The 144,179-nt window shown below is 40.1% G+C and overlaps 3 protein-coding genes and 1 pseudogene across 3 annotated transcripts; 2 read left to right on the forward strand and 2 right to left on the reverse strand.

The window, feature by feature from the left end:
* The first annotated feature begins 26,233 nt into the window (after nt 1–26,233).
* LOC121773768 (sucrose nonfermenting 4-like protein) lies at nt 26,234–32,474 on the forward strand. Its single transcript, XM_042170684.1, has 13 exons — nt 26,234–26,660; nt 26,780–26,864; nt 27,231–27,422; nt 27,567–27,701; nt 27,780–27,839; nt 28,031–28,120; nt 28,403–28,537; nt 28,917–29,061; nt 29,168–29,341; nt 31,410–31,473; nt 31,565–31,634; nt 31,847–31,961; nt 32,110–32,474. The coding sequence occupies exons 1-13, from the start codon at nt 26,563–26,565 to the stop codon at nt 32,202–32,204; spliced, it is 1,458 nt and encodes a 485-aa protein (XP_042026618.1). The 5' UTR covers nt 26,234–26,562; the 3' UTR covers nt 32,205–32,474.
* Nucleotides 32,475–32,823: 349 nt separating this feature from the next.
* Nucleotides 32,824–44,675, reverse strand: LOC121773833 (protein ALWAYS EARLY 3-like). The gene is made up of 20 exons (XM_042170752.1): nt 44,590–44,675; nt 43,570–43,680; nt 42,681–42,779; nt 42,275–42,337; nt 41,687–41,764; nt 40,793–40,976; nt 40,195–40,460; nt 39,614–39,923; nt 39,061–39,135; nt 36,614–36,912; nt 35,774–36,070; nt 35,510–35,688; nt 35,147–35,429; nt 34,729–34,884; nt 34,370–34,513; nt 34,013–34,156; nt 33,707–33,922; nt 33,419–33,523; nt 33,250–33,336; nt 32,824–33,142 (listed from the first exon to the last, which is right to left on the reverse strand). The coding sequence occupies exons 2-20, from the start codon at nt 43,666–43,668 to the stop codon at nt 32,978–32,980; spliced, it is 3,249 nt and encodes a 1,082-aa protein (XP_042026686.1). The 5' UTR covers nt 43,669–43,680; nt 44,590–44,675; the 3' UTR covers nt 32,824–32,977.
* Nucleotides 44,676–61,949: 17,274 nt separating this feature from the next.
* LOC121774402 lies at nt 61,950–62,669 on the forward strand. Its single transcript, XM_042171287.1, has 2 exons — nt 61,950–61,964; nt 62,238–62,669. The coding sequence occupies exons 1-2, from the start codon at nt 61,950–61,952 to the stop codon at nt 62,667–62,669; spliced, it is 447 nt and encodes a 148-aa protein (XP_042027221.1).
* A 19,925-nt stretch (nt 62,670–82,594) lies between these two features.
* Nucleotides 82,595–83,390, reverse strand: LOC121774403 (annotated as a pseudogene).
* Nucleotides 83,391–144,179: the final 60,789 nt, after the last annotated feature.

A 144,179-nucleotide genomic window follows, 5' to 3' on the forward strand; every position in this document is an offset into this window, starting at 1 on the left:
AAAAATAAAAAGATTTGTAAAAGAAAGCCCACCTTGTTAGTTTAATCAATTCAATATCCACTTAAGGCAACCCTCGTTCCTTGTGCTCTCGTACACACAATAACCCTTGTCAATCATCACAACACAAATCAGCCTTCCATAAATTCACATTACCATGCATGTCCTATCGTTCCTTTTATCATTCCCTTAATTTACCCATCCCAACATTCATCAACCTAAGGAACAACATGCCATAATATTTCTCAACGTGTCACACATAATCACGTCACAGGATACCTTCCCAAATCATACATGCATCATATAATTCATTAAAACTTGGCAACAAGTGATATTTCGACATAACAATAAATCTGGCAGAACTGCGCGGTTTGTTTGTAAAAATCACCAAAAATCCATCCGACCTCATATGAAGCTAAAATTTTGTCACAACACAGTAGACATATTCAAGTTCATACAGTTAAAATTTCTCACTCAAAGCATGTCGATTGGTCAGTCAAAACATTAATGCAACTCTCTAGTCGGAACATAAAAATTCTGGCAGTACTGCGCAGTTCATTTTAAAAATTCACCAAAATTTCATCCAATGCCCAATGAGGCTGAAATTTTCACAAAACACAGAAGAGACTTCGAATTTCATCCAGTTCAAAATTCACATCAAAATTAGGCCATTTGGTCGGTCAAATAGAAAACGAAACTTTCTGGGAGAGAATACAAGTTTTTGGCAGAATTGCGCAGTCGACTTCAAAAATTTATTAAAAATTCATCTTTCGTCAAAAGGGGCTGAAATTTACACACCAACAGAAAACACCTTGAAGTTTATTCAGTTAAAAATTCAAACCAAAATAAGATCCTTTGGTCAGTCAAACACACATCGGAATCCACTGTCCGAACACCACAGTTTTCAGGTCTCAAAATTTCAAAAATAGGGTTTCTTCCTCATTCAACCAAACACAACTTTTCATGCTTCCCACACACAAACATGCTTCAAAAGGTTCTCACAATCATGTTCTCATATTACCACACATCATTCACCAATGAATCATTCAAACTTTACACATATTCATTCACAATCGCATATTCACAGTTTTTCTCATACAAACACAAATTCCCACCGATTAATTTTGCGATCTGTGATTCCTACACTCACTATATGCATGAATGAATCAAGAACAAGGTTTTAATGGAGAAGATGAGGAAAAGATTTAGTTATGCCTTCTTGACTCGAAAACCAAACGGTAGAAGCAAAGATTGATGCGATTCGTCGGGAACTCTTGAAAATAAAACTTCAATGGATGCAAGAACAAGGATGGAAGAAATTTTGGAGAGGTTGAAGAGAGGGAGGAGAGGTGAGGCACGAAAATTATGAGGGAGAATGGGGGCTAGGGTTTAGTTTAGGTGATTATATAGTCCTAGGTTTAATCCCATAAATTAATTAATTAATTAATTGTGGAGGAATAAAATAGAGGCCAATAAATATAATCGCACAATTAAAAAGAAGACAAAATTTTGAAAGTTAGGTTAATAAATTCAATAAGGAATTTATTTGGTATTTACTTGGAGAGAAATAGATTCACAATTTAGGAAATAAGTCAATGAATATTCCATAAACAAGGGAACAAAATAAATTAAATCTCCAAGTAGGAAATAATGAGGGAAGGGGCGAAAATCTTGATGGTGTGCACAAGGAAATTATTTAAATCCTCAATTAAATAGAATAGGATTTAAATTTGGTAATTTCTTTATAGGAAAAGACTCCCATAAAATAGGCATCAATAAAATAGATTTCCCCCAAGGAAATTAAGCTAAAAAATGTGGGATAGAGACACAATAGAAGGAAAATATTCACATCCCCAATTAATTTGGCTTAGGTATTAATTTGGTATTGAATAAAGGGAATTACACAAAATAGGAAACAAATATATTCTCCTCTACAAATAGGGGGCCCGAAAATTGGCTTAATTAGCCACATGGAAATAATGCAACTCTTAATTTAATTGGGGTAAGGGAATAAAATGTGGCAAGATTTAATTGGATTTAAAATAAATGAAGGAATCAACAAGGTACCAATTTTATCAAAGAAACAAATTCATTCTCTTAATTCAAGTAGAGGATATCCAAAACTCACAAAAATAATACGTTAGAGTTCGAGTTTCATGTAGCACAATTTAGGGATAATTTGATTTTGATTTAATTTGGATGAATATCCCAAAACAATTAATTAAATCCAAGAAAATTTCCAATAATTGGAGGGGCCGACAATAGCCACTTTATTTGGCTAGAACAAGATGCATGATCTTTATTTAAATTGATTCCCCACATTAAATATAACTAGCACTTCATTCCAATTTCCCCATGACGATTTATTCCACATAATCAAACTCAATCACGTAGCAATAATTTAAATTTCATAAATGAAATTTCCAATCGACATATCTTAAATAAATGTCACAAAATTTGGGATGTTACAGAGAGAGAAGCAGTAGGCGGATGGGAGTATATTTGGGCCTCACCAAATTATGGTGTTGGGCCTGAATTAATTAAGAAGGAATAGTATTTGGGCCCTAGTAATTTAAACTGGGCCTCAACAGAAAAATAAAAAAAAAAGAGTAAGAAGAAGAGAGTTGGGCCGAAAATTAAATAGTTTGGGCCAGAAGAATTTATCCCTATCTAGGCCTAAGAACTTACTTCTTGGATTAATAGTGATTTATCCCTATCCGTTTGAAAGAGCTAAGCAAACGAGGTGGGCTTTTCTTTCTTTTAAAGCGTGTTTTATGTGAAAACGTGATTTATTTTGAATGAGTTGTCATGCCATGTTTTGTTTATGATTACCTATCTGCTGGCTATGCCAAACCAGTTTAATCGAATTCGGGTCCCAATAGGGCCGCAAACCCTACTCGGACTAGTGCCAGGTTGGCCGGTCCAGTGACCGTTAGAATGTGGCCACATTCCTGGTTCTCACAGATCTGATATGGTATATCATCATAAGATTAAATGACTGCAGTCTATTTTTAGAAAGAAATAACAGTTTTTAGTGACCGAGACTTGTTTTCAGAGAAACCCCGCGTTCACTCAGCTTGGCTGACAACTAAAAGAGAAAATGTTTTCGGCATGAGCCTACTGAGTGCACCAAGTACTCAACCTTGCAAATTATTTTCCTTAATGTGCAGGTTGATCGTTGTCGCGTGATGGAGACAATGCCCAAGCTGATCTACAAGGACAAGAAGATGAATCCATTGATCATTCAAAGTGGGCCAATTACAAGAGCTAGAGCTAAGAAGATAAAGGAGCTCATGTTGCTTTTAGTTGCTGAAATAAAAACTCAATTCCAAGACCATTCTACATTGGGCCAAGTGGTGAATATTATTCAAGTTAGTGGGCAGCCCAAGGCATGAAGTTTGGAGGCACTACATATCACATTTTGGAGGCCCATGATGATACATGATGAATTTTTGTCCAAGTTGGAGTAGTCAAAATGAAGGGTCTTTTTTAGTTACATTTTATGTTAAATAAGTGACTTTAGATGTCCTAGAGTTACACCCAAGGTTTAGGAGTTACTTTTCTTTTATTATGAGTCATTTTAAGTGTCTTAAGTTGTACTAATGATGTGAGACTTTCAAGAGTCTATTCTAGCCTATAAATAGGCTTGTAAGCTTGTCATTTGAAGACACCATTGATCAAATACAAAAATAGACTTTGTCTTGTGAGTTGAATTCTCTTCGTAGAGTTTTTCACTTGTTTGGAACTTATCAAGATACTTTGAGCAAGTTCTTGTGGCGTTCAATCATATCGAGGTTCTTGGCTGATCATATAGCCAACGGGTCGAGGTTTTCCAAGCTCTGGAAGTGGATCAAACCAGATTATCAATCAAGGGAGTCAGCTACCAAACCTTATACGTGGGGTTCTTGGATCAATATATCCAACGGGTCCTTCATCGTATCCCAATCTATATCATTTGGTATCAGAGCCAACTGGTATTGATCTATCCTTAGTTTTCTCTTATATTGTTTATCTTTCATATGCTTGAAAAAAAAGAGAAAAAAAATGAAAAGAAAAAAAAACCCAAATACATATTTCACCTCATATTTTCTTGACCATTTCCTTTTATCCTTCATTCAAGGGCTGAAGTTTGGTTGGTTGTTATTAGTTCTTATTTGTTCTTGATTTATTTTTTACTTGTGTTATCTTTGCAAAAGAGAAAGAGTGGTAAAAGGCTTGAGTGGTGAGATTATTTGAGGGGAGGTAAAAGCCAACGAGTGATATACACGAGTGTTTTGTGAGGTGTATTTTTGTGTGATACACGAGTTGTGTGATACACGAGTGAATTGTGAGGATGGATTCTACTGATGACAATCAAATTTATCCTACGTTGCAAGCCATGCAACAACATTTTAGAAGGCTTGGACGTGTTCTGGAAAGTGTTTCAGAGCGCTTGGAGAGGCTGGAACTTCAAGCAAATGCAAATAATAACGAGGAAGAAGAGAGTGGAGGAAAGGATGATGCTTCATATAGGCATCGAAATGAGAGACATGGAAACGGTAGAAGATGGCATACAAATGAAGTTGATGGTGATTTGAGAAGCATCAAACTGAAAATCCCAACATTCCAAGGAAGAAGTGACCCCGAAGCTTATTTGGAGTGGGAGAGAAAGGTGGATCTCATCTTTGAATGTCACAACTATTCCGAGGAGAAAAAGGTTACACTTGCTGCTATTGAATTCACTGACTATGCTATAGTTAGGTGGGATCAATTGACAACCAGTACAAGGCGATATGGAGGAAGACCAGTTTCAACTTGGGAAGAAATGAAAGGCATAATGCGTAAGAGATTTGTACCTTCTCATTATTTTCGTGAATTGTATCAAAAATTACAATCTATGAAACAAGGTACTAAATCTGTTGATGAGTACTACAAAGAGATGGAGATTGCTATGATTAGGGCAAATATTGAAGAAGATAGAGAAGCAACCATGGCTCGAATCTTATGTGGGCTGAATAGGAAGATTGCAAACATTGTGGAGCTTCAACACTCTGTGCAGTTGGAGGACATGGTTCATATGGCCATGAAGGTGGAGGGACAATTGAAGAAGAATGGAACAATCCAAAAGAATTTTTCAACAAGTTCTCATTCTTCAAGGACAAAAGAGTGGACTTCATCCAAATTCAATTTTGGGACAGCTTCTAAACCCCAAAATGAAGCGTCGACATCCAAGTCCAAAGAATTTGAGAAGGGTAAAGGTATTTCTACTTCAACTAGTACTCGAAATAGAGATATCAAATGTTTTCGTTGTCAAGGTGTTGGACACATTGCATCTCAATGTCCAAACAAAAGGGTGATGGTTTTGAAGCCAAATGGAGAGATAGAATCTGAAAGTGAACGTGAAGATGATGATGAGGAGGAGGAGGATAAACAATTGGAGGAGATTGGACCAGAACATGGAGAACTTTTGGTGGTTCGAAGGGCTCTAAACATGCAAAACAGAAACGATGATCAACAAAGGGAGAACATCTTCCACACAAGGTGTTTGGTCCAAGGTAAACTTTGCATAATGATTATTGATGGTGGTAGTTGTGCAAATGTTGCAAGTTCTGAAATGGTGGAAAAGTTGAGCTTAACAACGGAAAAACATCCTAATCCGTACAAGCTACAATGGCTTAATGAATGTGGAGAAACTCGAGTGACTAAGCGAGTTCTAATTTCATTTTCAATTGGCAATTATAAAGATGATGTTCTTTGTGATGTTGTGCCAATGCATGCAAGTCACATTCTTTTGGGGAGGCCATGGCAGTTTGATCGTAGGGTGACTTATGATGGATTTCACAACCACTACACCTTCAAGCACAACAACAAGTCTATTATGCTTGTCTCATTGACACCTCAACAACTTCAAGAGGACCAACATAAATTGTCACAATCAAGGAGAGCTCGTGAGGTTGAGAGAAAAAAAAGTGAGGGCATTGAAAAAGAGTCGAGTGAAAAAAAGAGACGAGAGAAAAGTAAGAATGAGAGAAAAAAAGTTGAGGGCATTGAAAAAGAGTCAAGTGAAAAGAGTCCGAATGAAAAAAAAGAATTTTTATGTGGGAGCAAAAGAAATAAAGAGTGCAATAGTTGAAAAAGAGAGTGTTTTCATCTTAGTGTACAAACAGTCCTTGTTTACCACTAACGAATTAACCACTTCTTTGCCAAGTACTTTTGTGTCTCTTTTACAGGAATTCAAAGATGTTTTCCCCGTGGAAGAATCAAGTGGATTACCTCTATAAAGAGGTATTGAACACTAAATTGACCTTGTTCCCGGGGCAGTTCTACCAAACCGACCAGCCTATAGAGCCAATCCTGAAGAGACCAAGGAAATTCAAAGGCAAGTGCAAGAGTTTTTGGACAAAAGAAAAATCCTTGAGAACATGAGTCCATGTGCTGTTCCGGTAATTGTTGTTTCTAAGAAAGATGGATCATGGAGGATGTGCATCGACTGCCGAGCAATCAACAAAAGCACGGTAAAGTATCGCTATCCTATTCCTAGGCTAGATGATATGCTTGATGAATTGCACGGATCTGTTGTGTTTAGTAAGATCGATTTGAACAGTGGTTATCATCAATTCGAATTAGAGAAGGAGACTAATGGAAAACAGCCTTTAAAATAAAATTTGGTCTATATGAGTGGTTAGTAATGCCTTTTGGTTTAACTAATGCACCAAGTACTTTCATGAGATTGATGCACCATGTTTTGAGAAAATTCATTGGAAAACTTGTGGTTGTTTATTTTGATGATATTCTTGTCTATAGCAAAAATGTGGATGAACATCTTAACCATGTGCGTGCAGTTTTGGATACCTTACAAAAAGAATCATTGTATGCAAATCTCAAAAAGTGTTCTTTTTGCATGGATAAAGTTGTTTTTCTGGGTTTTGTTATAAGTGTTAATGGGATTGAAATGGAAAAGGAGAAGGTGAAAGCTATTTTAGAATGGCCAATTCCTCAAAATGTAGCACAAGTTAGATGTTTTCATGGTCTTGCAAGTTTTTATAGGAGGTTTGTCAAAGATTTTAGTACAATTGCTGCACCTTTGAATGAAATTGTGAAAAAGGATGTTTGTTTTTATTGGAGAGAAAAACAAGAGCATGCTTTTAATCTCTTTAAAGAAAAACTTACAACTGCACCAATTCTTTCTTTGCCTAACTTTGTTAACATGTTTGAGCTTGAATGTGATGCATCTGGAGTAGGCATAGGAGCTGTTTTGTTGCAGGATGGAAAGTCAATTGCTTACTTTAGCGAAAAGTTAAAAGGAGCTCAATTGAACTATCCAACGTATGACAAGGAGTTATATGCTTTTGTTAGAGCTTTGGAAATATGGCAGCATTACTTGTGGCCTAGAGAGTTTGTATTTCATACGGATCATGAATCTCTCAAGTACTTGAAAGGTCAAGGTAAGCTTAGCAAGAGACATGTTAAGTGGGTGGAATTCATTGAATCATTTCCCTATGTAATCAAATATAAAAAGGGAAAAGAAAACATTGTGGCTGATGCATTGTCTCGGAGGTACATTTTGATCACTACTTTGAGTTCTAAGTTGCTTGGTTTTGAGTTGATTAAGGAAATGTATGATAATGACCCGGACTTTTCTTCTATCTATTTAGCTTGTGAGCATGCTGCATTTGACAAGTTCTATATGCATGATGGCTATTTGTTTAGAGAAAATAAACTGTGCATTCCTAAAGGTTCTATGCGTGAATTGCTTGTGCGTGAAGCTCATGGTGGTGGTTTAATGGGGCATTTTGGAGTCCATAAGACAATGGATGTTTTGCATGAACATTTCTTTTGGCCTAAAATGTGTGTGGATGTTGAAAGAATTTGTAAAAGATGCATAACTTGCATGCAAGCCAAGTCTAAATCACACCCACATGGTTTGTACAAACCGTACCAATTCCTGGTGCACCTTGGGAGGATATTTCAATGGACTTTGTCATTGGTTTACCAAGAAAAAAAGAGGTAGAGATTCAGTTTTTGTGGTTGTTGATAGGTTTTCAAAAATGGCACATTTTATTCCATGTCACAAAACTGATGATGCATCTCATATTGCTGATTTGTTATTTAAAGAAATTGTCCGTTTGCATGGTGTTCCTAGATCAATTGTGAGTGATCGAGATGCTAAATTTGTGAGTCATTTTTGGCGTGTGTTGTGGAATAAGTTGGGAACTAAACTCTTGTTTTCTACTACTTGTCATCCACAAACTGATGGACAAACTAAAGTAGTTAATAGGACTTTGTCTCAATTACTACGAACTTTAGTTAAAAAGAACTTGAAAAGTTGGGAGGAATGCTTACCTTTTGCTGAATTTGCTTATAATCGAAGTGTTCATTCTGCTACTAACTTTTCTCCATTTGAAGTTGTGTATGGTTTTAATCCATTGAGTCCACTAGATTTGATTTCAATACCTATTGAAGAATGTGCAGGTCTTGATGGAAAAGCTAAGGCTGAAATGGTGAAAAGATTGCATGAAAGGGTAAGAATCAACATTGAAAAAAGGACAGAACAATATGCAAAGCAAGCCAACAAGGGTCGGAAACAAGTCATCTTTGAGCCGGGAGATTGGGTTTGGTTGCATATGAGAAAGGAGAGATTTCCTTTGAAAAGAAAGTCCAAGTTGCAGCCAAGAGGAGATGGACCATTCCAAGTGATTGCAAAAGTCAATGATAATGCTTACAAACTAGACTTACCTGGTGAGTTTAATGTAAGTGCTACTTTCAATGTTTCTGATTTATCTCCTTATGTTGGTGAATTAGATTCGAGGAAGAATCCTCTTGAAGAAGAAGGGAATGATGGAGACACACACAAGCTGATCTACAAGGACAAGAAGATGGATCCATTGATCATTCAAAGTGGGCCAATTACAAGAGCTAGAGCTAAGAAGATAAAGGAGTTCATGTTGCTTTTAGTTGCTGAAATAAAAACCCAATTCCAAGACCATTCTACATTGGGCCAAGTGGTGAATATTATTCAAGTTAGTGGGCAGCCCAAGGCATGAAGTTTGGAGGCACTACATATCACATTTTGGAGGCCCAAATTGATGATACAAGATGCATTTTCGTCCAAGTTGGAGTAGTCAAAATGAAGGGTCTTTTTTAGTTACATTTTATGTTAAATAAGTGACTTTAGATGTCCTAGAGTTACACCCAAGGTTTAGGAGTTACTTTTCTTTTATTAAGAGTCATTTTAAGTGTCTTATGTTGTACTAATGATGTGAGACTTTCAAGAGTCCATTTTAGCCTACAAATAGGCTTAAAGCATGTCATTTGAAGACACCATTGATCAAATACGAAAATAGACTTTGTCTTGTGAGTTGAATTCTCTTTGTAGAGTTTTTCACTTGTTTGGAACTTATCAAGATACTTTGAGCAAGTTCTTGTGGCGTTCAATCATACCGAGGTTCTTGGCTGATCATATAGCCAACGGGTCAAGGTTTTCCAAGCTCTGGAAGCAGATCAAACCAGATTATCAATCAAGGGAGTCCGCTGCCAAACCTTATACGTCTTGGATCAATATATCCAACGGGTCCTTCGTCGTATCCCAATCTATATCAGCGGCGGAGGAGGTGTTGGGAAGAAAGTAAACTAAGTTAGGCAAGAAGGAGATAGCTGATGTAGTATGTCTTCATACATATTGCACCGTCTTGGTACTCTTCTGCTGCGAGAAATCTAGAATTTGTTTTAGTAAAGACAATCCCAGAAAATACTTTGATTCAGTATGATTGTACTCTCTTTCACATTCAGACAATGTTTCTCTTGAATCGATTATCCTTTTGTGAAGAGTTGAGACCATTTAGTAAGTTTTAGTCACTAAATAGCTACACTTTCTCCGATTTAGGGAGTAGGGTCGTGACATAAAGCCGATGAACATTTCAAACCCATCCTTGCTCTCGCTTAGCAAGATGTCTTCCCGCCAGATAGGCATGCACAAACCGGCCCGGCCCGCCGGTTAACCGCCGGTTCATGAACCGGAACCGGAACCGGCGGTTTGAACCGGCAGGCGGGTTGAAGGGTCGGAAGGGCCGGTTCAGGTTCGGCAATATATTGAACCGTGAACTGGCGGTTCGGCGGTTCGAACCGCCGGTTCAAAGGATCGAACAGTGTTTCGTAGGTTAGGGGTTCGTAGGGTTCGCGTAGGGGTTTAGGATAGCCGTTGGAACCGGCGGTTTGCGGGGTAAACCGCCGGGTTGAGGGGTTAACCGGCGGTTTGTCGGGGTAAACCGGCGGTTCGGGAGCCCTACGAACCCCTAACCTACGGGGATGAAGATTAGGCCAACCGTCAACCGCCGCCGGCCAAGCCAAATAGGTAAGTAAGGTAAGAGAACTACGTGGACTTTGATTCCCTAATGCAAATGAGCAATTGGGATACGTAGGCACCTCAACTTAAATTTTTAATTTAAGTTGAGCTTAAGTCCTTTTTCTTTTATTTCTTTTTTTTCCCATTAATTCCTACTTTAAAAATATGCAAATACAATTACATAATTGTATTTGTATATACTCTAGTCGATGAAGTATATTTCTCTATACGGCTAAATGAGGGAAACTTTTGACAATTCTACTATAATTGTGGATTGTTAGACGAAACTCAACATTTAAAGTTGAATTGCTAAAGGTGTCCTTAATTTAGTTATGTGGAAATATCTTCTTCGCCGGTTAAGAGTATATATATAATACACTTATACGTTTAAGAACTTCAACGTCGTTTCTTGTCATTTGTAATTAGTTCTTCACTAGTAGTCTCATTTGTATTTAAATTTTGTTTAAGACTTCAAGACCGCCATATGTTTTCAATTTGTAATTGTTGTAACTCGTAACGTGTAATTTGTAAACATGCAATTTCAATAAAATTGCAACTTTAGCCGTATTTTTTTCAATTTTATTTACTCACATTTCATACAAAAACAAACTTGAAAAGTGTAATGTAATTTGATTAAAATTGAAAAGTTGAAAAATGCAAAAAAAAAAAATCGTCGAACTGTCGAACCGGCCCGGAACCGGCGGTTCAAGCCGAAAACCGGCGGTTTTGAACCGCCGCGTAAACCGCCGGTTTTTTGAACCGAAACCGGAACCGCCGGGAGCTAGGCGGGCCGGTTCAGGTTCATGGATTTCTCGACCCTTGACCCGCCGGTTCGGGCCCGGAACCGGCGGTTCCCGACCCTTGTGCATGCCTACCGCCAGATTACATGTTGTAACTGATATTCCACAATAATAGTAGCTCAAGAATTTGCATATTATGCCAAAGCAAGAGTTTTGCAAGCACCCATCCGTACTCATTATCTTCAGCTATACCAGAATTTATAGGGGAATATAGAAAATTAATGACATAAATGTGTGGGAAGAAGAAAGGGCTAGGAATTCAGAGAGTTTTTTAAACTGAAAAAAAAAACCCTCTCAATAAACCTAATGTAAGGTTGACATTTGAATGGAGTACTATTTATGTTGTTTCTCTAAAAACTTTTCAAATTATCAAATTTTATTAAAATATTCATAATGGCATTTTGTTTAATTTTCCCAAAACTCCCCTTTTATATATGTATAGATAATACTATAACATTAGTACTTGTTATCATTTCTATTCCAAAAATAAAATTAAAAAATTGAGAAAATAAATAATATACTCATTAGTAAAGGTAGAAATGGGAACCACAACCATATAAAGACATGTCATCCTATAACAATTAATTTGATTTTCCATAAATGCTAATGACATACTATTACTATATACAGGCAGATAAATAGATAAAATTAAATAGAAGTAATACTGATATCAATTTTTAGTACTAATGATGTATTGAACTTACCAAGTAGATTATCAAAATCGAATATGACCACCATCATACACATGATGGGAGCTGTTCACAAATAAATAAAATGGAGTATTATTGTAGTGAAAAAAGAAAACGGAAATTGAGTACATAATTTTTAATGGTAACTAATTATAATTTCTATGATTTACCCCACTTACTTTATGTCTACGAAAGCTTTGAAATCATGTTCCAATGATTGTTGAATGTGGTTTCGAAATTTGAAGGAATCATTTTTTGCCTAATCAAATTTAGGTAAACCATATGCATTTATTAACTATTACACAATCACGAAAAGTAATTCAGACAGTAAATAAATAAAATCCTAACCTGGCACAAAGTGAAGTAGTGATCTTTTGTCGCAGCGGGAAGAATTGCCAGAAAAAAAGATCTATGCCAAAAACCTAAAAGAAATGTAAGATCATAAATAATTTCTACATAGAAAATTGAATTGAAATTAAAAATCCAAAAAACGTTGAATATACTTACAATCCATAAGCAAGTAGAATCCGTAGAAAAACTACTCGTAAGTCTCTCTGAATCTATAGTTCGAGTTTCCTTTTCCCAACTATTCTAATAACTATTATATTCTATAAAAAAAATGCTTATATACTCACGCTATTACAATCCTGATAACAAAGACTCTGTCATATGGGTCGAGCATGAAAGATTAATGGGCTAGATTAGATTAATAGGAAATAATTATATTGGGCTTGGTCCAATGTTACATGTATTCTATTATATATATGCTTTATTGTAGAGAATAGAAGATACAGAAAACCTAATTCTCTAAGAGAGAAAAGCGGCGCTACGTTCACCAGAGATTTCCTAGCTTTCTCTATAGAGCGATTGTACCGAGGAATTGTTCCTGCATCGGATCAGAATACACGTGGACCTCGATAGTAGTGGATTCAACTTGCAGGACACAATCGTAGAAGAAAACACAACAACAAGTAAGATTTAGTTTCGTTGTGTTTTACGTGCTCAACTTGCAATATGATTATGAATCCAGATGTGTTATTCTTGTTTGCAATTTCCGATGCGCTCATTAGATGAATACAAGAATTCCTAACAGTGGTATCAGAGCCCGGGGTTTGATTCATAATTAATTTTGTTTACTAATTAATTTGTGGATGATTTTGGAAATCAAAATTATGAAATAAGATTTCAAATTCTTGCAATCCAATCCGATTTGATTCATTCAAAATTGAAAAATTTCACGAAATTCAAACAAGGTCTAAAATCAATATCGGCTTTCGAGTAATCCCAATCACTCTGCCGCTCCTCGATTTGATCGGTGGCTGCTTCTCGGACGCGGACGGAGGGCTCGCGCATGGCGCGACGGAGGAAGTTGGCGGCGCCGCGGAGACTGGGCGGGCGGCGGAGGAAGCGAGGGCGGTGGTGGGGGCGTAAGATCTGTCGGAGAGTAGAGGCGTCGTATCGCGCGCCTCATAAATCTGGATGTCCTTCATGAATCTGCCGGTGAGATTCTCTAAAACGATGCCGTCGGAGGCGGCGAAGAAGGCGAGGACGTGCTTGATGAAGTGCTGCTCATCGGCTGTGAGGGAGTCGAAGTGGCGCTGGTCGGCGGAGAGGTCGACCTCCTCCGCCGTGCAGAAGGAGGCCTCCGCCTTCTTGCACATCTCCCAGACTTGAGGGTAGTGGATCGGAAACATGCAGAGATGGTTGGAGGTTGTGGAAATGGAGGATTAAGGGATTTGGATTTGGAAAAGAAAATCATGCTTCCGCCGACAAATCCATGCCAAGAAATTATTGTTTATTAATAGTGCCAGTTTAGGGTATCTGTTTAGTTTAGAATTAATATTAAGTACCCTATTAATTTAGAATTAATATTAAGTACCCTAAACGTGCCTTTACTTTAATATTAGTTTAGAATTAATATTAAATATCTGTTTATATTAGTTTGGAATTGATATAAATTAGATGATAAATTTATTAATTGGATTAATGGATTGATAAGCAAGAATTTGTTAATATTATTATTTTGGAATAATAAATAATATATGTGTGCTTGATGATGATTTGGAGTTATTACTTGATTTACAAATTTATTAATTTAGAATTAATATAGATTGGATCAATTTCGTTAATTAGATTAACAAATTGGGACATAGTTATTATATGGAAATGATAATATATATTCCACGGCACAATATTAATTTGGAATTAATATTAAATATGTATAATTATATTAATTTAGAATTAATATAATTAAATCCACAATTAATTAGAGAATAAAATTTGATTTTATTTGTTGAGCATTATTTGATATCTTATGTGATAAGCATGCTATTTGATTTCATGCTTATTTATTTTAACTATAGTAGTTAGAGACCGTTTTATTGTCTGGGTAGGCGGCGCCCAGTGTGTGTAGTCCGTGTTATACTATGTCTGGGTAGGCGGCGCCCAGTATTTGTAGTCTGTGTTATACTATGTCTGGGTAGGCGGCGCTCAGTAATTGTTTGAAATTTAATATCAGATATTATATTCACAGAACTAGTATCACACTTTTCCCCATAAACTATAAGTCTTGTTTTGAAACAAACGCATCGTCCATCATAATTGTTTGATGTTCCTAGCCTTTTCGACCACGAGTTTTACGCCAAAGTGTTTACTCTAAATCTACAAGGCCTATGCTCATTCATAGATGCATGGTTGGCATCGTGTGATGGGGTTGACTTGCTTAAATTGTTTAGTGACACCAAAGCGACCTAAATAGTTTATGGATGCATATTAATTGGATTAATAAACCAAGAATTGCAAAATAGTTGTTGCAATTGGCTTGGAGGCCTACCTTGTGATATTATTGTAGTGATCAGCCAAAGCAGGGGTTGCAATAATATAGACTTAGATCTTGACCACTAAAATTTATATTTGATATAAATTCGTATTTTATGTTTGGGGGCATAATATATGTCAAAATTAGTGGGAGCTAATCAATCAATAAACCCTTGTTTGATTAGTGATGCGAATGTGATCTTTGCATGCTTTTCTAATTTGCTTTTCGTTTTATTTTCTGTTCAGATAATAGGTCAAACTTATCTTATGAGTGTATGATGGAAACAAACAAACTGACTAGGTCAAATTTCACGGAGTGGCAGAGAGACTGCCCAAAACTCAAGGCACAAGGTGCAATGAGTGGGAGCTCAGCTATGTTTGTCATTGAGATAAATATGTCTATGAATAACTCACAATCCTGGGTATTGGATACCGCTTGTGGTTCACACATTTGTAATAATGTGCAAGGTTTAATTGACAGCAGGAAAGTGAGGCCTGGGGAAGTAGACCTACGTGTTGGAAATGGAGCAAAAGTTGCTGTCGAACGCGTGGGAACTTATAGATTAGATCTTCCCTCAGGACATAGACTAGATTTACCTAATTGTTATTTTGTTCCAGTTATTTCAAAGAATATTATTTCCATTCCGATGTTGGACATCGAAGGTTTTTCCTTCCATTTTGCAAACAGCAGATGCTCGTTTTCTAATAATGGATTGTTTTATGGAAATGCCTCTTTACAGAATAGATTATATATGCTTGAATGCAAACGGAATATTCTCAATGTGCAAAATAAAAGACTTAAGCTATATAATACGAATAATGCTACTTATCTTTGGCATTGTAGACTTGGTCATATCAATGAGAAAAGGATAGTGAGATTGAGAAAGTTAGACTATCTAAATTCATTTGATTTTGAATCATATGGTGCTTGTGAATTCTGTCTCAAAGGAAAGATGACTAATAAGCCACTTTCTGGGAAAGGGGTGCGTGCTAATGATGTGCTCTAGTTGATTCACATAGATGTGTGCGGACCGTTTCCAACTCAAGCAAAAGGTGGTTATTCGTACTTCATTACTTTCACTGATGATTTGACAAGGTATGGATATGTGTATCTTATGAAACACAAGTCTGAGGCCTTTGAGAAATTTAAAGAGTTTAAATGTGGAGTTGAGAAACAACTTGGGAAAAGTATCAAAACTCTTCGATCAGATCGAGGAGGGGAATACTTGAGCTGAGAATTTCTTGATTACTTGAAATCGCATGGAATTCAGTCAAACTGGACACCTCCTGGTACACCACAAATGAATGGAGTATCTGAAAGGAGAAACCGGACATTATTAGATATGGTTCGATCCATGATGAGTTTAGCTAGTCTTTCCTTATTTCTCTGGGGTCATGCTTTACTAACGGCTATTTACATTTTAAATAGGGTTCCTTCTAAATCAGTCGAGAAAATACCATATGAGTTATGGTGTGGCAAGAAAGCAAGTCTTAACCATATCCGGACCTGGGGTTGTCCAGCTTTTGTTAAGAAAAATGATGACTGATAAATTGGAAACTAAAAGTGAGAAATGTTATTTTGTGGGATATCCTAAAGAAACTAAAGGGTACGATTTCTACTGTCCTGAAAATCACAAGGTGATAACATCAAGGAATGTGACGTTCCTTGAAGACAATTATGTCTGCAAGGAACAAGGTCAAAATACAGTAGATCTTGAAGAAATTTAAGAACCACAAGTTAACAATAAGGATGAGATATTATCCACTGGATTGGACAATAACTCAGTGGGAGTTTTTGATGATCTATTAGGAGGGAAAATTACTCTTAGAGAGGACCTTAGAGAAACTCTCGAAGGACTACCTCAAGACAATGAGATGCATCAAAGACAAGATGATACAATAGTTGCATCACCTCTACCTCAATAAGATCATAGTGATATTCCTGAACCTTCTCACATATAGAATGAACAACCTGAACCAAAGCAAAACCAACTCAATAGGCCTAGAAGGATTCGTCATGCACCTGAGAGACTGAATCTAATGGTTGAGAACCAAGATAATGAAGTTGATTTAGATGATGATGAGCCTAAGACCTATACCGAGGCGGTGTCAGACACCGATCAAGAGAAGTGGCTTGAAGCCTTGATATCTGAAATAGACTCGATGTACTTCAACTTAGTCTGGGAACTAGTTGACTTGTCAGATGGGGTTTACCCCATAGGTTGCAAATAGATCTTCAAAAAGAAGAGAGATGCAGATGGCAAAGTACAAACCTACAAGGCTAGGTTAGTGGCAAAGGGTTATAGTCAGCGAGAAGGCATTGACTATGATGAAACCTTTTCGCCAGTTGATAAGATCAAGTCCATTAGGATATTACTTGCAATAGCTGCATACTACAACTTTGATATTTGGCAAATGGATGTCAAAACCGCATTTCTCAATGGAGAATTAGAAGGCGATGTCTATATGACACAGCCAGAAGGTTTTGTATCGAAAGAAAGGCCGAATGCAGTGTGCAAGCTAAAGAATTCCATCTATGGACTTAAGCAAGCTTCAAGGAGTTGGAATATTTTTTTTGACAGAACAATCAAATCGTTTGGTTTTGTTAGAAGCAAAGAGGACCCATGTGTTTATAGTAAACACGAGAATGGTAACGTTGTCTTCCTTATCATATATGTTGATGACATCTTGATTATGGGAAGCGATCTTTCAATGATGCAATCCGTGAAAGAACGGTTGTCTAATTCCTTTATGATGAAGGATCTGGGTGATGCTTCCTACATCCTTGGAATTAAGATCTATCGAGATAGACCAAATAGGATGTTAGGATTATCACAATCCACTTACATAGACAAGTTGCTAAGGCGTTTCTCAATGGAGAATTCTAAGAAAGGTTTTCTTCCTATGGGACATGCATTGTATTGTCAAAGAAGGATTGTCCTTCTAATGACAAAGAAAGAGACAACATGAAAAGGATCCCGTATGCTTCGGCTATAGGATCTATTATGTATGCCATGATTTCTACTAGGCCAGATGTGGCCTATGCGCTTAGCATGATAGGCAGATTTTAGCAAAATCCCGGTGAGGAACATTGGAAAACTATTAAGACTATTCTTAAGTAACTTAGAAGGACTAAAGAATATTTCTTAGTCTATGGTGGACAACCAAAGTTATCAGTTACTGGGTACACTGATGCTAGTTTCCAAACAGACCATGACGACTATAAGTCTCAGTCTGGATATGTTTTTGTCCTCAATGGTGGAGCAGTGAGTTGGAATAGTTCCAAACAAGGTACAACTACCGATTCCACCACCGAAGCCGAGTATATTGCTGCATCTGAAGCTGACAAAGAAGTTGTTGCTTTGTTAGAGTTCGTTAAAAACTGGGTGTCATTCCGAGTGCCAATAGTGCAATACCTTTGTATTGTGACAACACCGGTGCTGTTGCGCAAGCAAAAGAACCTAGAGCTACGAACAGGAACAAACATGTTCCCAGAAGATATCATCTGATCAGAGAAATAATTGAAAGAGGCGACATAAAATTAGAAAGAGTACGCACTGATGATAATTTGGCTGATCCTTTCACCAAATCGTTATGTATAGCAAAACACAACAAGCACTTTGAGAGCTTAGTTGTTAAGCATGTTGGTAGATGGCTTTGAATCAGTGGGAGTTACAGTTTTATATGTCTTAGAAACATTTTGTGTTGAGACAATATTACTTGATCACATTATATAAAAATTTTGTTTCCTATGAGTTTTGTGCACTTATTGGAATAATTGTTTAAAATGTTTGTATTTATTCTAAATATTTGTTCCCTTGAATTATGACTGTCGTTAATGGTGTGAGACATTAATGATATAGTATAATTCTAAAATAGCCCTAACCAATGATCATCAAGAATGGGATATTGATGATATGTTATAGGTTAGCATGGGGTTTGCATCACATTCTTAGAGAATGTAGTTGTTCTCACAACTATGAGATATTAGATACTCGTGATGGACACATGGTATACTTTGGAGAGTATTGGTATACCCTACTATTAAATTGTTTTGTTAAGTGTCAACAGTTTATTAGTACATGAAGTATGTAATAGTCCTTGGATCTGAGGTCATTACACATTTTGTTTGTTGAGTGGTGTGCTTTGATCTTGTCCAACGCTTTGCCAACCAAAGGAGGATTGAGACACGGACTTGTGTTGGTTATACCATAAGATAAATGGAAATGGTAGTTAAGCCAAGAATGAGATTCATTAATCGATTAGAATTTCGAGAGAACACTCAAATTCTCTATATTACTTGACCATTAAGTCATTGGCCAATGCAAAGATATATTCAATTAAAGTAATTGAATATGATCGAATGGGTCATTTAATAAAGATGAGATAAAGTGATTGAGCTATTTGGATGACACATGACAAATCTTAGGCTCAATCGAGTGGTTCGTGAATGAAAGGATATTACTATAAACTTTGTGTAAAGGCTTGTTTACCAAATTCATGTAAACGTCCTTCATATATCGAGCTACGCTGCCAACGTAGTCTAGGAGTTTTGTGCAGAATTCGATTATATCGTCGTCGATAATGAGGGCCTAAAGGGTCACACTATATGTGTATTTTGATCCGCTCAAGGGTACAATGTTAGAGCTGTGTATTATATCTAATGCTAGTCCAAGTGGGAGATTGAAATATTAATGGGCTAGATTAGATTAATAGGAAATAATTCTATTGGGCTTGGTCCAATGTTACATTTATTCTATTATATATATGCTCTATTGTAGAGAATAGAAGATACAGAAAACCTAATTCTCTAAGAGAGAAAAGCGGCGCTACGTTCACAAGAGATTTCCTAGCTTTCTCTATAGAACGATTGTACCGAGGAATTGTTCCTGCATCGGATCAGAATACACGTGGACCTCGATAGTAGTGGATTCAAATTGCAGGACACAATCGTAGAAGAAAACACAACAACAAGTAAGATTTAGTTTCGTTGTGTATTACGTGCTCAACTTGCAATATGATTATGAATCTAGATCGGTTATTCTTGTTTGCAATTTCCACTGCGCTCATTAGATGAATACAAGAATTCCTAACAGAGCATGCACTTTTGGATCCCATATTGCCATTGCAAAAATATGAAATATTATTATTTTAATTAAACAATTTATCGTGCGAAAAGATAAAAATATAGTAAATTAGAAAAAGATTGCGTACTATTACCGAAATGGAGAAGGATACATAAAGGTGTTCAATTGTGCATAGTGATGCAGTTCTAGCAGTAGGCGTCGGCGACGCCGAAAACGCATCAAAAACATTCTGTGTCGGAATGACTTGAAATTCACATAGTTCTTAGAAATTCGCACGGTGCTTGGGAATTGAGCATAGAAATTCTTCAGCGACGATGAAAGATTGATTTTGGCCATATGACATCGTTTAAAGGGTGAAAAAGATAATTTACATTTTTTTTGTTTAATTTTAATTTTCTAGTTTTCGTTTTATTTCCTTTTGAGTCCCTAGGGTTTTTTAAGCGCTTATAAATAGCGTTGTCTTTGTTTCTACCACAACTTTTGATTAATAATATTATTTACGTTTTCAAGAAACTAAAGCTTCTTGAGTTACATACCAATTCAACTAATTCACAAACTCAATGATATGTATGACTTTGAATGTGTTTCAACAGCACCGAGCCATGGCTTACAAACAGACTTGCATGCCATAACGTCTAGAGTGAGGTGTCTTGAGATATTATTTAAAAGAGTTAACTGTCTCATTAGTCCCCAGTGTTTGGGGTTGTGGCACCATAGTCCCCTAACAAAAAAAATATCCCCCAAATAACTCTAACGTTTAATATAATCACAAATAAAGATTTTTCAGAATAAAACATTCTGAGGCCCTATAAAGACATTTTTGTCACTCCACTTCAACGTTGACATCGTCGTCCTGACTTCATGTCGCTGTATTCTTTCTATTCTCAACTTCACTTCAACGTTGACATCGTCGTCCCGACTTCATGTCGCTGTATTCTTTCTATTCTCTCCTTCACTTTCTTCTATTATCAAATTCTCAGTCACAAGAGGGAAGGAGCCCTTCCTAATTTTTTTTTCCAAATTTTCTACTATTCAAATGTTTGAAATTTCTGAAAACTATCTTCAGCCAGGGGTGGACCCAGTACGGTCAGGTGGGGTTAGCCGACCCCACTGTCGGTTCTTGAGTGCCGCTGAGAAATTTAATAACCTGTCGTTGATCCACGGCAGATCCGCCTCCTGACTCCACGACAGCTTCTCACCACAAAAATTAGAGAAAGATAAAAAGGAAGGAAGAGAAATAGAGAGAAAACATTGTTCAATAAGAATCTTCCATTTGGAATTAAGTGAAGAAGAATGAATTTGAGTAGATAAAATGAAGAATTCTGTTTTAGAATTATGGGAAAGATGGATCGCCGTCTAGTGGGGAGGAGAGAAGTATCATAATTGCGAGGAGAGAGGGTGCAATTATTAACTTTATCCGAAAATATACAGTACTCCATTGTTAATTTTATTTTGTTAGGCCATCTGCGTGTTTCTTATGCGTAACCGTCTCTTAAATTACTATTCTTGGGTCTCATTGTACTTTTTTACTCCATCTCTTAACTAAGGGACGAAACTTGTAACCCTCCATCTTTATCCGTCCCTTAACCGTCTCTTAAATTATTATTCATTCAATTTCATTTTTTATTTTTATTTTCAACAAATTCAATTAATAAAAACACACTTCATTAAATAAATGAAAATTACAACATAAAATAAAAATACAACTTAAAATTCAAAAAAACAAAAAAAAACACATAATTAAAATCCTAAAAAAATTAAAATTACATAATTTAAAATACAATTTTATAGAAAATAAAAAAAATTACTCCGCCGGCGAATCATCCCCTGAAGGCGTTGGAGGTGCACTAAAGCCACCTGGAGGCGAAATACCAAGTTGTCTTGCCATAAACTCAATTCCGGCAAGATAGGCTTGGTATTGGGGAGACGTCATGCGGGAAGTGTCTGTCATTGTGGCGGTCATGTACATGAACATTAGGGAGTTCGAGGGTGCCCGCGAGCCCGTCTGGCTTGATTCGGCTCGGCCCCTCCTCCCTCTAGCCGGCTTCGCCGCATTTCTCCATTGCGGCCGACGGCGCACACGGGAGGACCCCCGACATCGTCTGTCGTGCCCTCAACCTCCTGCGAGGCAAACTCTTGTGCAGCATTGCCCGAACCGCCCTCACTAGACGAGTATTGGTCACCCGCCGTGTGCTTCGTGCGCTTCGAGGTCGAGCCCGAGCTGGACCTGACACCGACGGTCCACCTTTCCTCGTCTTTGACGACCTCCCAAACATCGACATGTTTGAATTGTTTGCCGGTGTCGACGAAGTAGACTCTCGCAGAGCCGACCTCAGAATGTCGGCTCCCGTGGCTCCGCTTTGGTAATGAGCCGATTCACTCTTGTATAGGCGCAGAATTTTTTGACCTCTCTGTCGACTCGGTCAAAGTGAGCGCAGAGCATCTTAAATGTGCGACGGCGGGACCCCTTCGGCTTAATCTCGTGGTAGGCCTCGATGACCTTTTCCCAGAAGCACTTCCGGGATTGTTGATTCCCAACGATGGGATCGTACGAGATGCTGATCCAGGCATTGTACACAACCAGCGTTTCCTTGTGGCTATACGGACGCCGGCCTAGATCCTCCTCCTCCTCCTGGTCCGCCTCCGCCCTGGAGCTTCCACCGCCTCGGCTGCCTCCACCGCCTCGGCCTCCTTCTGGAGTGGGTTCAGCCGAATAATCATCCCGAATCTGGGATAATCCCTGCGAATACCTTGGGGCGGAGGGATGGGCGTATGCATCCACATCAAAATGGGGTGGTTGGTACCCCCCTGGCGTCGACGAACCCTGGGCGCCCGGCGTCGACGAACCGGAACCACCACCCAGGACATTGTACATGCCCCCAGTTGCCGAACGCGTTGATGTCAAACCCGCCGGAGCCGCCACCGCCAGAGTTTCCGTCGCCGGACATTTTGTGATAAGAGGTTAGATGAAAATTGGAGAGGAAATGGAGATGATTTGGGAAGAATAGATGTGTATTTGTGTGTGAAATGAGGATGAATTAGGAGTATTTATAGAGTAAAAAAATAAAAAAAAAAGAAAAAAAAAAGAAAAAACGGTAATATTAACGGTAATATTACCGTTTTTTCGATTTTTTATTTTATTTTTATTTTTTTAATTTGAATTAAAAAAATGATTTATTGCGTCAGCGTGACGATACCCACTCGCGGGCCGGCGAGTGGGCGTCACACATGGCGCCGGAGCGCGCCACGTCACGCTGGCGCGTGGCGAGACGGCTCGCCATCCGTCTTGGCAGGACGGGACGCTCGGCGAGCTGGGGACGAGACGGGACGCTGCAAAGCGTCTCGCCGCCGTCTCGTCCCGACGTGACGGGTTACGAGCCACCCGCGTGACGCGTTGCGGGTGGCCTTAGTATCTCAGTTCGAAAATTTGTCACTCATTTCCGTTTTTGTTCGTCCATAAAAATTTGTCACTTTTCATTTTTGCTACTATTTTTGGCAGTGTACTCTATATTCCTCTAATTTATTCTTCACATTTTATTATGAAACTTGTAAAACTACATTCCACTAAGGAGACGAATCCTCTACAATGAAGAAAATTCACAGCATGGTGTTGTGCCATAAAATGACGCTGTATTGCATTTTGTTTCGTTGTGTGATTGACTGATTGGTGATTACTAACAATTACTTTAGGTAGTAAGAGTAGTGATTAATTATTCATTTTTACAACATATTTTTTATAGAGAAATGGAAGCGAATAATGAATGCAAAATAAAATAATGCTCCCTTTGTCCCATTACGAGCGAGCCACTTCTTTTGATACAAGATTTAAGAAATTAATATTTAAAAAGTTAAAGTGAAGAGAATAAAATGTGAAAGAAGAAAAAGTATTGGGTGAAAAGAATAAAGTAGATGAAAAATAAAGTAAAAAGTATTATTTTTTTACTTAAAATGGAAATGACTCACTTATGGTGGGACATTCCAAAAAAGAATATGACCCGCTTATTATGAGACGGGAAAGTAATACTATAATTGTTCTAGATACACTAAAATAATAAACTAAAAATTGAAATGAAATTTAATAACTACATATATATAAATATATATGTCATAAACTCTCACAGAGATTTTTAATTAATGTTCATAAGCTAGTTTGAATAAATGAGTTTTAAATTAATTTTTTATGTATAATTCTTTGATATCATATATTCCCCAAATCTAAATTGTAGTAGAGACATTTCGTTTTGAACACTCATTATAAATATGATAGAAGTAATAAATAGTTAAAATGAAGGGAGAGTAAACTAAGAGTGATAATAATGTAGAAAAATCTTCTTTATATTATTGTTTCTCCTACTTTACTCTCTTCATTTTAACTATTTATTTCTCCTATTAATTTTACAAAATGATTGCTAAAAATAAAACATCTCTACTATAACGGGAAGCATATAGTACATTTTAAAAGAAAATATAATGTATTATGCCATCATACAAATGAGACTAATTTTAATAACAATTAATAAAAGAAAAACAAATTAAAATGAAAAACAAGACTCCAATAAAAGAAGTAATATAAAATAAATTAAAATAGAAAATCAAGACTTCAATTAATGCTGACTTGGCAAGTAAATTGGTACTACTCCATCTGTTTGTAACAATTTGTCACTATTTGACTCGACATGGATTTTAAGAAATGAACTCTCTCCGTCCCATAATAGATGACACACTTGGAGAATGGCACGAGATTTTAGAAGATGTTGTTTTATGTGTTAGATTGAGAGAGAAAACAATATATTTATATTAATGTGAGAGGGATTTTTTTCATAAAAGGAAATGTGACATCTTTTGTGGAACAAACTAAAAAGGAAAGTGTGAGATCTATTATGAGACGGAGGGAATAATAGAAAGTGGGTTGAAAAAGTTAGTGGTATGTGAATCATACTTTTATATACTCCTTTCGTCCCATAAAAATATGTGCACTTTCTCATTTTCGTCCGTTCCACAAAAATATGTGTATTTCATTTTTGGAAAGTTTTCCCAATTTTACTACCCTTGTACATCAACTTATTTAGAACGTATACCACCATTAAACACTACTAATAATGTGGATCTCACTATCCACTAACACTACTTTAACTACCATTCTCATCTTCTTTCTTACTTTACTAATTTTGTCTTAATTTCCGTGTCATATCAATTGTTCATATTTTATGGGACGAGGAGTATTAGTTTATAATAAAATGTGAGTGAAAATGAGTTAATGGAACGTGAGATTATACCCAAAATATAATGTATTATGCCATCATACAAATGAGACTAATTTTAATAACAATTAATAAAAGAAAAACAAATTAAAATGAAAAACAAGACTCCAATAAAAGAAGTAATATAAAATAAATTAAAATAGAAAATCAAGACTTCAAGTAATGCTGACTTGGCAAGTAAATTGGTACTACTCCATCTGTTTGTAACAATTTGTCACTATTTGACTCGACATGGATTTTAAGAAATGAACTCTCTCCATCCCATAATAGATGACACACTTGAAGAATGGCACGAGATTTTAGAAGATGTTGTTTTATGTGTTAGATTGAGAGAGAAAACAAAATATTAATATTAATGTGAGAAGGATTTTTTTCATAAAAGGAAATGTGACATCTTTTGTGGAACAAACTAAAAAGGAAAGTGTGAGATCTATTATGAGACGGAGGGAATAATAGAAAGTGGGTTGAAAAAGTTAGTGGTATGTGAATCATACTTTTATATACTCCTTTCGTCCCATAAAAATATGTGCACTTTCTCATTTTCGTCCGTTCCACAAAAATATGTGTATTTCATTTTTGGAAAGTTTTCCCAATTTACTACCCTTGTACATCAACTTATTTAGAACTTATACCACCATTAAACACTACTAATAATGTGGATCTCACTATCCACTAACACTACTTTAACTACCATTCTCATCTTCTTTCTTACTTTACTAATTTTGTCTTAATTTCCGTGTCATATCAATTGTTCATATTTTATGGGACGAGGAGTATTAGTTTATAATAAAATGTGAGTGGAAATGAGTTAATGGAACGTGAGATTATCTACCCAAAATGTTAAAATTGAAAGATGACAGATTATTAGGGATAGACGAAAATGGAAATACGTACAAATTTTCAGGGACGGAAGGAGTATCTCATAATATGGAACCGCGGTAATCATTTGAGCCGATAAAAACTTGTATATATATTCATTCCATCTCATTTTAAATGTAGCATTTATCATTCGATATATGATTTTATGTAGAATTGCTTTGTGAGGAAAGTGAAGATAATAAAATAACAGAGAGAAAAAGTAGAAAGAAATATGTTTTTATATTTAAAAATATGTTATTTAGAGTTAGATACATTAAAAGAAAAATGTGTCATTTATAGTGATACGAAGGAAGTATATATTTGCGTTTTCCAAATAAAAATATTCAAAAATGGAATATTTTAGGGTTAGAAAATTATTTTCACTCACAATATGCTAATTGAATTCTATGTCTAAACAGTAAACACCCTCAGCTCGCTCGTCTTGTTGAAAAATTTCTATCTTGATGCTCACTGCTTCGCATTTTCCGCCCAATTGTTCCTCTTCTTTAGGGTTTTGAATTATTAGCATCTATAGATTTAAGAAGCTGAGTGTTTCCATCAAATTATGGTTTTGGATGTAATTTAGGAAAATATTCATTCAAATTCTGCGTGTTTTTACCTGATGGGTTACGGGTTTTCACAATCATCGCTTTATTTCGTTGATGCTGTTTAGTTATGATCACGCGAATGCTTGGATTTTTCCTTGGGAAGTGGAAATTTTAAAATCTTGATATGGATTATTCCCGCGAAAGTGCAATGGTGTTGATTCCGACGCGGTTTGTGTGGCGTTATGGTGGGAGAATTGTGTATATTAGTGGCTCTTTTACCGGGTTAGTCGATTTGATATTGATTTTTTTGTCTACTTTGTTCTTTCTAGGATCAGCTTTTGATTTAAGCTGTGCTTATGCTAACTTTTACTTTTGTTGTTATTGTTATTGTTATTTAAAAGGTGGACACAATGGCCAATGACCCCGGTTGAGGGGTGTCCTATGGTGTTTCAAACGATTTGCAGTCTTCCACCCGGTTGTCACCAGGTTGGTTGTTCATGTACTTGGAGCTTCCTAGGGAGAAGAAATGCCCCAAGTGTCAACCAAGAAGGAAAATTTAGTTCCAAATTTGACTGTAAATAGCCATATTATTGTTAAATGACTGTTGATAAGCAGCTAATTTCGTGTTTCCCATGAATATGGTATCTGTGTTATGGCATGTGCGTTTGGTTATGTTACTATTTTGATATGTTCTGTGTCATAAATTACTCAATTGCGTAATCAAATTGTTTACCTCTACTGATTCATAGCTAGGATAAAATTTTCGATCTGCCTTTTTGTATCCAATTTTCATAAATTTAGCTTGAGGAGTTATGTACCGTTTCAGTTCAAAAACTGCTTCTTTTTCTGTAGTACAAATTTGTGGTTGATGGTGAATGGAGACATGATGAGCACCAGCCTTCTGTCAATAGTAACATTGGAACAGTGAACACTATCCTCTTATCTACAGAAGCTGATTACCTTACTCCAATGCTAAGCCCACAAGCGCCTCCTTCTGGTCATGGTTCAAGCATGGATGTTGATAGTGAGGGCTTCCAACGCGTGGTATGGTATTCCTGTGCTCATCTTTACTTCCCCTGCCAAACCTATAATTTTAACATTGCACTTATTAAAGAAGTTAATGTGATGATATTTTCTTATTCAGTCACAGTGGATGTAAGTCTATCTTATTGTTCATCTTTATTACAGGTTCGGCTGTCAGATAGTACGCCTCCTGAGCCCTTCCCTACAATGTCAGAGGCTGACATAGATGTTTCTCGTCATCGTATAGCTGTATTCTTGTCAGCTCACAAGGCATATGAGTTGCTCCCTGAATCTGGGAAGGTCTGGATGATCTGTCCCGACATTGTCTCTCTCACTCTTCCTTTTTCGTCTCTTTGATTTATTCAGTCTGTTTTTCAGGTTATTGCTTTGGATGTTGAACTCCCTGTAAAGCAAGCATTTCATATATTGCATGAACAGGTACCTTTATTTGTTAAGTGCCTGTTCTTTAATGTTAAAGTTATTGCCTACCAGACCAGGGCACTATGACTAACATGCCTCTGGCAAGATGGTGTCTTGGTTGTCTCCGCTGTCTGTACTTGGTGCTCTGTTTGACCAACTTTCTTCTGGTAAAGTTACGAACTCTTAAGAATGAAAAATATTCATTTCAGGGGATCTCTATGGCACCCTTGTGGGACTTTTCAAAGGGGAAATTTGTTGGAGTTCTTAGTGCAATGGATTTTATCTTGATTATGAGAGAGGTAGAGCATTCTGCCATGTTTCATACAGAATAATCTTTCCTAAATATGCTCCTTTACCATAGCTGTTCTCCTCCTCCTTGACTCCTTGTGCATTTCCACTTTTGTAACCTGATGTTTCGTTGTTATATAATGTCGATCTAACCTTAATACAGAATCGGCATTTTAAAGTTAGTCTGGCCTTCATACAGAACGCTGTCGATAGATCTTTCTCTCATATTTGACTGGCAATGCACTGTGAAAACTCAAAGATCTCATTGTGATATTTTCTATATGTGCTAGCAGCTTGGCAGGCATGGGTCAAATTTGACGGAGGAAGAGCTCGAAACGCATACCATATCTGCTTGGAAAGAAGCAAAGATTTATCTGAATAATCAAATTAATGGCCAAGGAGCAATAGTTCCAAGACAACTTGTACAAGTAAGTGTTCATATTGAGGCGCTAAATGCCAGCATGAATATTGTGTACGTTGGGCCGATCATTTTATTTTCTATGCACAGGATGGATAGATAGATGATCTTTTATACAGATATCCTTCTGCATATTTGATACTGGCATACTGCTGATCAAACAATAAGTATAATAACTGCCTATTACACCCTCATATTGTTGATGTTTTCCACCATATTATATAACCCTGGTTGGACCTGTTGGACCTTTTGTTTGTTCTTGTTTTGGTACGATCTAATTTATTTCTTATCGTCATTTATTTCCTTATATATTAGATACTTCCTTAAAAGCTTTATATTGTTGACTTGTAAACAAAAATATGTTCTCTTATACACTGGAAGTTTTCCAGGCTGGGCCTGATGACTCCTTAAACGAAGTTGCTCTGAAGATTTTGCAAAGTGGTGTAGCAACAGTTCCCATTATTCATTCTCCTTCAGCAGATTCCCCGAACAAAAATCTATTACACCTTGCTTCACTTTCCGGGGTACTAAAATGTCAGTATTGTGGACCAGTCACTAACGGTTTCAGTGTGTTTGAACTATTTTCCAGACAATATTTAGCTCCTTGTGGGTAGTAGTAATTAAACATGTTGCTTTGCAGGTATATGCCGGTTTTTCAGGCATTCGCCTGGTTCATTGCCAGTACTTCAATTGCCAATTTGTTCAATTCCTTTGGGAACTTGGGTTCCTAAGATTGGAGAGCCAAATCGCAGGCCATTGGCAATGTTGAGACCGAGTGCCACTCTTGGTGCAGCATTAAATTTCTTAATTCAAGGTATCCAGATACATTCTAGAAATGGGAGACTTTGGAGTAGTCACATTTCTGTTTCATCTTTGTCTCTATGCAGTCTACTTTTTGTAGTGAAACAGCGACCCAATTTTTCACTAAATTGTCTTTTACTTTCTTGGATGTAGCTCAAAGTTACTGAGTTGTTCCATATGATGGTTTTATTTTATTTTGGCGTAGCATGAATTTATGAAAATTGACTGACCATGTAGTTCAATAATTTCAACTTGGAGGCATTACTTATATTATGGTTCTGCAGAAATCAGTTTGACGAGAAAAGGAAACTAATTCAAACATATTTATGATACACTCCAACCACACTAAATGCCCCTCCTCAAATACATAAATTTTTCCTATATACTATATTTTTGCCCCTTTTTCAATGAAATCCTGGCTACGCCCCTGCTGGGATCTGAATGGGTTTTTTCTATTTTTGTTCTAGAATAGAGTTATCATTTCTCGTTTGTACTGGACTTTTTTTTTGTTCCGGATTTGGGAGAGACGCATGACCCTCATGCATCTCCTTTTAATGAGACGCATGACGATTATGCGTCTTTCATAAAGACGCATGAGAGTCATGCATCTCTCTTTTTTTCGTTTTTTTAACGACGCATGAGGGTCATGCGTCTTAGAAAGAGACGCATCTCCCTCATGCGTCTTTTATATTTTTTAAATTTCACAGACGACGCATGAGCGTCATGCGTCTTAGGAAGAGACGCATGAGGCTGGTGCGTCTCTAACTTGCTTAAATCAGTGCCCCAGGCAGAATAGGCAGAATCCGCGAGAGAAAGAGAAGAAGACAAAACTTGGCGATTTCGTGGCGATTCCCTTCATATTTCGGTAAGTTTCCTTCAATCTTTCAACTTTGCTCCCTTATTTGTTGTTTATTTGCATATTATTAGGGTTTTTGATAAATTTATTGTAAACTTACTAAATTAGGGTTTATTGAAAAAAATTGTCTTTAATTGTTGTTGGTTTGTATATATATTTTTGCAGAAATCATGCAAGTATTCGTGAGTTTATATTGGGGTGGTAGAATATATCAACTTCCTCAAGTGGGCATTTGTTATGATCCTCCTCGTGCGAGAGCTTCCATCGTATTGGATTCATGTGTTTCATTATCTGAATTAATTGCAATGATATGTGCTAAGATAATAGATTCAAACCAACACTTCATCGAAATATCTTGGAGACATTGTTTCTTGGGTACCGGTACGAGTTATGTATGTACTGGGGTTGACAGTAATGAAAGTGTGTTTTTTATGTTCAATGCGGCTCTAAATTCTACTCGGCATATTGAATTATTTGTTGAGTATTCGTCTGTTGGAAATACCTTCATCACACCAATTGTTGATCATGGTGTTGGATCTTCTACGAGGTTTGAACCTATGAGCATTGATTGCGGTATGAATGAGCAAACAGATGTTGCAGATGTTGCTGATGTTGGATTGAATTCTCAAGAGAATGTACAAGAGCATGTTGATGTTCATGTTGTACGAGGAGACCTTGATGATCCAGAATTGCTGTCATCATCGTCTGATGATATTTTAAGTGATAGTAGGGGAAATCTAAACAAACTATGCAAATTAACAACAATTAAGGAAGAGGAAGGTTGAAGGATTGAACGAAACTTACCGGAACACGAGTGGAAATCGTCTTCTTCGCCGAATCACAAAGGAAAAATCGCCAAGTTCATCGTCTCTCTTTTTGTTTCCGTGAATGAGGAGGCTATTGCCTTCGCTGCTGCTTTAATTCGAAATTGGAGACGCATGAGCCTCATGCGTCGTCTGTGAAATTTAAAAAATATAAAAGACGCATGAGGGAGATGCGTCTCTTTCTAAGACGCATGACCGTCATGCGTCTCATTAAAAGGGGACGCATGAGGGTCATGCGTCTCTCCCAAATCCGGAACAAAAAAAGTCCAGTACAAACGAGGAATGATAACTCTATTATAGTACAAAAGAAGAAAAAACCTGATCTGAATAGATGGTCCCTAGTTATTTCAGACTTATGTTATATTCTGCATATACATGATTTCAGACTCATTCCTTTGCAGCACAAGTTAGTTCAATCCCTATCGTTGATGATAATGACTCTTTATTGGATGTATATTCTCGACGGTTAGTAACATGCGTTTACTGCTGTTTGTCTAATCACAGGTGAATCTATTTCCCCTCTTGGAATTATATTAATTAGTCATCATTTTTGCAGTGACATAACTAGTTTGGCCAGAGACAAAATCTACACACACATTAATCTCGAAGAAACTACTATTCATCAGGTAAACACATCCATTGAGTTCGCTTTCATGCTAAAATCGCTGTATCTGTGAATGTTAGTTGCATGGTGTCAGGGTGACAGTCCAGTGCCACGCCACAGTAGAAATTGCAGTTTTTATGTTAGTTTGAAAACTCATTCTATGGAATGATACTCATAACTTAGAGTATATTGCTTCTTCTTAATTTCTTATTTTTCTTCATCTCCGAATTGCAGGCGTTGCAGTACAGAGATGACCCATTTTCAGTATACGGCTCCAACATTCAAAGATGTTTTATGTGTTTACGTACAGATCCTCTCCATAAAGTCTTGGAGAGGTTATCCCAGCCAGGTTATAGATTCCTTCTAGTTTGTTTTAAGACGTTTTCTTGCACCTGATCATTTTCCATTCCTTTTGACACTAATATATATACACTGATACACACACACAACATGTTAACTTTTCCTCCGATTCCCAATTTGCATGCTTTTCTTCTCAGGAGTGAGGCGTCTGGTTGTGGTTGAAGCTGGAAGCAAGCATGTTGAAGGCATTGTTTCGTTGGGCGACGCATTCAGATTTCTCATGGGCCATTAAGCAAATTCAACAGTGTATACAATCGATGTTTCCGCTCTCATTCTTAGCCTGGTTTTAAGTTGATAGGCTGAAAAGATGAGAAGTGTAAGTGAATGTAGTTGTTGCTCCATGTCTCGAGCATCTCAATTTTTTTAGAAATAGGCAAAAAGTTCTGCTATTGAAATTGGAGAAAATAAGAAAAATGAAATGGGGGGAGGATGGATGACTTTTCTTTTCTTTAGTTTTTATTTATGTATAATTCTTGCCAATGTTTGGCTTCTTATCTCGTTACCCCTTTTTTCTGCTATGATTGAAAGGAAAATTGAAAAAAAATTCTACCATCTGATTAAGGCCGATGAATTCTGGTGCTTGTGTGTCTTGTTGTTCATAGACAAATTTATAAGTTAAATTAACTTGACAATTAATTTAGTATTTGGAAAAAAATGCAATTAATTTGATTTTAATGACCAAACATTATTCTACTTGTATTTAAAAAGCATGTGACGATGTGTAGCTCTTGTTATTACTTTCTGAAAGTCGCAACGTTTTAGCTATTACAAAGAAAACTCATTAAAAGATTATTAATTATAGGGACTAATTCAAGCCTAAAAATAACTTAGCGAAAACTGCAAATAGCATCTCAATCCAACGGCCAGCACCTTGAGCAAAAAAACTAGTCAATCAAATGGCTATTACTCCATTTTCTTCATTCAATGTTGACAAAAAATGAAAGCTAAGATGATCAAGAAAACGAATTATTACACTATCAACAGAGTCCGATCGCGGTCGCTGTGTTATGTCGGTATCAATGCCATTATTTGGTTCCTGATGATGCCCATGCACTTCTGTATTTCAGTGTAAACAGGAAGATTCTGCGAGCTGCCTGGCTGCAAGCTTGTTACAGCAGAATCCAGAATCTGTGCGACATCTGATGGAGGGAACTGCCGTTGCGTACACTTCTGCGACCACACAAATTGGGAACATTCAGGTGATTCAAGCACTAAAGAACTTGAATTAATCCTGCTGCTTAGTGCTTATGCGTGTGTGCTCCTTCGTATCAATTTACCTGAATCATAAGCAAAGTTGCGACGCATTTGGAGATCAGATCGACAGGAATTTGATATTCTGTGTCGGGTGCTTTAGAATTAGATTCCTGCAAGAAATCTCACATTTGTTAATGGATCCCAGTTTTAGGCAGAATCACAGGCTAAATATTCAACTGTCGTAATCCTTACCATAGGCACGCTGGAATCATCAGAGGGAAGTCGACCGTTAACATAATCAATAGCTTCCTCAATCTTCTCAGTGGTGCCCTCCTTGTACTTAAGAGATGCCATCGCCTACAGAAATATATACATATATAAATTTTTTTATAAAGAAAGTGGAGCACATGATGAAATTCTGGAAATAAATGGCTTCTGGGGCTGTCTTTGTCGCATAGCATTATTGCAGGAGTGGATTTATGACAATATATTACTGTTCTTACATAAGTAATTGAGTTAGATGCATTTTTCTATAGGTACCTGCATAGCTGCATCCACCATTACACATGCTTTTGTTCTCGAACTATCGATGATCTCATTCACGTGGGGTCCCAATTCGTTAGTATGACATGCAGAACGGTCAAGAGAAAATTTGCTGCCAGGATCAGCAGAATTGGTGCCTTGCCCGAGCCACAAAAGTGGCATGCTTCTTTGATATGTATTCCTCTGTCTCAAGCAATATATAGCAGAAGAAACCTGCTCCAAGTAAAAAAAATTGATTACAAAAAATCAATAATAATATTACTAAAATACTCTTTTCAGTTTTCTGTGTGGAGGCATCTATACCTGCTCATTGGCTTCATTCAACTGTACAAGTACTGCAGCATATTGTTTTTTAAACTGCTCAGAGTCCCGCAAAGAGCTATGACTGTCAATCTGATCTCTGGATACATCATCGTTCATGCGCCTCAACTCTAGAACAACAGCTTCCTACACGTAAAAGAAAGTGAGATTATGCCAATTGATGCAACAAAATTTTGACACGCAGTTAGAATTCCAACAAATGAACATCCACCAATAACAGGCGATGGAGAGGACGCTGATTTTTTTTCAAAAAATCTAACCAATGTTAAAAGCCTACAGTAGAATTTGATTATAAAGCAGCTTTATAAGCATGAAACATCAGCTAGTGAATGGTGAAACCTTTTTCTCAAGTGCACGAGTCACATCAGCGAGAGCTTGAACATCAGCTTCCTTCGCCTGGATTTGCGAATATGCTGCTTGTTGGTGATTGAGAGTTTCAGCAGATCCAATCCTCATTTGCAGATTAGTATTTGGGCATGAGACCTGATCAAAACGATTTTAACTTCAGATACTTTTACTATGAATGTAATACCGTGGTTGTACCTACCACAATATGAATCAATGCAATCAAGACTGTGTATATAAACTGCCAGATAAGAAATAGTAGTATGATTATATTGAAAGGTTTCAAACAAATGCTATTTGGAAATTGGAAACATGCAGTGTGAAAAGCGGGAGATATCGTCAGAGGCATCAACCTTGTCACCAGGGAAAAGTTTTATGTACTCTTGTATTCGTCCGCAAACCTTTAGCTCGTTGAAATTTTCAAAAAACTTATCAACAGAAATTGGCTGTTTCCCAACCAATGCTGTAGGCAGATTCTCGAGAGGGTTCAAAGGCATGCAGTCGATGTCCTACCACAACATAGCATCAAGTACATAGATTGAGAAATAAGCAATTAGGAAGACTGAGGCACATAACTCTTGAGAAGCCAATAATTATTTACATAAACGGAAAATGTAAACAGTAGCATAAACATTGCTGGCTCCAGTCCTGAAATTAAATGATGGATGTATGGCCGCATGTAACACAGCATTTAAACAATTTTCAATTGCAGAATCATCCACATAAAACAAAATCTATCAGTAGAAAACCACAAGAGAGGATGTAGATTACCATGACAAATTCAACTCCTAGCTCATGACGGTCAAATTGGACCCGGCACCTAGAATGATCCACAGTCAGCACACTTCCATCATGGAGCTCCCTGGTTTTTGGATGGATGGCAGTGATACGTTGTCCAACCGATAAAGGCATCGCAAGGTCAGTTGGCAGTCCTTCTCGAACACCTTCACGAAGCTCAGTGTAATGTGTTCGAACGGAATCCCGGTACTGATTAAGCTTCTCCTTCTCTTCCTTTAGGAACATCTCTGAAAATCGCCGTGGTTTACCAAGAGAACTTCAAATCAACATTAACATTATTATCAGGTAATATGGTGAATAGCAAAAAGATAGAACTTGTCAAAAGAAGACATATACCTTCTAATGACACCCCACTCTACATGAGTTAATCTTGGAACGTGGCCCAATCCAACATGATACAAATATTCAACAAACTCTCTCTTTGCAAACCAAGGATAATCAATGGCACTGTAGAACCATTCATAAATGCACCATCTTCTCAGATGAGGATTTGACAAGCAAATGGACATATTTTTCTGCATGACACGATACAATAAAAGAATGTTGAGATTTGGCCAATTCAACTAACATACTGAAAAAAGTGGGGGAGCACCACCAAACCTTTGAATTATGTGCTCTGCCATCGATTGAAGCAATAGGCAGCTCACTTTGCGCATTTGAGATGTTATCAAGACATTTTTGTGGTTTCTTGAGGTCCATATTACGTCTGCTCCTGACTTTAGTTAGTAAGTTGACCTGATTAACGAAAGGAAGCTGTGCAAATTGTGCTGGCTCACTTGCTTCTTTTTGTGTATCAGCACTGGAAGAATTCTCTGAATTTCTTAGTAAATGTGGTGAGACACTTTGAGAAGATTTCTTATTTTTATTCATTAGTTTCTTCCCACCAGGATCTCCATCCTAACGATAATAAATGTCATAAATCAGAAAGCTCTCAACCAGAGAACTTTTTTCACAGAAGCATACCCTGCTGAAAATCAATACAGTACATAATGCACAATAACTAATCCCTCCGTCTCTTTATAGTAGAGGCATTTCTTTTGGGCACGAGATTTAAGAAAATTGTGTTAAGTCGGTTAAGGGAATAGAGAATAAAGTAGGAAAAAGATAAAGTAAGAGAAATGAAGAGAGAATAAAGTAAGAGATATGAGATGTGTTACTTTACCAAAAAAAATATTTGACTCAGCTGCAGTGGGGCAACCCAAAAAGGAATACAACTTAGCTACAAAGGGGTGGAGGGAGTGCATTATTTCCATAGGGAAAAAGAGTCAAACTATTAAGATCGGTAGCATCTATGAGTACCCAAAAATTTTTAAAAGAAACACCCATGGTTTCAGATTCTCCATTGTTAGCGTTTATGATATCTTAATTAAGAAGAAACATTCCAATCAATAAGACCAGTAGAATCAATGTACTCCAGAAAATTGTGAAAAAACTGCCCACCTTAGATGCTTGCATCTTATGTTTCCTTCTTGGTGTTTTGGTGTTAGATAGTTGAAGATCCCGATCTTCTTCAAGGACAGAACTAGTTACAGAAGCTTTTCCAGGTTTTGATGCTCTATTGGGTGCAACTTTGGAACTTGAGAGTGGCTTATGCCCTTTCATTCTTACCCCTGAGTATCTACACATTTCTTTTTTCTGGTTCACTGGCAGAGATCCTGTCGACAGCAACACGTCAAGTGGATCATGACCTTCATCTTTAAATTGCAGCCTTGAATCCAATGAATGAGAAACTTGAATATCTGTGAGTGGGACAAGTAATAACTCTGAGGAAATGCTAATGTGCAGGAACATAAAATGGTATCATTTGATGATGGTACAATCATCAACTGACTAAAAATGCTTTTCTAAATCAAGAAAATGAACAGTGTATTATAAAAAGCATTATGTTGCGTACAAGTCAGGCAAATATAACCCCGACTCCAATTGATTGGAAATAACACAAGTTTCACCTCTTTACAACAATATAAGAGCTTAAGATCATCCGCAGTGGTGACACCGTCCGTTCGTCCGTGCCAGCGGCGCGGCGCACCGCTGCGCTCTTGACGCTGAAGCGTCCGTTCCAGCGAGCAGCACACGTGTCAACGCCTGATTGGCCAACGGCAATGCCGTTGAATTTCCTTTTTTAAAAAAAAAAATCGGATATTCATTAAAAAAATCGATTAAAAATAAAAAAAATATTTTCCCACTTCCAAAAAGTTATATCCATTTTCTCCCCACTTTTAATTTATTTTTCAAATTTTTTTCCCAAAAAATTCACATTTTCATCTATAAATACCTCCACTTCCACACAAACAATTTCACACCACACTACACAATTCTCATCTAAATTCTCATTTTCATTCTTACAATTCTCAATCTTTCTTTCACTCTTACAACAAAAAAATGTCCGGCTCCGGCGATCACCCCTCCGACTCCCATGGTTGGAACCACGAATGGTTCGACTCGCAACCATTTCCTAGTCCGGAAATGGAATTTTCGGCCACTCCTCAAACCCAAAGTTCGCAAGCTGCGGATGGCTATCGGCCTTACTCTGTGGAAGACCAAGATGCCCCCGATGGGTAATACGGGTGGGCACCCGAACCACCCGTACTTAGAGTGGGAGGGAGCGGCAACTCTCAAACTCCTCATCTTCCTACTCGTGGTGTCCGCACCCCGTACACTTCGGGGGAGATGAATCAATTATTCAAAGCATTTTTGTCTATCTCCGAAGATCCGAAGATTGGCACGAACCAATCCGGGGACCATTTTTGGTGGCGCATCTGTCGCCGTTACAATCAAAACCGGCCGGCTGGAACAATCGAGTGCAACGAGAGTATGGTGCGCAATGCCATATACAGAGCCAACGAAGAAATCCAAAAGTTCCAGGGTATTACCTCCATGAAGAGCGGTCGGCGGGAAGAGGCAGAAGCAAGGTCAACATCATCAGTGCCGCGAAGGCAACCTACCAATCCCAACACTACAAACCGTTCAAGTACCCCAATGTTTGGCAGGAGGTGCGTGTGCATCCGATGTATAGGGGAGGCGTATCATCCTCCTCTAGCTCCTCCAGCAAACGGTCGAGGTCGGTATCCCTATCCGACGTCGGCTCCGATGAGGTGTCCACCCAGCTCGCCGGAACTAACTTGGGTAGCCCCGACGCCGGCCCAAGTAGTTCCCAACGCCAGCCGCAAGGAAGGAAGAAGTGGACGGCCAACCGTCATCGCGCCACGACTCTATCCGCCCCCGATCCCGCTACCGCTCCCTTTATGCCACCTCGAACCCCCCACCAACTCGTTGTGGGAGGTTTTGGCCCAACTCAATTTGGCCGATAGGTCAACTATGACCCCCGAGCAACTTCGATCGCATGTGGCAATGATACGGGGTCTTCGAAGAACATTGGGGTAGAGCCGGATGAATAGTCTTCCACGAGGTATTTTTAGCCTTTAATTATATAATTTTTATTTTTTAAGAGTTTAATTATGTAATTTTTAATTTTTAGGATTTTAATTATATAATTTTTAATTTTTAGAATTTTAATTATGTAATTTTTTTTTATAATTTGAAATAATATTCCGGGTAATTTTAATGCATTTTAATATTGTGGAAATGTTTTTATTTAAATTGAATAATAGAATGGTGGACCCTTGAGCTTGTCCTTGCGGAAGAGCACGAATGTGGGTGATGTGCTCTTGCCAAAGAGCAGGGAGTAAAAGTGGGTCCAGGCCCACATCCGTGCTCGTTGGCAAGGGCACGGATGGGGATGCTCTAATGAGGTAAGAAATTTTGAAGATCGGATCCCAGGTAATTTCTGGAACAATATCATCAATAGGTCCAAACAATTGAGGAAACATCATTTATTCAGCTATTATTTATTCAGAAGAGGAAAAAGTGAGTGTTAGATAACTTACCATCTTCATCTCCTGTTGGCATCATCAGTGACAAATCAGCCAGTGTTTGTAGGGCATCGAATGCTGGAGCATCATCTAAACAGGAATGAGAGTAGATTAAGCTGCAGCTGATGCTAATAAAACAGCATACGCTGTTGAACTACTATCCCTTAAGATGAAGACCAAATAATGCTATACAATGAGATCTATATAGCCTCTTGAAAAGTGATATATTCAACATGTCCATAATTAACACACCGTTTGGTCTGTGCATTGATCAACCAATACAGAAGATTCTGTTATATCACACAGGAAATACTAGATCATTATAGTTGGTGCAAGACCCCCCCTCCCCCCAAAAAAGAACTAAACCTGTTAATAAACTGCAGACCATAAACAAAAACCACTAGTTCTAAACTATATATATATATATGTTCCAACAACATCGAAGCCTTATAGTACATATTTCAACATTTGTAAATTGCAAAAATTTGGAAAGGGGCAAATACTCCATGGACACATTTTCAGAGTGACATACAAGATGATAATTCAGAGATGAATGATACTTGTGTACCTTTTCCAAAGAGAACCTTTTTGCTCTTCTTTCTCTGACTCTGCACAGAGGACCTCAAAATCTTGGTATCGGTAACCTCTTCATGAAAGTTGTTTCTCAGTGCTCCAAACTCCTGACCTTCTTCTGTTCCACTACATTCTTTCTCGATGTCATCCAAGAGATGCTCACTATTATTACCGATTTCATAATTCTTGCCTTTGAGTTTCCTTGTCTTCTCTTTCACAGAACCAGTGTCAGCCTCTGTGCTACCTTCTAATTCTTCTTTATCCAAGCCAGCATCCTGGTTGCGGGTCATTTCTACTAGAGAATGCTGTTACCAAGTGTGGGAAAATGAGTTGGGTATAAACTATACTCCCTCCGTTTCATGTTAATAGTCATTTTTCTATTTTAGGAAGTACTTGAGTCATTTCTATTTTTGGCAAAAAGTAATTCTCCCTTTAACTTTATTCTCTCTTCATCTCTCTTACTTTTTTCATTATCCATTTAACACACTAATCTTAAACTCCGTGCCGAAAACAAATGCCTCTATTAACAAGGAACGGAGGGAGTACATTTTTCTGAACATAAAGTCAAACCACTACCTTTCTCTGGACACATCTAAAAGGTGATGACAAAACACTTTCAGCTATTTTACTTGGTGTCCGTGAAACCTTGGAAGAGCCAACTTTTTGTGATGCCTCTGCCAAAGCAATAGCTATCTCCTGAGCTACTTCGTCCTCATTGGCATCGGCCTTTAGCTTCAAGCCAGGCCTTCTGGTTGAAACACTACTTTCCGCATTAAACTTCTCATTTGGAAATGAAATGGGGAACCTTGGTGTCCTTTTCCCGACAGGACACGGCCAGCTTCCTGCAGAAAACTCAAATATATAACTAGGTAAAAATTTTATGGTCAGCTGGGGGGATATCTGGGAATATTATGTACAAACAAGAATATCCACACACAAATTAATAATCCAGTTTAGGAATGTATATATTCTGGAATATGAAACATAGATCATGCAATTTGGTGTTTTAGTACTCGTATCGATCCTTCTCTGAGACCTAAATGGTCTTAGAAGTAACTTCCTGGTCCATCCAGCCAAGAAATGCAGAGCAAACAAAATCCAGCATGGCTAAGAAAATTTGTGAATGCTGCATAACCACATGTATTCCAAGACTATACATAAAACAATGCTTTACCTCCAGTTCGTTTCTTCTTCAACAATGATTGGAAACCATAATCTGGTACAGTGACTAGGGAATGTGAAACAAATTGATCATTTGATAATTTAGATGCAGTAGGCTGGACTTTGCCATGGGCACGCTTCTGAGTCTTTCTAGATGATGTCCCATCATTGCTTTCCAGGTCACTGTCACTTCCTGCCTGTCAAGCCAAGATCAACTCAACTTAGTAGAGGCAAAAAAAGAAAGCATTAATTAGATAGCAAGAAACTTATTACTCCCTCCATCCCACAAGAATATGCACTCTTTCTTTTTTCCCACAAGAATATGCACTTTTTAAATTTGGAAACTCTCTCTCTAATGAGGTGGGACCCATTCTCCACTAACAATACTTTAATTACTTTTTCTTTCTACTTCTCTCTTACTTTACCAATGGGCATTAAAACTAGTGTTCAACCAAAAGTGCATATTCTTGCGGGACGAAGAGAGTAATACTAAATGACAAACAAAAATATTTTAGGCATACATGAAAGAATAAGATTTGTGAGTTTAACAACAATTCTTGTCTCGTAATTCAAACTCCAAACAGGTAGGCACTTGGCTACAGTTGCATTGAAATTCAAGTAGGATGCCACTTTCTGCTATCATTATTCAAGCCATTTCCTGCTAATGAAATGCCACTTTTATATAAATAAAAACGATAAAAAACATGCACATGAAGGCATACAGGAAAAGGACAGACATGGATAGTGATGCACCAAAAAACTATCTCAACAATCTGACTACTAGTACAATGGTTTTCACAAACATTTATCTTAACAAAGAACTGGACACCACTTCCCAATATCAAATTTGACAGCCCTATTTTGTTTGTAGAGGTTCAGCTAGCTAACAGAATTAAAGTAGTCTCACCAAATTGCAGTAATGATCAGTCATCATAGCAATAAACCCATCCGAAGAAGCAGTTCCATGCGGAAGAGATAAGTATGCCTGAGATTGAAGAGCTCAAATGGTTACAAAACTTGTGTTATTGAAGCACGGGCCTCCATGGCATCATCCATGAATTTCTTGGGTGTCAATTTTTTACTAATTTATTATTGGTATCAAATAGTCCAGTTTGGTCTAACATAGCCCCTGTACTGATAAAGTAGTTCTGTAACAGTGCACAGAAAGTGGACCAAACTGAAATTTTCAACTAAATAGCAAGTGATCCTTCATCGGTGAAGATCCACCAATTAGTTCAGGTTTCATACGTTATTTCATTCTACTGAAGGAAATTTACAGCATCAATTAATGAGATAAATAAGAAGTGACATCGTCATGACCTTTACAGAATAGACTGTCCAGTCATAACCACTAAGAGTTGAGTTGCACACGTACAAATTTATGAGTAGTGACGATAGGCTATCAAGGATCAACTTTGTTCAGAAGAGATTTCTTGTCAAAGGATATGCAGCGTATTAATCACTGTAGGCAACATAAATAAAAAAACAAATATACCCTGTTCATTGTGTAAAGAGCCTCCACCATCTCTGGAGAGCGATTGCTCACAGCACTTGCAGTCTGTTCATGTAAGACAGCAAAAACCAGCCACAGCAATCAAATTGAAAGTCATAAATCAAAACAGACCTTAACTAGTTTGCATCACGACTCACGAATAACCAAATTTTCTAGTTATTTCCTTTTCTTTCTTTTTTATTATATTTCTGGTATATAGCAACCACATAACAATAAAGTATTAACAAATTAATATTGCCTCCATCCCATTTAAAGTGAATGCATTTTTTCATCATGAGATTTTATGCAGTGTTGTCTAGTGTGTTAAGTAGAGGGAGAATAAAGTAGAGAGTGATGTTTTTATTTTTAGAAGCTCACTCATCATCAATGGTCCAATACAAAGGCTAACCTTTTTCCAATCTTTATTATACTTGCAGTAAGCAATATAAAAACGGGATAGCTCTTCAGTGGTCCACCGAGGCCCAAGCATGTCATACAACTTTCTTTTCTGCAAAAAACCAAGCAAATACAAGAAGTAATGGTGAATCTCTCAAATTTAAAATGAATAACACCAAGTTCTTCAAGTTACTATAATGTAACAGAGAACAATAGATCTGCAAGAACAAAGAACAGCACAACAAGAATCATGTCCATAATAATCCCTCCGTCCGCGAATAGGAGTCCCATTCCATTCCGGCACGGGTTTTAATAAATGTTAAGAAAAGTGGGTGGAAGAAAGTTAGTGGAATATGGGTCCCACTTGTATATATTAGTTTTAAATGATATGTGAGTGGAATGAGTTAGTGGAATGTGGGGCCTCTCAACCATTTATGGTAATTATGAACCGGGACTCCTATTCGCCGACGTACAAAAATGGAAAAACGGGACTCATATTCGCCGACGGAGGGTGTAACTGTAGTTGATAATATCCAAAAATCTCGGACATTTTTTTCACTAGACATAAAATCTGTTTATTGAAAGCAGTAGTCTGAACATATGCAAATGGACTTTCTTTCAATCTAACTTCTGGCAACTCTGTCCGAACAGATGGAGAAAAATGGGACCCAAAGTAGTCTCCTATCTCCATAAGGTTAATAATACAGTGTGTAAATTTCAACAACAATTTGAGAATGTGTATATATGAGGAGAAAGTTCATAACATAAATTTCTATATCTGATTATTCCCTCGTGGGAAATATACATGAGATTGCAAAAATAACATAACTGACAAGAAGATAACCGTTAAGGATCATTCGGATAATTTTGATTGCAACAGGAAACTCAATTACAAGTCTCACCCGGCTACTGTTTCTTTTGGTACTATCATCATCTTTGCTGGGAGAATCTTCTTGCGTATGCCGCCTGTTCACACTTCTAGATTTTTTGGATGGACCCATACCAGCTAAGTACTAATGCACATGTGCAACAAAAATTATAATCAGTCACAAAAATTTAATTAGATCAACTATTAATCTTAAGTTTTTTACATTCCCTGTACTTATTAGTTATTAATATACTAACATGTATGCATTGTACTTTCCCTCAAATTATCATTCTTCGTCATGCCATTGGAGTATTAAACCAAATGCAAGAGTGCTTAAGGCACCAAACAAAATTACACAGATAGTGTTCTATTACAAGTTAACAACCATCGAATAGCAGACTGAGAACAAGGAAGAACACGCCATTAGTGGGACCAAAGAAAAGCAAAGTCTGACATACAATTTCAATGGCAAAACCTATATCTAACCATCAATACTGAACTTCATGCGTGACTGACATAATCTTCACAGAGCTAGGTAATCAATTTATTAGAATAACAAGAAGGAAAAATCACTACGGCTTCCACTCTTTATATTTCAAAGGTGGTGTAGATATTAGCTCTTAGCATTCAACAGAACTGAAGCAGCACACACACTCCGAACATGACACGCAGACACGCACCATAGCTCATTGAGGAAAACGCAGCTACGAGGTCTCAAAATTAAGCATACTTCAAATCCTCACAGAAAAAAGTGGCTTTACAATTTTTCAGCAAAATCACATGGAGTAAGAAGGGTTATCAACTAATTCATCAAATTCAGTCAGATGCAGAACAGACCAATTCCACCGAAGAAAACGAAAAAGGAATCAAAGAAGGAAATTTTTAAACATCTTTGACAAAACCACACAATTGATCGACGAAAATCGAGACAAATTCAGTAGAAAAAAAAAGTAACACCAAACAATACTTCAAAACCGAAAACTGCTCAAAGCTCAAATTCAAATCCTTATACGAATTTAAGAACAAATATAGTGCGCCTTTTCACTTCATTTACCTCTACAATAAATCAATTCACCATAAGAAGAAGAGGATAACGACAATTTGCGGGCGTTTAGAGAGAGAAAAGGAGTGTGTTTTAGAGCGAGAGAGAGGAAGGTTTGAATAATGGAATATAAATTTGGGGGAGTTAATAACCGCGAAATTCTTCTGATTTCAGATTCTCGATTTTCAAAGGAGGCGTTAAATTTCAGTCGAGTCCTTATACTTTATCATTATCTGAAATGAGCCCTCTTAGTTTGGGTTTCCTCTGTTTCAGCCTACATAGTTTTGAATTGATGCACGATTGGCTTGGAAATTACAATTTGGTTGGGAATAGTCATAGACAATGAGGCCTAGCTCAAGTGAGAGAGTTGATACATGTTACTTTGATCGGACATTAACCACTGACACCAATTCATCTGTTTTCTTATCATTTCATATCCATAACTAGTTAAATTATACTATATCCGTCTCACTAACCACCGACACCAATTCATCTGTTTTCTTATCATTTCATATCCATAACTAGTTAAATTATACTATATCCGTCTCACGTTACTTGAATCATTTCTTTTTTGGAGGATATGATTCTTGATATTTCTATTTAATGTACGTTTGGTTGTTTGTAAACAGTATGAAAATGTATGAGATCACCCATGCAGGGTCAACCAAGCCCCCAAGCCCAAAGACCACCCAAAGACCAATTGCCAAGATCCAAATCCAAGTCCAAGTCCAAGTCCAAGACCAAGATCGAGATTGAGATCGGGACCGGGCCCGAGGCCCGCGACCGCGACGTCGAGCACGGGCTCGGGCGGGCGGCGGCGGCGGAGCGCGCGTGTGCGCGCGTGTGGGCTCTTTCACCCATCTTGGTCCACTATAACTATTAAGTAACATAAAGTCACTTAATTTAAACACATTAAAAAATGTGTCATTTCTCCTATGTGAGATAATTAACACTAGTTAAGTATTCCCTAAGCTCCAACTCCAAGCTTTAATTAAAAGCTAATTATGCCCAACTTTAATACACTATTTCTCACTCACCGGAAATCGGATTTGAGAATGTGAATATACTACATTTATCTACGTAAAATGTAGATCGACGCTATATCATTTAATTTCACAAAATTAGATGTCTCGTCACTTTTATTATTTGGTCAAAATCCATTGACCGGGCATATTTATTCCATGATTTCTACAATCCCCCACATGAGTGGAAATAGCCAAATGCATATGCATGCAGACACAAGCTCAACCCTCGAGAGGTATATAAGCATAAGGATAGGCAGTTGTTGGCTTTGAACCCTCCATAGTCGACTTCATCGGATACACAGGCGGCTTAGTAGCGCGATGCTTTGAACTAATCCCCCACGGCGTGCACCGAGACAATGGTGTTAACGCTTAAACACATCAACCTCATCTGTTCTCACGTTTTGTGTCCATTGCGGTCTTGGACACCACTTTGGATTAATAAGTGCGTTTTATGAAGTGACCACACTTCGCACTTACATACGTGATTCTTAGTCAAGTACCTTGCCATACTTGGTCTCTTTGAGAACTCCATCCCTTTGAGATCCTGAAGAACCACTAAAAGTCATAGATTTAGCCTTTTACCACTTAGGCAGGTTTTTACAACACTCTATTGTTCTTTAGGGAATAGATATAGTTTGAGTGTTTCTCATGAACTCTCATAGCTTAGTTGTCCCTTTGAACCAAGTTCTTGGGATCTCCAGTCATCATGGTTGGGTTACCACTATGATAATTCTTTAGTTTGTGGATTTCAAGTTCATTCTCTCTAGCAACTTATTCATTTGATCACGGTTTAACCCTTTGGTTAGCGGATCCGCTAGATTATCTATTGACTTCACATAGTCAATTGTAATCACCCATGTTGTGATCAAATGTCTCACGGTGTTATGTCGTCGACGTATATGTCGAGACTTACCATTATAGAAGCCATTGTTTGCCCTTCCAATAGCCGCTTGGCTATCGCAGTGGATCAGCACTGGCGGCACTGGCTTAGACCAACATGGAATATCTTCTAGGAAGTTCTTAAGCCACTCGGCTTCCTCACCAGCCTTATCTAAGGTAATGAACTCCGATTTCATTGTTGATCGGGCTATACATGTCTGTTTTGTGGATTTCCACAATACAGCACCACCCCCCAATAGTAAAGACGTATCCACTTGTTGAAAGTGAGTTTCTATTGTCGGATATCCAATTTGCATCACAGTACCCTTCAAGTACCAGGGGTATCTCGAGAAGTGTAGTCCAAGATTTTGAGTATGTTTTAAATATCTCAAAACCCTCACAAGAGCTCTCCAATGCTCTTTGCTTGGATTGCTCGTGTAACGACTCAACTTGTTCACGGCACAAGCAATGTCAGGTCGAGTGCAATTAGTCAAGTACATAATGCATCCGATGACCCGTGCATACTCTTCTTATGCAACGGGCTCGCCTTTGTTCTTGCTCAAGTGAACGTCAAGTTCAATTGGAGTCTTAACTGGCACGTCATCATAGGCTTTGAATTTATTCAATATCTTCTCAACATAATGTGATTGTGTTAAGATGATTCCATCAGACGTTCTTAGAATCTTCATTCCAAGAATTACATCGGCTAGACTCATGTCTTTCATGTCAAATTTTCTCTTTAACATGGCCTTTGTATCGTTAATTACTTGAATATTGCTACCTAAGATTAACATATCATCAACGTATAGACACACTATAACGTGGCTGTTATTAGTGCTCTTGATGTAGACATATTTGTCGCACTCGTTGATTTTAAACCCATTTGATAACATCACATTATCAAACTTCAAGTGCCATTGCAATGGCGCTTGTTTCAATCCATATAGAGACTTTATGAGCTTGCATACCTTTTTCTCTTGTCCAGGTACTATAAACCCTTCGGGTTGTTCCATATAGATTTCGTCTTCTAGTTCACCATTTAGAAACGCGGTCTTTACATCCATTTGATGAATCTCAAGATTGTGCAATGCAGCAATAGCGAGAAGCACTCGGATAGATGTAATCCTTGTTACAGGTGAATAGGTATCGAAGAAGTCATATCCTTCCTATTGTTTAAAACCTTTTACTACTAGTCGGGCTATATACTTATCCACTGTTCCATCGGCCTTAAATTTCCAAGTACCCATTTGCAACCTAGAGGTTTCGCACCTTCATGTAGATCCACCAACACCCAAGTGTGGTTTAGCAAAATTGAATCAATTTCGCTTTGAACAGCTTCTTTCCAATGTAGCCCGTCTGGGCCATCGAAGGCTACTTTTATAGATGTTGGTTCTTCATCTAACATAAAAGCAATGTAGTCAGGACCAAATGTTTTTGGTGTTCTGACTCTAGTACCACGTCTTAGTACTGTATCCTTTAGATCGGGCCTTGCACGCTTGCGCGATTCAGGTTCCTCATCCGCTGATTTAGAACTAGTGGCTTCAATCTCCACTGGTTTAGAACTAGTGGCTTCTTCTTCAATTCTTGTCTCAGAATTGGTTAAGACTTTTTCCTTGTCTTTGCAAGGAAATGTATTTTCGAGAAATACAACATTCCTTGACTCAATCGTTGTTCCTAATGTAATAGTCGATATTTCAGACTTGTGAAACAACAAATCGATATGCACTACTATTAAGTGCATATCCAATGAAGATGCAATCAACCGTTTTAGGTCCGATTGTAACTTCTTTGGGCGGAGGAACCATCACATTTGCCAAACACCCCCACACTTTGAGGTATTTGTAGGATGGCTTCCTTCCCTTCCACAACTCATAAGGAGTAACATCTTTTCCTTTGAGAGGGATTTTATTCAAGATATAGTTGGCTGTCAATACAGCTTCCCCCCACATGTTATGTGGTAATCCTGAAGTCAGAAGCAGTGCATTCATCATCTCTTTTAGAGTTCGATTCTTGCGTTCTGCGACACCATTAGATTGTGGTGAATATGGAGTAGTTGTTTGGTGAATTATACCACTTGCGTTGCATAACTCCTCAAACGGGGCTACATATTCGCCTCCTCTGTCGCTTCGAATAATTTTGATTTTACAACCAAGTTGATTATCAACTTCGTTCTTATAATTTTTGAACGCTTCTATTGCTTCATCTTTACTTCTTAAAAGATAAATGTAGCAATATCTTGTGCAATCATCTATGAAAGTGATAAAGTACTTTTTACCACCTCTAGTTTGCACCATCTTTAAATCACATACGTCCGTGTGAATTAATTCAAGGGGTTTTGTGCTTCGTTCAACCGAGTGAAACAACAACTTAGTCATTTTTGCTTCAAGACAAATTTCACATTTATCTTGGGTATCCACTTCATTAGCCTTTAGTAAATCTAAATTCACTAATCTTTTAATGGCTTTTGAATTTACATGTCCCAATCTACAATACCACAAATTTGAACACTCAGTCAAGTAACAACATCCTGACACCCTTTTCACTTGAGTTATTCCGAAGCTTCCCTACTGGTTAGAACACTCAACCTGCACGCTTAAGCAACTTGTTTTGCAGATAAAGTTCAAATATGCACATCATACTGACCAGTAACCAAGGCCTAGAATACGACTTATCAAACTGCTCACACTTACCACATGCTTGTCCTCAAGCGTGAAGAACAAACAAAAAGAAATAAGTCGAATTCTAGCCTGGTTACTCCCCTGACCGACTCTACCTAAACTAGACTCTATACTACGACGCAAAGAAAAACACTTGAACAAACATAGAAAAACACACAAACAAACATAAAAAGACTAAAACACAAAGATCGGGCTATATTTTCAACCATCCCTCCCCTCGGGATCAGGTGCAATCCGACCTTAGACAGCCTTGAACTTCTGCCGCCCCCCTTTTTCTTTCCCAGTCAGTACATCCGCTTGTCAAGATCGCCCACACTCTCGGCCGAACACTAGGTTCACTCAGTCACCCATACCTCACCAGGAGTATTAGGACTGTTCTCTCTAATTGCTGGACCACAAAATGCTTCGGACTTAGATCTCACGTGCAATGACTGAAGGACTTAAAAGCTTGTAAATGGGCTATTGGCTTGTAGTGTTTTGGGGTGGATGTTCCTAAGGCTCTAAGGTTCAAAACCTCTTCTTTACTGATGTGGGGGAATTGTGTGCATTAGGCTTCTGATCAGTTGCTTTTCTCAGCTGGCGCTTCTGACTTGGGTCTCCAACTGGTCAGTAGCATCTTTGTGGCTTCGCCACCTTTATTCCTTCTTCATCATTTTTTTAACCATTTTCTTCATTTTCCCCTGTTCCTTCTCTTTCCTTCCTCTTCTTTGTGGCTTCGCCACCCTTATACCTTCTTCTTCTTTGGACCTGGGACGACTCCCTGGTCGACTTTCTTCTAAGTTCCTTGCCCAGCTGGTTTCTGCCTTTTTGTATATCTTTCTGGCCAGTAAGCTTCATTCGCCTCATGCCTTGCACACACAGTCCCAGTGGCTAGGGGTGTTTATCTGGATATAGAAGGCTAAAAAGAAGGGTTCTAAAGGTGGGGTTTTTTTTTATGGGGGTTTCCTACTGCCTTCAGTGTTTGCTACCCGTGGTCACTTCACCCTAGGCAATTTGTGGCAGCCACTCTTTTCTTTTCAATATGTGTGGAAAGTGGTTCCACTTAAAGCTTATAACTCACATTTTAAGAGGGCTTTTGTGTTTGACTCTAAGTATGGGCTTTTCTCTCATACTCACATCATCTATCCTGACTAGGAGGTACTAGGGTGGATGGTTTCGGTTTTCCAGCATGTCTTATCTCCCTCAATTCCCCTCACCGTCAGCTCGAGTCAGTTGAGTTTTAAGCCCAATCAATACACAAGACAAAAAACTAGACCTAACAAGACATAAGCACAAACACAAACCATATACATCATACTGACCATTGCGTCCCCCCTCCCACTTCACAAGTGCCTGCCCTCAGATAGGGCTGTGAAGTGGAAAAGGTAATGGTCAGTATGGTGGATATGCAGACAAACAACAAAACAACATACTAGAAACGAAACTTCTCACACTTAGACTATAGAATAGGCTAAGTGGAAGAGTTTAAAAACCTAAACAGAAACCTAAGACACAAACTCATTTATACACACTTCTCACACTTAGGCCATGCCATGGACTATGTGCGAGTCAACATGCACACGAAAGAAAACATAAGAAGAAAAACATAGAAAAGCATGCTCAAACGATACAAACCTTTACTTCTCACACTTAGACTATAGAATAGGCTAAGTGTTATGAAGTGGAGTCTGCGCACAAACACAAATTAACTACCTAAACAAACATTAAAAGAAACAAATCTCGGCCCAACTGTCCGTCGGAAACCTGGGCTAAAACAAGCTAAGGAGAAGGCCCAAAACTAGTTTCTCTTTTCTTCCTATTTTGTAATATTTAACTAGTGTGTATTTCATTTCCTTTTGCTCTCATTGTAAAACTGTAGATTATTGACTTAGCTCGGGGTGTATACTTCATCGTGTTACTTAAGAAATAAACGATCCCCTTTTTGCTTCCGTGTCTTAACGGAAGTTCTAATATGTGTCTTTTGATTAATCAAGGAATAACAAATATTCTTTCATTCACATTGTAAAATAAATAAAAGCTGGTATTTATTTCTCAAGAGTTCTCGAGAATCTAGGTCTCGGCTATTACATTCTACCCCCCCTTAACAAAAATTTCGTCCCGAAATTTTGTCTCGGTTAGGCAAAAAGCTGTGGATACTTCTTTTTCATCTGGTCCTCGAGCTCCCACGTCGCCTCCTCGCGGCCGTGATACTTCCATAGGACTTTCACTGTTACAATATTTTTATTCCTCAGTTCTTTCACTTTTCTATCCATAATTGCTTCCGGCTTTTCTTCATAGCTCAAATCTGGTTCTAACACCATTTCCTCTTGGTGTACTATGTGTTTGGGGTCAAACACGTACTTCTTCAACTGTGATACATGAAACACATTGTGAACATTCCCGAAGCTTGGCGGAAACGCTAATCTGTACGCCACAGGGCCGACTGTTTCTAAGATCTCGTAAGGTCCGATAAAACGCGGTTTCAGCTTGCCCTTGACGCCAAATCTGGTTATCCCTTTCGATGGGGATACTTTCAAAAAGACATTGTCTCCTGCTTTGAACTGTAAATCCGTTCTGCGAGCATCTGCATAGGATTTCTGTCTATCTTGAGCTTCTTTGATTCTCCCTCGGATCTGTCGGACAATTTCTATCATTTCCTCCACCGAGTCTGGTCCGAGAATCCTTCTCTCACCAACTTCATCCCAGTAAAGTGGTAATCTACACTTTTTCCCATAGAGTGCCTCATATGGGGCCATATCAATAGTTTCCTGGTAACTGTTGTTGTATGCAAACTCTATAAGTGAAAGTACTGGTTCCCAGCTTACCCCACGGTCGAGCACTACGGCTCTTAACATATCTTCCAATCTCTAAATCGTCCTTTCGGACTGTCCGTCCGTCTGTGGATGGAATGCTGTGCTGAAGTTCAGCTGAGTGCCTAACTCGCGCTGTAGGCTTATCCAAAATCTAGAAGTAAATTTTGAATCTCGGTCTGAGGTGATCGTTACTGGGACACCATGTAGACGTACGATCTCTCGCACATAAATCTGTGCCAACTTGTCTGATCCGTATGTGATACGAATTGGTATGGAGTGAACACTTTTGGTGAGGCGATCTATAATCACCCAGATGGCAGTGTTTCCTCGCTGTGATTTTGGCAATCCTGTCATAAAATCCATTGCTATATGCTCTCATTTCCATCCTGGAATCTCGAGAGGCTGCAACTTCCCATAGGGTCGTTGATGTAAAGCCTTCACTTGCTGGCAAGTCTGGCATCTTTCTACAAACGATGCTAAGCTTCTCTTCATACCATCCCACCAAAATTGTTTCTTCAAGTCCTGATACATCTTCGTACTTCCAGGATGGGAAGTATAGGGTGTCTCATGAGCTTCACTCATGATCTCGTTCCTAAGTGCCTCCTCGTTGGGTACACATAGTCTCCCTTTGAAAGTGAGAGCATTATCCGTCTCTTCGCGGTAACTATCCCCTTTTCCGGTCCTCACTCAGAGACGAACCTTTTCTAGGGCTTCATCGTATCTCTGGGCGTCAATGATTCTGGCTCTTAAATCTGGTTCTATGACCAAGGTGGAAATTCTACTGTCCACGGTCTCCGGGGCTCTTACTATCTCCAGTCGCATCTTGGCGAATTCCCGGATAAGCTCTTTCTCTTGGGTGAGGAAAGTAGCCACTTGAGGTGCAGTCTTTCTGCGCAAAGCATCTGCCACCACATTGGCTTTGCCTGGGTGGTAATTTATACCACAGTCGTAATCTTTGACTAGTTCTAGCCATCTACGTTGTCTCATATTCAGATCCTTTTGCTCGAATAAGTATTTGAGACTCTTATGATCTGTGAAGATCTCACACCGGACTCCATAGAGGTGATGTCTCCAAATCTTCAAAGCATGTACCACTGCTGCTAATTCCAGGTCGTGTGTCGGGTAGTTCAACTCGTGCGGCCTCAATTAGCGTGACGCATATGCTATCACCTTGCCCTTCTGCATCAGCACGCACCCGAGTCCGACCTTCGATGCATCTGTATACACCACATAGTCAACTCCCGCTTCTGGCACGGCTAGGACTGGCGCTGTGGTCAACTTCTCCTTCAGTAACTGGAAGCTTGCTTCGCATTCTGGGGTCCAATTGACTTTAACTCCTTTCTTGAGCTGTTGAGTCATTGGCCTCGCTATTTTAGAAAATCCCTCAATGAATCTTCGATAGTATCCTACCAGTCCTAGGAAACTTCGAATATCATTGGGCGTCGCTGGTGACTGCCAACGTTGCACGGCTTCAACTTTAGCAGAGTCCACTCGGATCCCTTCTGCTGTCACTACGTGTCCAAGGAAGTTCACCTCGTTAAGCCAGAACTCGCACTTGCTGAACTTAGCATAGAGCTTCTCGGCTCTTAACGTTTCTAAAGTGGTCCTCAAATGTTCCTCGTGTTCCATCTCGTTCTTCGAGTAGATGAGCACATCATCTATAAAGACTAGGACGAACCTGTCCAAATACGGGTGGAACACGCGGTTCATTAGGTCAATGAACACAGCTGGAGCATTGGTGAGTCCAAAAGGCATTACCGTGAACTCATAATGGCCATATCTAGTGCGAAACGCAGTCTTTGGTATATCGTCTTGTCGAACTCTTAGCTGATGATAACCCGATCTCAAGTCCATTTTCGAGAAAACTCCAGCTCCTTGCAGCTGATCGAAAAGGTCATCGATCCTCGGTAAAGGATACTTGTTCTTGAGGGTTATCTTGTTCAGCTCTCGATAGTCGATACACATTCTCAAGGTGCCATCTTTTTTCTTTACTAATAGTACTGGTGCGCCCCACGACGACACACTGGGTCGGATGAAACCCAGGTCTAGTAGTTCTTGTAATTGCATCTTGAGTTCCTCTAACTCCTTTGGGGCCATTCTGTAAGGTGCCTTTGATATTGGAGCTGATCATGGTTCTAGATCGATGGTGAATTCCAATTTCCTGTCTGGCGGCAAGCCTGGTAGTTCTCCTGGAAAGACATCAGGATATTCTCGTACTATCGCTACGTCCTCGATTTTCCTGTCCCTTTTCTCTTCTTCGTTCAAGTAGACGAGGTATGCAGGGCACCCTTTCCTCATCATGGCTGTTGCTTGTAGGGCAGAAACAATCGACTTTCGTTTCCTCATGGAGATCCCATGGAAAATTACGGGTTCTGTCCCGGGGTACTGCAATGCTATCTGTCTCTCCTTACAACGGATGGTAGCGTGGTTCTCGGCTAACCAGTCCATTCCTAGTATGATGTCGACGCTCCACATCAACATCACATGCAAGTTATGAGCTACTAGGTTCAGGTTACCCATAGAAAATTTTATGTTCGAGCACGTTCGTGTGATGTCTATAAGGCCTCCTACGGCTGAGGACACCCTCATCCTATGTTCCATCACATCCGTAGGCAAGTTCAAAGTATCCACACAAGATGCTGATATAAACGAGTGCGATGCACCAGTGTCAAACAAAATGGCAATAGGTACGTTGAGGAGAGTTCCCATACCTGCCAGGTTGCCTTGCTCCTGTTTTCCCTTCTCGGCCTTGGCCTGGTTCTGCTGCAGTGCAAAGGCTCTTGCCTGTGGGGGGAGTCTCGGACGTAGTTGTGGCTGAGGCTGTGGTGCTGGGAGTGCTGCATTCTCTTTCTCTTGTTCAACCTGGAGTGCTCGCAGTTGCGAACGCTGTCTTCCCGTCCCGATCGCCTTGCTCGGGCAGTTACTGGCGAAATGTCCCTTCTGCCCACAGTGGAAACATCCATATGTCCCGGCCTTGCACTCGCCGTCATGTTTCCTCGAGCATCTTGCACATCGAGGTGGTTGAGCTCGGCGCTCCACATTTTGAGTTGGGGCAATCTGTTGCCAACCGTTCTGTTGTGGCCTTGGAGCGAATTGTGGCTTCTTAGCATCAGTCGAAACTCGGTCTCCTTCCCACTTCCTCTTTTCTCGAGGGAGCTGCTGCTGTGGCAGTGGTGGGGCGGTGGTGACCTGCGCAGTCGGCCTCTCTTTGGGCATGGCTGCCTCGATGTCCATGGCTCGGCCCAGTGACTTGACATAGGATAGACCTCCATGACTGGCCAGAGCCATCCTTATCTTTGATCTCAGGCCAGTGCAGAACTTTTCAGCCATTTTCTCGTCCGTGTCCACTAGTCCAGGCACGTAGCGTGACATATCGCAGAACAACCTATCGTACTCGGTCACTGACATCTTTCCCTGCTTGAGGCTGTAAAACTCCACTTCCTTGGCCTTGCGATAGCTCTTGGGAATGTACTTGCCATATAGTTCATTCTTGAACTCCTCCCAGGTCAGGTGCTCTAACTGTTCACGAGTCATAATCTTTCGCATGGCTTCCCACCAGAAGTCGGCGGACTCAACCAGCTGAAACTTCACACATGAGAGTCGCTCCCGGTCGGTGCACCGAAGAAAATTGAAGATGCGCTCAATCGCACGCATCCAGGTCTCTGCTGTAGCTGAGTCCCCCAGACCATTGAAGACTGGTGGATTCTGTTTGAGAAAAGTCTCTTCCACTCGTCTCTCCTGCAGTGCAGGAGGTGGTGGAGGAGGAGGCGGCTGTGGGGCTCGTGCTTCCCCAGCTTGGTCTCTCCGGGGCACATGCTCTGGTACTTGCGCGTACCTTCTTGGTCTGTCCACTTGTCTTCTAGGAGGCATTCTATTTACAAGACGATATCAGTACTAGTTATTCAATTTCTTCATTCGCACAGTCTATTTTTTTTACCTTAGGATTCATTTCATATCTCATGCATTTTCTTTCATGCATATACGTAAATAAACAAGTAGGAGTCATAATTTGAGTAACGTCATATGCATTCATCATAAAGTAGGGAAAATTGCCTCTCGCGAGGACTTAATATCTGTTACATATGATGACATCAGAGTTCTACAAAAGAAAGGGAAACTAATCTACTATGCTAGCATGGCTATGACCCGTCCGACCAACCCTACTCCGAGTCGCTACTGATCCATACTGGGTCGCCGTGGCTCATCCCTGGGAAGGGCATCTCGACCGGTAACCACAGCTCTTCCTCGTCCTCGGAAACGACGACAGGCTGTGGAACTACTGGGGTCACGTAGGGCGCCACTGGTACGCTGGGGTCGGCGGCAAAGTCTGGATCCACATGCTTTGCGTATAGATATAGGCCCTTGTAGAAAGCATGGTCTACCGGATGGAGTGGCAGCTGCAGCTCCTCATGATAAGGCTCCATGGGGGGTAGAGGAATCTCTGGTGGAGGCTCGAGAGGCTGTGGTGGATTGACCTCCGTCATCAAGTCCGCGAGGCCGCCAGTCTGTGGCTCCTCGTCATCGTCATCATCCCCTACCATATCCTCCTCGGGATCCTCTTCCTCTGGATCCTCCTCAGGATCCTCTTCCTCCGGATCCTCCTCGGGATCCTCTTCGCTCTCTCCACCTCCTGTGCCACTCTCCATCGGCTCAATCTCGTGGCTGGACTCCGACATGTCCCCCATCTCTGCCCTACCTCTGCGACGGCCGGGAACTCGGGATGACTGTCCCTCCTCGAATACCCCATCTGCCGCTCGCATCAGGGCCAGAGGTGGTAGGTTACGAAACCGCTCGCTTCTCGGGGCCTGCATGTCTGGCGGAGGCCTGTTCCCAAAGTGGAAACACCCGGCCGAGACCGCACTTAGGAAGCCCGGCATGTCTCCTGTCGGCTCATAGGTCGGAGGCTGTGAAGAAGTGTATAGTCGTGCTGTGGCCGCCATCCACCCTTGCCACTCCGGTGGGAACAACTCTACAAGTCGGACTATGCCCTCGTAGGGCTTCACTCCATGCCGATTCACCTCGTCCCAAAGCTTGCCATAGTGGGCGACGAATTCGGCGAGTGTGTCCCCATGGCAGCGCCGATACGTCCTGTAGTAACGCACAACTGCATCGGGATCGACTCCTGTCCAGAGAGGGCGTCGGTGGGTATAGCGCTGTCGGGCCATCTCTACATGAACAGAAAGAAGGCCCTCAAAAACCGCTCACAAAAGAAAGTATATATATACAAGTATGCAAAGCTGTGTAAAAGATGGTATGAACTGAGTCGCTGTCTCTCGAAGAGGTTGTACTAGCTCTGTTTGTGGCTATATCTTATAACCGGCTAGTATACATATATATCTATTTGCGTAAAATCTGTGTTCTAAGGAATTGACTTCCTTTCGTTGCTGTCTAAAGATCGTACGTTGGTACTTTCTAGTTCGCTGTTGCTTTCTCGAAATTTCCGTGGAATTAGGGGTTCTCCCTAACTGATGAGTTCAGTTGGTCTCGTCGCCCTGGAAGGCGGTAACAAATTCTCATTCTGCTAGTACTTGGTCCTATATGTCTCACCTAAGGTACTTTTCTAAAGCACTCTAGGTTCGCATATATAGTCCACATGACACCTATTCATGTCAAGCTCATAAATCACAGATACTTTAAGCATATCTCATGCAAAGTATCAGCTATCACGTTGCATCTTGCAAACATTTCAAATATACATTTTCGTTCCCATTTAGGGCTGTGAATTTTTATTTTTTTTAAATTCTCTTTTCTGGACGAGCGGGCGTCGACCCCTGTTTCTGGTGCAGATGATCATGTCGAGCTGAGGTGTTGGGATCTTGTACTGATCATTCTGTTCACTTCCTAGACTAGGACTACTGTTCTGGACTGGAGCTTACAAGGAAGGTTCTTGGGTCAGAGCGAAAGAAAAGTGCTATGATACCACTCTGTCACGACCACATCTCCCTAGTCAAATAAAGTGTAGCTAAATCGCGACTAAAACTTACTGAAACTGTCTCAACTCATCATAAGATGCTTAAATCAAAGGAAACATGTCTGAAATGTGTTGAGGGTACAAATCATACTGAATCAGAGTAGTTATGGAAAAATTGTCTTTGCTAAATGAAAGTTCTAAATTTGCGCAACGGAAGAGTACCAAGACAGATGTAATATTTATGAAGACATACTACACCAGCTATCTTCCTACTTATTTGGTCTTCTGTCCCAACACCTCCTCTGCTTCGACTGATCAACCTGCACATTAAGGAAAACAATATGCAGGGCTGAGTACTTGATATAGTCAGTGGGCTTATGCCGAAAACTATTTTCTTTTAGTTGTCAGCCAAGCTGAGTGAACACGGGATTTTTCTGAAAATAAGTCCTGGTCACTAAAACTGTTATTTCTTTCTGAAAATAGACTGCAGTCTTTTAAACTTCTGATGATATACCATATCTCAATGCGTGAATCGGGAATGTGGTCTCATTCCACGATCACTGGGCCTGCCAACATGGCGCTAGCTCACGACCCCTGGACCGGCCAACCTGGCGCTAGCTCACGGTCCATATGTGTACACTAGTCCGAGTAGGATTTACTAACCTACTGGGACCAGAATTCAATTAAACTAGTTTGGCATAGCCAACAGATAGGTAATCAAAAACAAAACATGGCATGACAACTCATTCAAAGTAAATCATGTTTTCACATAAAACACGCTTTAAAAGAAAGGAGAGAAAGGCCCACCTCAATTTGCTTAAACTCTTGCAAAATGGGTGTTTTCCTTGTCCTGTGATTACTCGTCGAGCGACGACGTTCCTTTACAAAGTTCATATACTCGAATTATGCTTTAAATAATTATTTCTCTTGCATGTATGCATGCCTAAACGTGTGCTTACTGATTTACTTCCTTCGTTCTAAATTTAGGAATCTTAATTCCTTAATTAAATCGATGATTTAATTTATTCTGAATCTGACCGATCTGTCCGGGCATAAAAATTCTCGGATTATTTTACTTAAGTATTTTGAAATACTTACTTGGCTAATAAAAGTTCTCATCTAAGTATTTACTGAATACCATTTCAACACGGCTTAATGAATTTCTTTTCTTCCGTGGCTTAGGTAATTAATTCCGTTACACTCTTGAATTAATCTAAGATTGTGGCTCCAAGTGATAAATTCCCAGGCACAATTAGTGATTTATTTTCCTGGCCCAGAATACTCTCGATTATAAAATAATCTCTCAGGCCCAAAATAAAATAAACCAGGCCCAATGGAAAAAAAAATCATGCCCAAGGGGCTATCACTATCCACCCCCCATCGGCTTCTCCTTCTCCAATTTCACCTAATTACCCAAATGAAGAACCCTTGATTTCCGTCGCCTTCCTCCGGCAGAAATCGACGCCCAGCAGCTACTCTCCGTTCAATTGGAGTTACCGCTGCTTAAATGGGCATGTGGAGGCGCACACAGCCACCGTGTCTCCTTCAAACACCGTCGCTGCTACCACTTCGACGGAATTCATCACCGCGGAGGAAAGGGAGGGTGGAGTCGCCGTCCAGCCGCTGTTGCCGCCCTCGTCATATTTATGCACCAGCCTCCCCACCATCTAGCCTCTTATTGCTATCACTGCTGTCCCCGGCTCGTGCTCACGATTCGCCGCCGGTCGGTCCCTCCGAAACTCTGGACGTAGCACCAAGACAGCCACTGCCATGGCGCTTTACCGTCAAGCTAAGGGCTCGTCACGCGGCTGTCTCCGGCAGTCCCAAAACTAAGCTAAGCCTTCTAATCATCGATTACTTGATTTGATATAAATCGTTTTCCCTTAGCAGTAGCTAAGTGAGCTTAGAGTTAAGTTCTTCTCTCTATATTACATTCTTACTTGGTGATAAAGTTTCAAATCTTAGAATGTTTGCTATATTCTTTTCGTGTGGAGTTCAATGGAGTGGGTTCTGTTTGAAGAAGTTCTTGTGGTGGATTTGCTTTGTTCAACCGATTCTGTTCTGATTACTGTGCCTGAGTTCTAATTACGGTATCCTAGCATGCTTGTGTTCACTATTAAATGTAAAATTTCTACTACATGATGGTATGATGTGGTTAACTGAGGTTGAAAGGAAGTGTGGTTACCTCCACTGAACTTGTGCTGCTAGTTCTTATCTCTGTTCTTGCTTCCCCCTCGCCTCTTTCCCCTGCCTCGGCTCCTTTCTTTCTTTAACTGGATGTTGCCTGGTGATAAAGAGGGAGGAAGAGGCTGAGCCCTATTTATGCTTATGGCTTAACTGAAAGCCTGAAAAAGGCTGGCGTACTTGGCTGTAATTGTTGGCTGGGCAGTAGTTGTTCCCTCTGCAATAAAATCGCAGGTGTACTCGTGAGTTGGATGAGCCTTTGGCTCCTGGTGGTGCCCTGATACCATAACCGAAAGTTGTGCCTATTTCTTGTATTATTTGCTGCACACTTTAACTGCAAATGTGTACTCCTCTCGCAGGTACTAGCTGGAGTGCAGGTGGCTGCTGGTTTGGCTTGTGTGAGCCGTGGAGTGCAGGGATAAAGCAGCCTCTTACCTTCCTTTTTCGGTAAGTTTTGGTCTTCAAAGCTTAAAGTAGGTTTGTTCCTTATCCTTGCTTATTTTGCCAACTAAAAGCTTTAGTGTCTTATGTATCTTCTTGTTTATCTTGTTGTTTCTGGCAGGGACAAGAGACTGGCTCCTTCCGACTGCTGTCTCGTCGACTCAGCCCAACGGTCCGTCGGAAACCTGGGCTAAAACAAGCTAAGGAGAAGGCCCAAAACTAGTTTCTCTTTTCTTCCTATTTTGTAATAGTTAACTAGTGTGTATTTCATTTCCTTTTGCTCTCGTTGTAAAACTGTAGATTATTGACTTAGCTTGGGGTGTATACTCCATCGTGTTACTTAAGAAATAAACGATCCCCTTTTTGCTTCCGTGTCTTAACGGAAGTTCTAATATGTGTCTTTTGATTACTCAAGGAATAACAAATATTCTTTCATTCACATTGTAAAATAAATAAAAGCTGGTATTTATTTTTCAAGAGTTCTCAAGAATCTAGGTCTCGACTTATTACAATTTCACACTTCACATTCGTAGCATGGAAGAAGGAAGTTAGCAGCCGCTGAAGTCTCTTCTTCTTCATCGAGGAAGAATGGACCTGGATATGCCAAGAAGTGTTCGTAGTTTGTGTATTCCTTACACCCCGTGAAGGGGCTGGCAGCGGAAGTGTGCGTCAAAACGGATCACATAAAATTCTGATATATTTAACAGATTATTTAGACAAATTCTATTCCTGTAATTCTCACATGTATCATGCTCATAACTTGAATTTAAACATGCTTTAGCGCAATTAACACCTAAAACATGTTTGCTACAGAGTATGCGAATTTACCTCGTTGATTCACTGAAGAATCGATGATAGCACGTTCCTTCTCCACTTGAAGATCTTGAGTACTAAACCACGGATCTTCTGACTGGTTCTCGGACTGTAATATGATATTAGTGTGGGCTGATCTCACTAGAATACTACGACTTAAATAAAGAAGACGAAATCTGCTCATGGAGGAGAACAAAAATCGTCCCTCTCCTTAAAGGAGAGGGGGACGAAAAATCTATAAAATAAATCTTGTCTTTTCTGTCTCCTTTATTCTCCTATTTATATTAAGTCACATATTGGGCACAGTCAGGGATCTATGGAAGAATTTGGATATGACCTCCCCCAATTAACTTTTTACTAATTAAATTGAACTCATAATTTAATATAAGATTATATTGGACGCAAAGCTACAATGGAGAAACATCCACCTTGCATCCAAGTGTAGATGCTGTAAGGAACCGAGAGGGGAAACACGCGAGCACCTTTTCATTCACGGACTGACAGCGACAAAGATTTCGAGATATTTTGCGAACTGGTTCCCGGTTGCACCCCCATGGCCAAGAGAACACACAAACATGGTGCAACGCATTCAATGGTGGAATGAGAATTTTCCGGGTGTAGGACGCGATCACATCAGCAGCATTATCCCATGCCTAATACTTTGGTACATTTGGATTGAAAGGAACAACGTGGTGCATAGGGGAGCAATTTTCAACAGTGGCATGTGATTGAACGAATCCAAGGCCAGCTGCAATGGGCAATTTCAGCTAAGGTTCTCGGTCCTTGCCAGTGGAAAGGCTCAGCCCCCTCAGTGAGGTTCAGTTTCCCACGGCGAAGAAGGGACAGAACAACCCAGCCACGCATTATCTGATGAAACCTGCCGCATCCGGACTGGATCAAACTTAACACGGATGGATCTTTTCTTGGTTCCAACCAGGTGGCGGGTGGAGGAGGAGTTATCAGAGATGAACGTGGCCGCATTTTGGGAGGTTTCGTAGAGCCGCTCAGAGCAGAATCAGCCAGGGAAACGGAGCTATTGGCTCTAAACCAGGGAATTGAAATTGCAAAAGGCCTCGGAAACGCAGTTTGGATCGAGACTGAATCGCTTGAGATGGTGAACATGATCAAGAAAGATAGCCGAGGAGCAGCACAAAATCGACACCTTTTGACAGATATCAGGAACAAACTAAGGGGCCTCAACTTCACCATTACACACATTTGTAGAGAGGGCAATAAGGTCGCTGACTATCTGGCAACACAAAGGAGAAATAGGGATAACCGGATCACGTTTAATCAAGATTCCGCCCCGCCTTTGGTCAAAGCCTTGGCCAGCATGGATCGAATGGGAATCCCGAATATAAGAGAGTAGAGAGGAGGGAATGAGGAAGAGCCATGTGTCAAGAGCAAGTGTATGGTGATAGACAAATATCCGGACTTGGTAATTACTTTGAAATGGAGCTTCGTTGTTGTTTTTCTTCATTTTGGTTTAGATGTGAGTAGAGCGGTATCACCCCGGGTTGTGGAGGAGATACCTTGATACTCCATCATAATTTTTGACAAGTCTGTTTTGGACTGTGTGAGATTGTAATGGCCCTTGAAAATGATATATAGGGATGAGGGACCCACGAACCCTCCACCGGAAATGTGTTTTGATAAAAAAAGAAGCTTATATTGGAATATTATGAGCAGCCACTACAGAAGTAATATTGCACTGCCCATCCAAATTCGAAATTACAAGTATTTCGGGTTTCCATTTGATTGTCATTTATTTCCAGTGCTTCAGATAGACACATCCATTAATTAATTAATGTCTGCTATGGACTTAATTAATTAATATATTATTAACTCCAAGAGTGGACTTAACAAGAAACATTTATTCATTATTCATAGAGACTCACCTCGCGCATGATTCAACATAATAGCAATCCTAGCACCGCTAGGTATTAATCACCAATACCCAATATACCAGGATCGTTGGGTTACGAAAAACCCGCACATATTGGTAAGTCAAAGTAGTGCATGATAATATCGTATGCTCAATGCTAACATACATTGATTAAGAAATTAATTATCAAGACCTCATCTTTCAATAGATAGCATAAAGGCTCGTCTTGCCATTAGATCCAATTCTGTGCTATACCACACCAATGTCATCTTATTTCAGTAAGGCTTAGAAATATGCGGACTGACATTGCAACCTGTCACGATAGGTAGTCTAGGCCTATCTAGGCTGTGAAATTTTTATTTTTCTTTGTTTAGAACTGACTGTATTACCTTAAAGTGGATGACGCCCACAACCGGTCTACTAAACAAAGACTTAGACTTTGTTACGTTGCTTATACATTTAATTATGCAATAAACATCCATTAAATGTAAAACATAACAACATTATGACAAAAATAATCTATTGCATTCATTGGAAAATAAAATATAGAGTTTTGCAGTATTCAATCTCTCGAAAGGTGATTTCTAGTATACAAACTCTAACAATCTCCCACTTATACTCGAAAAAGCTTTCGAGTATACAAAATAATTGTGCACACGTCTAAAATTCTCCCACTTATACTCAAAAAAGCTTTCGAGTATACAAAATAATTGTGCACACGTCTAAAATTCTCCCACTTATATTGAAAGCGAGTTGGGGTCTTGAATGAGTCGAACTCCCATCCCTTCAACATGGTGTTCGAACGGTTTCACCACCAATGCCTTTGTAAAAGGATCTGTCAGGTTGTTCTCTGACGCAATCTTGACCACTTGTATGTCTCCTCTCTACACTATATCTCTAATGACATGATACTTCCTCTCTATGTGTTTGCTCACTTTATGAGCCCTTGGTTCTTTCGAGTTTGCCACAACACTAGAATTGTCACAATAAATGGTGATGCTCTTAAGGCATATTCGTAACCACACCTAAATCCATAAGGAAGTTCTTGAACCATACAACCTCTTTTGCAGCCTCCGAAGCGGCCACATACTCGGCCTCCATGGTCGAGTCCGCGATGCATTTCTGCTTCCCAATCTTCCAAATTACGGCTCCACCTCCTAAAATGAACACATATCCAGAAGTAGATTTTCTCGAGTCTTAATCAGATTGAAAATCTGAGTCAGTATATCCTAAAGGACAGAGCTCGGCTGCATTGTAAACTAGAGCATAGTCCTTAGTCCGTTTAAGGTACTTGAGTATGTTCTTTACGGCAGTCCAGTGTCTTTGGCCCGGATTCGACTGATGTCTTGCCACCATGCCAACAACAAAGCAAATATCAGGCATTGTACAAAGCATAGCATACATGAGACTTCCAACGGCCGAAGCATATGGAATCCTTCTCATCTCTTCTATCTCAGACGACATTTTTGGGCACATCTCTTGAGATAGATAGATGCCATGTCTAAAAGTTAAGAAACCTTTCTTGGCATCTTGCATGCTAAAACGACTAAGTACAATATTGATGTATGGTTCTTGAGATAAGCACAACATCCTCTTTTCACGATTCCTAAGAACCTTGATCCCGAGGATGTGTCCCGCGTCTCCCATATCCTTCATCTCGAACTGGTTCGACAACCAGGTTCGTACTGATGACAACATCTTTTTATTGTTTCCAATTAGAAGAATGTCATCTTCATATAAAACTAAGAACGCAACATTACCCTTTTCAACCTTCTTATAAACGCAACTTTCATTTGGGCACTTTTCGAATCCAAACTTATTCACAGTCTGATCGAAACACTGGTTCCATGATCTAGATGCTTGCTTGAGGCCATAAATGACCTTCTTAAGCTTCCAAACCATGTGTTCCTTGCCCTTCATGGCATATCCTTCGGGTTGTTCCATGTAGATGGTCTCCTCAAGACTCCAGTTCAAGAACGCAGTCTTAACGTCCATCTGCCATACATCCCAATCCATGTAAGCTGCTATAGACAATAGTATCTGGATCGATTTGAGCATGGCCACCAGGGAGAAAGTCTCGTCGTAATCGACAACTTCCCTTTGGGTATCCCCTTGGCCACTAGTCATGCCTTAAACACTTTAACTCGTCCATCGGGTCCACGTTTACACTTGTATATCCACTTACTCCCAATGGCAGTACAACCTTTGGGTAGGACGAACAAATCGTAGACTTCTTTGTCTATCATAGATTGTAGTTCCGAATCCATTGCTTTCACCCATTCATAATGATCGACATCTGCCCGCGCCTCTGCAAAGTTCCAGGGATCTAATACATTGTTGTCCGATGAGTGATCCATAGATTCCCCCAAACCAATGTATCTATTGGGCTCATGAGAGACCCTCATACTGCGGCGCGGCACTACAATACTTGGAGTAGAAGTTGAAATTTCGAGAATTGTTTGTACACTAGGTACGAGTTCTTAGTTAATGGAACTTGTGACAGAAGTTAGCTCGTCAAGAGCCACTTCACTGCTAGGTTTATGATTCATTATATAATCTTCCTCTAAGAATGTCGTGTGAGTATTCACAATGACTTTCTTGTCTCGGAGACTATAGAATTCATAAGCTTCCGATCCTCTAGGGTACCCTATAAACACACATACCTCCGTCCTTGATCGCAGCTTAGTTGGATCCTTTTCCATTACATGAGCCGGGCAACCCAAAATCTTGAGATGTGCTAGATTAGGCTTGCGCCCAGTCCACAACTCATAAGGAGTAGTAGGTACGGATTTTGACGGTAAGTTGTCAAAAATATGACTTGCAGAAAGCAAGGCATGTCCCCAAAATGAAATAGGTAGTCGTGCAAAACTCATCATCGACCGGACCATGTTCAACAAGGTCCTATTCCTTCTTTCAACCACGCCGTTCTGCTGGGGCGTGCCCGGCACGGTCAGTTGGGATTCAATTCCCGCCACTGATAAGTAGTCCAAAAACTCGGCACTGAGTTATTCGCCTCCGTGATCAGATCATAGACTTTTGATACTCTTTCTATGATACGTCTCCAGATACTCCTTAAACTCTTTGAACTTGTCAAAAGATTCAGACTTGTGGCGCATCAAATAGACATATCCGATTTTCGAGAAGTCATCAATAAAATTGATGAAGTATCGAAAACCATCTCTTGCCTCTGTTGACATTGGTCCACATACATCGGTATGAACGAGCTCAAGTACTTCCTTGGCCCTATTGCCCTTAGTCTTAAAAGACCTCTTGGTCATCTTGCCTTCTAAGCATGATTCACACTTATGAAAAGGTTCATTCTCTAGACCTTTAATAAGGTCTTGTTTCACAAGAGAATGGATCCTCCTTTCAATGGCATGACCAAGTCTAAGGTGCCATAAGTACGTTTCGTTCATTGAACTTGAAGGTGCTTTTCTTTTCTTTGAAATTTTTGATTTTGTATTGAGTTCTGATTTGCGATTATTAAACTGTGTAGATGTGATTGTGTACAAATTGTTTTCCATGATACCACGACAGATATAAAAACCTTCTTAATAACACAATTGTCATTAAAAGAAATCGGATATTCATCAAAAACCAATTTAGAAACTGAAATTAAATTTCTTCTAAAAGAAGGTATCAACAAAACATTCTTCAAAATAAAAAATCTATCACTACTAAAACACAAATAAACGTCTCCCACTGCAATGGCCGCCACTTTAGTAGCGTTGCTCAGCTGGACTTTGATCTCATTGTCATATAGCTGTCTTGTCACCTGCATTAAGTCAGGATCAAAATAAATATGATTAGTAGCTCTTGTGTCAATAACCCTAGTGTAAGTAAATGTCGAAGTTAAACATGACTCGAATACTAGAGCTTGGTGCATACCTGTAGCCTTGCTATTTTTAGGACAGTCTGGCTTCCAATGCCCATTCTCTCCACACTTGAAACACTTCCCCATAGGCTTCTTGTTAGCCTTCCTCTTCTTCTTTCCCTTAGCACTCTTAGCCGCAACTGGGTTCGGCGTTCTCTTCTTTCCTGCGCCAGGCTTAGAGCCAGAGGAATGATGCGCCAAACTAAGCATAGCTACCTTAGCCTGAACCATAAGGTCCTCTGCCGACTGAAGTTCAGTCAATAATTCTGCCAAGGTGTAGTTCCTTTTATTCATCTCGAAGTTGAGCTTGAACTGCTGGAAGCTAGGGGGAAGACTCTGAAGGATAATTGTTACTTGGGACTCGGGATCGATCGTCCCTCCCAAAACCTCAATTTGGTTGAGGTGGCCCATCATCTCGAGGACATGGTCCCGCACAGACGTGCCTTCCTTCATGGTCTTCGTTATGATACTCCGAAAGACCTAAGACTTGGCCGTTCGATTCTGAGTACCAAAAAGATTTGTGAGATTTTGCATGATCTCGGTAGCAGTCGCCATGGCAGAATGCTGATGCTTGAGTACTGAAGACATAGAATCCAACATGTAGCACTTAGTCATCTCATTCGCCTTATGCCACCGTCCATGCGCATCTCTGACTCCTGCCACGGCATTGGCCGCCGGCACTGGAGGTCGTGGGGTTGTGAGTACAAAATTGTACTCTTCAGCTGTGAGAACGATTTCCAAATTTTGTTTTAATTCTATGTAATTTTGGCCCTCGAGTTTGTTTTATTTAAGAATTACAGAAAGATGAGTGAATGACATCTTGACGATTTAGTTTCCACTGCAAAATAGAATATTTACTATTTGTCATAAACTTATGTAAGAAGTTTGAGTAGATTAACCATAAAACTTTTCAAAATCTTACAACTGTAAAATTAAAATTTTGTACCCTCCATAAGAGGTCAATACGCATTAAAATTTTACAGTTTACTGGTCACAACACCGACGAATAGTCCAGAGACCACATAATGACATGGCCGCCTAATGTTGCCTAAGCAAGACCACTAGATTTAGCATTGCAGTATCTTATTTCTACAACACACTTCCATAACAATGTTCATGTGCTGCTAATAAAATCAAGCTATCTCATAAATACTGTGCGAACTCCCGAATCTCGTAGTTTCTTAGGATTATTGTCCCCACATAATGGGTGGCGATAATATTCAAAACCACATTCTAGTTCATACTATTTATATTTGAGAAGTCCATCCTCATGAACTTACTATTTCTTAGGATTATTGTCCCCACATAATGGGTGGCGATAATATTAGAAATTAGCTTCACAAATTGCAGACCAATCGATGGAGACCATATACAAACTTTAAGTTCGTAATTATGGCTTAGATATTTTGGTTATGGTTTTTCTTTAATTATCCTTAGCCTTGAGGCATATTAAGACTTAATTAAATTCTGTTGGCATTTAATTGACTGGATATTTAAATCTTTCGTTATCTTTTAGTATCTTACTTTAGGAAATTAATTGTTCGTTACTTTAATTCTTGTTCATGTCTTCTATAAGATATTCTAAAATAAAGGAATTATTTAAATCTTAATTAGACATGAAAAATTAAATTCATATTATTTCCATGTTCAAGATAAGGAAGAGAAATTATATTATTGTATTATTTATTGTATTCCTATATATATATCCTTGTTAGGATTCTAGATATATAATAATTAGGAAACTATCAAATTATTCTTGTCCATATCATCTAGGAATCAAAATAATATTATTTATTTCCATAGATATAGTCAATAATTCAAATTTTCCTAAAATCTAGGGAAATCTTCCCAAAATATTTTATTTCTATCAAATAATAACATTTTAATAATATCTTTTAATTAATGAATTAAATAATCATTAAAATAATCCATCATCGATATCTCATCGTACGCGGCTTGCACGAACGATGAACGACGAAGATCCGACGAGTTCGTTGCTGGAATCCGACGCACATTGCGTCTCAGCCAACAGCGCACAAGTGTGAGCATGCTCTTGGCCGCCTGGCTTGCACACCGACTCGTCGGTGTCTTAGCAGCTTTCGGCCAGTGAGATGCACACAAGCGTCGCCGCTCTCGGCCAGCCGCTGACTTCGCCTCGGTGCCCTGGCTCGTCGGGTGCCGCAATCCTCGGCCAGTAGTGCGCACGTCAGTGGCGCTGTTCTCGGCCAGCCGCGATGACCCGTCTCGGCCAGGCTCGATCCGTCGCTCCCACTAGCTCAGCCAGCGTCGCGCCATGGGGTGCGTCGTTCTCGGCCTGGTCTGGGGATGACGGTCGGGACCTTCCGCCTAGGGTTGGGGCTCGGTGTCTCGGTGTCTCAGTGTGTTCTCGGTCGAACCGCCGCACCGCGCCATCCACCGTGCATCGACCTTGATGTGGGTGCCGCATAGGGTTTGTCTCGGTCGACGGCGTGCACAAGCCCTTGTTCGTCTGCGCATCGCCCCGTGATCATTAACCCTCGACTCCATCTCAATCGACAACCCTCTCTCGATCGCGCGTGGTACGATCCATCTCGGCTCTAGCGCCATCGGATCGCACGTCTCGTACGATCGAAAAATTCAAGTTCTTGGATTCGATAGTTCTTGAGTTCATCATGCATAAAATATAAACAAAAACACCAGGAACATGCTTCGCAATCAAATAACACATGCATACATGAATCTCGCAAAATTTAAATCAAAATAATCAGAGTCAAAGACTGGCTCTGATACCAATTGAAGGGGTTGGTAGCGGAAGCGTGCGTTAAAACGGATCACATAAAATTCTGATCTATTTAGCAGATTATTTAGATAAATTTTATTCGCGTAATTCTCACATGTATTATGCTCATAACTTGAATTTAAACATGCTATAGCATAATTAACACCTAAAACATGTTTGCTACAGAGTACTAAACCACAGATCTTCTGGCTGTTTCCCGGACTATAATATGATAATAGTGTGGGCTGATCTCACCAGAATACTAGGACTTAAATAAAGAAGATGGAATTTGCTCACGGAGGAGATCAAAAATCGTCCCTCTGCTTGAAGGAGAGGGGGACTAAAGTTCTATAAAATAAATCTTGTCTTTTTTGTCTCATTTATTCTCCTATTTATATTAAGTCACATATTGGGCCCAGTCAGGGATCTATGGAAGAATTTGGATATGGCCTCCCCCAATTAGCTTTTTACTAAGTAAATTGAACCCACAATTTAATATAAGCTTATATTGGAATATTACGAGTAGCCACATAGAAGTAATATTGCAGTGCCCATCCGAATCTGAAATTACAAGTATTCCGGGTTTCCATTTGTTTGTCATTTATTTCCCGTGCTTAAGATAGAAACATCCTTTAATTAATTAATGTCTGCTATGGACTTAATTAATTAATATATTATTAACTCCAAGAGTGGACTTAACAAGAAACACTTATTCATTATTCATAGAGACTCACCTCGCGCATGATTCAACATAATAGCAATACTAGCACCGCTAGATATTAATCACCACTACCCAATATACCAGGATCGTTGGGTTACGAAAAACCCGCACCTATTGGTAAGTCAAAGTAGTGCATGATCAATATCGTATGCTCAATGCTAACGTACATTGATTAAGAAATTAATTATCAAGACCTCGTCTTTCAGTAGATAGCATAAAGACCCGTCTTGCCGTTAGATCCAATTCAGTGCTATACCACACCAATTCATCTTATTTCAGTAAGGCTGAGAAATATGTGGACTGACATTGCAACCTTTCACGATAGGTAGTCTAAGCCTATATAGGTTGTGAAATTTTTATTTTTCTTTGTTCAGAACAGACCGTGTTAACTTAAAGTGGACGACGCCCACAACCGGTCTACTAAAACAAAGACTTAGACTTTGTTACGTTGCTTATACATTTAATTATGCAATGAACATCCATTAAATGTAAAACATAACAACATTATGACAAAAATATCTGTTGCATTCATTGGAAAATAAAATATAGAGTTTTATAGTATTCAATCACTCGAAAAGTGATTTCTAGTATACAAATCCTAACACCCCGAGGGGGCAAAACAATTTCTACTATGTTTTTAGTTTATCTTTCCCTAAGCTTAGTTGTTTTTTATGTTTTTCTCTTAGTTGCTACTCTAGTTACTTTTCGTTGTTTATCGCTTTTTAAATATATGTTTGGAATTCAGTTTTAGTTGTATTTATTGAAGATCGTGTATGAAATGGAGTTTTTAATGCAAGCAGCTTTGGATCTAATGTTTTCTGATTTAATTGCTTTTGTTTAGTTTTAGTTTTGTTCTGATTTAAAGTTAGATCTACATAATTTAGTTGTTCAAGCTTAGATCTGAGTTTAGATGGAGTTTGCGATGCATGTTGGTGTAGATCTGTTGATTTCTGAGTTAGATTCCGTTCTGATGCTTGATTGTGGTTCTGATCTCGTTTTCTCATAGGTAGATTTACGTTTTTGTTCGTCAACTTGCATGAAATTAGGGTATATACTTTAGATTTGTTTTCCTTACGTTAGAATTACAAGGATCCGTGTGTTAATTTGTTTGTTTCATTCTTTCATGTTATCTGCTCTGTTCAGATCAGTTGTAGGTGTTTTCATTTGTTGCTTAGCTAAGAAGAAGGTCGTAGTTACTAGAATAGAAGTCTCTGTCACATTTTCATTGTTTACAGCTTTTCAGTAGTGCTCCTATTTGTGTCAGTGATCTCGAGTTACTTTTACCTTTCCATCTTTAGTTTAGTTGATCAATTGAGCATGTTTCTCAGTCTTGAGTTAGCTTAGTTTAGTTGAACCACTTAGTTAGTGAGTTAATCAGTTTAGTATTTAGTCCAATTCTTAACCCACTGGAAAGCGTTGTCGCAGCCAACCTCCCATTGTCCCAAATAGGGCTGGGGAAAAATATCGAAAAAATGATATATCGCTCGTATCGGATTAAAAAATATCGAAAAATTATCAAATTTTCGATATATCATAATTTTCGATACGATACGATACCGTATCGTAAGTTTTCGATACGATAACGATATGAATTTACTTATATCGCGATATATCATTTTATATCGAATATACGATATATATTGTATATATCAAAACATATTGAAATTCAATACATATTAAAATTTAAAATTATAAATATATAGAAATCCATTTAATTATACTTGGTTGTGTTGTATTTTGATTATGGAGATAAGAACACTATTAATGTTATTGTGCTGAAGTTTTATTAATTTTTGTGTGAATTTTAAGTTTTGAAATTATAATTTTCGATATACAGGTATTCGATACGATATATCGAAATATCGATACGATAACGATATTGATATTATCCATATCGAAAGTTTGATATATCGAAATTTGATATATCGAAACTTTTGATACGATAACGATATGATATTCTTTCATATCGATATTTTCGATACGATATACGATACAACGTTTTCGATACGATATCTCGTATCGACCCACCCCTAGTCCCAAACACAACTCAACTTGCCTCTGTCCCTGAGGGATTCGACCTTTATTTCCCTTTACTAGTTTATAGTATTGTGGGTTAAGGTCTTGAAGGTCTTAAGCTCTCAGTTTGCATACCAACGATCAGATAGTAGCCAGCACTAGTAGAGGATGATCCTGAGATCGGTTCTCTCAACACTCACTTACCTGGTGAGCCAGCTCAGGCCATAGTGGTGACTCAAGGGCAAGCGAATATAGATGTGAAGAACAACATATTGGTCATCATGCCCCACTACTATGGAAGGAAAATCGAGAGCCCATATGAATTCCTACACGATTTTTGCAAAATCTGTGGAATTCAGAAACATCCAGCTGGATCAACTGAGGACGACTACAGACTCAGGGTAATCCCTTTTGCTTTAAAAGCAGAAGCTGATACTTGGTTTATGAGGCTACCCCCCAACTCCATCAGAACTTGGGTAGATTTCAGATCCCAATTTTAGGATTACTTTTTCCCTTCCACAAGGACCAATGCTCTGAAAAAGGAGATTCAAGAAGCCCATCACGATTGCGATGAGACTCTGAGTCAGTACTGGAGTAGGTTTAAGGCCATGTTGGATGCCTGCCCAAACAACTACATGGTGGAGGCGGAAATATTTAACAATTTTTGTGAAGGGATTACACCCGAGAGCAAGGATCTGATGAATTCCTCAAGTGGTGGTGATTTCTCAAAATTAAAGTGAGTGAAGCGAAGAGGGTGCTGGACAAGTTGGTCAACTCCAAGAAGGCTTATGACTCCCCGAGAGCCCTGATAATGAGACGAGTGGCTGCAAATGCCCTTTTCTTATCATCGTGGTTGCTTGTAAAGCAGAGATTATGGGGGGTTTCGTCGGTTCATGGAAATTCCATACAAGATAGTCGGCTCTTTGCTAGAGGCTCGAAAAGAAATTTGCCTCTTCTTGCAATGTTGCATCAAAAACTCAGAATATGTATCAAGAACGCGAACTTTAATCAAACGGTCTTAACTTGGATATGAACCAATTTTGAAATATAACAATTGGTTATGATCATCCCCACGGAGCATGAAAGAACATAAGATAGGTCATGAATATGGGATGAAATCAAATAAATGTCAATTCTCATAGTTGGCTACCAAAAAAGATAATTTAGTTGTCCGACCAAATTTAAAAAGTCCACACATCAATGGATAATGACTTTAAGGGTTGAGGGAAAAGAAATGATCAGTTGCATGAGGATTGAGAAATGTAGGCATTTGTCACAAGGCGGTACTGATCATGGTTCAACGAAAAGCATAATGGATTGATAGAATAACATCAATGGGTTCATAAGTTTGTGAAGGCAACCAAAGTCAAAGGGGCTTTTTGAAAAAAAAAATCAAGTGGATTAAGTTTGTTAAGTCAAGGTATAAAATGTAGGCCTTAACTTCGTTTTGTAGAAAGGAAGGTTCTATTATGAAAAGGATACATATAGTGGAACTGAACCAAAAAGAATTTCACTCTGTAAGAAAGAACTTGACACAGACATAGTTACAAAATGAAAAGCTGAACAAAAGTTCAAGGAAGAATACCCCATAGAAAAAAAATGTCTACGAAACGTGATTATATTGAAGGACATAACTGCAAGCAGCTTTAGGAATGAAGTTCAATAGCAAAGGCTCACAAAGTCAAAATATTGTGCGTATAAATAATAAGTCATAGAAGACTACAATCAATCCAAGTGTCCAAAGTTATGAAGGCAACACCACTTTCCAAGAACTGAAAGTGAGTTAAGACTCAATGAAGGAAAAGAAATAATATGCATCACTTGCAAGGGGTGAACGAAAAAAGTTGTCAAGTAGACAAGGGTCCACGGTTATTTGAAAGGTCCTAAAAAATAACTTCTTAGAATCCAAGTAAGAGTTGTTGATTAAAATAGTTTGTTCTAGCTATTAAAGTCGCACTCTCTCGTTCATCTTTCGCAAGCCAAGACTGGTAACATCGCTCTAAGAACCGTGGATTCCACGCTGGGATTCTTCGTGTCATCGCCACTAATAATGATAGTCGGAATCCACATCTTCATAAAATTCTTTGCATGTCATAATGACTATCCTCGTAGGACATTGTTATCATCCTCGTGCTCCTTAGCAGGGTATGAAGATCATCTCCATCGTGTTGTCACTTACGCAAGATTACACTATGCTAATTTAATTGCGAGTATGATCGCTCGCCGTTGCATGAAAATATCACTTAGCTTCAGCTCTTCTTGTCTCGCATCTTGACTTAAGGGTTCGCCTCAACTTTCATATTCTCGTACGTTTCATTGCTCAGAGAAGCAATAGTTAAGTTTTCAACTTAGAACTACGACTCACGCAGTCAACTAGGCTTATATTTTAGGTACTCTAAGTTCACAACACAATTCATCATCTCATAGATCATCATCTACCACAATTTACGTAATTCATACCTCAAGATAAACACACCACATTTTCACATCTCATAGCAAAACACTTTCGAACTTTACAACTATATTCAAAACTTTTGAAACAAAATTTCTTTACACTTTCACACTTTCCAAAAAAAATTCCACATCTCACTTTTAAAATAAAAGTTTTGACTCAATTAAAACGTACTTTCGCATCAACTTTCATCATTCGTATAAAACACTCCATAGAATAACGTATCATACTTCACACCTCATAACATACATAACATCACACTTCCATAGCTCAATTTTCCAAAAGAAAAAGTTATTTCTCTTTTTTTTAAACTTTTTTTTTGTCGAAACTCAAAATTTTTTTCTTCTGGACAATTCATACTCACAACATTTTCCATTGATCAATTAATTTTCCTGAAAGAAAGAACTAACATGTTTTCATTTAAAGTTCAAAAGATATTTTTTTTTCAAAAATTCCAACAACTTTCCACAACATAAATATTTTTCCTCAATCATACTTCACTAGAACAACTAGTCATTAATATTGCAAAACAATCAACCTCAAAATCATTTTCCCATTTTTTTCTACATGTCAAACACCATGCAAATCTTTCAAAACTGATAACGCATTTGTATTCTAGACAAAACACTCATGCACTTCGCATATATGTTTGAAACAATATTTTTAGTTACTCATCTTTTCTCATAAATTTCAACATTCTCAAAACAACTCATCAATTTCCATTTTTGATGTAAAACAGTCCATCTTCCTATGTTCGCATGCTTACATCGTAGAACTTTCACACAGAACACATATTTACGACATTATGTCACTCATGCTCATGTTTCACATAAGCATACCGGAACAAAATCACATTCTTACATACAACACGTGTTTAGATCATCTTGACAATCATGGTCATACTCAACAAAATCATACTATCACAACATCGTACTCATATATATATCACGTGCTTAGATTATCATGGCAATCATGCTCATATTCCACATAATCATGTCATTACAATTCATCTTCATGCATAACGTTCATTCACATGCATACACTTGCCAAACACCCTCATCATATCATCATCAATTACATGCATCGATCTCACATGCTTTCAACAACTTAAAACATACCTCACTTTCTTTGGTTGAGCGCGATGCATTGAATGTTGAGCCTTCGTTACACTTCTAGTCAGTAAGGATTCACTAATCTAGACTTAAGACAAAAGAAGACTCTCGGACTAGAGCGAAACACTAAGCTCTGATACCACTCTGTCACGACCGCCCATACTAGGGGTACTACAAACGCGGCGATCGTGATACAACATGCAAGGATAGCCTTTTATGAAAACTTAATTAACTTAAAGGATGAAAAACCTTTTTTTTTGTTTTAAAGAAGCTTAAAGTTATAATTTTACTATTAAATAAAAACGACTTATGATAAACACTTTTAAAAGAAGCAGCGGAGAAACAATAAATATTAAAACTCAATCAACTCCCAACAAAACATTTAGTTTAAAGAGCGGGAGACATCATTTTCAAGTAACATTGTAAATACTCGTTTCAAGCCTGACACAACCAAAACATACTCAAACATAGTACGAAAAAGATTAAAGTAGTGAAACATAGTTAAAAAAAAATATAGCAGCGGAAATAAGGTTTAAAGAGAGTCAAGGATAACGCCTATGTATGAAGACACAACGCATCCTAAGGCCAACTCAACATACTCCGCAACATCCCGCTCAACCTGCACATAAGAAAAATAATATGCAGGGCTGAGTACTTGTTGTACTCAATGGGCTCATGCCAAAAATATTTTATATTAGTTATGTCATCCATACTAGTGATCTCGAGTTTATATGTAGTAAGAAATATCACGAGAACACAAAAACATTTCAAGTCTGGCTAGACAATTTATCTCCCCACTTTTCACATCATTCCATCAATCACAATCATCATATCATAGTGCGACGAAAGTGTGGCCACACAATTCGCCCACGAGACCGGTCGACTAGCAAGGACGGCTCACGATCCCACCAGTGTACACAGCCTGATAGGGTTTACGGCCCTACTCAGACCCGAATTCGTTTCACAACACAACCATATAACCTAACGGAGCAAGCTCATACGAACGAGGCATCAGGCAACAATCTCACAAACAAAATAACATGGCATGACATAACAAGTTAAACCACCATTGTAACACCACATCGTATTCTCAGAAAATAAAAAGGTTTGAAAAGAAAGCCTACCTCGATTGCTTAACAACACAATTCCAACTTATGCAACTCTCGTTCCTCGAGCTCACGTATACTCAATCACCCTTGCCAACGACAACACAATCAGCTTTCCATAAACTTATGTTATCATGCATGTCCTATTGTTCCTTTTTCGTTTCCCTTAAACTACCCATCCCATCATTCATCGACATAAGGAAAAACATGCCATAATATTACTCAACGTGTCACACATAATCACGTCATAGGATACTTTCCCAAATCATACATGTTCACATAACAACAAAACTGGCAGAACTGCGCGGTTGGTTTGTAAAAATCACCAAACATTCATCCGACCTCATATGAAGCTAAAATTTAGTCACAACACAGTAGACACATTCAGGTTCATTCAGTTAAAGTTTCACACTCAAATCATGGCATTTGGTCAGTCAAAACATTTATATAACTCTCTGGTCGGAACATAAAAATTCTGGCAGCATTGCGCAGTTTATTTGAAAAATTCACCATAAATTCATCCGATGTCCAATGAGGCTGAAAATTTTTACAAGACTCAGAAGACACTTCAAATGTTCATTTAGTTCAAGAATCACATCAAACGGAAGTCATTTGGTCGGTCAAACAGAATACGAAACTTTCTGGGCGAGAATACAAGTTTCTGGCAGAATTGCGCAGTCAACTTCAAACATTTATTAAAAACCCATTTTTCGACAAAAAGGGTTGAAATTCACACTAGACACAGAAAACACCTTGAAAAGTACTCAGTAAAATTTTCACATCAAAATTTGATCGTTTGATAGGTCAATTACACATCAGAAACTGCTGTTCGAACGTTACAGATTTCAGGCTCACAAATTCGAAATTAGGATTTCTTCCTCAATCATCCAAATACAATTTTTCATGCTTATAACACAAAATCATGCTTCAAAAAGGTTCTCATAATCATGTTTGCACATAAACTAACATCATTCACCGAAGATTCAAATCAAACTTCACATAAACTCAATCAAAATCGCATAATTATCAAAGTTCTCATGCAAACACACTTTCCCACCGATTAATTTTGCGATCTACCATTCCTACACTCACTATATGCATGTAGGGTTCAAGAACAAGGATTATATGAAAAGATTGAGGGAAAGTGAATCAAATATACCTTTCTTGATGAAAACGAATCGGTAGAAACAAGAATTGATGCGATTCGTCGGAGACTCTTGAAAATAAACTTCAACGGATGCAAGAACAAGGATTGAAGGAGAGTTTTTGGAGAGAATGTGGAGAGAGGGAGAAAGGATGAGGGAGCTTGTGAAAGAGAGGAATGGGGGCCATGGTTAATTTGATTTTATTGTCTAGGTTTAATCCTTACTTAAATTAAATAATTAAAATTGTGGAGGAATAATAAAATCCCACAATTAACATGGAAATGGGCGTGTGAAATTGGAGTAATGAAAGGAAAATACTTAAACCTCAATTAAATAAGAATATGTTTTAAATTTGGAAATTTCCTTGTTGGAAAAAGGCTCCCACAAAAAAAGGTAACAATTAAATTAATTCCACAAGGAAATTGGAAGCATATGGGGCGAAAATTTAAAGGCTTTGAAGAAGGAATGAGTCAAATCCTAATTAAAATAGGATATAGAGGAATTTGAAAAAAGATTAGATTTAATTGGATTTTAAATTTAAGAAGGAAATTAAACAAAGTACTAATTAAATCTACAAAAATAATTCATCCTCTTATTTAATAGGGATTTTTCGACAACTTCCAAAGAACAAGCTAGGTTTGACATTTACGTAGAATAAATTAGGGATAATTTGATTTGGATTTAATTTGGATAGATATCCCAAAATAATTAATTAAATCCAAGAAAAAGAATATAGTTTCCAATAATTGGAGGGGCCGAAAATAGCCACTTTATTTGGCTAGAACAACATGCATGCTCTTATTTAAATTAATTTCCCATATTGAAAAATATAAATAACACTTCATTCCAAATCACTCATGACAATTTATTCAACATAGCCAACTCAATCACGTAGCAACCATTAAATTTCATAAATGAAATTCCCAATCGACATATTTAAATAAAAGTCGAATTTTTTTTTGGCATATTACATGATGATATCCCGACCTCAAGTCCATTTTTGAAAATACGCCCGCTCCTCGAAGTTGGTCAAACAAATCATCAATCCTCGGCAGTGGGTACTTATTCTTCAAGGTCATCTTGTTGAGCTCACGATAGTCGATGCACATCCTCATCGTTCCATCCTTTTTCTTATCGAAACAACACTGGCGCTCCCCACGGTGACACACTAGGTCGAATAAAACCCAAGTCTAACAGTTCTTGCAACTGAATCTTCAATTCTGCCAACTCTTTAGGGGCCATTCGGTATGGCGCCTTTGATACTAGCGCAGATCCTGGTTCCAAATCAATAGTGAACTCTAATTGTCTGTCGGGTGGCGGTCCAGGCAAAGCTTCCGGAAACACATCAGGAAAATATCATACTACTGCTACGTCTTCCACTTTCAAATCCTTCTTTTCCTCTCCGTTCAAGTACATAAGATACGTCGGACGCCCTTTTCTTATCATCATGGTTGCTTGCAAAACGGAGATTATGGAGGCTCGTCGGTTCACGGAGATCCCATATAAGATAGTCGGCTCTTTGCCCGGGGCTTGAAAAGAAATCTGTCTCTCTTTACAGTGAATCGTTGCGTGGTTCTCGGTAAGCCAATCCAATCCCAAAATTATGACTACGTTCTCCAAAGGCATAACGTACAAAAGTTAGGCCACTACTCCTAATTCTCCTAACACAAACTCTATGTTCGAGCAAGTTCGCACAATATCAATTAAACTTCCAGCAGGTGAAGACAACCTCAAACCCAATTCAACCTGTCTACAAACACGTCCGCATAAAGTATATTCAAAAAGCTCAACCTCACCCATTCCTCCAAGTGTAGCATTAAGAACTCAAAAATTGATCAAGCAGTCTTACTTGGATATGAATTGATTTCAAAATTGTAGCTACACTGCTGAAAGTGTCTTAAGCAGAAAGGCTGCAGAATTAATCAAGAAAGCAATGTCTCTAGCTCGACTCTTTCGGGTCTCACTAACTTGCAACAATTAGTTATGATCATCTCCACGGAGCTTGAAAGAACATAAGATAGATCATGAATATAGGGTGGAATCGAATTAAATCTCAAGTCTCGTAGTAGGCTACGAAGGTCAAAGGAACTTTTGAAAGAAAATCTAGTGGATTGAATTCGTTAAGGCATGGTACAAAATGTAGGCCTTAACTTTGTTTTGTAAAAAGAAAAGTTATAATAGGGAAATGATACGTATAGTGGAACAGAACCAAAAGAATTTCACTTTGTATGAAAGATCTTGAACAGGCATGGTTACAGAATGAAAGGCTGAAAAAAATAGTTCAAAGAAGAATATCCCATAGAAAACATGTCTGTGAAACGTGAACATGTTGAAGTACATAACTGCAAGCAGCCTTAGAAATGAAGTTTAATAGCAAAGGCTCACAAGGTCAAAATATTGTTCGTAAATAATAGGTCAAGGAAGACTACAATCAATCCAAGTGTCCAAAGTTATGAAGGCAACACCACTTTCCAAGAACTGAAAGTGAGTTATGACTCAATGGATGAAAAGAAATAATAAGCGTTACTTGCAAAGAGTGAGTGAAACAAGATGTTAAATAGACAGGGGCTCGCGATTATTTGAAAGGTCCTGAAAGACAACTTCTTAGAATCCAAGTAAGAACAGTTGATTAAAAAGTTCGTTCTAGCTTTTAAAATCGCACCTCCTCATTCATCTTTCGCGAGCCGAAACTGGTAACATCGCTCTAGGAGTTGTGGGTTCCACGCTGAGATTCTTCGTATCGTTGCCACTAATAATTAGTCGGAATCCTTATCTTCATAATATTCTTTGCACCTCATAAAAACCATTCTCTTAAAACATCGCAATTTTACTCGCGCTCCCAACGTGCTATAACAGTCATATTCGTCGCACCACCACTTTTGACGCAAGAATGAGTTTACATATTAGATCACAAGTATGATCTCTCCCCGTTAGGATTAAATCATTTAGCATCTCTTCTTGAAGTTCTTTTTGTACGTAATGTCTCTTCGTATTCTCTTTATTCTTATCGTTCAGGAAAAACGATAGTGAATTTGTAATCATCTAATGGACTTTGAATTCGCACTACATATTTCCATTTATCTTATCCCTCAGAGAAGTGATATTGTAGTTGTAACAACTAAGTTCGATATCGTTCGATCAAACAGACATCTTGGGCATTCTAGGTTTGCAACAGAGTTCATAGTATCATACTTTCTTCTACCAACACTTTCATAAAGTACCTCACACTTTTACGTTAATAATTCATCACTTAAAACATGATTCACATACCAAAAGATTCAACATGCATAAACGTATATCACCATGCATAACTACGTCATATTCCTCTTCACTTCCAGATCTAAATTTTCCCAAAAGAAACGAATTAACATGCTTTCGTTCAAGGTTCAAAGATTTTCCGAAATTTTCAACAATTTCCCATAACATGTTATAGTTTTGACAATCAAATTCCACTATGAACAACTAGTCCTTACCATTGTAAAACATCAACCTCAAAGTTTTTTTTCCCCACATAATTAGACACCATGCACTTCACCTATATGTTTGAAACAAACATTTTTTTAAAAAGTTACAACATTCTCAAAACAACTCACCAATCTTCATCTTTCGTATAAAACACTCCATCTTCCTATTTTCACATGCTTACGTCATCACTTTCACACATATAACACATACTTAGGTCATCATATCAATCTTGCTCACGTCCCACATAATCATACCATAACAATATGACTAAAGGCCCATTTTGGTCCTTAACATATTGCGATTTTTTGATTTTGGTCCAAAACATTATCTTTTGAATTATTCGGTCCCTCACAAATAAAAACGGGTCACATGTGGTCCATTTTGGACGGTCCGTCAAATATTTGACGATCAACGCCAATTAACTTAATTTTGACTGGATTAACAATTTTAACACAATAATCTATTCTACCTATTTGGTCCTAAACAAAGTGACCAACTCAACCTTAACTAAAGCAACGGTGCAGCAATAAGAAGCACAAGCAGACCGGAAAATCACAGAGAAACATCAATGGAGAAACAACTCCGTTCGTCGCTGCAATCCTCCGCTGAAGAATTCCTCTCTGTCGTGACCAAATTGCCGCTTAAATCTTCCAAAGCCTCCATCAAAAACTCAGTCAGCACCTTAATCAAACCCTCGTCGGATCTAATTTCCACTTTCCCGTCACTCTCCGAGATTCCATTTCGCGCTCCATTTCCAAATTCAAAAGCCACTCCGATTCCTCCTTCGCGACGGCATCTCCATTGACGCCTCCGGCGAAGCGTGTCCGCAGATTCCCTCATTCATGAAGTCCAACATTCCTTGTGTCTCACATTTACCTATTTCAAGTTGCACTTCATCACTTCAATTTTTCATCTCAAATAAGTACTTTTCTTTGTACAAATAAATTACCAATAGTGAAGGAACTGAACATTCTGCCCAATGCATCAGAGAGCTCTTGGTAAGTCTTGTACATCTTCAAGTCTACTTTCCTCAGGTACGGAGCGCCATCCATGCTCACCTTCACCAAGGCGCTGCCGCCGCTCTCCTCCGTCTCGCTCCTCTTCTGAACGGACATCACATTTTTCCGATAGGACCGCACCGGCGGCCACCCCACCACCTGTGCCCTGAATTAATCATCGCAATTTCGTTTACAACTTCATTCATTACCAATCTCAACTCTAATCCCTAATTCAAAATCGTACGAGTTAAATCTCAACAAAATTTCCCAAAAAACTCGAAAATCTCTCCTAAAACTAGAGAAAGAGAGAGATGGGCGTACTTAGTAGGAGGCTTAGGAGAATCCGTCTTGTTGACATTGTCCCCTGAAAATCAGTGTGATCGGAAGGAACGTCGACATAGAGCTTCAAATTGACGGTTTCGTCAAACCCTCGCTTCTTGTCTCCAGCGTCGGGCAAACCGAGGCGCAACTCAGTCTCGTCGAAGCCGAGCTTCTTAGTGATCATGACGGCATCCGCCATTATTGAACGATTTTGTGGCGCAGATGATTGAATTGATGATTTATAGAGATGAAAGAGATGAAGAAGAGAAGGGAAGAATATAATTAACTTAATTAGATATTAGACATTAATAAAATATATTTATTAACTTAATACGGTCAAAATGTAATTAAAATTCGTTGACCGTCAAATTTTTGATGGAACCGTCCAAAATGGACCAAATGTGACCCGTTTTTATTTGTGAGGGACCGAATAATTCAAAAGATAATGTTTTGGACCAAAATCAAAAAATCGAAATATGTTAAAGACCAAAATGGGCCTTTAGTCTAACAATATCATATTCACACATACAACACGTGCTTAGATCATATTGCCAATCATGCTCATATTCCACATAATCACACTATCACAATATCATTTTCACACATATAACAAGTGTTTAGATCATCACGCAAATCATGCTCACATTTACGTCCTTTTCACATCATTTATTCACGAATTTAGAATCACCTCACATCATCACGTAATTACATGCTCATGCATTCTTTTGCCCAAACCATCCTCATCATATCATCAATCTTATACATCGTTCTCATATTTCATCAACAACTTAAAACATACCTCACCTTCCTTGGTTGAGCGTGATGCTTGGATGTTGAGCCTTCGTGACACTTTTAGTCAATAAGGGTTCACTAATCTAGACTTAAAGTGAAAGAAGACTCTCGGACCAGAGCGAAAGAACAAAGCTCTGATACCACTCTGTCACGACCGCCCATACTAGGGGTACTACAAACGTGGTGATCGTGACCAAGGGACGACAAAAACGACAACTTACAAGGATAACAGTTTACGAAAACTCAATTAGCTCAAAGGAAGAAAAACATTTTAGTTTAAAGAAGTTTAAGGTTATAATTTTACTATTAATTAGAAATGACTTACGATAAATACTTTTAAAAGAAGCAGCGGAGAAAATAAACTTTAAAAAACAAGAAAACCCAATTAACTTCTAAAGAAGAAAACATTTAGTTTAATTTACGGAAACACCATTTTCAGATAACAAAAGTAAATACTCAGTTAAAACCTATCACAACCAACCTGCTCAAACACAGTACGAAACATAATAAAGTCTTGAGGCATAGTTCAAAAATATAGCAGCGGAAATAAGGTTTAAAGAGAGTCAAGGATGACGTCTATGTATGAAGACACAACGCATCCAAAGTTCCTAGGCCAACTCAACATCCACCGGAACATCCCGCTCAACCTGCACATAGGGAAAAACATATGCAGGGCTGAGTACTTGTACTCAATGGGCTCATGCCGAAAACATTTATACAGTTATGTCATCCATACTAGTGATCTCGAGTTTTATACGTAGTAAAGAAATATCATCGAGAACACAAAAACGTTTCATAGACTGGCCAGTCAAATAATCTCCCCATTTTCTCAACAATCCATCAATCACAATCATCAATCCACAGTGTGACGAAAGTGTGGCCACACTATTCACCCACGAGACCGGCCGACTAGCAAGGACGGCTCCCGATCTCACCAGTGTACACAGCCTGATAGGGTTTGCGGTCCTACTCAGACCTGAATTCGTTTCACAACACAGCCATATAGCCTAACGGAGTGAACTCAGACGAACTAGGCATCAGGCACGCAATCTCAATCAAAACAATCCATGGCATGACATAACAAGTTAAACCACCCTTATAACACCACATCATATTTTCGGAAAATAAAAAGATTTGTAAAGAAAGCCCACCTCGTTGGCTTAATCAATTCAATATCCACTTAAGGCAACCCTCGTTCCTTGTGCTCACGTACACACAATAACCCTTGCCAATAATCACAACACAAATCAGCCTTCCATAAATTTATATTACCATGCATGTCCTATCGTTCCTTTCATCATTCTCTCAATTTACCCATCCCAACACTCATCAACATAAGGAAAACATGCCATAATATTTCTCAACGTATCACACATAATCACGTCATAGGATACATTCCTTAATCATACGTGCATCATAGAATTCACCCAACTTGGCAACACATGATATTTTAACGTAGCAACAAATCTGGCAGAACTGTGCAATTGGTTTGTAAAAATCACCAAAATTCCATCCGACCTCATATGAAGCTAAAATTTGGTCACAACACAGTAGACACATTCAAGTTCTTTCATGTAAAATGTCACACCAAAATCATGTCATTTGGTCAGTCAAAACAACAATGAAACTCTCTGGTCGGAACATAAAAATTCTGGCAGCACTGCGCAGTTCAATTGAAAAATTTACCAAAACTTCATCCGATGTCCAATAAGGCTGAAATTTTCACAAAACACAGAAGACACTTCAAATTGCATCCAGTTTAAAATTCACATTAAAATGATTCCATTTTGTCGGTCAAATAGAAAATGAAACTTTTTGGGCGAGAATACAAGTTTCTGGCAGAATTGCGCAGTCGACTTCAAAAATTTATTAAAACTTCATCTTTCGTCAAAAGGGGGTGAAATTTACACACCACACAGAAAAAACCTTGAAGTTTACTCAGTTAAAAATTCGAAACAAAATAAGATCCTTTGGTCAGTCAAATACACGTCGGAATCTATTGTCCGAACACCACAGTTTTCAGGTCTCAAAATTTCGAAATTAGGGTTTCTTCCTCATTCAACCAAACACAATTTTTCATGCTTCCCACACACAAACATGCTTCAAAAGGTTCTCACAATCATGTTCTCATATAACCACACATCATTCACCAATGAATCATTCAAACTTTACACATATTCATTCACAATCGCATATTCACAGTTTTTCTCATACAAACACAAATTCCCACCGATTAATTTTGCGATCTGTGATTCCTACACTCACTATATGCATGAATGAATCAAGAACAAGGTTTCAATGGAGAAGATGAGGAAAATATTTAGTTATACCTTCTTGAATCGAAAACCAAACGGTAGAAGCAAAGATTGATGTGATTCGCCGGGAACTCTTGAAAATAAAACTTCAATGGATGCAAGAACAAGGATGGAAGAAATTTTGGAGAGGTTGAAGAGAGGAAGGAGAGGTGAGGCACGAAAATTATGAGGGAGAATGGGGGCTAGGGTTTAGTTTAGGTGATTATATAGTCCTAGGTTTAATCCCATAAATTAATTAATTAATTAATTATGGAGGAATAAAATAGAGGCTAATAAATATAATCCCACAATTAAAAAGAAGGCGAAATTTCAAAAAATTGGTTAATAATTTCAATAAGGAATTTATTTGGTATTTACTTGGAGAGAAATAGATTCACAATTTAGGAAATAAGTCAATGAATATTCCATAAACAAGGGAACAAAGTAAATTAAATCTCCAAGTAGGAAATAATGAGGGAAGGGGCGAAAATCTTGATGGTGTGCACAAGGAAATTATTTAAATCCTCAATTAAATAGAATAGGATTTAAATTTGGTAATTTCTTTATAGGAAAAGACTCCCATAAAATAGGCAGCAATAAAATAGATTTCCCCCAAGGAAATTAAGCTAAAAAAAGTGTGGGATGGAGACACAATAGAAGGAAAATATTCACATCCCCAATTAATTTGGCTTAGGTATTAATTTGGTATTGAATAAAGGGAATTCCACAAAATAGGAAACAAATATATTATCCTCTACAAATAGGGGGGCCGAAAATTGGCTTAATTAGCCACAAAGAAATAATGAAACTCTTAATTTAATTGGGGTGAGAAAATAAAATGTGGCAAGATTTAATTGGATTTAAAATAAATGAAGGAATCAACAAGGTACAAAGTTTATCAAAGAAACTAATTCATCCTCTTAATTAAAGTAGAGGATATTCGAAACACACAAAAATAATAGGTTAGAGTTCGAGTTTCATGTGGCATAATTTAGGGATAATTTGATTTGGATTTAATTTGAATGAATATCCCAAAACAATTAATTAAATCCAAGAAAGAATAAAACTTCCAATAATTGGAGAGGCCGACAATAGTCACTTTATTTGGCTAGAACAAGATGCATGATCTTTATTTAAATTGATAACCCACATTAAATATAACTAGCACTTCGTTCCAATTTCCCCATGACGATTTATTCCACATAATCAAACTCAATCACGTAGCAACAATTTAGATTTCATAAATGAAATTTCCAATCGACATATATTAGATAAATGTCACAAAATTTGGGATGTTACAAGCAAAGGCGACAGAGAAGAAACACGAGATACTGAAAAATGGATTGACCTCGACCTCGGGTATGATTGTTGGAAAATTATTCGGTCTAATGCATACATGTGAATACATGTTTTTATCTTAAGGTCTTGTTTTTCTTTTCATTTTCCTTTACTTGTGAAATATGTAAACCATGCCTGAAATCTGCCTTATCTTTTTCTTTTCTTTTTCTTTATACTTGAGGACAAGTATGTTTTAAGTGTGAGCAGTTTGATAAGGCTCATTTCATGCATCGGTTTAAGGGTGAAATGTATACTACTTGATCGGTTTATCGCGCAAAATAAGTGTTAAATTGTGCAGAAATGCCACTTGACCAAGGCAGGAAGGCCGAACTGATCAAGCAAGTACAAAAGGCGATAAAAGGCTAAGAATCGGGGGAGTTGATCAAGGGGAGCGATCAAGCAGTTAGGAGGGGACCGCTGGCTTTTAGAAGAAGAACACGTGAGGAAATGAGCTGGATATAGCGCACCATTATGTTATCAAGGACGACGTTCTAGAAGGGGACACGTGCTGGAATATGAGACGCAAGGACGGAGCTGAGTCACGAATCTGTTACCAAAAAATGTCGTCATTCTAGAAGAACAGCACGTAGCAATCAATGAGTCGCTCACTCTCAGAATGAGCGAATATTCCCTGTCAAGATCGTTGGAAGGACTTGGAAAGAGATCGAAAACACGAATACAATGCGGATCAAGTTATATGGAGTGATAACCGAACCGATTGGATCAGTTAGCAAATGTCGTTGCCACTTAATCAATGCAATCTAGCTCTCGCCCTTTCCGCCTTGCCAAAGTAATTTATAACTCCTAATTTTGCACAACTTTTACAGTAAAACGGCAAGTTCGGGGTCGATCCCACAGAGAAGTTGGTGTGTCGAGTGTGTGAGTAGTGAATAGGGGGGTTGGCTGCTGCCACGCATTAACTTGGGAGTTTTTAACTACTGTTTTTAATCTAGACAGAATTAAACTAGTTAGCTTGATCAATGGAAATTTAACTACTGAATCAAGTGAATTGCAGGTAATAACAGAAAAGTAAATGCGCGGATTAAAAGCGAAAATAACTTTGATTAAACTAAAAGTTGAGTACAACGTGAAATTTAAACTAAGCTAACATTGGAAGCTAAGAAAGCGGTAAAAACTGAGAAGAATCTCAGCGGGAAAACTTAAGATAACGCTAACAGCAATGAGTATTCTGAAGCGTTCCCTTTCGGTCGCCCTTTAAACTAAGCTATCTAACTAAGCTAGAGAACTGAACTAAACTAAGCTAGAGAGCTGAACTAAACTAAGCTAGAGAGCTGAACTACGCTAAGCTAAGCTAAACTAGACGGAAAGTAAAGTCTCAGATCCTCTTCTTGTGGTGGCACACCCTCTATTTATAAGCTCGATTCGGCCTCCAGCTGGATAACAATTTTGACAGGAAATATTCGCTCATTCTGAGAGTGAGCGACTCATAAATTGCTACCTGCTGTTCTTCTAGAATGACGACGCTTTTTGGTAACAGATTCGTGTCTCAGCTCCGTCCTTGCGTCTCATATTCTAGCACGTGTCCCCTTCTAGAACGTCGTCCTTGATAACAGAATGGTTCGCTATATCCAGCTCATTTCCTGACGTGTTCTTCTTCTAGAAGCCAGCTGTCCCCGATTCATGGTCTTTTATCGCCTTTTGTACTTGCTTGATCATTTCGGCCTTCCTGCCTTGGTCAAGTGGTATTTCTGCACATTTAACACTTGTTTTGCGCAATAAACCGATCAAGTATCATTTATTTCACCCTTAAACCGATGCATGAAATGAGCCTTATCAATCGTTATCCAACTGGAGGCCGAATCGAGCTTATAAATAGAGGGTGTGCCAACACAAGAAAAAATCTGAGACTTTACTTTCCGTCTAGTTTAGTTTAGCTTAGTTATCTAGTTTAGTTCAGCTCTCTAGCTTAGTTTAGTTCAGTTCTCTAGCTTAGTTTAGATAGCTTAGTTAAAAAGGGCGACCAAAGGGAGTGCTGCAGAATACTCATTTCTGTTAGCGTAACTTAAGTTTCCTGCTGAGATTCTTCTCAGTTTTACCGCTTTCTTAGTTCCCGAAGTGTTAGCTTAGTTTAATTTCACGCTGTAATCAATTTTTAGTTTAATCGAAGTTATTTTCGCTTTTAATTCGCGCATTTACTTTTCTGTTATTACATGCAATTCACTTGACCCAGTAGTTAAATTTTCATTGATCAAGCTAGCTAGTTAAATTCTGCCTAGATTAAAAACAGTAGTTAAAAACTCCCAAGTTAAAGCGTGGCAGCAGCCAACCCCCCTGTTCACTACTCACACACTCGACACACCAACTTCTCTGTGGGATCGATCCCGAACTTGCGGCTTTACTGTTAAAGTTGTGCAAAATTGGGAGTTATAAACTACTTTGGCAAGGCGGAAAGAGCGAGAGCTAGAGTGCATTGATTATGTGGCAACGACATTTGCTAACTGATCCAATCGGTTCGGTTATCATTCCATATAACTTGATCCGCATTCTTTTCGTGTTTTTGACCTCTTCCCAAGTCCTTCTAATAACCAACCTCGTGGGCACTAGCTCAGTCTTGTCATTTTTTAACCACCTAAATTCCAGACTTCTTTGGTACCATTTGCAATGGACTGACCCATTTGCTGTCAGGAATGGAGTAAATAATTCCCAAAGCTAGTAGCTTCAGTACTTCTTTCAGAACCTCTTCTCGCATATTGGGATTCAGCTTCCTTTGTTGCTCTCGGTGGGCCTTCACACCGTCTTCAAGGTAGATGTGATGCATGCAAAGGTCAGGAATGATGCCGACAAAGTCCGACAAGGTCCACCCGATGGCCTTTTGATTTCTTCTCAATACTTCCAACAACTCTTCTTATTGCTTCTCAGTCAGCTGGCTGTTGATGATTACTGAAAAATTTTCTTCGTCTCCCAGATGAGCGTACTTTAATTCGGCAGGTAGTGTCTTCAATTCCTTCTTATGCGAGATCGCCTCATGGGGGAGTGGATTTTTCTCCATGTTCTCTGCTGCGAGCTCCCCAAAATCAGGCACCTTTTCCAGACTGCTCAGTTGAGCAAAATCAGTTGACCCAGTAGAAGTCAACTTCTGACAGAACCCCATGATTGCATCATTAATATCTTCATTGGTCATGTTCTGTGTCAAAAGCGTTTCACACCATCCAGAAACCTCTTCTTCAATTGAGTCTTTCAGTTCAGCGGCTGCAAGTTGCCCCGGCAAGAGTTCAGTCTCAAAAAATTCTAGGACTAATGGGTAAATCACATCCAAGGATTGCAGATTTTCAGTATCCAAAGGTTTTTTCATAGCTTCATCAATATTGAAAGTGAATTTCCCCATGATAGTCCAAGAAAATTGTACTGTCACTCACATCAATTATAGTTTTGGTCGTTCGTAGGAATGGCCTCCCTAACAATACTCCACTGGATTCACCAGCTTCAGACTCATTCATACGGATCACATGAAAATTTGCAGGGTATAGGAAGTCATGCACCCTCATAATCACATTTTCCAGTATTTCTTCAGGATTAATGCATGATCTATCTGCGAGCTGGATAACCACCTTTGTATCCACTTAGCTGACTCCAGTCAATCTCTTGTAAACTGAGAATGGCAGCACTAATTTTCATCCCCCTCTCTTTTTGGAAGAGGGACGATTTTCAGCTCCCTCGGTGAGCAGTTTCCGTCTTCTTTATTTAAATTCTAGTATTCTGGTGTGATCAGCCCACACTGATATCAGTTTACATTCCGAGAACCAGTCAGAAGATCCGTGGTTTAGTACTCAAGATCTTCACGTGGAGAAGACGCTAGCCAACTTCGATTCTTTGGAGAAACAACGAGGTAAATTGGCTAATTCCTTAGTAAGCATGTTTTAGGTTTCAATTACGCTAAAGCATGATTAAATTCAAGTAATGAGCATGATACATGTGAGAATTACGCGAATAGATTTTGTATAAATAATCTGCTAAATAGATCAAGATATTATGTGATCAATTTGATGCACGCTTCCGCTGCCAACCCCTGCAATTGGTATCAGAGCCAGTATATGGCTCTTATTATTTGGATTTTAATTTCGCGAAATTCATGTATGCATGTGTTATTTGATTGCGAAGCATATTCTTGGTGTTTTTGTTTATATTTTATGCATGATGAACTCAAGAACTATCGAATCAAAGAATTTGAATTTCTCGATCGTATGAGACGTGCGATCCGTTGGCCAAGGGGTATACCCAAAGGGAAGGAGTCGATTACGACGAGACCTTCTCCCCGGTGGCCATGCTCAAATCGATCTAGATACTTTTGTCTATAGCAGCTTACATGGATTGGGATGTGTGGCAGATGGACGTTAACACTGCGTTCTTGAACGAGAGTCTTGAGGAGACCATCTACATGGAATAACCCGAAGAATATGCCGTAAAGGGCAAGGAACACATGGTTTGGAAGCTTAAGAAGGCTATTTATGGCCTCAAGCAAGCATATAGATCATGGAACCAGTGTTTCGATCAGACTGTTCATAAGTTTGGATTTGAAAAGTGCCCAAATGAAAGCTGCGCTTACAAGAAGGTTGAAAAGGGGAATGTTGTGTTCTTAGTTTTATATGTAGATGACATTCTTCTAATTGGAAACAATAAAAAGATGTTGTCATCAGTACGAACTTGGTTGTCGAACCAGTTCGAGATGAAGGATATGGGAGACGCGAGACACATCCTTGGAATCAAGGTTCTTCGGAATCATGAGAAGAGGACGTTGTGCTTATCTCAAGAACCTTACATTGACACTGTACTTATGTCATGACCGCCCATACAAACGAGGCGATCGTGACCAAGGGATAGTCAATAAAGACAAAATTTAAGGATAACAGTTTATATGAAAAACTTAACTAGCTTAAAAGAATAATATTTTAGTTCATTAAAAGGAAAACAATGAATTTTTAGTTTAAAGAAACTTAATGTCATAAATTCATTATTAATTAGCAAAGACTTATAGCAAGGAAAATGAATATCAAGATCCAATTAATTTCCAAAAGAACACTTGTTTTAGTTTACGAAAAACCATTTTAGAGTAACAAAGTAAATAGCGAATTAACGTCTAAAAGTATTTGACATGCCAAAAGTAGTATGAAATAAAATAAAGTCTTTAGGCATAGTTCAAAAATATAGTAGCGGAAATAAGGTTTCAAAGAGAGTCAAGGATGATGCCTATGTGTGAAGACACAACGCATCCAAATTCCCTAGGCCGACTCAACATCCACCGCAACATCCCGCTCAACCTGCACATAGGGAAAACACATGCAGGGCTGAGTACTTGTTGTACTCAATGGGCTCATGGTGAAAACATTTTTATATAGTTAAGTCATCCATACCAGTGATCTCGAGTTTTATATGTAGTTAAGAAATATCACGAGAACACAAAAATATTTCAAAGTCTGGCCAGACAATCAAATTTCCCCACTTTCTCATCAATCCTTCAATCACAATCATCTTATCGCAGTGCGGCGAAAGTGTGGGCACACTATTCGCCTACGAGACCGGCCGACTAGCAAGGACGGCTCACGATCCCACCAGTGTACACAGCCTGATAGGGTTTGCGGCCCTACTCAGACCCGAATTCGTTTCACAACACAGCCATATAGCCTAACGGAGCAAGCTCAGACGAACTAGGCATTAGGCAACAATCTCACAAACAAAAGCAACATGGTATGACATAACAAGTTAAACCACCCTTATAACACCACATCATATTTTTGGAAAAATAGAAAGATTTGTAAAAGAAAGTCCACCTCGTTTGCTTAAACAATTCAATATCCAACTTAAGGCAACCCTCGTTCCTCGTGCTCACGTACACACAATAATCCTTGCCAACATCACAACACAAATCAGCCTTCCATCAATTCACATTATCATGCATGTCCTATCGTTCCTTTCATCGTTCTCTTAAATTACCATCCCAAACATTCATCAACATAAGGAAAACATGCCATAATATTTCTCAACGTGTCACACGTAATCACGTCATAGGATACATTCCTTAATCATACATGCATCATATAATTCACCCAAACTTGGCAACAAGTGATATTTCAACTTAACAACAAATATGGCAGAAACGGTGCAGTTGGTTTGTAAAAATCACCAAAAATCCATCCGACCTCATATGAAGCTAAATTTGGTCACAACACAGTAGATACATTCAAGTTCATCCAGTTAAAATTTCACACCAAAATTATGTCATTTGGTCAGTCAAAACAACAATGAAACTCTCTGGTCGGGACACAAAAATTCATGCAGTACTGCGCAGTTCAATTGAAAAATTTACCAAAATTTAATCCGATGACCAATGAGGCTGAAATTCTCATAGAACACAGGAGACGCTTCAAATTTCATCCAGTTCAAAATTCTCATCAAAATGAGGCCATTTTGTCGGTCAAATAGAAAACGAAACTTTCTGGACGAGAATACAAGTTTCTGGCAGAATTGTGCAGTCGACGTAAACAATTTATTAAAATTTCATCTTTCATCAAAAGGGGCTAAAATTTATACACAACACAGAAAACACCTTGAAGTTTACCCAGTTAAAAATTTGCACTAAAATAAGATCGTTTGGTCAGCCAAATACACGTCCGAATCCACTGTCCGAACACTGCAGTTTTCAGGTTTCACAATTTCGAAATTAGGGTTTCTTCCTCATTCATCCAAACACAATTTTTCATGCTTCCCACACACAAACATGCTTCAAAAGGTTCTCACAATCATGTTCTCATATAATCACACATCATTCACCAATGATTCATTCAAACTTCACACATATTCATTCAAAATTGCATATTCACAATTCTCTCATACAAAACACAAATTCCCACCGATTAATTATGCGATCTATGATTCCTACACTCACTATATCCATGAGAGAATCAAGAACAAGGTTTCAATGGAGAAGATGAGGAAAAAATTTTAGTTATACCTTCTTGAATCAAAAATCAAACGGTAGAAGCAAAGATTGATGCGATTCGTCGGGAACTCTTGAAAATTCCAACTCCAATGGATGCAAGAACAGGTATGGAAGAAATTTTGGAGAGGAAAAAGAGAGTGAGAGGAGAGTGGCATGTGAAGAGAGGGAGATGATGAAGGTGGGCGAAATTTGAGGGAGAATGGGGGCTAGGGTTTAGTTAAGGTGATTATATAGTCTTAGGTTTAATCCCAAAAAATAATTAATTGTGGAGGAATAAAATAGAGGCCAACAATTAAATCCCACAATTAAAAAGAAGGAAATTTCAAAAATTGGGTTGAAAAAAATTTAATAAGAAATTTATTTGGTATTTACTTGGAGAGAAATAGATTCACAACTTAGGAAATAAAACAATGACTATTCCATAAACAAGGGAACAAAATAAGTTAAATCTCCAAGTAGAAAAAAAGAGAGGGGGCAGAAAATTCCATAGGGAATGCACAAGGAAATTATTCAAATCCTCAATTAAATAGAATAGGATTTAAATTTAGTAATTTCTTTAAAGGACTCTCATAAAATAGGTAACAATTAAATAAATTTCCACAAGGAAATAAACAAAAGGGGCTTGCGACACAAGAAAATATTCACATCCCCAATTAATTTGACTTAGGTATTTATTTGGTATTTTGGAAGTACTAGGAAAGGGATCGAAAACACGAAAAGAATGCGGATCAAGTTATATGAAGTGATAACCGAACCGATTGGATCAGCTAGCAAATGTCGTTGCCACTTATTCAATGCACTCTAGCTTTCGCCCTCTCCGCCTTGTCCAAGTAATTTATAACTCCCAATTTTGCACAACTTTAACAGTAAAGCGGCAAGTTCGGGGTCGATCCCACTGGGAAGTCGGTGTGTTGAGTGTGTGAGTAGTGAAAAGGGGGGGGGGGGTTGGCTGCTGCCACGCTTTAATTTGGGAGTTTTAACTACTGTTTTAATCTAGACAGAATTTAAACTAGCTAGCTTGATCAATGAAATTCTAACTACTGGGTCAAGTGAATAGCAGGAAACAACAGAATAGTAAATGCGCGGATTTAAAGCGAAAATAACTTGATTAAACTAAAAAATGATTACAGCGTGAAATTAAACTAAGCTAACACTTGGAATCTAAGAAAGTGGTAAACTGAGAAGAATCTCAGCGGGAAACTTAAGTCACCCTAACAGAAATGAGTATTCTGCAGCGCTCCCTTTGGTCGTCCTTCTAACTAAACTATCTAACTAAGATAGAGAATTAAACTAAACTAAGCTAGAGAGCTGGACAACGCTAGATAACTATGCTAAACTAAACTAGGCGGAAAGTAAAGTGTCTCTCTTGTTGTGGCACACCCTCTATTTATAAGCTTGATTCGGCCTCCAGCTAGATAACGATCTTGTCAGGGAATATTCACTCATTCTGAGAATGAGCGACTCATTGATTGCTACGTGCTGTTCTTCTAGAATGTCGACGCTTTTTGGTAACAAATTCGTGACTCAGCTTCGTCCTTGCGTCTCATATTCCAGCAAGTGAATAGCAGGAAACAACTCCTCATGTGCTCTTCTTCCAGAAGCCCGTGGTCCCCTCCTAACTGCTTGATCGCTTCCCTTGATCAACTCCCCCGATTCTGAGCCTTTTATCGCCTTTGTACTTGCTTGATCAGGTCGGCCTTGAAGCCTTGGTCAAGTGGTAATTCTGCACATTTAACACTTGTTTTACGTGAAAAACCGATCAAGTAGCATGTATTTCACCCATAAACCGATGCATGAAATAGGCCATATCAAACTGCTCACACTTAAAACATACTTGTCCCCAAGTATAAAGAAAAAGAAAAGAAAAAGATAGGGCAAATTTCAGGCATGGTTTATTTATTTTTTTAAGTAAAAGAAAAGACGAAAAGAAAAACAAGACCTTAAGATAAAGACACGTATTCACATGTATGCATTAGACCGAATAATTTTCCAACAATCATACCCGAGGTCGAGGTCAATCCATTTGTCAGTAGCTTGTGTTCATTCTCTTTCGCCTTTACTTGATCAAGGTGTAAGCTTGTCAAGATTGCTCAATTTAAAAACCACTGTTGGATTCACTCAGTCACTCATTCCTCACCTAAGAAGTTTGGACTGTTCACTCGATGTTGCCATAAATTTAATACCTTGAATCGGACTGCACAAGATAGTTCCTTAAGGTCTTTGTTTTAAGGTTGTAACGAGGCTCAAGGTTAGTAACGTATTAGGGTGGGGTCCTAGGGGTTCTAAGTTCAAAAATAAAAATTTTTAAAGAAAAATCACATGAGTCAAAAAGCCAAAGATTTGCCTAGACTCGCTGGATCAAAATTGAGATTTTTTTTTATGATCAATGATCAATGATCAACCCGATTGTCTAACTTGATCAACCTGGTTGCCCCTCCTTTTTCTTGCTATCCCCTTTCGTTACCCTTGACAAACTCCATCTCTTTGACCCTCTTTCCTCATGTGATATGAAACTTTGAATTTGGTTTTAAGGCTTCAAAGAAAGGGAAAGAGTGTATAAGCTCGAATTGGCTAACTAGGGGGGTGCCTTGACTAATGAGGCGGGTTTGTGGAACGAAGGAAGAACACGGCTCAAATGGTTAAGTCCTAATGCCCTTAGTCATTACTACTTGTGCAATTTTCATCTCAATACTAAAAATCAGCCTCTCATAATTTTTCTTTTGTAAAAATAGTAGAAAGTGTTCTACTTTTGGCTTATAACTCACATATAGAGAGGCTTCACAGTTGGTTTAGAAATTGAGCATTTCTATCATACTTGCGTCATTCAAATTGATCAAGCTTTTGCAATCAAGTTTTACATGTGAGCATACTGAATCCTTTTTCTAACTCTCCCAAGAAGTAATCAAGTCTTCCATTTATCTAATTTCATGCATATTGCCTATTTTATTACTATCTGGAATTTGTTATTTTTCGACAAAAAAATTTAGCATGTATGATTCTACTGTAACTAACCCGTCGCCCCCTCCTCACTGCATAAGAACTCGTCCTCGAGGGGCTGGATGCAGTGGAAAGAAGGGTTAGGCACAGGCAACGGCATAACAACAATTAAGGGAAACTTCTCACACTTAGACCGGACACTGGGCTAAGTGTGAGATAGTGCCAGCAATCAAAACATGCTAATAACCACACAAAACATATATAGGCAGGTGAACAAAACAGATAGCAAAAGTAGGCATGCATACTTCTCACACTTAGACCCAACATAGGTCTAAGTGTGGTGTGGAGCAGAATATTAGTTATACATACCCAAAAATAAGTAAAATTAAAATTGTTTTAGAACTTGGAATGAGTAGAGATCGGGGGGAGGTGTACTTAGGGTTTCCTGTGAGGTTGATTTGGGGATGCTGAAGGTGGCCTGGAGGATGTCGGGCGTCGAGGTGGAGGAGAGCTTGTAGAGGGAGGTGGTGGTTGCATAGCGAGGGTCAGTTGGCGAATAGCCTGCAGAACCTTGGCTTGAGCAACCAGTTGTGCTTGTGAATTCTCCACTAGCTGCGTCATCATTTGCTCCATGCGGAGCCTCCATTCATTGGCTCTGCTACGGTCGATAGCTCCAACCTCTGCCTTGGCTGCCTGTCGGGACTTGCCGGTCGATCAGTCTGCTTCCTCCGTTTCTCACGTCTGGACTCCTCCAGCTCTTCTCGCCTGGTCTCTTGTTGCTCTGCCCGCTTCTCCTTTCGAGCCTTCGAGATGAAGCGAAGTCTCCCGTCGCTCAATCATTCAAGCACTTGAATTCTTACAAAGAAATCAATATTAAACAGATCAGGTTTTGGGCAGCGACTGGGAAGCTCCACACCAACCTGGAATTCCAGGGTCCAATTTCGTCTTAAGTATGCTCCGAGAAGGTGGCAGACGTTGAGGTGGCGGGTAGGGCGACTGGCAATCTGACTTATTGAGTGGGCAATCCAATAGCCCAGGTTTACCCTCCGGTGCTCCTTCATGCACCACATGAAATAAAGTTCGGCTAGAGTAAGGATTGACAATGTATTGGCTTGGCCCAAGAGGTTGCAGGCTAGGTAGGCATGGGTAAGACGGAGGGCCGGATCAGCAATATAGTCCGCTCTGGACTCAGAAGCTTTAAATTCGGGGGCATGTCCGTTGCACAGGGCTTGCCAGACTGCCTGCTGATCAAAATCTGACCTTCTCTGAGGAAGGCAAATGTCACGCCCGAACCATTCTCCACTAGCTACCTGGGCCTCGGTATGGAGTCCCATCCTTACAGAGAACTCGTTGAGGCTCATCTTTTTCTTACGCCTGAATACCCGAAAAGAGACGCTCTTGGCCTCCAAGTTTGTACTTCCGGAAAACCGGAAGGAGGTGAAGAATTTCTTGGCCAGGTCTTCGGGCATGAAGGTATCCTCGATCTCCAGCAGCCATTCAAAACCAATCCCAGTAATATACTGGGTAAATTTCTCCTCAACCCTGATCGTCTCCAGGGCTGGCTGGTGGAGTCTCTTGCCTGCCTTCATCAGCTTTGTGGCTGTTACCCTGTGGTGGACCCCCTCGTTCCACTTGGGGTTTTCAAACACTAGCATCTGCCGGAGGAGGTCCGTGGTCAACACCACAGTTTGTTTGGCATGTTCAGCAGCGGGGGGTGTTGTAGGCCTTCCTTGTTGCCTGCGGGAAGTATGGGCCCACCGGAGCTCTCTCTCCTCTGTGTTGCTGCCCTCAACTCCTTGTTGTGGAGGGGCTGGTTGGTCTGTATTAGCAATAACGATGCCCTGGGATGCGGGCGCATCTTCTTTGGGGAAGGAGGAACAGTCTCCTTCCCCTTCCTTTTTTTCTCAGCTCTCTGGCGGCTGTCCTCAACAGCCATACTTTCATCCACGGCCTCTCCGACCTCCTGGTTTATCGCCCCCAACGGCTCCTACGTTCCCCGGCTCATTCAGCAACTGCCACGCTACACGGAGTCTTTCCTCCTGCTCTTCCTCTGCCCTCTTCATGTTGGCCGTCCGGGCCTCCACTTCCCTTACCAACCTGTCAACTTCCACCGTGCGCGTCCGGTGGCGCAACGGTTCCTCCTCTCTCTCCGGGACCGACTCATCCTCTTCATGAGGAATGAAGTTCCAGTCTGTCTCGATTGGGTGGAGGCAGAAAGTCCTCCATAGAATCAGAAAGTCCTCCATAGAATCATCCATAGAATCATCGTCGATAGAATCATCGTCGATGTTCACAACTTCGATTGGTTGTGTCGGCCTTAGGAGAGTGGGGACTGCCGGTTGCGCTTCTTCGTCCACCTCGGAGTCATCCTCACTATACTGCACTAAAGTTGCGACGGGTGTAGGGTCTGTGGTACGAAGTGGGGCTTGTGTTTGGGTGGTGGATGAAGGGTTTCAGGGAGGATTTTGGGATGTGGAAGCTACGGTCTTGTCCTTTGACAGGGTTACTCCCATTTGGGCTTTTACAGAAGCGTAAACCGTCACGACATCCATATCGGAGGGAAAACTCCGGAGGATTCTCGTCAAGCGCCATTGCGCTTCTTCGTCCACCTCGGGTAGTGGAGCGGCGGTTGGTATAGGTGGGCTAGGGTTACCTATATGGGCTTGTGAGGAGGTTTCTTGGTCAGCACTATCAGCACGGGCACTGGAAGAGGAGGATGAAGTCGGGAGTTGCTCGAGCAACATTGTTTCTGGTAATGGTGGGTAGGTTTTGGATTTTCTTGAAAGAGGGTTTTGAACTTGAGGAGAATTCTCGACGAGAGCAAAAGGAATGATATGTAGGCTGCTTGGGTAAAAGTGATTTACGGATCTGAAATCTGCTTTTTATAATGATATCGCGGCTGTTGGGATCCTCTACTGTTGAGATCCCTGCGGCTGTTCAGATCTTTTCGACTCCTTACGTACGGGCGCGCCTTTTCAGAGTGCCAGCTGGCAAAGCTTCTCTGATACGCTTTCTCCTTCTCCTTAGGATGTCCTTTTATTGCAGCCTGACACCTCTTCAGCGACTGCGCGCATCCTTTCACCACCTGCCCTGATCAACTCAATCACTTACCACCAATTAAATTCAATTTGTTCTGATCAAGTGGACAATTAATTTCAGATGAGAATTCCATTAATACCACTTGATCAGCTTCCGTCTTTACTTCCGATTATTTTTTTTTAATTTTTTAACTAAGAAAAAGAAATTAACACACGAAAAACTATTTACACTAGCTACGAAAGACTTGATCGAGTTCTCATAGGACGTCACTTGATCAGTTTAATTAGATTAAGAATTTGTTGCTTGATCAAACAGACTACCCATGAGTACTCGATCATTCCTTTAACTGTTTACTGTCGAGGGTCAGGCATGAGTAGTGGAATGTCTTCCACCACAAATGTCTCCATTCCCTCTCTGTACGGCTTCTCCCTATGACCATTCACCAAAAATGAAGGCGAGTCTGGATCGCTTCCTTGGAGTTCGATTGCTCCATTCGTTCGGATGGCGACAATGGTATACGGGCCTATCCATCTTGACCTAAGCTTTCCTGGCATCAATTTCAGTCTGGACTGGAACAGCAGTACCTTCTGGCCCACCTTGAGTTCCTTCTTGTGAAGGTTCTTATCATGCCACATTTTCGTCTTTTCTTTGTACCACATGGCAGAGTCATAGGCATCCAGACGAAGTTCTTCCAGCTCCTGTAACTGCATCCTCCTTTCTGCAGCTCCAGACTCGGTATTCATATTCATTTCCTTGATTGCCCAGTAAGCTTGGTGCTCAACTCCCACTGGCAGATGGCACATTTTCCCAAATACCAACCGGTATGGGGACATTCCAATAGGCGTTTTGAACGCTGTCCTGTAGGCCCAAAGTGCGTCATCCAGTCGTCGGCTCCAGTCTTTCCTCGTGGGATTGACTGTCTTTTCTAGAATCTCCTTGATTTCACTATTAGAGATTTCTGCTTGGCCATTGGATTGTGGGTGGTAAGGTGTGGATAAGCGATGGTGGACTCCATATTTTCGCATCAAAGCTTCGATAGTTCTGTTGAAGAAATGAGTCCCTTGGTAAGAGATAATGGCCCGTGGTACTCCATATCGGGTAAATATGTTAGATTTCAAGAACTTCGCCACTTCTCTGGACTCACACGTCCTAGTTGCCTTTGCCTCGATCCATTTGGACACATAGTCCACTGCCACCAGTATGTAGAGATTACCTTCAAATGCGGGAAAGGGTCCCATGAAGTCCATTCCCCATACATCGAATATTTCACAGACAATGATGGAGATCTTAGGCATTTCGTCTCTAGTGGATATTCCTCCAGTAAGTTGACATCGAGGGCACTTCTTGCAGAATTCATAAGCATCTCTATGGATGGATAGCCAATAAAACCCACTATCAAGTACTTTCCTTGCTGTTTTCTTTGGCCCAAAATGACCCCCCCAAGCTAGTGTGTGGCAGTGGATCATCACGTCTTCATGCTCCCATTCTGGTATACAGCGTCGGATTACTTGATCAGCCCCCATTTTCCACAGGTAAGGATCATCCCAATAGTAGTATCGGGAATCGCTTTTAAGTTTTAACTTCTGTGCCCTTGAAATTTCGTCACTTCTAGGTAACTCCCCTGTTACCAAGTAATTAGCCATGTCCGCGAACCATGGCTCCTTCTTCGTGTTCTGTCCCTTGCTTCCTTGATCGGGTATTGACTTGATCAGGCAGAGATGTTCTTCAGGGAAAGTATCTGGAATGGCTTCACCATTGTCTTCTTGCAGAATTCGACTCAGGTGATCTGCCACCTTGTTCTCACATCCTTTCTTATCCACTGCTTCCAATCAAACTCCTGTAGAAGGAGTACCCACCCGATCAACCGCGACTTTGACTCTTTCTTTGTCAAGAGGTATTTGATGGCCGCATGATCTGTATAGACAATCACCTTGGACCCAAGCAGATAAGGCCTGAATTTCTCAAACGCGAAGACTACTGATAGCATTTCCTTTTCGGTCACATCATAGTTCTTTTGTGCCTGATTCAGAGTTTTGGAGGCGTAAAAGATGACGTAACTTTTCCCTTCGATTTTCTGACCTAATACCGCTCCCACAGCATAATCACTAGCATCACACATCACCTCGAAGGGGTGGTTCCAGTTGGGAGCACGTATTATTGGAGACCTTATCAATCGGTCCTTCAGAAACTGGAAAGCGGCCTTGCAAGCATCTGGGAATTCAAATTCCACATCGTTCTGGAGAAGTCTTGTTAGAGGCTGGGCTATCCTTGCGAAATCTTTGATGAACCTCCTGTAGAACCCAGCGTGCCCTAAAAAGGCTCTGATCTCCTTCTGGTTTGTAGGGTAAGGGAGTTTTGCAATAACTGCTACCTTTGCTGGGTCGACCTCTATTCCCCTGCTGGATACTACATGGCCCAGGACTATTCCTTTAGTTACCATAAAATGGCATTTCTCGAAATTCAGAACTAAATCCTTCTGGCGGCACCTTTCCAATACCCTGTTCAGGCTATGCAGCCCTTGATCAAAATCATCCCCATAGACAGTGAAATCGTCCATGAAGATCTCAATACAATTTCCAATAGGTCCGAGAAAATGCACATCATACATCTTTGGAAAGTGCCCGGAGCATTGCAGAGGCCAAAGGGCATCCTCTTGTAAGCGTAAGTGCCAAAGGGGCAGGTGAACGTCGTCTTTTCTTGATCATCTGGGTTTACAGCGATCTGAAAATAGCCACTATAACCATCCAGGAAACTGAAGTACTGTTTCCCTGTCAACTTCTCCAGCATTTGATCAATGAACGGCAAAGGAAAGTGATCTTTCTTTGTGGCTTGGTTCAGCTTCCTATAGTCTATGCACATTCTCCACCCAGTAACTGGCCTTGTCGGGATTAATTCGATTTACTCGTTTTTCACCACTTGAATCTCTCATTTCTTAGGCACCATGTGCACTGGGCTGACCCAGTTACTATCGGGAATGGAATAGATAATTCCGATTGAGACTAACTTGACAATTTCTTTCAGCACTTCTTTCCTCATGTTGGGGTTGAGTTTCCGTTGTTGATCGCGGTGTGGCTTGGCTCCTTCCTCCAACCGGATGTGATGCATACACAAATCCGGGCTAATGCCCACCAAGTCTGTCAGCTTCCAGCCGATAGCCCTCTGATTTCTTCGTAATACTTCCAGTAACTTGTCTTCCTGCCCTTGGGTCAATTGACTGTTTATAATGACGGGCATAGTTTCGCCTTCTCCCAGGAAGGCGTACTTTAAATGTGCTGGAAGAGGTTTCAACTCTTTTGCAGGCTTTGGCTCCTTGGTGGGCAGAGGGTTCTCTGCAGCTTCATCACTCAGTGGCTTTCCTTGATCAAGCTGCTTTGCAATGCTAGATACTTGAGCTGTCTCACTCGACCCGGTTGGCTTTGGACGTTTACAAAATTCTGTTATTGCTTCTGCGACGGCTTGGTCGTTCATTTCTCCGACCTTATTTGTTGCAAACCACTCTTCTACTTCCTTTTCGACCTCTTCATCTACAACTGAGTCCATGAACTGCCTTTTTAAAAATTCTTCTTCCAAAAATTCTTGCACCAAGGGCTCAGTTACATCCACAGAATACACGTTCTCTCCGTCGGCTGGCCTCTTTATGGCCTCATTGATATTGAACGTATACTGCTCTCCTTTGAAGTCCAGACTGATCCTCCCATTGCGGACGTCTATGATAGTGCTGGCCGTAGACAAGAACGGTCGTCCCAGTAGGACTCCACTTGACTCTTTTGCTGTGGGCTCTGTCATCTTGATTACGAAAAAATCAGCTGGGTATAGAAAGTTATTCACCTTTACAACAACGTCTTCAAGAATTCCTTCGGGGTGAATACATGATCTGTCGGCCAACTGTATCATTATATCCGTGTCGACTAGCTTGGCCTCTCCCAGCTTCCGGTAGATGGAGTATGGCAGAACATTGATAGATGCCCCCAAGTCGCACATGGCGTGCTCTACCTGAATGTCTCCGATTCAAATTGGAAGCGTGAACATTCCAGGATCAGTTTTCTTGGAGGGGAGATCGCTTTTCTGGATTACGGCAGAGACGTTCTCATCTGTAATTAGTCTCCCTTCCTCATTAACCTTCCCTGCTAGGTAGTCTTTAATGAACTTACTGATCGGGTGCATTTTTAACGCCGTTAAGAGTGGTACCTTCACATCCATGTCCTTGAACATGCTTGCCACGTCGATTGTGGCATCCCTTTTCCTCGTCACCATTCCGCAGTACGGATAGGGCTTAACCCTTTCAGTTTCTTCCTTCTGAGTTTCTTATGAGGCTTCTCCTCCAACCCTTCCCTTGCCTTTTTCTTCCACTCGACCACCTCTGCTAGATTCTCCCTCTTCCTCACGGCTTGGTTCAGAAACAGTTGGTGGAGATGTCGCAGGATGGCTGGGGCCTTGGTAGACCCTTCCTGACCGCAGGGATACTTCACTAATATTCTCATGACCAGGTAGTTGCATAGTAGCTTCATTCCCCTTCAACTCGCCCAACGACACTGCAACTTGAGAGAGTTGTTTCGTCAGCATTTCCAACGACGCCCGCTGCTCTTTTTGAGCCTCCTGTATTTCCCGCACTGCATCATTTGGATGGTGTGGTATCAACATTTCTACGTGGCTTTCATTGGGTGTCTGTTGTATCTTTGATTTGGTGGTCCTCCACTATAGTTGGGCTGCGGGTGGTCAGATTGTCCGTAGTATTCTTGCTGATACCGCGGCTGGTTGTACTGTTGATTTCCCCGTAGGTGTGGTGGAATGTACGTGACCATCTGGTTGTTCGGTTGCCTTCCCTGGTTGGTAAACTGAGGGCCTGGCTGTTTGTATCCCCAATTTCCCTCCGGTTGTCTGCTTGACCAGTTCCCTTGAGGTCCACTTGACCATCCTGCCTGACCTCCCTGCATTCTATTTCCTCTTGTGTTTGGTCTATCCAAGATTCGGGCTGGCCAGTTGGACTGCCCGTCGAAGGGTTGTACTTGTTGAGGTGCGGTTAGTTGTGGCTGGCTTTGATTCTGATCAGTCCATCTGAAGTTGGGGTGGTCCCTCCACGGAGCATCTCTCTGCTTCCCCTGGATCCAGTTGCCATTTGTGTTCCAGTGGCCTACTGCGTTCACTTGCTCTACCTCAGGGGGAAATTCACAGTAATAGTAATGATGTTCTTCTGTAGGTGGCGGCTGCGGTACGTACTGTGTCTCCTTTGGTGTAGGAGGTGGCGGTGGTCTCGTTTTTTCTACTGCTTCCAGCAGTTTCTTCTCCATCTGCTCGAATCGAGCCTCTAGCTTTTCATCGTTGCGCGCCTCTGCTGCGTGCATTGCTCCTCTCCTGTACTGCCCTCGAGAGGTTTCATACGACCGCTTAGCCTCAATCAGCCTCTCCAAAATATTCTTAGCTTGGCTAAAAAGGGTTTTTGAGAAATCCCCTTGTGCTGCGAAGTTGAGGTCGTTTTTGCTATCCACCGTGACTCCGCCATAGAAAATCGAGTAGATTTCCTTATCTCCCAATTTGTGGTTAGGGCATGCTTGAAGCAGCCCTTGGAACCTATCCTAGTACTGGACGAGGGGCTCGTCGTATTCCTGTCTGGCTTCTGTAATTTCCCTTTTTAGGGCACTTATTTTTTATGTTGGAAAGAAATGATCGAGGAATATCATGCGAAACTCAGCCCACGTTCTGATGGGTCCTTCCGGCAGCCTTGACAGCCAGACACCCGCGTCCCCCTTCAAGACAAAAGGAATAGCTTTGAGTCTGTAATCTTAGGATATGGACCCAGCTGGCACGGGCTGAATATCACAGTACCGGCAGAATTCATCCAGAAAACCATACGGACATTCCTTCGAAAGGCCATAGAAGTGGGACAAGATGGCCAGTACTCCTGATTTAATGGCAATGGTCCGCATCCCAGGAGTAGCGGTGATGGCATGCGTGGGCTCTCTCACATCATGAGCATGTAGAGAACCGATCCCCGAGTCGCCAATGACAGCGGCCATCTCTGCTTCCGTTCGTTCTGGTGGTGGTGGTTGTGTTTTCTGCTCGGTGGCTGCTGCTGCTTCTAATGCGGCTCTGCGACGAGTGATGACAACGTCGGCTTCCTGGACTCTCCACTGAGTATTAGTTCTTCTGTATATCAAGGGATGATTCCAGTAATCGCCTTGGTGGTACCTTCTCATCAACAGCAAAAACAAAAAATGAGAAACAAAATTATATACACCTACGCACTATGCACAAACATAAAGTAACACCATGCTTCCCCGGCAACGGCGCCATTTTGGAAGGACTAGGAAAGGGATCGAAAATACGAAAAGAATGCGGATCAAGTTATATGGAGTGATAACCGAACCGATTGGATCAGTTAGCAAATGTCGTTGCCACTTAATCAATTCACTCTAGCTTTCGCCCTCTCCGCCTTGCCAAAGTATTTTATAACTCCCAATTTTGCACAACTTTAACAGTAAAGCGGCAAGTTCGGGGTCGATCCCACATGGAAGTCGATGTGTTGAGTGTGTGAGTAGTGAACAGGGGGGTTGGCTGCTGCCACGCTTTAATTTGGGAATTTTAACTACTGTTTTAATCTAGACAGAATTTAAAATAGCTAGCTTGATCAACGGAATTCTAACTACTGGGTCAAGTGAATTGCAGGAAACAACAGAATAGTAAATGCGCGGATTTAAAGCAAAAATAACTTGATTAAACTAAAAACTGATTACAGCGTGAAATTAAACTAAGCTAACACTTGGAATCTAAGAAAGTGGTAAACTGAGAAGAATCTCAGCGGGAAACTTAAGTCACGCTAACAGAAATGAGTATTCTGCAGCGCTCCCTTTGGTCGCCCTTCTAACTAAACTATCTAACTAAGCTAGAGAATTAAACTAAACTAAGCTAGAGAGCTGGACTACGCTAGATAACTATGCTAAACTAAACTAGGCGGAAAGTAAAGTGTCTCTCTTGTTGTGGCACACCCTCTATTTATAAGCTCGATTCGGCCTCCAGCTGGATAACGATCTTGTCAGGGAATATTCACTCATTCTGAGAATGAGCGACTAATTGATTGCTACGTGCTGTTCTTCTAGAATGTCGACACTTTTTGGTAACAAATTCGTGACTCAGCTTTGTCCTTGCGTCTCATATTCCAACACGTGTCCCCTTCTAGAACGTCGTCCTTGATAACAGAATGGTGCGCTGTATCCAGCTCATTTCCTCACGTTCTCTTCTTCCAGAAACCCGTGGTCCCCTCCTAATTGCTTGATCGTTCCCCTTGATCAACTCCCCCGATTCTGAGCCTTTTATCGCCTTTGTACTTGCTTGATCAGGTCGGCCTTGAAGCCTTGGTCAAGTGGTAATTCTGCACATTTAACACTTGTTTTGCGTGATAAACCGATCAAGTAGCATGTATTACACCCATAAACTGATGCATGAAATATGCCCTATCAGAGATTAAGGTGTGATGATATGCTATGTATACAATGATCCAAAAAGGAATGGATTATACCTCAATAACACGCTATTGAAATGTGAAGTTGTAGGAATCGAAAGGAGTAGTTCCTGGGCTTGACAGATTCGTTTCTGTCAACAATTTGTTGTATATGTTTGAAACTGGAATGGAAGTGAGTAGCTTGAACTATGGATTTGTGAAAAGAAATTACCTTGACTTGTGTGAGATTGAAAAATGGGCTGCAATTTCTTCTACTCTCTTACTCTTCTCGGTTGTTTTTGCTTGGAATTGCATATTGTGTTAGGGAATGAGGGAAGCTAATGTATTAAACTTGTGTGACCCTTGGGTTGTAGAATTGAAGATGGAAGATGAAAGGTGGAAGGTGGAAGATCACCTTGGAAGATGGCGTTAGGGAAGGGAAGGGAAGGATTGGGCTCAAAATCTATCTCCCACATTTTATTTATTTGTTGAAGTTCATAGGCCCAAAATGCTTTATTTTGTTGTAAATAAATCAAGCCCAAACTTATTTATTTTTGTTCGTTTTCTTTCGTTTAGACAAATTATTATTTGTCTCGTAGTAACTTGGTGTTATTCCAAGTACTATAAAAAGTACGGGCATTACATTCTACCCACCATAACAGAAATTTCGTCTCGAAATTTGCTCATCTTTAACGAACAACTCCGGGTACTTCTCTTTCATTTTATCCTCGAGTTCCCATGTAGCTTCCTCATAACCATGATGTTTCCAAAGCACTTTCACAGATGCAATTGATTTATTTCTCAATTCTTGCACTTTCCTATCCAAAATAGCTTCTGGCTTCTAACTCAATTAGGGATTCAAAATCATTTCCTCTTGGAATTCGCTCTTTTCTAAGCCTCATTCGTTCCGTCGATAAATATATTGCCTTAATAGAAAGTATAGTCCGCGTGTATATAATTAGCCTACATCTAAGGCCTTTGAAGTCTACATCTCATAATATTATCAATCATACTCCTTTCATTATCACGCCCAACATCAATTGCATAAACATTTCTCATTTCAAAACATTTTACCTTTTCTTTCGTTGAGCGCGGCGAGACGGAATGTTGAGCCTTCAATGAATACTCTTTTAGTCTAGCGAAATGAGTCTAGACTAGACTGAATAAGAGACTATCGGTCCAGAGCGCAAGGAAAAATTGCTCTGATACCATTCTGTCACGACTGCACTTCCTAAGGATAGAAAGCACGGTGGGTCGTGACTAATAGGGGAATTAAGAAGCGGGGAAGAAAGGGGAAACAATCAAGGGGTACGACATTTAAATCAAAAGATGATACTTTATTACTAAATTATAGTTTGGAATCACAAAGCAACAAAGTTCGTAGGAAAATAGTCGAACAGATTAAAGAAAACATAAGAGTTTTAAAACTTGGCATAGCGGAAGCATTTGAGAGTTAGCTACTACTATATATGAAGACACAATAGCAACCGGAACATTTATTGAATTCGGTCTTTGTCCAAATGCTCAACATCCTCCGTCCTTGTCAACGCTCAACCTGCACATAGGGAAAACACATGCAGGGGCTAAGTACTTGATGCACTCAGTGAACTCATGCCCAAAATACATTTTATCAATAAAGTTATGTCAAGCCATCGTTGAGTGAAACTCGGGTTTTACTTTAAAAAATGCCGAGAACACTAGAATCATTTCCATAAATAAAAAGGTGTCTGCGCAGACAAATATCATCGTCATCCTCCATCATGTACCATATCTAAATCATCATGTGAAACGAGAATGTGACCACAAACTCGATCACTGGACCGGCCGACCCAAGGGAGGGCTCACAATCCCCATCAGTGCACTAGCCTAAGTAGGGCTTAGACCCTAGTTAGACCCGAATTCGTTAACCATCAAAGTCTAGTAGGACATTATCCTAGTAGACAATCAGATAGGCAATTCAAAAACAAAATATGGCATGACATAACATTTAAACCACCCTTATCTCACCATATACATATCATTGCAAATAAAGAGTTTAAGTAATAGAGTCCACCTCAAAAGCTTAGTAGTTTCCTTAACAAACTTCTTGATCCGACTTTAACGAGCGTGCGAACCACCTTTTGAGAAAATTAAAGTACACATCACTCTCAAGAAAAAAAACATTTAGAATGCATGCACTCTAATTAAAATCTTTTATCTAGTTTCTCGGTTTTAGTGCATTTTCGATTATTCGGCCCATAAGTTAATTATCGCAACAAATTCTCATCGTACTTATATTTATCTCGGACTTGGAATTATTCTGGAAATTAATTAAATAATTTCCCACAATTAAATTATTGGCCCAAGGTTAAATTAATTGACCCAAGACTTAATTATTTCAACCCCAAAGTACAAACAACTCAACCCACCTTATTCCTCCATTTTATTTGATGAGGCCCAACTCAAATAAAAATTAGGTGGCCCAAAATAAAGAAATAGAGAGAGAGACCCAAATATACTCCCATTTCATTTCTGTTTTGATACTCCTTCTAGGGAAGGTCGTACGCCACTAACAAAATTCCATAGCTATCTTATAAATATGTTTAAACACATGAACTTGCAATTTCGTAGGATTATGGCTCCCACTAGGGTGAGTCACGATAATATTAGAAACATGCTTCCAGTTTAAACAATTTACCATTAAGAAGTCTAATCTTATGAACTTGCTATTTCGTAGGATTATTGCTCCCACTAAGGTGGGTCGCGATAATATTAGAAACTGCTTCATATATAGACCAATTTATGGAGACCATATACAACGCACTGTTGTAATTATCGCTTAGTCATTTTAAATATGGCTTTTGCATAATTATCACATAAGTAGATAAGGCAGATAATCCACTTAAAACATATTAACACCAAATAAATAGATAAATCTATTTAATTCATGGTGATTAATCACACTGGATAATTATTGAAATTATTTAATAAATCTAGGGAGATTTAATTAAATAATTAATTCCTTATCTTATCCAAAATAGGAATTTCGGATTTGATACGATTTATTTGGATAATGACTATCTAAATTAATTTAGGATTTATCTGGATAGAATGGAAACTATCTAAATCCTCTTAGGATTATTCTAGATTTTATGTGGATAAAATCAAATCCTAAAATTCAAGATAAAACTGACATTGGATTATCATTATCTAAATCTTACCAGGATATTTCAGGATAAAACCAAATTTCTCTAAATCCATAAGACGAAGATAAAATCCAATCATTCTAAGATTTAAACAATCTAAGATTATTTAGAATAAGAAACTAGAATTATCATATCTATTAGGATTCATACTAGATAAAATTAATTTTATCAAAATCCAATTAGATAAGGATTATCTTGTATTATCTTTATCCAAATTTATCTAAGATGTTTTCTCAATAGAAATAAATCTATTTATATCCATAAAATTAGGATAAACTAGAATTAATTTTAATTAATTCTACTAGGATTTAACTAGATAGAACTAAATCTATCTAAAATCCAAATACAATACTGGATTAATAATTATCTAAATCTACTAAGATATATTCTAGATAGATATAAATCTATCAATATCGGTAAGATATAGATAAACTTAATTATCTAAATCTACTAGGATATTTCTAAGAGTGATGATTTAGAGACATAATGTCTCCAAGCCATAATACCCCTATGTCAATTTGCCATACATAAGCCAAATTATAATATGGACTAATATACCCTTATTTTGAATTAAATAATAATTGAATAAATAAATATATATCAATTAATCATAAAAGGAAAGGCAATTCATATCAAATTACTATCTTTTATCTAAATATACATCAATCAAACTATTATCAAAGTCAACTCATATCAAATTACACTATTTTACCTAATACACTCAATCAAAAGAATATATAATTAATTTTTTGATTGGGGTACATTTGTAACGTTTTTTAAATTTAGAATTTAAAGAAATTAATATATTGGAACGTAAAGAATTACTACTATCAAAAGTATGAAATTCTTAAATTTTAATTTGTCGTATGTTACAGTGAACTGGACTAAGAACTCTAATATTGCATAAGAAAAGGAGAAATATTAACTATGTACTTTAAGATATTTAATGGATGAGTTAAAAATGTGTAATAGGTTCAACATAATGTTCTAAAAATTAAGAATTTAAAGAAATAAAAATTTTGAATGTAAAGAGTTAAATTAAAATTATGAAATTCTTAAAATCAAAATTGTAAACTCCATTAGTAACAATGTATCATTTCTATTAAATATAAAATTGTTTAAATTCTTAAAATTTTGAAACTTTACTTTGAATCCCGATAAAAAATAATCAAATACGGAGTACTTTTAATTCATCTAACCAATATTTTAAAAATATAACTACTATTTTATATTTTTTTAATAAATTGAATCTGGAAAGTGAAGGTATATAAATTTTTTCTCATTATAAAAAGATGTATTTTGGAAAGTAAGATATAACCTTTTACAATTTGTATTTTAAAAGTAAATGTATATAGTTAACGTTCCAGAATTAAAACTCTTATAAACAAATAATATGTTTTATAAATGTAGGACTAATAAGGTATATGAACATCTTATAAATTTAATTACAAATAAAATACGTATAATGTTAAATTAAAAATATCATTTCCCATTTCATTGCTTCAAGATTTTGTTCACAAGATTTGAATAATTGAATTGTTAGTTGTTACAGGTAGATTTTATTTGATTTTAGAGTATATATTTGCTTAAATCATGTCATCCATATAAATGCACACAACTTTCCTAAGCAAGTAATTCTTAAATATAAAAAAATGTTTTTATATGCACAAGGGTATTATGGTATATGTACAAAACATTTATTTAAATAAAAATATAAAACAATCTAAAATGACTATTTTAACCTCATTATGTCTTAGACATTATGTCTCCAAAACATTTTTCTATTTCTAAATAGAATTAATTCTACAAATATCCACAAGATAAAGATAAACATGGATTTTAATTATCCAAATCTACTAAGATACATTCGAGATAGATATACACCTATAAATATCTACAAGATATGGATAAACTAAATTAATATTTATCTTAGTCTATCTAGAATTTATTCACATAGAACTAAATCTATATAAATCCATAAGACAAAACAAAATTAATTATTACCATCCAAATTTATCTAGGATTTATCTAGATAGAATTTAAAATATCTAATCCATAAAATAAGGATACATATCTAATTAATCCATAATTTAATTAAAAATTAAATTTTAGATAATCCACTTAAGATATATTCAAATATTATTCTAAAATCATATCTTGAATTAAATCCAAAGTTAGTTCCAAGAGTTTAGGAAACCCTAACTAATTTGGAAAGTGATGTCACAGGGCGAAGACCCGCACAAGCGTCGCCGCTGTCATAACAGCCTGCTCTTGCCTCCGTCGACCGTCTTTCGAGTTCGGGAACTGACCACGAAGGGCTCCCACTCGCACCGCTGCTGTCCGTGTTGTTGCTGCAGCTGCCTCTCGGCAGCCGCTGCTGCTCGTCTCCATCGCTACCGCTGCGTCGTCGTCACTGCTGTGACGTCGCTTACGCAGCAGCTGCTGCCCCAACACGAAACTGCTGCTGCGCATCACCGTTGCTTCCAGCGTCCCGTCGAGGCACCCCAGCCCGAAAGCTTGGGCAGCCTGAACTCCGGTCGCCGCCGCTGTTACAAACGGACTATCGCTGCTGTTGTGTCGCGGTCCGATCAGCGCTGCAACTTCTGCTCGCTGATCGCCTATCGAGTCTGGGAACTTCCCACGAAAGGCTCCCACTCGAACCGCCACTTGTGCTGTGCGCTGGGCTGCTACTGTTCAACGTCTCCGGCAACCCTCCAGGCGCTCAAAGATCACGCCAATGTTGCTAGCCGATTGAAATCATGCGGTTCTACCCGCAAATCTTAATCCGATTTCAATTTACGTGCAATATATGGTATCATTAAACAATTAATAAAATATATCAAATAATTTAGTTAATGATTACATAACATTACATAACATATCCACGTAAAAAGAATTTCTCGGAATGGATTTACGCCGCAATTAAAGAAATCTATTCCTTCGCTTACCTTCGTCTTTGTGTTCGAACAGATAAATCAAACAAACACAACACTTAGCGAAGAAAAACATGCATTCAAGTCAATCACATAACATGAAATTAATCCACATAATCAGAGCCAAAAATTGGCTCTGATACTAATTGCTGGGGTTTGGTGCCCCTTGCACACCGGAAGTCATGCATTCACAAATAAATCATGCATACAGATCTATTTGACCGATTATGGGATTAATTAACTACATGTTAAACAATCAATTGCATACAAGAACGCACACAATTCATGTAAAAGGAATTAAAACCTAGTTCTGAATTTTCTACGTTTAGAATTACCGATCTGATTCTCCAAAGAATCGACGATTGCTTGCGCCTTCTCCACATGAAGATCTTCGTACTCAACCACGAATCTTCTAATCTGTATCCCGAACTCAGAATCTGACCTTTGGGTGGGCAAAGTTTATCAGAATTGAAAAGGGCTTGATTAGAAAGAAGACAGAATATCAGTTTTCTCAAAAACAGATTTTTCGTCCACTCCCCGAGGGGAGCACGAAAATTATGAGGTTCATTCACCCTAAATCTCCTTTCTAATCTCCTTTTATATTGAGTTATAATGGGCCAGATTAGGGATCCATGGAGGTTGGACTTGGGCCAAACCTGTTGGGCTTTTACTAATTAAATTGAGCCCCAATTTAATACAAGTCCGACAGTATATTATTATCAGCCACTACAGTAAAATAATATTGACTGCCCGTCCAATCCCAAATTACGAGTAATCCGGGCTTTACCTCTTTAATTTATTATTTCCCCGTGTTTAAGATATAAATATCCATTAATTAATTTAAGTCTGCTATTTGACTTTAATTAATTAATATCTTTTTCTAAGAGTTTTCTAGTTCAAAATCTTTATTTATTATTCTGGAATAAATTCCAACCGGCCGGGTTTCTGAATAATAAAACCTTTTTCGAACACCTCTTGAGGATATTATCAAACCGGACTCACCCATCACACGATTCATTGCAATAAATCACCACTAACCAAGATATCAGGATTCTTGGATTGCGAAAAATCCGCACCATTTGATAAATCAAAGTAGTGCATAATCAATATCGTATGCTCAATGTTATGTCAACAATGATTAAGAAATAACAATCACCGAGACCTCGTCTTTCAGTAAATAGCAAGAAAGACTTATCTCAACTGTTAGATCCTTCAGTGCTATACCACACCAGTGTCGTTTATTTCCTAAGGTAAGGAAACATGCGGACTGACACTTCAACCTTTCATGATAGGTAGCCAAAGCCTATCTAGGTTGTGAAATTCTATTTCTCATCTACAAAGAACTGACTGCGTCACCTTCTGTGAACGTCGTTCACGACCAGTCTACTATGTAGAAGAATTAGACTTGTTTGCTTCTTATACATTTAAATTTTGAGAAACATCTTATAAATGCACAAGCAACACCAATGCGATAAAATTACTTCTTCTCGCCTTGGGTTAAAAGTGGATTGTAGAGTTTATTGTATACAAGCAATTCTATCCGTGCAACATGCTCAAAATATGCTTTTCAGTATACCAATCCTAACAATCTCCCACTTATACTCAAAATCATGCTTTCGAGTATACCCACTGCCAAAACTCTCCCACTTATACTCTAAGCAGGTCTCGAACCATGATACATCGAACTACCATACTTTTCACCTCATGTGTAAATCATGTTACCATATAGGCATTTTGTAAAAAAAAACTGCCTGGTTGTTCTCTGATGATATCTTGGTACCCATAATGTCTCACTGCGCACTTTTCCTTAATTAGTTTCATACTTCCGCTATATGTGATTGTTAAGCTTCATCAGCTCGTGTTTCCCTTGAGTTAGACATATGACTAGAGTAATTATAACAAAATATAATACTCATACACATACTAGGAATCACGGTCAAAGCTATTAGGAAGTTACTGAGATTAACAACTACCTTAGTAGTTTCTGATGAAACCACACTTCTAATTTTCATGATAGAGTCTGTGATGTAATCACACTCCTTCATGACTCAGTTTTCAACTCCTAACGTTAACACATAGTCAGAGGATAACTCGATTATCAATCAATTATAAAATCGAGTCGATGTAACCTAAAGGACATAACATGGATGTCTGGTAAACTAGAGCATACCGTTTAGTCTTCTTCAAGTACTATAGTATATTCTTTACTCAATCCAAAGTCCTTGGCCATGGTTAATATGATATCATGCTTCCATGCCAACGGCAAAGCTAATATCTAACTTAATACACATCATATCATATATGAGACTTTCAATTATGGAACTTGTCTCATTCTTCTTGATCTCATTCAATGTCGAAAAACACTTGACTAGAGACAAAATAATTCTGTCTATAAAAAGAAAAACATTTTCTTGGAATTTTCAATGCTAAAGTGTCCAAGTATTGTGTAGATGTAGGATTCTTTAAGAAAACATACATTCTTTTTCTAGCAATCTAATGACACAGATGCTTAGAATGTAACTAGATTATCTTAAATCCATCATCCTTAAACTGGGTAGACGACCAGTTTCCTACGCTAGATAACCCTCTAAGTTGTTTATCAACTTTTATAGATGTCATCATCGTAGAGTACCAAGAATACCAAATATAGTGCACTTTCAACTTTCTTGCCCTGTATTACATAACCATTAAGATGTTCCATGCAGACGATCTCCTCAAGACTTCTACTTAAAGAAAATTGTCTTGACAATCATAGTACATACATCCTAATTTATGTAGGCTACAAAAGACAACATATACAGATCAACTTAGGCAAAAATGGCGGGCGTGAATATAATTCTCTCTGGGTATATGATAAGGCTAATTTCATGCATAGGTCTAGGGCTTTAATTCGTGAAATTTCTGGGTCTAACACACGTTTTAAGCCAGGTGTGTGAAGATTTTCGCTAGGTCCAGCAAAGGAGGGAGACAGTTGCGTGGACCTAGGAAGAAGGCGAAAGAGTGGACATTATGCGGAAAATTGCTCGACGGATGAAGCCTCGGAGTTGAAGGGTAGAATAGAGATTTCTACGAAGACTCTAGAAGGTTATGTCCGCGTCTATAAAAGGGAGAAGCTTGCCGCTGGATCATCTTCTCGGTTGGAGACCTCGAGAACAGCTTGTAGCTTAGTTCACTTTTTCACACACTTGGGTTCTATCGTGGGGAGATTCAGGGCGTACTTGGGGTTCACCTTTAGCTTTCATACATTTCGATCTGGTCGTAACACCGTCCTTCTTAGGGCGAAGAAACAATTTATTTTCCATTTTCGTTTCTACTGAATTCACCGAGCTTCGCTGTTCGAAGCTCGGACCTCTTTGTTTTCTGGATATTTCTCTATTTTTATGCAAGTTTCATTTTAGCTTATGCCGATTGTGTTGATATTTGTTTATTTATTATGTTTACTTGAATTTTGAGTTGGATTGTTGGAGTTGGTTGTTTTCGAGGTTGTTTTCTGGATTATTGCAGGTTCGTGGTTGGATCTGGGAGAATGGAGTTTGTTTGTGGATGAATCGGGTTTTTAACTTGTTGATGTTGTAAGGCTGTCTGTGATTGTTGGGATTTGGAGTTGATTTGAGCAGATCTGTGAGAATCGGAGTTATGAAGTTGATTTTGCTGGGTGTTGAGTTCGGATGGCTTGGATCCGGAGTGGATTAAGCATTCGACGTGAATCTGAGCCGTGTTGATTTAATTTTATGCCTAGCCTACGTGTTTTTATTTTATTTCGCCTAGTTTATGTAGATCTGACGTACGTCCGATTCGTAGTAAGTTTCCGGCGTCCCGATTTCTATATTCTGTTTGAATCTAGGAGTATGCTCTGTTTTCTTCATTTACGCGTCTGAGTTGGTTAGGAGATTGCATGAGTTTGTTAGTTGCAGCTTTTTCTGTACTTACGTTATTTGAATGTCATGGTCCCCACTTTTTAATTCTCTCTGCCTAGTCATATTTAGTCAGTCATTTACACGGTCTAGTGAGTAATTGTTTCTTTCGGCGTTGATGTCTGATTTTATAAGTGTTCTGTGTCCTAGGTCTAGCATTTAACTTCCGTGCCTAGGTCTAGTGGTAGTTTAAACCTCAACCCTTTTGCGTGGCAGCGGCCGCTTGTTTCCAGAGTCTCTAAGCACTACTTCATGACTCCATCTTCGTGGGATCGACCCCTGATAAGTCGTATTCTAGGCCTTGGTTACGGGTCAGTATGATGTGCTTAATTGATTATATTTGCAAAACAGTTGTTTAAAGTGTGCAGGTTAAGCATTCTAGCCAGTAGGGAAGTTTCGGAATGTTCAGGTGAAGAAGGCGCCAGCATGATCTCATACTGATCAGTATTCGTGCTAAAACGGCTTGAGATGGAGAAGACGGATAGCTGGGACGGATTACCCACAATTAAGGGCAAAGAAGTCAAATTGCAACGAGGATTTACCCTAAAATCAAGGGTAGCCTCCCTATAAAAGGAAGCCAAATTGGAGAGAAAGGGAGAGACGATACAACATTCACTCATTCAACACACCATCTTGAGGTAGAAAGTTTTCTCGGTAGTTTCAATCTTTCAGCCGTGTCCCGCTTCTTGCCTCGCCGTAGCCATGATCACTTGACGTTCAGATGTTCCCAGAATTCCAGTCATCGTCCATTCCAGCCAGCAAGATCGTAGTTTAGAGTCTCATCGTCCGGAGTGGCAAAACACTTTTACATTGCTTTCGTAGTTTTAAATTTCTCGCTTTCCTTACGTTGGATCTGTTTACCTTTGGATATTTTCTGCTTTTGAAATACTTTGTTGAAGATCCGAACGTGTTTATGCTATGAAGTTGATTTCCGTTTCGTTTATTGTGGTGTTTCTTTATTCCCTTGCCTAGTTAGCTTAGATCTAAAGTTTCTCGGTGTTTAAAGTGCTGATTCTCTCAATTCCGTTTACGTAACAAATTTCTTTAGGATAGATAAACAAGTACTGTTTGATCGGAAAGTAGGTCGTTGCATGCAAAGCTTAGTTTTAATTTCTGAATCGTTCTTTCATGTTGACCAGTATGCAGAAGTCCAGTTTCAGTGTTTGATTTCGGATTTGATTTCTTAGTTTTGGATCTGTGTTTGTGAGTTGTTAATCTGAGTTTTTCCGTGTTGAATCTGGAATTGTTATCTGAATTTTGGAAGTGTTTGTTGAAGAAGATGATGTCTATTTCAATTGGAGGGGACCACTTACTTTTCAAGATGCTTTTGCTTTTGTCCTTCACTTTTAGTTAAGCCCTGTCAGCCCAGTCACAAAACTTCCACTACACTCTGAATATTCTGTTTAGCCCGAAATAGAAACCCGAACCTTCCAAATATTTTCTGTTACAAAATTGTCCCCCCATTCCACGTACACAGTTACATTCCAAATGTTTTCCTTACCGTCTGACCAGTAGAACACCTCCTTTAAGTTCCAGCCTAGGTAGAAACTCAACCCAGCGTGGTAGCTAACCAAATCTTCCGATTGTCACCACGGTAGTTTAAGAACGCACCATCTCTGTGGGATTCGACCCTTACCACCACTATACTGATCAGTAGAAGTGGGTTGAGGAATCTTTGAAACCAAGGTCTAGGTTAGTTAGGATTTCTATCCTGATCAGTAGGATATATCCTAGCTTGAACGACACCTACGCACCTTAGGTCCTTTCAAATGGCGCCGTTGCCGGGGATGGATAGCGTTATTTGCAATTACTGTGAGTGATACTTCGGTGTATATATTGTGCATAACTTTTCTTTTTTTTCTTTTCTTTTCAGTTTATGAGAAGCATTTCGGCTCCTGACCAGTGGAGGCCGAAGATACTTCAGCGAGGATCGATACTCGTAACCACTCGATCCGGGTTGTCGACGGCTTTATCTGACTTAGGTTCGAGTAGCGACGAAGAGCAATACAACATAGAAGGACCAATACCAGAGGAGATACCACTGTTGGAAGGCATTCCAGTTCTGATGGCCGCCAACGGAGATGAGGATCCAGAGATCGGTACCCTTAACGCGCATACCGAGGGAGAACCATCGCAAGCCATAGTCGTCACCCCAGGGCAAACCGCCTGCGATGTGAAGCCTCATGTGATCGCGATTCTGCCTACATACTGTGGGAAGAGCTATGAAGGGCCGTATGAGTTTCTGCATGAGTTTTGTAAAATTTGTAGGGCGCAGAGGAGACCAGCAGGAGCGAATGAGGATGATTATAGGTTGAAGGCCTTGCCATTTGTGCTCAAGGGGGAAGCCAACACCTGGTTCAGGCGCTTGCCCCCCAACTCCATTGAGACTTGGGCCGATTTCAAGTCAGCATTCCTAGGCGAGTTTTTCCCGTCATCAAAGACAAGCGCGCTGAAAAGGGAAATAACTAATGTGAAGCAAGGATATGATGAACCCTTGAGCGATTATTGGGCAAGATACATGGGTCTTTTGGAATCATGTCCCAACCATCGCATGGCGGACATTGAAGTGCATCACACTTTCTACGAAGGTATGAACGCGGTAACCAAGGATCTAGCAAATTCATCGTCAGGAGGAAGCTTCACACAATTACGGGTCAGTGAAGCGAAGAGAGTCCTAAGGAAGCTACTGAATGCAAAGAAATAGTATGACCATTCAAGGGAAGGATACAACCGAGAGCGGGCTGCTGTTGTCTTGTCTACTGATCAGGAAAATAAACTGGAGCAGAAAATGGACTTGAAGATGGATGAGCTGAAGAAGTCACTTCTGAGTGCGATCGAGAAGAGCACCCCACCACCTCCCCCAGCTGGGAATTACAAAGGTGCAGAACAGGGAAATCAAGGACCGAACTATGAACAGCCTAGTGACTACGTGAATATGGAACAGGTCAATGCTGCGGGGTACTTCAATTCCAGTGGGCATTGGATTCTGGGTAGACAACGGGATGCACCATGGAGGGATCATCCAAACTTTCGATGGGGAGACGGGGGCCAAAATCAGAACCAAGGACAGAACCAGTATAACCCCAATCCAAACCAAAACCCTAACCGTGGACTAGCAAACCCAGACTACCAGCCCAACTGGTCAGGAAGAAACCAACAAACCCAAAATCAAAGCCCACAAAGCCAAAACCCGAATCCTGTTTATGCACCACCCCACCAGAGAAACTTCCACAGTTTCCAAAATCAGCCAAATCATGCACCCCAACACCATCAGAACCAAAATCAGTTTCAAGCCCAGCACCAGAATCAATATCCTCAAGATCAGTACGTCCCTCTTGCCCAGTATAACCAATACCCGCCTAATCAGGGCCAGCAAACCTCCCAGAACTATCAACACCAAGGGCCAAGTCATTTCCAAAATCCGAACAGGCCAAGGAGGTCCGTTGAGGACATGATGGGTGAAATGCTAGCGTCACAACAGAGCATCAAAGGAGAATTGCAATCCCATAACGAGGTCGTGCAGGGGATGCAAAATGCCCAGAAAGAACATAAGGCGAACATGGATATGATGAATAGGCAGTTAGCCCAACTGGCCAGTTCGGTGGGTGATTTGAAGGGAAATGCAGGGAAACTACCATCTACAGTCCAAATACCCGAAAAGGCAAATGTGAGTAAGGTTACGTTGAGGTCAGGAACTACTTATGACGCGCCTCAACCCAAACGACCTAGTGGAGGATCTAACGGAACGAAGATAGGAGGCAATACCGTTTCAGCGGAAGAACTAGGGAGGCCTATGCCTCAGATGCAGGATCCATTCTTCTTGGATGCTACACCAATTGCAGGAGATGAACCCGAAACCCTACTGACCAGAAAGGAACCTCATCGAGAGGAAGAGCCCAGAATGGAAGCCCAGACTCAGGAACTACCCCGGAAAGACTCCAAGAAGGTTGCTAAGGGACAAGTAGATGAGAAAAAAGGGGAGAAACCATTCCCATTCCGATTTGTTACAAAGAGGAAGAAAGAGAACCCGGTTGACTATTTGTCGATTTTTGGGAAGTTGGATGTCACCATACCATTTCTCCAAGCCGTTAAACTACCCCCCCTTGGGAAATTCATAAAGGATTTCATAGCCGGGAGAGCCCAGAAAGATGGCAAGATTATGGTGGAAGGGATAGCGTCAGCAATAGTGCAAGAGACGTTACCACCCAAGAGAGCCGACCCAGGTATGTTTACCTTACCAATAACTGTTGGAGATGTGAAGGTCGAACATGCAATGTGTGATTTGGGGGCATCTATAAATGTCATGCCATTGTCTATCTATAACCGGTTGAAGGGAGTGAGGCTGTCAAGTACTAGAGTATTGATCCAACTGGCTGATAGGTCATGCATAAGTCCGGAGGGAGTTTTAGAGGATGTATTAGTTAGAGTGCATGATTTTACATACCCTGCTGATTTTTATGTGATCAAAATGAGTGAGCATGAAGCGAGGGAGTCTAGTGGAGTCTTGTTAGGAAGACCATTTTTGAGAACGGCCAAGACGATCGTGGATATGGCTGAGGGGACAATTTGCATTGATTTCCATGGAGAGAAATTTACTTTTGATATCAATGATGCCATGAAGAAACCTATTGATTCTGAAAATCTATGCTATGTTGATGTGATTGACCCTTTAGTCCAAGATTTTCTTGAGACCGAACTATTGCAGGAGAGACTCCAGGCTTTAGATGTATATGAACAGGCTGACGTAGAAGTTGCTGCATGGTGTGATCTGATCAGTAGCCAGGGGTTGACCGATGAAGAAATTGAAGGAGCAATCAAGGATTTTTGTCAAAAGTCGGAGTTCATAGGAGCCGCAGGGGCTCAGCTACCAGTCAGTATAGAAGAACCATCAGAAGGAGATTTAGAAAAAGGGAAAGAGTCCGAGAAAAACCCCCTAACCGAAGACACACTTCCACCCCAAGTTGAGCTGAAGAAGTTACCCTCGAATTTGAAGTATGCCTTCCTCGGAGGTGAGGACTCCTATCCAGTGATCATCAGCAGCAGCCTTACGAAGGAACAAGAAGCTAGGCTACTGACCGTGCTGAGCAAGAACAAGAAGGCGATTGGATGGAGTCTTACAGATTTAGTTGGAATTAGCCCCGACGTCTGCATGCACCATATTAGGCTGGAAGATGGAGCAAGGGCACATCGAGATGCCCAAAGGAAAGTAAACATGCGAGAGGAAATATTGAAGGAAATCTTGAAGTTGTTGTCGCTAGGGATTATCTATTCAGTGCCAGACAGTGAGTGGGTCAGCCCAATCCACATGGTTCCAAAGAAGTCGGGAATCCAAGTCGTCCAAAATGAGAGGAATGAGCTGATTCCAACGAGGCTAGTCACGGGTTGGCGAATGTGCATCGATTACCGCAAGCTGAACAATGCAACAAGGAAGGATCACTTCCCTCTGCCTTTTATCGACCAGATGTTGGAGCGACTCGCTGGGAAGAAGTACTTTTGCTTCTTGGATGGGTACAGCGGATATTTCCAAATCTACGTGGATCCTGAAGACCAGGATAAGACCACCTTCACTTGCCCATTTGAAACTTATGCATACCGGCGCATGCCTTTCGGCCTATGCAACGCTCCAGGTACGTTTCAACGCTGCATGATGAGCATATTTTCTGATTTGATTGAGGATTGCATAGAGATATTCATGGATGACTTTACGGTCTACGGAGACTCGTTCGATTCTTGCCTTCATCATTTGGATATAGTTCTTGAGAGATGTCAAGCGAAGAGTTTGGTTTTGAACTTTGAGAAGTGCCATTTTATGGTCACCGAAGGGATTGTTCTGGGACACGTGGTCTCGGAAAGGGGAATCCAGGTAGATCGAGCAAAGGTGGACGTTATATCTAAATTACCGTTTCCTACTGATCAGAAGGGGATTAGGGGTTTTCTGGGGCATGCCGGATTTTATCGACGATTTATTAAGGATTTCTCCAAAATCGCCCAACCCCTTACCAGGCTACTTCAAAATGACGTGGAGTTCGTTTTTGATGAGCAATGCAAGGCTGCTTTCAATCTTCTCAAGGAAAAGCTGATATCCGCACCTATCATACGGGCTCCTGACTGGGACCATCCTTTCGAAGTAATGTGCGACGCCAGCGACTTTGCGGTAGGGGCCGTGCTGGGTCAGAAGATCGAAGGGAAGAGGTACGTAATTTTTTATGCGTCCAAGACTTTGAATCAAGCCCAGCGGAATTACGATACCACTGAAAAAGAGATGCTGGCAGTGGTGTATTCTTTCGAGAAGTTCCGGCCGTATTTGTTGGGATCCAAGGTCATAGTATATACTGACCATGCAGCCATTAAGTATCTGATTGCCAAGAAGGAATCCAAACCACGCTTGATCCGATGGGTACTCTTGTTACAAGAATTTGATTGGGAGGTGGAAGATAAGAGAGGAGTCGAGAACAAGGTGGCAGACCATTTGAGCAGAATAATGCAAGATGGAAACAGTGACGGAGTGCATGATAAGTTTCCAGAGGAACATTTATTTGAGGTGATTTTTGTGCCCAGGAAAATTGATTGGGAAGTAGTGTACAAACTTACTGGTCAGAATGATACAGCAAAAGGAAAGGAGAAGGTAGGGCAGGAGCCATGGTATGCGGACCTGGCTAACTACCTAGTAACTGGAGAACTTCCAGAAGCACCAAGTGTTACCAAGGCACAAAGAATGAAGATCAAGAGTGAAGCAAAATACTACTTTTGGGACGACCCCTACCTATGGAGGGTAGGATCCGATCAAGTGATAAGAAGGTGCATTCCTGACTGGGAGCAGCGGGATGTTCTAACCCACTGCCATTCGTTAGCATGCGGAGGACATTTCGGATCCAAGAAGACGGCAAGGAAGATTATGGATAGCGGCTTTTATTGGCCAACACTCAACAAAGATGCGTACGAGTTCTGCAAAAGTTGCGAGCGTTGCCAACTGACCGGTGGAATATCTGCCCGGGACGAAATGCCGCAGGTACCCATAATAGTTTGCGAGCTATTCGACATATGGGGAATGGATTTCATGGGGCCTTTTCCTTCGTCCTATGCCAATCTGTATATCCTAGTCGCGGTAGATTACGTCTCCAAATGGGTAGAAGCCAAGGCCACAAGTACGTGTGAAGCAAAGGAGGTGGCCAAGTTCTTAAAGAGTCATATCTTCAGCCGGTTCGGAGTTCCAAGGGCGATCATATCAGATCAAGGTACACACTTCTGTAATCGCACAATTGAAGCCTTAATGAAGAAATACGGTGTGCACCATAGACTTTCCAGCCCGTACCATCCGCAAGCCAATGGTCAAGCGGAGATCTCTAACCGTGAGATAAAGAAGATTTTGGAGAAGACTGTGAACACTTCGAGGAAAGACTGGAGTGTGAGGTTAGAGGATGCTCTCTGGGCGTATCGGACAGCCTACAAGACTCCTATAGGCATGTCCCCTTACCGGATTGTCTTTGGTAAGATGTGCCATTTACCAGTTGGAATCGAGCATCGAGCATACTGGGCAGTACAGAAAGTGAATATGGATGCTACAGCCTGTGAAGAGGAAAGGAAGCTGCAACTGCAGGAGCTTGAGGAACTTAGATTGGAGTCATTCGACTCCGCCATGTGGTACAAAGAACGAACTAAATTTTGGCATGACCGAAATCTGAGGACGAAGGAGCTCCATGTTGGCCAGAAAGTACTACTCTTCCAGTCAAGATTGAAGCTTATGCCAGGGAAACTCAAGTCCAAATGGACAGGACCTTACATCATAACTGCACTCTGATCCAACGGGGCAGTAGAAATTTCAGGGAGTTTTCCTAACTCGGAACCTTTCATAGTAAATGGACATAGGTTGAAAATATTCAGGGAGAATAGCGAAGTGGGTGTAGTGGATGAAATTCCACTGCAAACACTTACATCGGTTTCATACTGATCAGTAAGATGGGAATTTGGAATTCCACATGGCTAGTTCCTTTTTGATAATTTTCTGCGTATACTGGCCAGGTAGGATTCCAAATTACCCAAGAAAGGTGTAAATATTGTAAATACGTAATTAGTCTTTGCATGTCAGATAATTCCTAAGAAAATCCAAAAAAATATTTTCGGGCCTTAAATTTAATTTGGAGTACACATTGACCAAGAGACTACCTATTTGGTGCTATTTCAATTCTAATTTAAGAGCCCATTTGAATTATTTCCCTTATTAGGTAGGTATCGAGAAAAGACGAAATTTTGAATTAAGACTTATGCAGCTTTTGCAGGGTGGCAGCGGCTGGAGTGGCGTGGAGCAGAGAGAGTAGACGCGATAGCCAATCAGGGGCCAGCATTCCTAACCGCCTTCTGTCCAAGCGTCGCGACCGGCAACTCCCTATAGCCGGTTGCAACCACCTGCAACTGCTATCTCTCGCCTAAATTAAACGACCGTCCCAAACTTTATCCCTCACAAACCCTCATTTTCAAATTCCCTTTCTCAAGAGATATTATCCCATACTCTCTCAAGAAAGCGTAAATCACAAACCCTCATTTTCTTCCATTTTCTCCCAGATATCAAGACCAAATTCCACTGTTTACAAGCCCTAATTTTCAGCCATGGGGAAGAAAGCATTTGCTACCAAAATCAAACCGCCCTCAAAGAAGGTCAGTGAGGAAAGAAACCTCGAAATACCACCACCACTAAACCCACAACGTCCCGCGCCAACACAACAAGCCCCGCCGATGGTCTCTCTGGATGCAATGACTGAGTTTCTCCGATTGCAGGATCCGAATAGGAATTGGGCAGCGGAGTTAGAGTATTTTAACCAAGGTAGAGGGCAAGGGAGCGGAGCCGGAGCAACTCATGCGGCAACCATGCCAGTAACCACTACGCAACCCTTGACCCCTATTTCATCTACATTGCCGATTCCGTCGAGGATTCCCCAGGAAAGCAACCCCTCAACTGAAGCCGAAATGACAGAGACGGAAGAATTTTTTCCGACGACCCAGGAAGCCGAACTTGAGGATCTCGAGGCCATTGCGGCTTATTATGCCTCTGATGAGGAAGAAAGAGCGGAAAGGCTGAGAAGGGAGCAACAAGACCAGGAAGGGGGAGAAGGAATTGAGGAGACGCCAGAAGTGGAAGCGGTTCACCAAGAAGTAATTAGGGAGGAGATCGACCTGAATAAGTCGGCCCAAAAGCGCGGCCTCATGACGGAAACGGAGTTTGAATCAATAGTGGAGGAGGTGAATCGCAGGGAAGATACTGCTCTAATGGCTGAGGGTCTAGACCTCGCATCGAGGGCAGTAGGAGAGGATGAACAAGCTTTTACAGAACCCATACCGAGGGATAAGGCATCCCAGTCAGTAGGGGAAGAGGAGAGGGAAGAACAGAGTGAAGAAAAAGGGGCAGAGCCAGTTGATACCCAAGTGGAAGCAGGGGATGATCGAATGCAAGTAGAGGAGGGGAGACCAACCGTAGACACTCAAGTGCCGGAAACTGTGGCGCCTCCCGTCTTAAAACCCCACCCAGTGAAGCGGCAATTGGTCCTGAAGACGCGGGTATCTCAGCGATGCCTGGGCAAAAGAGCAGCCAGCAAGGCCAAGACAAACACGGCTGGGAACCCAGTAGAGATCGAGAGCGAGGAAGAACAAGCCACTCCAACGAAGGCAGGGGGTGAACCTGCACAGCCTACTGCTCAGGAGGAAGAAGCACAATATCAGCGAGAAAGAAAAAGGAAAGGAAAAGCCGTTGTGAATAACAAGCCGAGTACCAAAAAACCGCGTACCGTGAACACAAGCATCGTGATCACTGAGGCTGACCAGAGGACCCCATCAAACCGGCAAACACAGAGTGACAGTGAATATGAGATCAGTGAAGAATCTGAATCCGATAGCGATACGACCATGGAAGATGAGGAGTACAAGGAGCAGCAACTCCCTAACGATCATCGGGAACTATTGCATCCACCTGCAGAACCACTCCGATATAAGCGTTGGACGGTGGAGCTCACAGATGACGTGATGGAGGGGATGCAATTTTTGACTCCAAGGAGCTCCAATCCATCTATCGCACCAAGAACGCAAAAGGCAAGAAGGTTAAGTGTGGAAAGGTAATTCATCTCCCCTCGTTAGATGAATTGAAGGTTCGGGAATCATTTCTCGCCCTTTTCCACGAATTGGGTTTTGAATGGCTGTTAAGGAATGAGAATTTGAATGTTCCGGTCGATTTGGCCAAGGAATTTTTCGCGACCTTTCGATTCAAGGTCACAACGGATTTGGATGTAGAGTGCATCAGTTTCAGAGTATTCGGAGGAGAGATTAGGATGAATTTGATTGAATGGACTGTTCGGCTAGGGATATGCAGTTTGGAGGAGGCCATAGGGCCCGAGTGGAGAGATAGGGAGCGGGGGATTCCCCGCAGGCATGTGGACTTTGAGCCCCAGGTAGCTTGGGAAGAGCTTACTCACCCCGGGGCAGGACAGTTTCAGTCCACTATCTCCCGATCTATCCATCTCAACGATCCTAATCTACGCCTGGTTCAACTTTTCTTGGGTTACAACCTTTTAGGACAGTCGAATTCGGCAGTCCGGACATCGATGACGGAATTGTATCTTATGTGGTGTGCCAAGAGAGGTAAGAAGTTGCACTTAGGGTTCTGGACTGCATACACATGTCACCTCATCGCTACCCACCCAGCACGGAATATTTCCCTCTGCCATATATTGGGAATCTTTGTGAGAAACAATGTCACCGTTTCAGAGGACGAAGACTTAACCCCCTTGGCGATGGTGGACGCCCCAGGATTGTTTGATACCCCCCTATTCGTCCGGACGAATGCGGTATACATGAGGCAAGGCGTGCCACACTTCTACGCGATGGGAGAGGAAGCTACACCCACTGCTCGGTTGGCAGCAGCTCATGAAGCACCGGCACACGACCAGAGACAAGAGGGGATGGAAAAAGCTATGGAGAAGATAGCGGAGGGAAGCAGGCAGATAAGGGCAGACATGATCGGATTGGCATCGGACCAGGAACAGCGTCAAGCCAGAATGGAGAAGGAAATGGATGAAGTTAGAGAGGAGAATAAGCAATTGAAAGCAGAGATGGTCAAGCTAGCGGCAGTGATGGAAAGGATGTTGGAGAGATCTGCAGAGCAGGAGACATTGGCTCAAAAGCAAGACGCTATGGAGACGTTAGTGACTACTTTGGGAGAGGAAAATCATCGATTGATCACGGAGATGGGCCGGATGGCATCCGTGATAGATGTGTTGTTGGAAGAAGTGACCAGCCGGAAGAAAGAACAAGCTACAGGAACAAGCGGCCATGCTGACCAGGATGTTGAACCACAAGTCCCAGAGACCGTAGTGAAGGAGCAAGAGGAAGAGAAAGCCGAGGTGCTGGCAACTGCCGAGGAGCCGGCAAAGGATGATGAGCACCAAGCTGGAATGGAGACAGACCAACCGGAGGACCAACCGATAGAACGACCTGCACCACCTGCCCCACGAAGGAGCAGGAGACTCCGATAGACCCCCCCCTACTGACCAAGTTAGTTTTTCTTTTTAAGTTTCAGTTTTTCTTTTAACTTTTCGTATTGTTGTTATAAGTTGGTTTTGTTTAGGTAGTATAATTTGTGTTTGTGCGCAAACCCCACTTCAAAACACTTAGCCTATTCCATAGTCTAAGTGTGAGAAGTTAAGGGTTTGTTTCTTTGGAGCATGTTTTCTTTGTTTTGTTTGTTTTGTTTTCTATGTCGCATGCATGTTAGCTCACACTTAGCCCATTGCATGGTCTAAGTGTGAGGAGTTTGTATATATGTGTTTGTGGTTATGTTTTGTTGATCTCTGTATAGGTGATAAAACCTCTCTCACTTAGCCTATTCCATAGTCTAAGTGTGAGAAGTTTTTGTTTTAGTTTTGCTGTTTGTTGTCTGTGTGCCATCGTACTGGCCATTACCTTTTCCACTTCACAGCCTTATCTGAGGGCAGACACTTGTGAAGTGAGAGGGGGGACGCAATGGCCAGTAAGATGTATGTATATATGTGTAGTCTTTGTGTTTGTGCTTTTGTTTTGTTTTGTTAGGTCTAGTTTTATGTTGTTTGTGATTGGGCTTAAAACTCAACCGTCTTGAGCTGAAGGTGAGGGGAATTGAGGGAGATAGGACATGCTGGAAAAACCTAAACCATCCCCGTTAGTACCTCCTAGTCAGGATAGATGAGGTGAGTATGAGAGAAAAGCCCATACTTAGAGCCAAACACGAAAGCCCTCTAAAAATGCGAGTTATAAGCCTTAAAGTGGAACCACTTTCCACATATATTGAAAAAAAAAAAAAAAAAAAAAAAGAGAGAGGCTGCCACAATTCGCCTAGGGTGAAGTGATCACGGGTAGCAAATACTGAAGGCAGTAGGAACCCCCCTCATTAAAAAAGAAAAAAAAAAAAAAACCACCTTTAGAACCCTTTCTTCTTAACCTTTTATATACCCAGATAAACACCCCAGCCGACTGGGACTGTGTAAGGCATGAAACAATGGAGCTTACTGGCCAGGAAGAAGTGCGGAAAAGCAGAAACCAGCTGGGCGAAAAAGTTAGGAGAAAATCGACCAGGGAGTCATTCCTAGTCCAAAAAAATAGAAGAAGGAATAAGGGTGGCAAAGCCACGAAGGAACGAAAAAAGAAAAAAAAAGGGAACCGAGAAAATGAAGAAAATGGTCAGAAAGATTTGACCACAAAAAGAGATGAATGAAGGAATAAGGGTGGCGAAGCCACAAGATGCTACTGACCAGTGGAGATCAAAGCCAGAAGCGCCAACTAAAGAAAGCAACTGATCAGAAGCCTAACATACACAGTTCCCCGCATAAATAAAATAGAAATTTTTGAACCTTAGAGCCTTAGGAACATCCACCGAAAACATACAAGCCAACAGCCCCGTTACAAGCCTATAAGTCCTTTAGTAGCCGCTCGTGGAATCTAAGTCCGAAGCAATTGTGGTGAGCATAATGAGAGAATGCAGTCCTAACATTCCTGGTGAGGTATGAGTGACTGAGCGAACCTAGTGTTGGGCCGAAGTGTGGGCGATCTTGACAAACAGATATACTAGCTGGAAGAGGAAAAGGGGCTGGCAAAAGTTCAAGGCTGTCTAAGGCCGAATTGCACCTGATCCAGAGGGGAGGGATGGTTTGAAAATATAGCCCGATCTATGTGTTTTCAGTCTTTTATGTGTTTATGTTTCTCTGTGTTTGTTTGTGTTTTCTTTGCGTCATAGTTAGAGTCTAAGTTAGGTAGAGTCGGTCAGGGAGTAACCAGGCTAGAATTCGACTTATTCTTTTCTTGTTTGTTCTTCACGCTTGAGGACAAGCCTGTGGTAAGTGTGAGCAGTTTGATAAGTCGTATTCTAGGCCTTGGTTACGGGTCAGTATGATGTGCCTTAATTGATTATATTTGCAAAACAGTTGTTTAAAGTGTGCAGGTTAAGCATTCTAGCCAGTAGGGAAGTTTCAGAATGTTCAGGTGAAGAAGGCGCCAGCATGATCTCATACTGATCAGTATTCGTGCCTAAAACGGCTTGAGATTGAGAAGACGGATAGCTGGGACGGATTTACCCACAATTAAGGGCAAAGAAGTCAAATTGCAAACGAGGATTTACCCTAAAATCAAGGGTAGCCTCCCTATAAAGGAAGCCAAATTGGAGAGAAAGGGAGAGCGATACAACATTCACTCATTCAACACACCATCTTGAGGTAGAAAGGGTTTCTCGGTAGTTTCAATCTTTCAGCCGTGTCCCGCTTCTTGCCTCGCCGTAGCCATGATCACTTGACATTCAGATGTTCCAGAATTCCAGTCATCGTCCATTCTAGCCAGCAGATCGTAGTTTAGAGTCTCATCGTCCGGAGTGGCAAAACACTTTTACATTGCTTTCGTAGTTTTAAATTTCTCGCTTCCTTACGTTGGATCTTGTTTACCTTTGGATATTTTCTGCTTTTGAAATACTTTGTTGAAGATCCGAACGTGTTTATGCTATGAAGTTGATTTCCGTTTCGTTTATTGTGGTGTTTCTTTATTCCCTTGCCTAGTTAGCTTAGATCTAAAGTTTCTCGGTGTTTAAAGTGCTGATTCTCTCAATTCCGTTTACGTAACAAATTTCTTTAGGATAGATAAACAAGTACTGTTTGATCGGAAAGTAGGTCGTTGCATGCAAAGCTTAGTTTTAATTTCTGAATCGTTCTTTCATGTTGACCAGTATGCAGAAAGTCCAGTTCAGTGTTTGATTTCGGATTTGATTTCTTAGTTTTGGGATCTGTGTTTGTGAGTTGTTAATCTGAGTTTTTCCGTGTTGAATCTGGAATTGTTATCTGAATTTTTGGAAGTGTTTGTTGAAGAAGATGATGTCTATTTCAATTGGAGGGGACCACTTACTTTTCAAGATGCTTTTGCTTTTGTCCTTCACTTTTAGTTAAGCCTGTCAGCCCAGTCACAAAACTTCCACTACACTCTGAATATTCTGTTTAGCCCGAAATAGAAACCCGAACCTTCCAAATATTTCTGTTACAAAATTGTCCCCCCATTCCACGTACACAGTTACATTCCAAATGTTTTCCTTACCGTCTGACCAGTAGAACACCTCCTTCAAGTTCCAGCCTAGGTAGAAACTCAACCCAGCGTGGTAGCTAACCAAATCTTCCGATTGGTCACCGCGGTAGTTTAAGAACGCACCATCTCTGTGGGATTCGACCCTTACCACCACTTATACTGATCAGTAGAAGTGGGTTTGAGGAATCTTTGAAACCAAGGTCTAGGTTAGTTAGGATTTCTATCCTGATCAGTAGGATATATCCTAGCTTGAACGACACCTACGCACCTTAGGTCCTTTCAAACCCAAATCAGTATACGTCGTTAAGAACGATAAAATGACTGGTCCCCACTCGACTGTTACTTGGGTGAATGAATGTGTAATTGACTACCAGAAGCTTAACGAGGCTACTAAGAAGGATCATTTCCCGTTACCTTTCATTGACCCGATTTTGGAGAGGCTGGCTTGCCAGACATATTTCTGTTTCCTGGACGGATTATAGTGGGTATTTTCCAATCTATGTGTCCCAGGATCAAGGAGAAGCAACTTTCATGTTGTCCCTTTGGAACGTATGCTATAGGAGGATGGGGTTTTGGTCGCTGCATGCGCCAGGGACTTTTCAGCGGTGTGTGATGAGTATTTTTCTCGGCTCTCCTAGAGGATTGCATTAAGATTTTTTATGGATGACTTCACGGTGGTACGGGAATTCCATTTGACTCGTGTTTGACAAGTTTGTATATAGTGCTGAGGAGGGCCAGGAAAAGCATTTGGTTTTGATTTCGAGAAATGCCACTTTATGGTCCCTGAAGGAATTGTCCTAGGGCATGTGGTATCGGAAAGAGGCATACAGGTAGATCAAGCAAAATCGATGTCATCTCAAAACTCTGCCTTACCCGACGAATCAGAAAGAGTGAGAGGATTCCTAGGGCATGCAGGATTTTATAGGAGGTTTATAAAGGATTTCGCGAGGATTGCTCAACCACTCACTCACTTCTTGCATAACGATGTTGGAGTTTGTGTTCGATGAGGAGTGCAAAAAGGCTTTTCAAGTTGTTGAAAGATAGACTAATATCTGCTCCCATTATTAGAGCGCCCGACTGGAATCTACCCTTTGAAATTATGTGTGACGCAAGCGACTATGCCGTGGGAGCGGTGTTTAGTTCAAAGAATTGATGGAAAAAGCTATGTGATCTTTTATGCATCCAAAACACTGAATCAAGCTCAGAAGAATTATGACACCACCGAAAAAGAAATGCTGACGGTGGTATACTCATTTGAAAAGTTTCGCCCATACTTGCTGGGGTCGAAGGTGATCGTTTTCACGGACCACGCAGCTCTAAGTACTTGCTGGCCAAGAAGGAGTCTAAACTAAGACTAATCCGTTGGGTATTACTTTTACAAGAATTTGATTTGGAAGTTAAGGACAAGAAAGGAACTGAGAAACGGTGGCTGACCACCTAAGTCGTATTTTTCAAGGGGAGACCGAGGAAGCAATCCCAGATGCATTCCCCGAGGAACATTTGTACTATCTGGAAGAATTTCCTAGACCCATCAATTGGGAAAAGCTCATGGCATTAGTAGGTCCAGGGGATGCCGAGAAAGGGAAATGTCAGACAAATGATGAGCCATGGTTCGCGGACCTGGCAAATTACTTACTTAGTCACTGGAGAGGTGCCCAGTTCCCAAGTAATCTCCCGGGCCGGCCCAAATGAAATTGAGAGCGAGGCCAAGTACTATTTCTGAATGACCCGTATTTGTGGCGAATGGGAGCCGACCAAGTAATCCGGAGGTGTATCCCGGAGTGGGAACAGAGGGATGTGCTGATCATGCCATGCCCTAGCGTGTGGAGGTCACTTTGGACCTAGGAAGACCGCAAGGAAGGTGTTGGACAATTGGTTTTACTGGCCTACGTTGAATAAGGATGCTTTTGAATTTTGTCAGAACTGTGTGGGTGTCAACAGACCGGGGAATCTCCAGGAGGGACGAAATGGCCACAAGTTCCCATAATTGTATGTGAGATCTTCGATGTCTGGGGGATGGACTTCATGGGTCCATTTCCGTCTTCATACTGGAACACCTACATACTGTGGCAGTGGATTATGTTTCGAAGTGATAGAGGCAAAAGCAACCACATCGTGTGAAGCTAAAGAGTAGCAAAGTTCCTTAGAGCTAACATTTCAACAGGTACGGAGTGCCCAGAGCTATAATATCTGACAATGGGACACATTTCCTTCCGCAACCGGACTATTGAAGATCTAATGAGAAAGTACGGAGTTCACCATCGCCTTTCCACACCATATACCATCCTCAGTCCAACGGCCAAGCAAAATATCAAACAGAGAAATCAAAGCGATCCTGGAAAACACGGTGAATCCGTCGAGGAAAGACTGGAGCAAGAGAATTGATGACATTATGGGCATACAGAACAGCATATAAAACGCCCATTGGGATGTCTCCCTACAGGTTAGTATTCGGCAAGATGTGTCACCTACTTACTGGTGGAAATTGAGCAAAGGCGTACTGGGCGGTCAAAGAGATTAATATGAATCCACGAGCTTGTGAGGGAGAGAGGAAACTGCAGCTCCAGGAGTTGGAAGAATTGCGACTTGAGTCTTACGAGTCAGCAATGTGGACAAGGAAAAGACCAAGTTGTGGCATGATAAAAATCTCCCGGACCAAGGAACTACAAGTTGGGCAGAAGGTTCTCCTATTCCAGTCCCGACTCAAGTTAATGCCCGGTAAGTTAAAATCCAATAGATTGGGCCGTACACTGTTGTGAGTTTGCGTGCAAATGGAGCATAGAGATCCAGGGAAGTTTTTCAAACTCTACTCCTTTTCTTGTCAATGGTCATAGGGTAAAGGTATTTAGGGATAACTCGGAGATGCATGTAGTGGATTAAATGCCATTACGTGCACTCCCTGAATTCGCCTAATCAGTCTGGGAAGTGAGTGTTCTTAAAAGCTTTCCTAGGTCTAGTATTCAAGAAGTTTTATCATACCCTGACCCAGAAAATCTTGAGAACACTTGAACATAAATTGTAATATTTAATCGCTTTCTTTAAATCAAGAAAAACCAACCAAAACTCAGAAAAAAATAATCTTCCAAAAATATTTTCGAAACACCAAGACTCCTTAGGAATGTTTTTGATACTGTCATATCCTAGAAACGGGGAGTCTGGCGTTTCAGTTTTTTTATTTAATGTTTTTCCTAAGTATGGTTTCGCAGAAGGAATTGCTAGGGCAAGGAAAGGAGTTGAGAAGTAAAATTTTGGAGGGAGTTGGCACCCCGGTTCGAATTTCAAAGGACAACCTCTATGGGGAGGCGTACGGTCGCTAGCGTCATGCCTGCAACCGCCTGCAAACTGTCCTTTCCCATACCTATCGCTAATAACAGTGTTCTCTTTTTATTTTTTTTCCTTACTCACTCTCTCTCTACAATCCAAATTCCCCATATTTCTCTCTAGGTTTTCTTTCTCTAACCCTAATCAAAGAAATTTCTATCCAAGTTTTTGTCAAAACTTCTACAGAATTCTTCATGAATAACAAGCAGAGTACCGGAAACACTTCAGGATCCGCCGATTCAAGTGCGGCGGCGTTTATGGCGGATATACTACAAAAATTTGGGGGGGCGGACAAGGCAATGGAGGCGTTTTCCATGTTCGCGGGCGGTAATGGGGAAATCTATACCAGCCGTCTCGACATCTGCCAGATCACAACAACCGGAAACTTCAGGGGTTTCAACACCCAAACCGGTGGCTGCCGCAGAACCCACACCCCCGCTGTACCAGAAGAGCCGTCACTGCTCAAGAACCAACAGCCGCAGAAACTCACGAAGAAAAAGCAGATCTGACCGCGGGGTTGGAGTTGTTGGCCATAAGTGAATCCAAGTTAGGTTCTGTCACTGAGGAGGTAAATCCTGTTATTGCCACTTGATATTTGCTGAGAAGGAAACCCTGAATGCATCTGTGGGTATAGATTTTTCTTTCTGGTGGCTGTAGGAGTTACAGAGGGGGAAACCCCTGTTTTGGAAGAATTTGCTATGGGGGAAACCCTTGTTGTTGAAAGTAATGTTTCAGAAGTGGTTGGGGGCGTCGAAGCCCCAATTGGTGAGAAAGATGTCAGAGAAGGGGAAACCCCTGAGAAGTCTGAGGGACAGAAACCCCTGTTTACATTTCGGGGGCAAACCCATTGTTGAACAAGGAGGGAGAGGCCCTCGATGCTGAGAATGCTCAAGAACCCGTCGATGTCGGGTTGAATTTGCTCGTGACCTGACGGGGGACACCAATTCGCCAGTAAATCTGAGGAAAGAGCGAAGACAGGCTCGTCGGAGTCTGCTTGATAAGATATATGAAACCGTTCCGCAGACAGAAGAAGGATTGCTGATTCTAGAGACTGGGGCTCCTGAGCAGGTAAACTCTCCTAGACCTACTGATGGGGGGAGCGACGAGGAGGAGCGCAGACACGCGGCCGAGAGGAAGAGGAAGGGGAAGCAGATTGCTCCTTCCTCGACCAAGAAAGCAAAAGGGAAGTCCGCTGACCACTCTCCTTCTCTCCACCCGCTAAAGTACCGTCCGATGCCGAGTCGGAAAACCCTAATGAGTCCAGTGACTCCGAGGAAGAACAAGAAGTGGAGCTCAATTTTGAGCCGAAAGAATCTGGATCACTAAGGAACTGCTGAACGCGATGGGGAGTTTGAGGACCCAAAACGCACAGCAATATTGGCGGAGAAGAGTGTCGGGGGAAATATGCCATTCTGGGAAGATGTACGATTCGGCCGAGCTTAAGGGGATCTCAAGCAATGACGAATTTCGGGGGTATATAGGGGCAATCGGCTTTGACTGGTTGCTAAAGCATAGCACCATTGAGGTTCCGATAGACGTGGCGCGGGAATTTTTTCTCGACTTTCCGGTTTAAATCCACCACCCCACCACTTGGATTATGGAATGAGAGGATTGTCGGCCCACCAGAAGATGACGAAGGATTATGGAATGAGAGAAATGGTCGGCCCACCAAAGCTCACACCAGGTTTCAAAGCGCAGAGCGCATGGGAGTTCTTGACTCACCCGAGGGTGGGTTAATTTAAAACTAGTTGCTCGAAGGCTCACCATATCGAAGACATGTACGCCACGGGTGTACGTGTCCACTTGGGTTACTGGTTAGCTAAAGCCTGCCACCAAGTAACTGCCAACCCCTCCCGGCATCTATACACATCCACCTTCTGGGGGCTTATTTGCAGCGCAATGTGCTCATGAAGATCCCAAGGCTTGTCGGGAAGTGAAGATGTGTCTACCCCCCGAGGTTTTCAATATGGAGTACTTCTTCACTTAACAGGGGCTGCTAATCATGCACAAGAGGGATGTCTGTTTTTACGAAGTTTGTAAGTCGGAGCCCAGATCAAACAGGAACAAGAGGTGGCGGGAGTGAAGGACGTTACTGACGTGGGTGAAGCCAGGAAGCCAGTCGTGGAAGTGGACGCAATGAGGAAGGAAGTCAGCTGATGAGATCCGAGATTCAAAAGGTGATGGAAGGGATAGTGGCTCTGCGGGGTAAAGGGAAGGACAGTGGTGAAGCTGAGAGAGCAAGGAAGGAAGTTGCCGGAGTACGAACGGAAATGGAAGGAATGAGAACGGAGGTTCGGAAGGTCAGGGAGGAATTGTAGCCCTCAAGGGGCGCGTTTCTGATCTGGTGGTATGTCGTCCCGATGTACTAAGAAGATGACGGAGGGTGTCACGTTAATGATGACAATTATGAAGTGGTTGCGAGAGAAATTCCCGGACGCACCAATGTTACTTCCTGACCTAGTGGCGGACCCAAGGCGCCAGTCCAGGAGATCTATCTATCCGGAAGCAGCCACAAGTCACCAAGCCTCTAATCACCCCGTCCTCTACTAGACCCATGACCTTGAAGAAGACCGTACCCGGACAGACAGAAGAGAGGAAAGAGAAGCCGGAGTCGCCGGCAAGAAAGAAAGCTAAGGTGACCCAACAGGCCGTGCCGCCCAAGTCTGGCTCCTGAGGGGTCAGGCACCGAATTAATCCTCCTAACCCAAGTAACTTTTACTTTTCTTCTTTCATTGCTTTCTGTTTTTGCTTTCTGTTTTAATTTTTCTGTGCCAGAATGCTTGTTCTGTACATATGCGTTACTACTTCCCACACTTAGCCCAATTCCTGGTCTAAGTGTAAGAAGGGGTTGAACTGTTTTGGCATGTTGGTTTTAGTTGTTGTGCTTTCTCCCACTTAGCCCGGTGTACGGTCTAAGTGTGAGAAGTTTGTTTGTTTTGGCATGTTGTTTGTCTGTTTTGTGTTCTATTTTAGTGTTTGTACTTCCCTATTTCCCCCCTCCACTAGGATAGCTTGGGGACAAGCTTGAGTGGAGTGGGAGGGGGAGGGAATAGGTGCAGAATGTGAATGTGAGTCTTATAGTTTTTTTTTTTTTAGTTTTGTCTGTGTGTTACGTGCTGCATGAGCTAGTGGATACAATAAGGCAGAAAAATTCCCCTTAGTAAGAGCGATTGAAGATAGGATACACGTCAACTTTGATGCTCTTTTCCTTAATAAACTAAGACGGTTTGGATGAAGTGAGGACGATAGAGGATACCTTAGATAACCTAGCTGTGCAGCCCTACTATAAAGTGAGTTATAAGCCTAAACACTTTGAGCTAACTTGTAACAAATGGGCAACCACTTGATGCTTAGGGAGTAGAGTATAAAGGAGAAAAAATGGGTTATGAAGGAATAAGCTGGACAAAGTCCAGAACTGGTGGTATAAGCTGGACGAAGTCCAGAACTGGTGGTATAAGCTGGACGAAGTCCAGGGGAGGAGAAAGTAAAAAAAGTAAAAAAAGGAGGTATAAGCTGGACGAAGTCCATGGGGAAAATAAAAAGAAAAAAAAAGCTTAATTATCTAAGGGCAGGAAGTAAAAATTACCTGACCTAGGAGATATTTGCCTGACCCAGGAAAAAAGAGGAGATGATAAAAAGGAGAAACTTCATAACTCAACGCATCATGGTGTAACTTTAACTCTGGAGCATTTTTTATCCTAACATCCCTGGTGAGGAATGAGTGATCGAGCGAACCTAACCGCTAGGGAATCCATAGGTTTCTTGACAAACTGACGAACCGTTTGGGTTGACGAAGGAAGAAGGAGGATTTGGAGACTGTAGACGATCCGAGAGAACTTAAGCTTGTGGGGACAGTCGCCTAAAAGTTGAAACTAGTGCATGTTTATGTGTTGTGTTTTGTGTTCTTTGTGTGTTATTTTCTTTTCTGAGTCTGTAAGTTTTCTAGGTCTAGGTTTTTGTTTTTGTTAGATCTTGTTTGTAGAGTCGTTCTTGGGAACCGTGCATTGAAATTCGCCTTATTTCATTTTCTTGTCTTTCATACTTGAGGACAAGCATGGTTTAAGTGTGAGCAGTTTGATAAGACTAATTTCATGCATAGGTCTAAGGGCTTTAATTCGTGAAATTTCTGGGTCTAACACACGTTTTAAGCCAGGTGTGTGAAGATTTTCGCCAGGTCCAGCAAAGGAGGGAGACAGTTGCGTGGACCTAGGAAGAAGGCGAAAGAGTGGACATTATGCGGAAAATTGCTCGACGGAGGAAGCCTCGGAGTTGAAGGGTAGAATAGAGATTTCTACGAAGACTCTAGAAGGTTATGTCCGCGTCTATAAAAGGATAACATGCACGCTGGATCATTCTTCTCCTCGTTGGAGACCTCGAGAACACAGCTTGTAGCTTAGTTCACTTTTTCACACACTTGGGTTCTATCGTGGGGAGATTCAGGGCGTACTTGGGGTTCACCTTTAGCTTTCATACATTTCGATCTGGTCGTAACACCGTCCTTCTTAGGGTGAAGAAACAAGTTATTTTCCGTTTTCGTTTCTGCTCTGAATTCGCCGAGCTTCGTTGTTCGAAGCTCAGACCTCTTTGTTTTCTGGATATTTCTCTGTTTTTATGCAAGTTTCGTTTTAGCTTATGCCGATTGTGTTGATATTTGTTTGTTGATTATGTTTACTTGAATTCTGAGTTGGATTGTTGGAGTTGGTTGTTTTCGAGGTTGTTTCCTGGATTATTGCAGGTTCGTGGTTGGATCTGGGAGAATGGAGTTTGTTTGTGGATGAATCAGGTTTTTAACTTGTTGATGTTGTAAGGCTGTCTGTGATTGTTGGGATTTGGAGTTGATTTGAGCAGATCTGTGAGAATCAGAGTTATGGAGTTGATTTTGCTGGGTGTTTGAGTTCGGATGGCTTGGATCCGTAGTGGATTAAGCATTCGACGTGAATCTGAGCCGTGTCGATTTAATTTTATGCCTAGCCTACGTGTTTTTATTTCATTTCGCCTAGTTTATGTAGATCTGACGTACGTCCGATTCGTAGTAAGTTTCCGGCGTCCCGATTTCTATATTCTGTTTGAATCTAGGATTATGCTCTGTTTTCTTCATTTACGCGTCTGAGTTGGTTAGGAGATTGCATGAGTTTGTTAGTTGCAGTTTTTTATGTACTTACCTTATTTGAATGTCATGGTCCCCACTTTTTAATTCTCTCTGCCTAGTCATATTTAGTCAGTCATTTACACGGTCTAGTGAGTAATTATTTCTTTCGGCGTTGATGTCTGATTTTATAAGTGTTCTGTGTCCTAGGTCTAGCATTTAACTTCCGTGCCTAGGTCTAGTCGTAGTTTTAAACCTCAACCCTTTTGCGTGGCAGCAGCCGCTTGTTTCCAGAGTCTCTAAGCACTACTTCACGACTCCATCTTCGTGGGATCGACCCCACTTCCCTATACTAATCCATAGTATTCGGGTTGAGGGATTTAATTTTTGAAGGGGAGTCGAGTGTGTCCAACGACAAAAACACTCTGTGTTCCTTGAGTTCCTGGACCTAGTGATCCAGCGGATTTAAGAAGCGCGGTGTCTTGACCAAGCACTTGCATAGTTTTCCCTGTAAGCACACGAAGACACGATCCGACTTTTCCCCACTTCAGTATAACCCTTTGCCATTATTCTAGCCTTTTGAGATCCATGCTTACACTTGCAGGTCCACTAGCTCCCACTGACTGAAATAGTGTATGGGTAGTATCGCAAGTCTTGCAAACATTCTTGTCTATTTAAGATTGTTATTCAGAATCTATCATCTTATGAAGAATGATTATCTGAATAAGTCATTGCGTCCTTGTAGTTACAGGGATTATGTTCAAGTTGATCTAAGACCGAGTCTTAAGACTCTTTTAGACTCATGAACTTATTATGTTCGCAAAGAACGCTCCCACTACCACACGACTCTTACAATCTTAGGTACAAACGTTGATTTTCTTAGTGCATAAGTTTCTAATGGTATGACTTCTTGGTTAATATGGAAAATAGATATTCTCATTATCTTGAGAATTATCATGTTTGTTAGGCTTGTAGTTCTCCTCATAATCTTCATCAAAGAATCTAGTATTCGTGTAAACAAACACATATCTTGCTATGAAGATTATAGAACTTGTACCTTTTCTATCATTGGGACAACTTAAAACATACCTCAGTACACAACTCCAATTACTTGGATACCTTTTCCAAAACATGTGTTGGAATAACTCCACACCTTGAGATGTGCTGGACTAAACTTGGCTCTAGTCCACAACTCGTGTGTTGTACAAGGTACTGATGTTATGATAGTTTCTTTAAGGTATAATTCGTGTTTCCAACGTATATTCCATCAATGATAAGGTGTTATTGGGTAAAACTGTTCACTTATCGAACTTGTCTTCGAGAGACTTCGATATCTTCTATATGACTATCCCATCCTTTAGAAGAATACTTGGAGTAGTCAACTAGGATTTAACTCCCACTACTGATCTTAACTCATTTGCTCGTCTCCTATGGTGTAAACCATTGAGACTTACTAGTCTTTCTATGTTGCACCTCTATAAGTATTCTGAATCCCTTGAACCACCAAAGGATTCTAACTTATAGTGCATCAACCAGACTTACTTGACCTTTAAGCTATTTAACAAACAAGTTGTTAAAATCTTGATAGTCACTTGAGTTAGACAAAATTAGTTTGAACAATTACTAAGTATTTTCTTGGCCTTATGTTTAAGTACCATAAATACTTTATCATTCATTGTTTAAGAAGTTGAACTGTCGTGTTAAACTCAATCTTTTTGCAATTATATTATTTAGATACTATGATGTATGATTTATTTTTCTATGGTACTATGACAGATATTCGATCCACATTTCTCAATAATGCAAGCATTATAAAATGAAATTGAACATCGTAGAATCATAAATGAGTTTAGAAACTGAATATAAATTCATTCTGAACAACACTATACCAATAAAATAAAATCTCTAACATCAAAACAAAACAATAAAGTGAGCATAAATAAATAGCTCCCACGGCAACAACTGCACAACTGGATGTAGATCTCTCCTTTAGAAGTTGCATTGTTATCTAAGCCATTGTCCTTCTATATAAAAGGTCAATCCGACTTACAATGCATCTTCTCTTTGCCTTTTCACCAAATTTTTCTTGCCTTTCTTGCTTTCAGCAGGCATTGATGACAATTCAGCTTATCCTTCTTTCCATTGCTAGTCTTCTGTTTGATTGAACTAAGACATAGGGAATATACAACCTTAATGAATTCGTCAAGCATCATGTTATCTTCCTCCAATAGTAATAAAGTGAATATAATGCCAAAGGTTTCCAACTTTTCAGTAACAACCTTCATATAATCACTTCCTATTACATTTGGCGATGAACTGAGTATAGAAACTATTTGAGTAATTGAATCAGAAGATTCATCAAAACTTTCTATCTCTTTTGGATGTTCCAATAGAATCTGGACAACGTCCTCTTTGGATATTCCTTTATCATCGGTATAAACCAAGACTTGTCTCACTACTTAAAAGAAAGTAGTTTGACCTTCTTCCTCAAAGAACTTATCGAGTACATGCATAAAATGCATTCTCAAACTTTCTTTGTAGAATTTTGTCGAGGAAATGGAGGACATGAATTAGTGAGTACAAACTTTAAGTTTTTAGCAATGAGAATCTTATCCATTTAATATTTCCAGTCTACATAATTTTGGCCATCGAGTTTGATTTCTATAAGGTTCGCAGACATTATTAAGGATTTGGTTGAGAAGAAATAAAACTATTTATCACATACTATGCTTAATACATAATCACACACAACCACAAAACAATTTATGTATCTCGCAACCGTGAAAACCAAAATAAGTATGCCTCTAGGGAGGTCATACAAATTTGGATTCCAACAATTTCCTGGTCACAATAACGACGGATAGTCCAGAGACCACTAAGGTGGCATGGCCGCCAAATATTGCCTAAGCTTTTACCATAAATATTTGCATCTAGGAATTTCATTTCTGTTTTGATACTCCTTTTAGGGAAGGTCGTACGCCACTAACAAAATTCCATAGCTATCTTATAAATATGTTTAAACACATGAACTTGCAATTTCGTAGGATTATGGCTCCCACTAGGGTGGGTCGCGATAATATTAGAAACATGCTTCCAGTTTAAACAGTTTACCATTAAGAAGTCTAATCTTATGAACTTGCTATTTCGTAGGATTATTGCTCCCACTAAGGTGGGTCGCGATAATATTAGAAACTGCTTCATACATAGACCAATTTATGGAGAC

The sequence above is a fragment of the Salvia splendens genome, chromosome 17 (assembly GCF_004379255.2).
Source record: "Salvia splendens isolate huo1 chromosome 17, SspV2, whole genome shotgun sequence".
NCBI lineage: Eukaryota > Viridiplantae > Streptophyta > Magnoliopsida > Lamiales > Lamiaceae > Salvia > Salvia splendens.

Bases quoted from the DNA above. Each gene is read 5' to 3' on its own strand.
- LOC121773768 (XM_042170684.1), top strand. From the start codon at position 26,563: ATGGATTATTCCCGCGAAAGTGCAATGGTGTTGATTCCGACGCGGTTT. The intron at 27,840-28,030 runs GTACCTTTATTT...TATTCATTTCAG, and splicing joins TTCATATATTGCATGAACAG to GGGATCTCTATGGCACCCTT. The intron at 28,121-28,402 runs GTAGAGCATTCT...ATGTGCTAGCAG, and splicing joins TTATCTTGATTATGAGAGAG to CTTGGCAGGCATGGGTCAAA.
- LOC121773833 (XM_042170752.1), bottom strand. From the start codon at position 43,668: ATGGGTCCATCCAAAAAATCTAGAAGTGTGAACAGGCGGCATACGCAA. The intron at 40,977-41,686 runs GTGAGACTACTT...TTGGCTTGACAG, and splicing joins CTGATCATTACTGCAATTTG to GCAGGAAGTGACAGTGACCT. The intron at 34,885-35,146 runs GTAATCTACATC...ATGTTGTGGTAG, and splicing joins TAGGAGTTGAATTTGTCATG to GACATCGACTGCATGCCTTT.